General features: G+C 35.1%; 9 protein-coding genes across 19 annotated transcripts; 3 read left to right on the top strand and 6 right to left on the bottom strand.

Annotated features, from left to right (window-relative positions):
* Positions 1–11,258: 11,258 nt before the first annotated feature.
* On the top strand, positions 11,259–20,728 carry LOC127811536 (uncharacterized). The gene is made up of 10 exons (XM_052351490.1): positions 11,259–11,526; positions 12,461–12,553; positions 13,086–13,210; positions 14,114–14,988; positions 15,142–16,493; positions 17,985–18,064; positions 18,175–18,270; positions 18,354–18,427; positions 19,502–19,634; positions 20,353–20,728. Exons 1-10 carry the CDS (start codon positions 11,442–11,444, stop codon positions 20,443–20,445), a joined length of 3,006 nt encoding a protein of 1,001 aa, XP_052207450.1. The 5' UTR covers positions 11,259–11,441; the 3' UTR covers positions 20,446–20,728.
* Positions 20,729–27,583: 6,855 nt separating this feature from the next.
* Positions 27,584–38,488, bottom strand: LOC127811341 (uncharacterized). Of its 2 annotated transcripts, none has more exons than XM_052351100.1 (5): positions 38,305–38,488; positions 37,095–37,175; positions 36,554–36,714; positions 30,655–30,730; positions 27,584–28,001 (listed from the first exon to the last, which is right to left on the bottom strand). In XM_052351100.1, the coding sequence occupies exons 1-5, from the start codon at positions 38,465–38,467 to the stop codon at positions 27,799–27,801; spliced, it is 684 nt and encodes a 227-aa protein (XP_052207060.1). In that variant the 5' UTR covers positions 38,468–38,488; the 3' UTR covers positions 27,584–27,798. The 2 variants fall into 2 exon arrangements, with proteins under 2 accessions (XP_052207060.1, XP_052207061.1); XM_052351101.1 differs by having other exon boundaries at positions 37,101–37,175.
* A 2,177-nt stretch (positions 38,489–40,665) lies between these two features.
* LOC127811338 (farnesyl pyrophosphate synthase-like) lies at positions 40,666–46,055 on the bottom strand. Its single transcript, XM_052351098.1, has 12 exons — positions 45,844–46,055; positions 43,655–43,679; positions 43,380–43,495; positions 43,161–43,247; positions 42,893–43,009; positions 42,712–42,800; positions 42,552–42,603; positions 41,887–41,982; positions 41,712–41,756; positions 41,534–41,623; positions 41,376–41,447; positions 40,666–41,089 (listed from the first exon to the last, which is right to left on the bottom strand). The coding sequence occupies exons 1-12, from the start codon at positions 45,952–45,954 to the stop codon at positions 40,961–40,963; spliced, it is 1,029 nt and encodes a 342-aa protein (XP_052207058.1). The 5' UTR covers positions 45,955–46,055; the 3' UTR covers positions 40,666–40,960.
* A 6,649-nt stretch (positions 46,056–52,704) lies between these two features.
* On the bottom strand, positions 52,705–56,571 carry LOC127811340 (farnesyl pyrophosphate synthase). Its single transcript, XM_052351099.1, has 12 exons — positions 56,344–56,571; positions 55,616–55,640; positions 55,361–55,476; positions 55,150–55,236; positions 54,936–55,052; positions 54,769–54,857; positions 54,609–54,660; positions 54,079–54,174; positions 53,807–53,851; positions 53,630–53,719; positions 53,472–53,543; positions 52,705–53,154 (listed from the first exon to the last, which is right to left on the bottom strand). The coding sequence occupies exons 1-12, from the start codon at positions 56,452–56,454 to the stop codon at positions 53,026–53,028; spliced, it is 1,029 nt and encodes a 342-aa protein (XP_052207059.1). The 5' UTR covers positions 56,455–56,571; the 3' UTR covers positions 52,705–53,025.
* Positions 56,572–58,152: 1,581 nt separating this feature from the next.
* On the bottom strand, positions 58,153–60,115 carry LOC127811808 (E3 ubiquitin-protein ligase At1g63170-like). Its single transcript, XM_052351983.1, has 3 exons — positions 59,240–60,115; positions 58,755–59,121; positions 58,153–58,574 (listed from the first exon to the last, which is right to left on the bottom strand). Exons 1-3 carry the CDS (start codon positions 59,743–59,745, stop codon positions 58,425–58,427), a joined length of 1,023 nt encoding a protein of 340 aa, XP_052207943.1. The 5' UTR covers positions 59,746–60,115; the 3' UTR covers positions 58,153–58,424.
* Positions 60,116–61,739: 1,624 nt separating this feature from the next.
* On the top strand, positions 61,740–84,135 carry LOC127811731 (uncharacterized). Of its 5 annotated transcripts, none has more exons than XR_008025778.1 (9): positions 61,740–61,906; positions 63,039–63,192; positions 72,261–72,367; positions 72,478–72,519; positions 72,608–72,695; positions 72,971–73,070; positions 83,178–83,278; positions 83,389–83,671; positions 83,760–84,135. XR_008025778.1 is itself a non-coding variant. In XM_052351885.1 (9 exons), exons 3-9 carry the CDS (start codon positions 63,062–63,064, stop codon positions 83,510–83,512), a joined length of 693 nt encoding a protein of 230 aa, XP_052207845.1. In that variant the 5' UTR covers positions 61,766–61,906; positions 62,893–62,938; positions 63,039–63,061; the 3' UTR covers positions 83,513–83,734. The 5 variants fall into 5 exon arrangements, 4 of the variants coding, with proteins under 4 accessions (XP_052207843.1, XP_052207844.1, XP_052207845.1 ...); XM_052351885.1 differs by lacking the exon at positions 83,760–84,135 and adding an exon at positions 62,893–62,938 and having other exon boundaries at positions 61,766–61,906; positions 83,389–83,734; XM_052351886.1 differs by lacking the exon at positions 83,760–84,135 and adding an exon at positions 62,893–62,938 and having other exon boundaries at positions 61,776–61,910; positions 83,389–83,734.
* Positions 84,136–84,434: 299 nt separating this feature from the next.
* On the bottom strand, positions 84,435–87,683 carry LOC127811203 (ABC transporter G family member 26). Its single transcript, XM_052350911.1, has 9 exons — positions 87,477–87,683; positions 87,081–87,370; positions 86,827–86,982; positions 86,546–86,729; positions 86,052–86,327; positions 85,671–85,955; positions 85,272–85,556; positions 85,086–85,193; positions 84,435–84,704 (listed from the first exon to the last, which is right to left on the bottom strand). Exons 1-9 carry the CDS (start codon positions 87,681–87,683, stop codon positions 84,435–84,437), a joined length of 2,061 nt encoding a protein of 686 aa, XP_052206871.1.
* A 1,402-nt stretch (positions 87,684–89,085) lies between these two features.
* Positions 89,086–97,601, top strand: LOC127812336 (uncharacterized). Of its 4 annotated transcripts, none has more exons than XM_052352770.1 (7): positions 89,086–89,474; positions 94,796–95,034; positions 95,123–95,273; positions 95,441–95,664; positions 95,818–95,964; positions 96,826–97,050; positions 97,123–97,601. In XM_052352770.1, the coding sequence occupies exons 1-7, from the start codon at positions 89,211–89,213 to the stop codon at positions 97,382–97,384; spliced, it is 1,512 nt and encodes a 503-aa protein (XP_052208730.1). In that variant the 5' UTR covers positions 89,086–89,210; the 3' UTR covers positions 97,385–97,601. The 4 variants fall into 4 exon arrangements, with proteins under 4 accessions (XP_052208730.1, XP_052208729.1, XP_052208731.1 ...); XM_052352769.1 differs by having other exon boundaries at positions 95,123–95,294; XM_052352771.1 differs by having other exon boundaries at positions 89,326–89,474; positions 94,773–95,034; positions 95,123–95,294.
* Positions 97,602–100,707: 3,106 nt separating this feature from the next.
* Positions 100,708–115,563, bottom strand: LOC127811680 (GBF-interacting protein 1-like). 3 transcript variants are annotated; one of them, XM_052351769.1, is made up of 10 exons: positions 115,105–115,563; positions 113,446–113,489; positions 109,430–109,535; positions 108,586–108,718; positions 108,396–108,478; positions 107,861–108,190; positions 106,713–107,061; positions 105,958–106,225; positions 102,157–102,582; positions 100,708–101,267 (listed from the first exon to the last, which is right to left on the bottom strand). In XM_052351769.1, exons 1-10 carry the CDS (start codon positions 115,268–115,270, stop codon positions 101,091–101,093), a joined length of 2,082 nt encoding a protein of 693 aa, XP_052207729.1. In that variant the 5' UTR covers positions 115,271–115,563; the 3' UTR covers positions 100,708–101,090. The 3 variants fall into 3 exon arrangements, with proteins under 3 accessions (XP_052207729.1, XP_052207730.1, XP_052207731.1); XM_052351770.1 differs by having other exon boundaries at positions 106,713–107,031; XM_052351771.1 differs by having other exon boundaries at positions 109,469–109,535.
* Between the last annotated feature and the right edge of the window lie 5,239 nt (positions 115,564–120,802).

The raw sequence follows: 120,802 nt of genomic DNA, 5'->3' as shown, positions 1-120,802 counted from the left end.
TTTGTTTAATAAGCTTTCAATTTCTCTTTCTTATCACATAGGCTTGCCCTATTCCTCGATATTTCTTTATCTTTGCCAATATTTGTCACTTCTCTATTATTAGGGAAAAAAAAAGATTGATTTAAATAAGTAAATGTCTTTTTTTTCACTTATTTTTTATACCCTTCTAGTTTTCTTCACTATTATAATCCCTCTAGCCATGTCTTAATCTCTCTTTTTCTTTTGGTTATTATTGTTCGTGAGGGAATGCATATTGTCAAAAGGTTACAATTTAAATTTATTTCAATTCAATTCATGAAGATTATTGAATTTGAATTTTCCTAATTCTATTTTGTATTTTTATTTTTAACAAAATGAGTAATCGTGTTGAATAATTTCACATATCCATTAGTACAACATATGTGAAAGGCAATTCACCATACCAAGACATTTTCCATAATGAAATCCACTATCGAAAGTGGCACCAACAATGTATTAAGCTTGTTTTATTAAATTAAATTAATTTAATTTAACTTAATTAAAAATTATAATTTAATTAAGATCATTAGCAACAATGTAATAGGTTTATCTTATTAAATTAATTTAATTCAACTTAATTAAATATTATAATTTAATCATGATCATTTGTAACAAAGGGGTATCCAAACTAAAAAAGATAAACCACGAGAATTTTTATAGACATTTTTAAACCAAATAAGTCTTCGTGCAAATAGCCCACATAATGGGGTCTAAAGGTAATTTACCCAAACTCTTTACATATTATAACTTATCTTATACTTAGTATGTACAGGGTGTTATTTCAGTCCCGATATTAAATCATAATAGGTTTGGAGTTTCCATAAATTCCAAATCTAAACTTTTTTTTTTTTCACATTTTAAAAAGAGTATGGTGTATATATCATCAAAAAAATCATTAAAAGTATCCAAATAAGAATAAATATAATGCAACATTCTAAATTTAACTTCTAACTCTATAAAACAAATTAAACAAAAAACAAATATGTATGTGTGTGTATCATTCATATTTAATATTATTTATTATTAAAATTATAAGTAAAAATATTATTATTAATAATTCTTAATCAATTTTCAAGTCCTGGACTGGTACCATGAACCAAAATTTGATCATCTCCAATACTAGGACAGAGGTCAGTGTGAAATTTGGACACCCTTGTTATTCATTAAAATACTATAATGACATAAAATATCACCAATAATTAATGTAACTAACTTGGACTAATGACAAAAGATTTTTAGCATTTGACTACTTAATTTTTGACTCGGTAGTACTTGATTTTTGACTCGGTGCATGATGGCCAATAATGACTGAAAAATTGCTTCGGGACTATCTTGGTGTAATATCCAAAAAAAATTAGAAATTTTGGATATTCAAAATTAATTATTGAATTTATTAGTATTAGACCCGTAATTAGACTTAGTAATTGTAACGCCCCGCTTTCTCGGGCGCGTTATAATTTAGAACAATTCTGAGACAATAATTTTTTTTATTTCAAACTTAAAAGCTAAATCACATCCTTTCTCAAATCTATCTCAAAATTTTCATACATTTTCTCAAAAGAGAATCATTATACACATCAAATGCGAAAGCAATGATCGAACCTGATATCTTAACATTAATCAAAATTTAATTCTTATATAATTGTTCCTCAACATAACTTAATACAAGACATAAGTTCTCAACTAACATTAACTTTAAATAGGATTATATATTCTCATTGTTTCAAAACGTTCAAAATTCAAAGTAGCATAACTTAAATATATGAGCTATATAACATATATTTGATTCATCATGCACTTTGCTAAGTGCCATTTCCTGTCTCATTCATTGTCGTTTATGTTACAATCTCCATCTGGAACGTTTGAATAGTTCAGAGGCAAAACCCAAGTTAGATGATAAATCTTCTAAGTAAAGATACAATAAACTTATTTTCGTGCATGAATGCAATATGTAAAATGTCATTTCCATATCATTTCGGTTTGAATTGACTACACCCAACTGTTGCTCCCTATTTTTACAGCCCCTTATCCAGGTCGAGATGTATGGGTTCACCCTTGCAAGGCAGCGTTGTCAGTCCATATCTCAAATCCTTATGTGATGCATGATCAATAATATCATTGTGAACATATGCACATTTCATCATCAATACATGTACATGCAATCTACATGATATATTCATATCAAGACATGACAACATGATAAAGTCGTTTACTTAAAATCGGGTTTTTGGATTGAACCACTTACAAACTAAGCATTTTTCATGAAACTAAATTTAGTTGGGAAGTATCACTTATATTCTCAAGCTTATCGACTACCTCGATATTCGTGTATTGCCTCAAAATACGCGTACTGCCTCGATTTGCGTGCCAACCTCAAAATTTATACAAGTCACTTCAACTTTAAACCTCAAAGCATCATAATCACCATATTTGATTAAATAAGTATTAAAACCTATTTTTCATAATTTCTTGCATTTTCTTTATTTTTCTTCCTATTTTTCCTCAATAAATCAAAACTAAATATTTCTCAAATATTTTTTCAAATATTTCACTATGAAAATTTATAAAATAATATTCCTAAACTTTTAAAAAAATTTAAGAAATTTTACTTACATTAACTTAGCATCTCAGGCTTCCTTAGTATGCGTGCCATATTTTCGAAACGCGTGCCCTAATAATTTATTTGACTTGGCATGCTCCTCTAGTCCCAAATGAATTCTTAGAACGATTCGGGATTTTTTTTTCCCAATTTTTCTTCTATTTCTTTTCCTTTTTTCCTTTTTCTTTTCTTTTCTTTTTCATTTCTCATTTTTCTTCTTCCGCCTGCAACGTACCAACACCTTGCGCCAGCTGCTGCTTGGCCCTCCGTAGGCGTCCACTCGGCCCTCCGTCGGCCGCTTTCGCCTCACTGGACTTGGGCACCACGCATACACCACCACAAGCTGTTGCCCGCAGCCCCGTTGGCTATGGCTGGTTGCTCATCGCTATAACCGGTTGCAACCATGGCTGCCATGGCCGCGCCTGTTCTCTCAGTCGCCTCCCGAGCCTCTACTGAGCACTCCCGAGCTGCCTCAGAACCGCTGCACCTTGCTGCCATCACCAGCCGCGCCTCCCCGCTGCTGTTCTTTCTTCCTCATCCGCCATGGCCGAGCATTGAAGCTTCTGCTTTGTGTCCATGGTCGCCTTTGGCTGCTGGAAACGACCACTCCTCGACCGCTCACTCTTTCTCTCTCAATCTTTCTCTCTCTCTCTCTTTGTCGATCTCATGAGCTCTTTCCATTACTCTCAGCCATAGCTCTCTACTCCATCCCACTCTTTGCCATGGCCAAATTCGACCCCATTCCCTCTCATTGATTTATTATGCCAAGCTCTCTAATTCTTCTTCCTATTTATAGCTAAGGAAGCTTGGGCACCATTATAGCAAACTTGGCATGCAAAATCTTCCAAAGCTTGCAGAGAGATGGCTTTCGGGTTGCAGAGCATGGGCAGCCATTGCCACGTACACAGAGCACGTAACCTATGTATATATATATAATTATATATTACACTATTAAATTATACATTTAAATTAAAGAAAATTACACATAAATCCCAATTTCCTTCTTAATTTCATTTGAGCAATTTTTTTATTGCAACTATGCCCTTAAACATCAAATTAATTTGCATTTCAATACTGAAAATGCAAAATTAATAATCCAAGATTACTCGATAAGGGCGATTTTGCCCCAGTGTTCTCACCGGGTTATCGTTTCATCTTGAAACCACTAAAGGGTTGATCATTACGAAAAATAAAGCCTTCTCAGGCTTCAGTTGACTTCTCGAAAGTCTCCTACAACGATTCGATTTTGTAGCCTAAATAGCAACTGCATTTTAGTTGTACTGAAAATCGTTTCTGGTTCGATTTATTTTGATACCAAAAATTTTATCTTAGAATGCTCATCGAGACCATGTCATTTTTCTTAGACAATTTCACTCTGAGGCATTCTTTGCAGTCGATTCGGTACTTATAACTGCTATAAGCCAATTCATCCATTTCCTGGCTTTCCACAGAGGGAATAGCATCATTCTTATCCTTTTCATCCTTTGGCACAACCAGTGCCTTTGAGCACCGATTTTGTACCAAAATGGCCTTCATTTTCTGCTGCCACAACCCAAAGTCACTGTGACCATCGAACTTTTCAAGTTCTATCTTTATAGGTGTCATATTTGGTTTTGTTCTTGCAAGGAAAAACAAAAAAACAACAGCAACACAAGATGGAATAAGAATAACACAGGATAGACAGTGCACACAGAACACAAACAGCAAGGAGAAAATCACAACGACAAGAACAGTATAGGGATCAGATTGCAAAGCTTCAAGAACACTAAGCAATACAATCAACCTAACTAATTTCTTAGAAAATAATCAAGTGATATACATTTGCAACAGGAAGTAAAATAGAAACGACAGCTGGAGTAAATGAAAAAACAACAGCAACAGAAAACAACAGCAACAGTAAGGGATTGAAAAATACTCCAATCTAGAAACTACAAAACTGTCTCTCCAAATCCTATCTTGATTTACAAAACAAATTCAAGAACACAGTAAGGATTACGACAAAAAATAAACTTGCTCGTTACAATCCTAACTAAGTTCAAGAACAAGAAGAAATCAATAGCACGGAACAAATCTCATAGACAAAATCAGCAAGCAGAACAGGATATCAAAAATTCAATCCAAGATATCTCACCGAGCAAAGAAATCAAAGGATACCAAATACTACCAGAATCGGATAACTGATTGCGGCCTCCGATCTTCCATAAACGACGCGACCTTTCAGATCTTATCGATCGCCTTCAAGATCGAGTTCTCGGATCTGATCGCTGATGGATCTGGTTCGCCCTCGAGTGGCTCTAATACCACTTGTTGAGAAATCACCTGTGTAAACCAACACACAACCACATGGCCAAGACCAAGAAAAAGTACCAAGATCCACAAGTTGAAACAGAAAATAAAGAACAACCACAACACACACAGAGAACACCGCGTATACGTGTTCAGATTCGAAAGAATCCTACTCACGGCAGAGACTTCGCCTCTAGTCAATCCACTAATATTAGAGATGGCAAAATGGGCCCGGCCTGGGACCGGGCTAGGGCCAGCATTTTGCTGGCCCATTTAAGGCCGGGTCGATTTGGCCTGGCCCGCTAATCAGCCACAAAACCCCCCTCGCCCCCTTTAGCCTCGTCTCTCGCCCTCGCCCTCACCCTCTGCCTCGCCCTCGTCTCGCCCTCGCCTGCGCCCCTCGTTCTTGCCCTCGCCCTCACCCGCGCCCCTCGCTCGCCCTCTGTCTCGCCCTCGCCCTTACCCTCGCTCGCCCTTTGTCTCGCCCTAGCCCGCGCCCCTCGCTTTTGCCCTCTGTCGCCCGCACTCCTCGCTCTCAGTCTCGCCCCTCGCCCTCTCTCGCTGCCTACCTCTGGGCCAAAAATGGTATCAAAAAAAAAAAATTGGGAGGGCCCGTTTAGCCCGCGGGCTCGTGTAGGCCGGGCTAGGGCCAGCAATCTGCTGGCTCGTTTTTAAGCCGGCCGATTTGGCTCGGCCCGCGGGCCACTTGGTGGCGGGCCAGCCCGGCCCGTTTGCCATCTCTAACTAATATATACAATGAGATTATAGAGATTACAAGCAATCAAAAATGAAGAAACCACTTACAGTATCTACAATTAGGGAAAAATCAAGTACAAAAGCTTCACAGAAATAAGCTATTCACAGCACTCACTCTCGCCATTCTCTCACCATCACAGCACTTTGATTTCAAGATGGAAGAGAAGATACAAAGCTAGGGTTTTTTTCTTCACGATTGCTTTCTCCGTTACGTTCTATTTTCTTCTAGCACATTGGAAATTACGGACTGTTCAGCTGCCCCATTTGCCTTATATACACGGACAACTCAATATGGCAGACTTGGGCTTGGGCTCAATTTGCTTATAAGATACCAATGGCCCATGGCCAATATAATATTATATTACATAACCCAAATCCATATTACCATGATATAGAATGCCAAATGCACATGTAGATGAAATGGAACCCCACTGTAAAATACAACAATTATTTAACATCAAAATATAATACCATATGCCACATGACAATTACATGAATTTATTTATTAAACATATAACATATCAATATATTTTGAATCACAAATATTAACAGTTGGAATGGTTGTTTAGAGATTGTTTGTGCATATATAAGGTCCATCTCTTTACCCATTGGACACCAAACTGAAAAACATTAAAGACAACAAACTATAAAAGGGGAAGATGTGGTCGAAATTAAAGTAGACATTCACAAAAAGTAATATTGAGCATTATCAAGCCATTCTCAAATCGTCAAAGAGCTATTATCATACACGTCTTTGATATCCTATAAGAACAAAGAGAGTGTACTTAAATTTCCTATGCTTAGGCTATGTATTTGAGAGAAGTCTCATCTTATTGTGAGCTTTATTGTTAGTTTTTCTCCATGTTACAAATATTTGTTTCTTATAAGTTGTTGCGATTTCACTTGATCTCATAAAAGGTAGTGTAAGGGTTTCGGTTGATCTTTGAAAAGTTGTGTAAAGAACTTATAGCTGATCTCATTAAAAGCTACATAGTAAATTATATGGTTGAAATCCTTGGTGAGGAGACAAGGTGATGGGGTCAAACCACTCTAAAATACTATGGCTACAATATTCTTTCAATTCATTTATTTATTTCATTTATAGTAGTTTTTAAATTTGATTTTTGGGTGAAGCTTAATTTATCTTGCTTCTTAAGCTAATCATTTAGATCAAATTGGAACCAAACCAACTCAAATTGAGTTGAGCCCAATACTAGGAACCATAGTTGAGGTTATGATGTAACAACCTAGTATCTTGAAGAATTAATCCCAGGATTTATGATGATTTATTTCTGATTTATTTGGATGCTAGTATGGTTGAGAATCAAATTGAGGGAGTTGGAACTCTTTTATGGGGAAGTAGTGAAATAGAATAAGAATAAATGGGATGACTAAATAATCAAATGGTAGCATAGCCTCGTTGCTAGGCAAGCCATGTTAGGGCCTTTAATTCTAGCAAGTTTTGAGTTCAAGTGTGTAGGAAACACCGTCTTTATTAAAAAAAAAAAAAAAGAATCCCAAAATGGTGTTGTAATGGAGCTTGTCATGGCCTTGGCCACGTGCATGACATGCGCCTCTCGCTATGTCGTGCGTGGGCTATGTGGCCGAGCGATGCACACACCCGAGGCATATGCACCATGCCAGGCCATCACATGCCACTTTCTGCCTATTGCAACTTTCTTTTTTGCAGTCTTTCAAAAATTTTACTCCAAGTGATATGGGAACTTTTGGGCCAAGTGAATACTCTCTGATTCTAGCAACTCACATTTGGATTAAAGTACTATTTAGTAGGAAGGTTTGTGGCCAAAACAATAGGACAATATTATACTAGGAACTAGGGGGGTGTGCAGGCCATGATGATTATCACAGTAGTCTTTGGCAACCCAAAAAACCCTTTTGCAGTTAATCGAAGCCATTAATAATTTGTTTGCAACACATTTAAGGGTAAAAGGTAAGTGGAAATGACCTATATTTGAATCAAAAATAGGTTATGGCTATACTTATTTTGAAATAGCTCATTTTCACCTATTTATGCCTTATTTTTTGCAAGAAAAATCCAAGGGCTTGATTCTGGTGGTTTTATTGCTTTTGGAACACCTAGAGAACTACAAAGGACCCTACAAAAATTAAGAGATCTAGAAAATTTCAATAAGGGTTGATATGCTTTTGTGCAAGTTCAATGGTCATGGCATGCATGCGATTGTATGGGATTTCTTGGCATGAGGTGGTCGATTTTTTACTAAACAGAGCTCATGCTGGGGTCTAAGGTGTTGTTGCAAAGATACAACAATTAAATTTATTTGTCTTAGAAAATAATTCAGCAGAGTTTGACGAGAAAAACAAGAGTAAGGTTTGTGCTATCAAGTAGTGATAATGAGCGTCTAGCTAGAGAATGGATCAATCTGCTGTCTAAGAGAGCATAGTTTACAAGGTTAGGCTCGATCTATTGTCTGAGAAAACGAGATGAATGCACCGAGTCTTCAGATGACTAATAGTTCGTAGGGTCTTTGGGATGATAGATCCCCAAAGGCTATGAGTTTTCGACTAGGTTTGTCTTTGGATGGGTTGGCTTCGGGAAAGTTGAGGAGTCTTTAGGAGGTGTTATGGCCTTGTTGTCTCCAGATGGATCTTCAGGATGTCTGCAGCACAAGAACAGTTAAAAGGCACGCAAGGAACTCTTCCACGCGGGCCATTTGATGCCAAAGTTAGATGATGTCATGATGTAGAAGGTAGAATGAGTATGAGTTATGTGTGTGAATCTTCGGATGGTTTTTAGAGCTGAAAAGTTAGGTCTGGATTTTAAGGTGCTAGATCTGTATCCTAATGGCACGAATCCATGGGGTATTTATAGGCTTCGAGGATTGGGTCGTGTGGCATATGCGGGTACGCCAACTCTTCTAGTGAAAAGTCTATAAATGAGGTCGGAGAACCTGAAAGTACCTTCGAGGATGGGATGCTCCTGAAAAGTATATCTCGAATAAGACTCCTCACAGTCTTCGGGGATCTATCCTCCCGAATCCCTATGGACTATCAGTCACTTGAAGACTTGGGGCATTCATCTCACTTTCCCAAACTACGGATCGAGCCTAACCCTGTGAACTATGCTCTCTCGAATAGCGAATTGAGACATTTCTCAACCAGATACTTGCTAGTGCCACTTGCCAGCACAAACCTTATTCCTGACTTTCTTGTCAGACTCTACTGAGTTATTTCCTAAAATAAACAAATTTAATTGTTATATCTTTGCAGCAACGTAAGGGAATCATGAGGTTTACTAAGGTGCTGGAATGTATTCGAGTGAAGTGGGGTAAGTCAAGCATACATGTTATTTCATGTTTTCTATGTTTGTCATTAATTTTAATTTGTTATGTTACAAATTACTTTTACTGAATCTTATGACTCACCACTTATCCCAAATCATTCAGAAGTATTAGAATCTAACAAATGAAAGACGATAATGATAGACAAACTCTCGTTGGATGTGTAACATAGGTCGTGCTAGGCTAAAATAGTGATTTGCTCTAAGTAGCCTAATTGTCGGTGAATTTGAATTCAAACTCTTGAGTGATTTCAGCTAATTTGAACTTGGACTGAACATATATGATCTTGTGTGTATTAACTATTTGTGGTGTGAACAAATTTTGGATTTGAAGTTAATATTTTTTACTATCATTGCTAGAAAATGGATTTTCTTGGAAACACTTGAAATGGGTGCTATTATGTATAGTTTTTAAGGAAATTTAATAAAAAAAAATTGTAAATTGAGGTTTGTCTTAAACTTTGATACAAGCACGAACTACTCAATTTTTCTGTAAATGACCCTCGAAAAAGGATAAACAAATTGAAGGATCAAAAGACCACCAAAATGAGTCAAACCATGTTATTTTGAAATTCAACTGAACTAATTTCATAATACCTTTATCAATTTGATTGGTCTTGTTCGTATATGGATGGGTTTTTCGATCAAAGCTAGGATTTTTGGAATTTTTGGCAATCTAAAGCCCTGGCAATGAACTAGCAAGTTTCCATGATTTAATTAGGGAAAATGGCTAAACCAACTACCAAATTGACCGACACCATGGCGTTACCCATGTTGTAAAAGGATTTTCAAACCAAACTTGACAGATTTTGAGGAGTAGATGAGGATTTAATCTAAGATTTTGTGAATTTTAGTTTTAAAAGATGTAAAGCACTTTTGGGATAGAACTTGTCAAAAAGTATATGAAAAACCATTAAATTTTTATTAGTTATCTTAGACAGGTTGACAAGTTTTTTCTCGATATTTTAATTTGTATAAATCTCAAGGGCAAAGTACTCATTCCTCTCGTTGGCTTTTTAAAGAATCATATTTTTGTGTCATAAAAATTGTAGCTCGGCAATCCACTAGCTTAAGTAGTTGTGTTTGTATTAGTTATGATTAATTATTATGAGTTAGAATAAAGTCATCTTTGTAGATATTGCGAACTATATAGTGATTTAACTATATTTTTTTCATATGAAAAGACAAAAATACCTATGTATAGGTAATCATTTTTATTAATATCATAAATTACAAACACAAAAAACTCAACTACTACCTTTGTTTTAATCATGGATTAAATTTTTAAGTTTTTTCAAAATTAGTAACCAAACTTTAATTTTGTTTCAATTTTATGTCACCATTACTTTTTTATTAAGTCAAACTATTAAGCGTTGACATTACCAACAAAAATGGTTGATATGGCTGCCACCTCAGTAGCAGCATTATCATACAAAAAAATATATTTTATATATAAATTGAATTTTCATAAAAACATATAAACAAATATACATAATTAAATTAAAATATAATATAATTTAAGAATAATATAAAAAAGTAGGTGGCAGCTGACGGCTAGAGCAAAACCCCGTCAAATCAATAACCCAAACTCAAAATGGTAATGGCAAGCAATGTTTGACTGGTTTTTCTTTAAAAATAATAAAATAATATACAATTAGCAAAGAGAAATAAAGAGAGAAAAAAAAAAAAAGGGTATTTTTGATATTTTATAAATTTAACATTTAGCAAAGAATCATGCTACATGAACATCATTTTTGTACATCTTGAGTTACACAAGGGGTATTATGATCAAAATATCTTGCGTTTCTCCATGCGTCTCATGAGAGATATTTTTATTATTGGTACACCTTTGTATAGCCTAAGGTGTATACAAAGATGTACCAATAGTATTATTCTTTAGCAAAGGAAAAATGTTACACAATTAATAAAGTCAAGAGATGTAATTTTTATTTTTAATAACTAAGAAAATTTTGTATTTTTGGAAAATTACAGGGTGCTGACTGTAAATTACCCAAATTATTTTGTAAAAGCACTTTTAACTAAGCCAAGCACGCTATAAGTGCCTGTTTGGCGGCGGCGGGGTGGTCTGGAAAAAAAATGTTTAATATAATTAAAGAGTTTTTATTTATTTTTGTATTATTTGTAAATGATTTAGTTAAACACTAAACTAATTTTTATAAAAAGCAGGTTTAAGGAATTACCCGACCAAGCCGGACTCGGGTCGGGAGCACAAACGGGCCCTTAGGTGGTATAAAGCATAAACGAAACAGAATCCTGGTATACTCGAGGATTAGAATTCCACCGTCAGGGTCGTTTTTTTATCTGAAACCCTAGGGCAAGTCCCCCGAACAGCTTCGAACAATTGGAATTGGATTTCATTGATCTCAATTTTATTCGATTTGCCTTCCCCAATCAAGCTTTCGAAATTTCCTAGCACCGTCAGTCGATAGTACCAACAGATTGATGGGTAGAAGGAAGGAGCGGCGACTCGCAGCGATGATCGCCGCTGGTCGTAGAGTAAAGCTCGATCTCTTCGCGGAACCCTCTGGTACTCCAGTTCTCTTCCTCTCCACCTCTCTCCACGTCTTTATATACGTGCCTATAAAGTATATGAAATTTTCAGTTCCTAGGGTTTGAGTTTGATTGGCTTGGTCTGATTGCCTAGTCTTGTGGCGAAGGAAAACGGATTTCAACTTTGAATACTGCGTTTATCGATTCGTTAGGCTTCTTAAAGAATTCGAGAGGAAAATCATTAGGGGACGTTAAGATTTACTGCGTTGGTGTATAAGTACAGCTTGACGCACTCTATGCGAATAAGTGTTGAAGAAAATAGGTTTTTGAAGCCTTTTTTGGGCGTTTTCGTTCCCCTTTTACACGTTGCAAAATAGAGAATTTATGCCACCTCAACAGCTAGGTTTTAAAGGCCAAGGAAATTTCATTGTTTATGCGTGTATTTTGACATTTTTTTGTGGGTAATTGAATAAAAAAAAAATTTATTCGATTGTTTTTTCCCTATTATTATTATTATTATTATTATTATTATTATTATTATTATTATTATTATTATCGCCATCATCATTCGCCATCACTTTTTATGAGTAGTTTGCTTGTTATCTCAACCAATCAAAGCAAGAGAGGGAGGGAGGGAGAAGTTTAGGTTCTTCCTTATACTTTGCCCCCTGCAAGTCATAGTTCTTGATTTAGCGTTCCGGTGTTCAACGGTTCACTTTTCTCTTACTTTTTTGGATTGTTTGCATTTGTAATGATTTATCTAAATTTTGTTTGGCTTGAAGCATATATGGTAATGCTAATTGGAAACAAGAATGGGGTTTGCTTTTTTCTTTTTAAACTAAATCTTATTGACAATGGGGTTTGCTAATAATGACTTGTTATTGTTCATCTTAGCTGCTACAAGTACATTAATTAACATCAGCATACAATTGATCACATTTTGATTTGAGCATTTTGGTTTGCTTCATCAGGAGATTCTGGTGGTTCCTCAGCCCAGGATGAACTTGGAGGGGACATAGATCTGATACATCGTGCTGGGTCACCCAATTCACCATCATCTTCAGGTGGGTTCCATCAGTTTTCTTCAAAAGGACTGATCTATGTAGAGACGACTTGATGTGAACGAATTATTTTGGTGGAAATTATACTTTGTGCAACATATTGTTTGGCCCCCAAAGAATTTCGTTCTCGGAATGTAGGATCGCCGTGGTCTTGGGAACGTTCAATTGGTCATCAGATAACATCCTGAATTATTGAATGAAACTCCCGACCTGATATGCCCTTTTTTCACGGCATCACAGCGGTTTGGAGATTTCGACAGGAATAGTTTAACTTCGCGGTTCGTATGTCTCTGGCTTTATTTGTTTTATGCTTCTAACTATTGATCAGTGTTTAACAGGTTTCTATGTTGAGTTGATCTGAAAATCTGGCGACAAATTAATGATGATTTTTCTTTGTTTATTCTTTTTATATTTTTCCACTCACAACTCCTTTTGGAATAGATACATTCACTTGAGCTCAGACATGTTTGTCACTGCTGAGTAGGATTCGTTTGATGGTTTCAAGGCATTTGACATCTTTGTATTTTGTTTTCAGGTAAGCAACTGGAGAATCCTTTGTCTTTACTTGGGCAATATAGTGATGATGAGTTGGATGATGAATCAAGCGAAACACTTGACCATGACACTGCAGAGAAGTCAACTGCTGATGATAATGAGCAGGTGATCATGATGCTACAGTGTTTTGAGGAAAAATGTGTATTTTGCATGCCATTTTGAAAATTATTCAAGTTTGAGCAGCAAGCTATTTTTCCAGGCATCAGCTTGTCTATGACAGTGACCGGCACATTAGTACTGAGCTAATATCATAGGAGTATTTGGGCAATCTCTTCTGAAGCTTATATTGACCATTGTCTCTGTTTCTAGTGGCCAGGAAAACACCATTTCCATCAACCCCTTCCTCTTATGACCCTTCATGAGTTTGTCTGTATTAAAATGAACCAGCATTCTAGTTTCTAGTAGGTTAGGTCCAGACTTCTTTATTTGTTGTGCAACAATTCTAAGAAATTCCGAAATGAACTTTGTAATTACCAGTTTAAAAATCTTAGAAAATTCTCAACTTATTTAGTCAAGCACGAACTCAGGCATAATATACAAATTTTACTTTTTAAGTTAATATTTTCATTACTCTGAAGTGAGAGATTTAAAATTTGGGCTTGTCACTTGTACCTTTTTTTTTTTTAATGGAACACTTCTAAAATTCATGTTTGTAGGCTCTTGGTGTTTTTAGGTAGATTAAGGTCAAGGATTTAGACTATATTTGAGGATGTTTCTCTTGAGTCTGGGGAAAAATGTATTTTGAAAATGTCACAAGCTGTGGGCTGGGCTGATGTATTTTGTTAGGCAGGTCCATCCTCAATGCCATTTGTTGTGCTTAAACTCCATTGATACTATGTCAAAGTGTGTGTTGATAGGTTTAATGTTTATATTTTGGTTGTATGCCTGAATCTATTATGTACTAATTCCTAAAATGAGGAGTAAAAGGACACCTTTACTTACCAGCTCCTTGCAACATTGAAATCCTGTGTTTCCTTTGTTTAGTTTATTTAATTGTTTTTGAAATAGGCAAAGGCACCTGTAGGCACAGAAAGGGAGGATCCGGAAAACAATGCAAGCATTGACCATAATCCTCAGAATGATCAACAACATGACTCGGAGAAACATTCTATTTCTGTGGATAGGGTGCAGAATCTGGAGCACAATGTTGCTAGAGAAATTGATTCTCCTGTCACAGCCACTGGTGATTTAGGCAAAGAACTGGTTCCAATGGAAGAAACATCTGTTCCAGGAGCTTCCGATGTTCAACCCATCGACAACAATATTTCAAATTGGAAGGTAGTTTTGCATGAAGAGAGCAATCAATATTACTACTGGAATACAGCAACTGGGGAAACTTCGTGGGTAGTGCCTGATGGATTGGTTCAGGGAACTGATTTGTCAGGTGAACAGAATACTGCTCCTGATGCTGAAGGAAGAAACATTGCTCTTGCTGGGGAGCAAGAACAAAAGTCTTCTGTAGATGCGGAATTGAACAGTGCTGTAACTATGGATGCTACTGATTACTGTAAGGCTGGAAATGTAGTTCATGAATCTGAAGATATTTGTGAAGCTACGAATGAAACAGAGGAGCAGAGTGATAGATATAAAGATAAAGGTTTAGAAAATAACATGCAGGGTCCTGATGCCAACCAAACTGAGGTGAAGGTCAGCTCTGGTGCAGCGAGTGTGCTGTACCACAAAACTTCTTCACTTCAAGGGAATGTTTCTTCTTGGGAGTCAAGTGATACTTTCTTGGGAAATGGAACCACCACAGGTGCTGATTCTGAGAAGAATATATGGAATGAAATGATTCATGAGGAAGATGACACTGAAAATGATCTTACTTCTTCCGTTCTGGAGTACAGTGAAAGTCTGTTGGAGAGATTAAAATCTCTGAAAAGGTACTGGTCTTTGTGCAACTTTGTATCTCCTTTTCTTTCTAGCATTTTTTATCTGTTGAGGGATGAAGAAAATTTCCATGTAAATTACATTTGCTAAAATTTTAATCTTGTTTTAATTATCCTTTACGTTGATTTTCAAAATGTCAATGCCAGGAATAATGTGCAAGGACATGATTGGTTGTCAAAGTACATTTTGGAAGTAGAGATTAGGCTTTCTGATATTAGGTCACTGCTGCCTTTTGGGTCATCCTTGCTACCTTTCTGGATACATTGTGAGAGACAGCTTAAAGAGCTGGAAGGTGCCCTTGACATAGAAGTTTCCCATTATTCTAAATCTGCCCAGACAGTTGAAGCTGATCTTCCACGTAAATCTTCTGAAAGTGAGGGGAATGAGATTGAAGAAGATGAAAATGAAAAGGGAATATCTTCTTCTGCATTTGACACTTCTCTTACCTCTGCTGATGTTGGCATGTTAAAAGTTGGTCAGAATGACTTAAAAGATTTGGCTGCTGACGGTAATGCTCCCTTTACTGCTCATGCTTCTGTTATTGATTATCCCTCATCACATTCTGGAAGCACTGCTGGAAAGAACAATGGAGTTCATGAAGCTGCACAAAACACTGAATTAACACCCCAGGCTATGCTTGATGCTGGGGAGGACGTGGATATGGATGTTGACATGGAAGTTGAAGATTCAGCTCCTGTAAGTGCTACAATAACTCAAGATTCATTGTCTGAGAAATGCTTTGCTCCACAAGAGCAGCCTATTCAGCCACATCCACATGCAGAGCTGGGATCTTTTGTGACACCAGAAGCTTTTCCTGTTCCGCCTCCTCCGGAAGAGGAGTGGATTCCCCCACCTCCACCTGATAATGAATTAATTCCACCACCACCTCCAGATGACCCAATTGAACCATCATATCTCCCACCACCAACTTATTCTGAAACAGTACCAGCACTCTCTTATACAGAACCATACAATGTGTCCTACCCGGGTTCTAACTTTGAGTATTATGGTCAAGCAAACACACAATTCCTAGGCAATAATGCTTATCCGCACGCTGAAGGTTGTCAAGTAGCCATGCCGCATCCACTTTATTATGAGGCATTGGCCGTCACATATCCTGTTGCTGCTCCAGGTGTCAACCCTGTTGAGCCCGCTGCATATTATGAGGTTCAAGATGGAGCAGTATTTGCTGGACCAGTAGTAAGTGGTGCACAATCTTCAGTACAACATAGTGAATCTGGTCATGATGCTCTTGGTTCTGATAGAATCAGATCTGCAGAATCACACATTGAAGAGGGTTATACTTCATTCTCTGATCCAGGGGTAGGTGTGTCTGTAGTTAATGGTAGTACTGAAAAGACACCAGTAGAGGTTTCTGTTGCCCCAGCTACCATCCAAGCTCCATCAACCATTTCTGTGGTAGGGAATGCTTCTGGTTCTTCAACCACTACTGGGGCTGTTGCTCCTAAATTGGCAGTACCTAATGTTCAATCAAAAGGTGAAGTTGCAAAATGTCCTACTTTTCACATGCAGATGAACTGTTTTAATTATTTCATGAACATAATTAAAACATAGTTTTCACATGCAGATGAACTGTTTTATACTTCTTAAGCATGCTACATGCCTTACATATTCATCTAGTGTTGAAGCTATTTAATGTACATGTGTTGGTATACGTGTTGCAGGTACTTAGAATATAAGCATGAGTGGCTGGTTTGGTGACAGTGAATTGAATGTATTATTGGTTTGGGTTTTGTGTAAATATCAAGTTATTGGGTGATTAAAAGTCTTCCAAATAATTTCCTTCCCTAATACCTGAACTCAACCCAATTGGTTGATGTTTCTGTGTCTTTGACATGTGGTGGCATGATAATATACTATGCCAGCCTCTTTGTGCATCATCACCTCATAAATGTGACCTTTTAAATTTATTTGCTTAGGGGTCCATTTGGCAGAACTTCTAGTACTTTTTCCAGTATTTGCTTCTTTTTTTGGTGTTTAGTTTTCATTTTCACTTGAAAAAATAAAAATTCAATATGCTGTTTAATAATTTGTTACATTTTAAAAATAAAAATTGAACTTATTGTTTATACAATATTTGTTTATTTATCTAGTCATTGAATGTAGGGTAGAATTCCATCCAGTCCCCCTGTCTAAGTCTTGTTATGGACTATGGGGTGCCTGTGGTTTAAATTTAGTATCTGAGGTTCCTGTGTTCTCTCTCTCTCTCTAACAGCCCATTTTTTAGGTTTAGGTCAAGCAACTAACAATGTTAAAAAAGAGTAGCATAAGTTCTGCCTAGACCCACTTGTGGTTCAGGTTTAATTTTACAGCAACTCATCGTTATTTAAATTTAGCATTTTAGGTTACTAAAAATGATGTTGTTTTGACAAGTTTGTGAACAATATTAAAACTCAAAATTAATGGAGGAGGTTGATTATTAAAAAAAAAAAAAAAAAACCGCAGGGACCTTTAATACTAAATTTTTAAATCATTGGGAGGCTGAGTGAAATTTACCCTTATAGTAAAGAAGAAATTTTTTTCCTTTTCTTATTCCCTCTTTCTAGACAAGAGGAAAAACCTGCTAGTGAAGAAGAAGTTAAGACATTGTTTGCCATTTGGTGTCTGCAAAGCTAGATCTGGCTTCATGGAGTCATGCTGAAAACTGAAAATGGAAGACCAAGAAAACTGGCCTCTAGTAATCTTTCAACGAAGTTATTTATGCCCTCATTTTTTGTTGCTGATGAAACATTAGTACATGTAGTTTATCCTAGAGTAGTTGGTTGGTTACTGGAAAAAATTCCCCAAATATGGCCTCTATTGGATTTGATGGTAAGAGATCCTTGGGTTCTGCCTCTGTTGCACGTACATGTGAACACATACAGACACATACTAGTACATTCTTTTTAAGGTAAATATGGGCATTGGTTTTTCTTGAAAGAATTTAATAATTATCAAGTGGACTAATATTTTGTTTCCCTTTTCTCAGTTTCCCGCAGCAAAAAACGAACAGTTGCTGTGTCATCCACATTAAGGTCAAATAAGAAAGTATCCAGCATGGTGGACAAGGTACATCATTTGTTCAGTTTGTTAATTTATTAGCTTTAAATGTGCTTTCATGTCATAAATACAACTACTTCTATTATTTTGATTCATGTGTTTAAAAATTTGCCCAATAGTGGAAGGCAGCCAAAGAGGAGTTGCATGAAGAAGAGGAAGATGAACCTGAAAATGCTTATGAAAGTTTAGAGAAGAAGCGGCAACGGGAGATAGAGGTTTGAAATAATTTTCCTTGCTTCTCTTTCTGTTATTTTGTTTGTTAACTACTATTAGTACCTTAGTTTCCTTCTGATTGCAGGAATGGCGTGCACAGCAAATTGCCAGTGGAGAGGCCAAAGATAATGCTAATTTTCAGCCTTTGGGTGGTGACTGGTATGGAATTTTGTTCCCATATATGGCAATGATCTAAACCTATAGTGGTCATATTATCAGCCTTTGGATAGTGGTTGGTATGGAATCTTATACCTATATGGCAATGATCTAAACTATTTAATTAAATACAAGAAAATAAATTTATAATTTGATAACATATGATATTTTATTAAAAAATATATATATGAGGAGGAAGGCATGGACAATCTGAACACCAGATCAAGTTCTATAATTGAGTGACAATTACAAGACAAAGACTTAATTCAATTTCTGTTGATTCTTGCAACTCTAATTTGAAGTTGGCATGGCAGATGACACCCTTGCTGGAATGAGACCCATCATGAACTCATCCAAGACTTAATCACTCTCTGATGGCTGCTATGAACATTGAATGCAATCTTAAACTGTCACACTTGTATATAATTGTAAATTCAACCTTCAACACTCAAAAACGCTTTATCAGAACCAATATTTTCAAATGCTGAACCATATGTTGTCCTTCACTCTGTAGACTTCAAGGACTTTTGGACTTCCAAATAGACAGACAAGCAATCTGGTAAAAGGTTGGATTTTTGCAGGAACTAGGCACTCTATTCAAACTACATCTGATAATTATCTAAGGGCAGCTACCTGAAGATTTTTCCATTGTCTTTTAATGTTCTGATGGTTTGATGAAATAGTTTATATCTCGCAATAATTCTGCAAGCCAATTTTCCAGTCGTTCAATTCCAATATTAAATTTAATCATCTAAAATGTAAGTGTTCAAAGTTGAAATTTTCATATCATCTTTGTCCAAGTTGAAAGGGGGATTTTCATATCTTCTTTCAAGATCATACATAAGACTTGGATTTCACACGACTCCTAGGTAATCAAAGAAGGTAGAATTCAACTCTCTTTTTTTTTTTTTTTTCTATTAGCTTTCTTGTGTATAAGAAGTTTGCCATCTTTTTTACTTTTTTGGGGGGGGGGCACTTCGTCCTCTCTGTTGCACGTGCATTCAATCTTTTCCTTTATTGTAATGATGACTTATCCGTATTCCTTCACTTTCATGTGAATGTGTCTTTTTTAACTAGGCGGGAGCGGGTGAAGCGTAAGAGAGCTCAATTGAACAATGAAGCTGCACACACTCAATCGGGGGCTGTTACAGATGGAAACCAGCAACCTGATTTGACTGAACTTGCAAGGGATCTCCCATCTGGCTGGCAGGTATATAAGCATCAAACAGATCTAAGAGATATTAGCTGACTGATGTATGTAGCATAAACAAGAATGGTATTTGATGGATCCTAAAGTATAACTTGCTGGCACATTGCAACCCCATATCTAATGCCTGGGGCAGTAGTATAGATGAGTGTCTCATGACCACATAACAGAAAAGGTCTTCTGATGCTTTGTCCCAATGATAGGATAGGCCACCAGACACAGGTTTTCCTCTGTATTTTGGGGGATAAAACCCTCAAATCATTATGTGAACAGGTCAGATCTCAGTTTTCAGTCTTCTTAGAGACATTATCTGAAAGCTTGGTAGTTGATTTTTTGTGTTTTAAGACTCAAGTCATGTTCTCTCTTTCACCTACTACTGTTCTAAGTAGGGGTTCTTGCTCAAGTTTTACTAATGTGCTCCCAGAAATGGTAGTTGGCCGATCATTTCTGCGGGAGTTTGTTGAGGGATCTTATTTGGTTGTGGCTTGTAGTCACCTCCCTTGGTGTTGTGGTGGTCTGGTCTTTTTCCCTTACCCCTCTTTCCTGGATTCACTTCTTTACATATAACTAGACGAGCGTGTATGCATGTATATGTGGGTGTGTATTGTATATTTCCTTATGATTATCTAAGGGTTTATGGTAAGTCTGTGGTGATCAATCTAATCCATTTTGATTATGCTTGATGTTGACGTCTTTCTTGTGGTCATATATAATCTTCCAGGCTTACTGGGATGAATCCTCAAAGCAGGTCTACTATGGAAATGTCATCACGTCTGAGACAACATGGACAAGACCAGTACCTCCGGAGTGGTGACTGGTATGATCACTACGAAAATTTTGCATTTGAGGGTGTTGTAAATCCTTACCTTCTCTTCTTCTTTCTGTTTCTTTTACCACGTAATTAACGCCAAACGCACGCCCTCCTCTTTTATCATCTTCCAGTTTGTTCGGCGTCTAATATTTAGTTGATTGGGCATTTCTTTACTAGTTAGGTATTTGAAATCCGCCTCTTTTTTCTTTCTTGATCATTGGATAAGGATGATGCTATGGCTTTTAACAGTCAAGAAATTATAAATGTTTACTACATAATTTAATTATTTATAACAGATATTAGTTTCTAATTTTGTTAAAAGATGTTTATGATTTCTTGGGATATTGAAGAGTGAATAAATGTCATGTACTATTAATTTTTATTGCAAATGTATATTTTATTTTATTATATAAGAAAAAAATTAATTTTTGTATATTATAAAGTGCTCCTCTTGAATATTTTTAATATATCTTAGTTAAAATAAAAAATTAGTTATAGAAACTGGATTTGAATATATGATTTTTAACATATAATAAATTCGAGACAAATTTTATCCTTATACTTAAACTCTTAACTCAATTTTGTTTGAAAGATTAATTTTAATTATTAATTATTTTTTCACTTACGCGTATACTTATGTGTATATATAATAATAAGTCAATCTCTGGTGGCATGGTCGTCCGCATGGCAGTGTGGACGAGTGCAAACCGTGGCCAAGATCCGTTTAATCGATCAAGTGTGTGTGTATAATTTGATAAGTTTTAAAAATATAAAAATTATTAAACGAAAAACTAATTTAGTTCCGAAAAATTTATGTAGTCTCTATAGATTTTAGTTGTTCTAAAACAAAGTTTTAAAATTACACTAACTCACATTATTAATTCTATCAAATCATATTAAAATCATTTAAATATATACTTTTTCTATTTTCCCATTTTCATCCATGCACATGAATTTGTTATGTTAAAACTTAAAATAAATTCAAGAGTTTATAGTGCTTTATGTTTGTAAAAAAAATTATTTAAATTGAAAATAATTATTATTGTTTTATGAACCTTTAAATTAGATAACTTTTTTTAGTAAAGTGTTAAATTAGTTAATATACTTTATTCAATAAAGTATATTAACTAAGTAGAATTTCATGCCAATTAATCACTGAGTAGTTCTTTCAAGTAAAATTTCATGAATTTTTTTTATCGCATTGTTGTTAAGTAAATCAATAAATTTATTTAATATTAGAACAAGAAGATACATAAGTCCACGCAAACATTAATTTTTCAAGCTAAGTATGAGCAAGAAAAAATCATAGCAGCCCAAATTGCTATTTCACAAAACAAGTGATATGTTATAGTTTGATAATTTTAAAAGTCACTCAAAACGGTTGGGTTTGGGTTTTGTTGTTTGGCAAATCACAAAATCAAGTGATTGCTTTAACAAAATAAAGTCTAATTTTTAGGGTTTTAGAGTCTTGTTTTAAATTTTTATTTAGTCATAAAATTATAAATTTAAGTTGGTTCTCAAATAAAGAAACAAAATTAAAATATAAGATATAATAAAAAATATATATATTTTTTTACAAATATCAACTATTCTTGATAAATTTGAATACTTTAAATTAGGATTAATTATAAAAAAAAGACTTACATTTTATCATGCTTTCAATTGTGTACTAAATTTCTAATTTTTTCAATATTAGGATTAGACCAAAAATGACTAAAATAATTTACAATTTTTATTCAAAAATAAATAGTGTTTGGCCGACCAGTGTTTTAGACCAAAAATGTTCAGAATGCTATTCTTTGAAATAATGATTGGTTTGGTTGACCACAGTGAAAGGTTAGTCGACCAAATGTGAATAGTAAGCTATTTCTATTGGAAAACAATTCAAGTTTAGTCAACTAAAGTTGAAGTTTGATCGACTAAATTCTTCTAAAAGTTTTTAGGCACCAGTTTAAGAACTAATCTAATCGACCAAATGTTCTTGATCAAATGAATAGTGTTATTCGACTAAAATAAGACAGAATACATTTAATCTTTTTAGGCACTTAGTTTAGTCGAGCATATATAAGTCATAGTCAATCAAATGACTCCAATGTACCTTATGACCATTTGAGAAAGTCAAATTAGTCTTTCAAAAACATTCTTTAGTCACATAATATTTTTTATTTCTTTCAAAAAAAGGAATCTAATTGACCAAACTTGATATATGATCGATTGAGTATTTTCGGTCTAAATAATCTTCCTCTAAAAACTTTAACTAATATTTCTCCTTAATTATTAGTGTTCTCAATCACCTTATTAATCTTTCTAAGGATTTTCTACCTAATTTTTTTTTAAGGTCAAATGCATTTTCTTTTTTGTAACACAAAACAAACATTAATTTTTCTCACTATCATTAATGTCTTTCACAAAGCATGGTTAGGCAGTCTGCCTTTTCTCTTTGTTCAAAATGTTGCTTTCTAATGCTTCTTTAAGGTCTTCCAAATACCATATTTCTTACAACTAGCTATCTTTTATCATGTAACATTTTTTTTTTCTTTTTTAGCCTACCCCAATCCTATATAGTGAGATTTATCTCTTGACCACTACATATTTTCTTTTGCAGATCTATAGTTTATTTTCTACAAATCTGCAAAAGATGTTTATAGTTGAACAACTTTTTCTTTCCACATGATCATCCTCGTCCAACATAATTACGTAGATGATATCTTTGACCTCGATAAGGGACAAAAAATCCAGGCATATTTGAATAGCTAGAATCAACAAAATAAAATTGATCTGCAAAAAACTATAATTTAAGATTGTAATACTATAAAAATTTTTAGTACATCATTTGAAGTATTAGAATATATCTCCCCGTGGCATTGGAAAGTTGTTCGAGGGTCTTGTAACTGCGTCAATGAATATTCGCGAATCATTAGCAGTACATTCCCATCCAGCATGTACAAACATAAATTCCATATCAAAATTACATGCCAACATCACATTTTGTGTTACATTAGTCTTCATTCCATGAAAAGATGTTTGTCATGATGCAGGTACCCAAGCTGCAACATGTGTTTCATCTATTACACCTATACAATCTTTAAAGAAAGGATATTTGCACAAGAGACGTTCATGAGATCCATTTTGATTTGTAGGGGAGATTATCTCTATGCCCAATAAATAAATATAGTTTATAAAACACGCTTAAACCATTTGTGGATTGTTATTGGAATGCTGAAATCTATCGCTAATAATACTATATCTTGTAGTGTACCCTATAATCATAAAAAACATAGCAACACCCTTCTCGACACTAACTTTTTTCCCATCTGTCAACAGCCCTTTTGTTTTAAAGTATCACAAAAATTCATGAAATCATGTTTTTGCATCCGAAAATTATGATGACACATGTCTAGATGTCCATTTAAAATTTCAAACATATACATTTTTCCAGTAAGCAATGATGTTCTACAAGATATCCTGTCGATAAATACTCGTTTATTGGCAACAAAATAACTAAGCATCAGTATATCACCAATAGATGCATCCAAATCATCTTCTGTAAATAAAAAATCATCATCACTCAAATCTTCATAAGTCGAATTTTGAACCCAACTTAATTCAGTAGGCATCCCTCTGCACAAATATATTTTTAATCAACATTTTTATCTACATCAATCATCATTTAATATACTACTCAAACAACATTATTTATGAAAACTCCAACGCATCGATTAAAATAAAATAAGCAAATATATGTTTAGAAGTATAACATCAAAGTACTAAAAGAACACAGTAGTCCAAGTTAGTAGAAAACACGCAACATATCAAAATATCAAACAAATCAAAGAAGATTTAAGATAGATCATCTCCAAATTTCTAGCATTTCCACAAATGACATCCTAAAATCTAGATCCTTAAAAGCCTTTATTACTTTCATATAATTTTCATTAGACACTCATTCCATACTATTTAAGATGTCTAAGCAAACCTTAGTTGAATACGAATTTGGACTAGTGGCTTCAGAATTGCTAGATTGAATAGACAATTTTCCTTGCATGCGTGCAAGCTTTTCTTTCAGGCAAAACATCCTAAGTTCAGTTTTTTCACATCTCATACTTACTGTAAATGACGACTGAGCCATACAAGCCTCAAGTTTTTTCACTTTTATTGGTCTTGGATTCCTTGCATTGTCGTTTGTCATGACGAGTACTTGTAACTTCATCGTATTCATCATCATTTTGTTGCACACGTACATGCACTCCCCTATTCAGAAAATCATCTTCTATCTGTCTTTCTTCCTTTTATGTTGGAGGAAGTTGAGAAGAAGCATTGTCTAAATCTCCGGTAGTTGTAGTCCCACCAAATATCTCTCCAAGAACTGCATAATGCTTACATCCTTCATTCTTGAATATTTTGTACTCAGCCTTGTTTATCTACATTCATGAAAATAAGCCACATTAATATACTGTATATAGCAAAAAAATATAATGTCACAAATAATTAATGGTGAAAATACCGTAAAAAAGTGTTACCAAACTTCCTCTGCAACATCAACTTTGTTGGTATTTGGATTCCATGTAACACCTGTATGCCCTACCAGTTCAGCGGACAAGCAATGCACTTTACGTAAACGATTCCACTTACCCTTCAATCTATATATCCCATAATTCATTTTTGTGAAACCAATCATGTCTTGATTGATCTTGTCCCAATCGTCTTTCGTGAACGTTGAGCATTGCAATTTTTCTACTTTCACATTGTCATAAAGAAAGAAAGAGAAGAAAGCCGTGGCCAACGGTGATAATTTGAAGAGAAGAAGAGTGCAGAAATAAAGGAAGATGGGAAGATAATATCAAAACACGAAAAACAACATTCGTTTTTCGTGTTTTTATTTTGGGGATTGTTTTGGATGAAAACATTCAAAACAAATGAGTTTTCTTTATAATTTTTTTTTTATGCTTTTAAAAATAGTAAAGAGAACATATTTTTATTATTTTAAAAAATCAAAAATTAAAAATAACTTGGAAACGGTAAAAAGAACCTCGCCTAACTTTCTTTGTGAATGACTTATTAGAAGTAACATAATATAAGAAAGATTGTAAATTTTGATTGATTAACCCAGTTGCAGTTGGAATATTAACATTCAATATCAGAATTTATCCTGGATTTTGGATACTTCAATTGTGAATAATAATAACAGTTTAAATTCTAATAATTTAATTTTTGAAAATAATTTTTCATGCTATTTCTTTGAGAACTGTTTATTATTTAAAAATAAATTACAGATACATCGTGACATAAAAAGATCAGTTAAGTAGATTTTGATTTTAATTTCTTTCATTTTAGCAATTTTTGAATTTTCCTTGGCTAAAATAAAATAAAATTGCAACATCAAATTGCTTTATTAAAGTTTTGAGGATATTTATTCAATTTACCATGCACACGTAATTTTTGTATTTCTCACTCTTATTCAACGTACTTTCTCTATTTTATTATACTACAAAAAATATTATAAATATTTTTAATTCTATTACCACCAGTTTAAATACCAGACAATTCAATTAGAAGATCAACAGCAGTAGCAATAGGAGTGTAAAGAGCAAGTAGATAAAATAGAAGAAACGGCTACTAGCATCAAAAAGTCAAATATTTTCTAGTTTTGACGATTTTATTTAATATTTTTAATTTTAACAAAAATAATTTAATTTTTAAAATTAGTTACAATTTTAACCAATACCGAAATTAATTTTGACCGGCATCTACTTTTTTCCAGGTGGCACGTCATTTGGCATTTAATTTATTTTTATTTATTTTTATTATTTTTTGATGAAAAATGCTTTCTTCTCTTATCTGCTATGACTGCTTCTCGCCTTACCTTGTTGTCGCCTAGGGTCACTTAATTATTTCATCATGTCCTCTTTACTTTACATGAATTGATTAACACATACATAACACACACATATATATATATATATATATATATACCACCAACAACAATAACATACATTTACACACACGATAAAATATAGTAGCAGGCGATAGGTGGCTGATTGAGCGACAGTGAAGGTTGACGACGACGCTGGCAGGAGGGAGAGAGAGGGTGAAAAAGAGAGATCGATGATGAAGTCTGACAATTTTTCATCAGAAAAGTTTGATCGAACTTCTTCAATTATTATCGAACTTTTTTTATCGGACTTCTATAACCTTCATTATTGAACTTCTGCGACATTCATTATCAGACTTCTCTTATCAGACTTCTACAACCTTCATTATCGAACTTCTACGACCTTCATTATCGGACTTTTTCAATCAGACTTTTCCAATCGAACTTCTCTACCCTTCATTATCGAATTTCTCTTATCCAACTTTAGATCAAACTTCATTGTCACTTTCACCCTTTCACTCTCTCTCCCTCTTGGTAGTGCTACCGTTGCCCCCTACCATCGCTCAATTTATCGTCCATCACCTCCAGTTGTCGCCAGCAACCGTATATTTTGCTGTGTTTATATATATATATATATTGCTATGTATGTATATATGTTGTTGTGTTTGTATATATCTCTATGTATATATATATATATATTTTTGTGTGTATATTTGTGTGTGTATATATATATATATGTATGTTGTTATGTGTATATTATTGTATGTGTGTTAACCAATTCATGCCAAATAGAGAGGAGGTGACAAAACAAGAGGAAAAATAGCTATGGCAGAGGAAAGAGAAGGCAATCATGGCAGAGGAGATGAGCATTTTTTAAAAAAAATAATCAAATAAAATTAAAAAATAAATTAAATGCCAAGTGACATGTTAGTTAAGTCAAACCACACGATCAAAATTAATTTTAACATTGGCTAAAATTGCAACTAATTTCAAAAATTAGGCTCTTATTGCCGAAATTAAAAAGAATAGATAAAATTGCCAAAACTTAAAAAGTTTGACTTTTTAGTGCTAATAGCCGTTGAAGAAATTTGGTGTAGAGAGAGGCAGAGAGACAGAGAACCAAAAAAAACCCTTAAGCAGAATAATAGAAACAGAATAATATACTGAAGTTTTAAAAGAAAAATCTTAATCATGACATAAAATATAATAATCTTTCCAAATATATAACTATGAGCTTCTCTATTCTATATATTTTTAAATAACAAACAATTCAATGCATGCATCATATTACTACATATATATGTATAAGATTAAGATTCTGCTGGCGTAACACACACGAGTTCTCAGATATAGTTAGTTACGATGAGCAGCTTGTCATCCACATTTGGGCATATTACCACCAGTTTATCTCATTACTCACTAAAAGAATAACGCACACAGAAACTTCTGGCAATAATTTGGGGGAAAGAAAGAATTCAGATAAGCTAGTAATTTCTTCTCCTGCTATCCCTGTAAGGCCCCTCGCTTTCCTGATCCTTTAAGAAGCCAAGAAAGGCAAGAAATCCAAAAAAGAAGAACCCACCAGTCCACCCACCTCCACCACCCCCTCCACCGCCGCCACCGTCATCGTCATCACGGGGTGGGAATCCACTTCCTCCATCGTCCAGCTCTGGTGATTTTTCCTTGCCTGAAATTAATTTAAATTTTGAACAATATGAGCCATTTATTAACTGCCCCCCCAATCCTTCAAGATGTCATTCATGCAAGTACGTAGAGAGACAGAGAGAAAGGAAATAGAAAATAAACTAAGAAAGTCCATGCAACATGGAACCTTCAATTTCATATTTTTATGTAAATAAAGCAAACATGTTTTAGCCCATGGCTGAGCAGTACACTCCACCTGAATGGGAGTAAACGCATCTGGAAACTAAATAAGTAAGTTCATTCTGATTGCTCATTCATGATCCTTTTCTACAGCAGAACTACTGTTTCAATTGCTTTAGTAAAGGAGTTAAGGTGTGTATCCTACTTATAGTCGAACATATTAAAACTCGTTATCAATAAGACATCCTCAGACAGACCAGGACCAGGTGCATGCCCATGTCCATGCTCAGAATACAATCAGCCCAAACACAATGGCTTTTCAAAGCACAATGTTTGCCAAGCTATTTAGAGAGTTGAGACTGGCACACCCTACTTTTGTGAGGGTGGCCTGTAAGAAAGAAGAAACAGAGTAATAGGAGCAGCAGAGAGTTAACCTACATATGCAAACATCCATTTTTTGCATTTAGTAGAATTTGCCCATGCTCTCTCTCTCTCTCTCTCTCTCTCTCTCTCTCTCTCTCTCTCTCTCAATTCTTCCTTCACTTTACCCTCATTTTATTCCTTCAATTTGAATGTCGACCAAGACTTATGGGTTAGCCAAGGTCAAACATAAGAGCCTCAGATGCAAAGATACAAATCTGGTACACATGCACATATGATAAAAGAAACTACACGCCACAATTCAAAATAAGTACACGCACAAAGGATGTACTAACAAAAGTATACACATTTCCATGTATTGGAAAAGAAACCATTTAGACAAAAAATCTTGAGATGGTGCTTTAGACTAAAATGGAAATCTTGGCCTTGTGTTCCTAAATTTAAAAATGCTAAAGGATGCAGGGGATTAATTTGCTTTTCTTGTGTTCCTAAATCTTGGCCTTTGTTTGCTCTGATACTATGTTAAATTATTAACCACCATCTCATCCAAAAGCTTAAGTTAAGATAGATGATTAACTTGCTTTCAACACCAATGAAGGTGAAAGATTGCTTCTCAATCTCTTCTAGTCACTTTGTGAGGTCCCCCAGTTTAGACTTGATTTTTAAGATACAGAGGTATACTCCTTGACAGCTTTCTTAGCTAAGCTGGACAATCATCAAGTAATCACACAAGGCAAGGGCAAATGGTTTTGGAGTCCATCAGGGAGAGGGTTATTTTCTGTTTTCTTGTTCTAGTCTCTTTGTGACAAAATGAGAATCCACTTTGCTTGGAAAGCCTTTTCCGGAGTCAAGGGCTCTTCCTAGGGTTGCTATTTTGTTTGGACTGCCTCTGCTGGTTCTATTCTGGTGACAGACAATTTGAGAAAATCAGATCATGTGATAACAGACTGGTCCTACATGTCTAAGATAATCGCAGGATTAGTTAGTTCAGCAAGTTCTTTTACATTGTATAGTTGCTAAAAATTATTAGAGTCTGATTTTTTCCATCTATTATATACAAGGTCAGCCTTGATGGCAATAGTAAAGTTGCAGGAACAGTCTCATTGCTTCTTTTTACATATATATATATATATTTTTTTGGGGGGGGGGTAGGAGTGTACAAATCCAATCCTCACAAAAGCAATGAAACTCATGTACTTGGAAAGCCTTCTTTGACATACAATGCGTAATGCTAATTTCAGTTTTGAATTTGGTATTGCCTAGGACAATCCATGCCCTAGGAGGAATTTATTGTGCTTGGAATAATACATATGTATATATATATATATTATTTTTTGTATGTCACAACGTGTATTTGGTGCAAAAGGAACTCAAAAGCTTTTGATGGAGTAGGTTGTTGCATTCATATTTGGTTGAGAGAGGACTCTTCTTTCTCTATTGAGACTTTTATATTATTCATAGAAAATTTTGATCTAACCGCAGGAAAATTATTTCTTTTATATAGGGTTTATATGTGATCCTTGCTAGTAGTGGTTGCCCCTTTATGATTGAAAGATCACGGGTTTGACTTGAGGAAACAATCTCTTCACAAAGGAAGGGGAAGGAAAAGCAAAAATACAACCCTTCACCCTCCTCTAACTTTCGTAAATCTAGGAACCTTGTGCACTGGGGGCATCTTTAGGGTTTGTGCCCTTTTTGGTGTTTCCTTAAAATAAAATAACATAAAAAGGAATGGCCTTGACACATTGTTGAATTAGTATCTAATGGATGTATGACCAATCTTAGCATTATAATGATTTTATTGCCAAAAGGCTGGTTTATGTTTAGTTAGAAATTTGCCTATTCATTAAGTTCCATCTAATAGCTCTTAGCTCCTCATGTGGGTATGTGTCTATACGTGCATGATATTTATACAAATAATTTTAATTAACATAAGTAAATAGAGACCATGGAACATGACACTAGGAAAGGAGGTGGGAATATCCACCAGTTACAAGGCAGTAGTCAATCAGGTACTGAAGAAAGAAATCAAGAAATATTCTGGATGCAGACCTATCAAATTAAAATTGGCAGTACAGATATCAATGGAAAAGTAACAATGGTAACACCTTGAATAGACCTAGAAAAAAAAGTACCTTGAACGGGAGCAACAGTAATGGTTGACGACTGTCGTGTAACAGTTTGGGTTTGCTCTGCAGCGCATGTTGCATTCTGCATGGAAAGGAATCCAGAAAAAGGTCTAAGAATGCTGCATTCTAATTGAGCAGTACCAACTATGTTAGTCCATGTTGTTTACTAAAGAACTTGGCCAGCAAAGGTTAGGGAAAATATGTGTAGTTGATTAAACAGAAACTGTAAACAATGCTCCTCCAAAGAGGCATTAGCATAACTAGAAACTCAAGTTTCTCAAAACCATCAATGTGGGACTTACAGAAAACTGAATCCAAAGCCCAGCCTTGTTTCATTCATGCTAAACTTATATACAACTCAAGCATGCTAAGAGGTTACACAACAATGCAAAAATCAACACCAAGCTTCAAAAACACAAATTGCCAGGCAATAAAATCAAATCATGCCAGGGCAAGAAAAAGGTAATATGAATATGCAGAAGGTTCCTGTCATTAATGTTCTGTACGGTAAAACAGACAATGATCTTTATCAGAAGAACAGTGAAGATAAAAGATAGCTGAGCATGTAGGCTTACCATATGTCATGCTCTAGTACATCATGGTTTTTACAAGATTGAGAAGATGCAAACTGTTAGAAGGCCCGAGGTTCTATGCTTTCCTAATATGGAGATTTCCGAATTATGATTGGTTTTCTAATAGTGTTTGTATCATATATTCTTTGTATTCTAGACTGATTTGATTGTATTAGTAGTTGTATGATTTGTTTCCTTTCTGTAAATATTTCCTAAGCTAGATTAGGCAATTGTTAATTAAGAATCCTTCCTAATTAGCCTTAGGATCTTGCCTATTCAGGATAGGCATATGTGTATATATGTCTTGGCATTTCATTGAGATTAATAAGATCGGTTTTTTCAGTCTTCTTGACATGGTATTAGAGCCACTTCCGATTGCCTTCTGATTTCAGGCCTCAATTGTTTTTCTTTTTCTGTGTTCCAATTTCAGCGCACCCTCCAGCCTTCAGTGCCATTCTCCGCCCTTTCGCCCTGATTGTTTCTGGCTGTTATTGCCATATTTCCAGTCACCTTTTTTCTTCCCCAACCTAGGAACCATGACCGACTCCGTGGCATCTGGCAGCACAACTAAGGTTCCTTTCACAGGCAGTTCTAGTAGTGGTCTAACTTTCGGTGGGGAGTTACAAAATATCCAAGCAGCCTACAGGTTGAATGGAAAAAATTATCTTAAGTGGTCTCAATTGATTAGGACTTTCCTGAAAGGTAAGGGAAAGTTGAGCCACTTAGAGGGAACCAGTCCCAAGGAGACCAGATCCTACACACGCTGCATGGAATGAAGAAAATTCACTCGTGATGTCCTGGCTTTGGAACTCTATGGTTCTAGAAATTAGTGACACTATGATATTTCTCACAACTGCTAGAGAAATTTGGGAAGCAGTGAAGACCACATATTCAAAGGTGAATGATGTTGCACAGATTTATGAGATTCGAACCAAGGTTGTAGCTACTGAGCAGGGAACTCAGTCTATAACCGAGTATGCTAATTTGCTACAGACCTTGTGGCAGGAGCTAGATTACTATCAGTGCATCCAAATGAAATGTAGTGGGGGTACAGTTGTTTTCAAGAATTCAGTAGAGAAAGAGAGGGCCTACGACTTTCTAGCAGGGTTAAATGCAAAATATGATGCAGTCAGAGTGCAAATTCTTGGCAAAATGGAACTGCCTTCATTGAATGAGGCAATATCGATAGTACGAGCAGAAGAGGGTGATGTTGGACACTGGTCATATGGAAAATTTAGCCCTGCTTTGTTTGAAAGGGCGTGGTCAACAGAGGCTGCCAAGGGAAGATAGGAAGGCTATGGAGCCATTCAAGACCACAAACAAGGATGATTTGTGGTGTACCTATTGTCAAAAGCCTCGGCATACAATTGAGAAGTGCTGAAAGTTGCATGGGAAACCAACTAAAGGAGGTCCATCAAAGGGCAGGCTTACATTGCCAATAATTAACAGATTACTGAAACAAAAGGTTCTGAACAAACTGGGTTGATGGAGCTAAAGCATGAGGAAATTGAGAGGTTGAGGAATCTGCTAGGACTGCTTGAAAAAGAATCAAGGACAACAAGTGCGGTAGGAACCTCTAAGCTAGCCTTCACAGGTATAACTTCCACTTCTATTGCTTTTCATGCTTCAGATTTAAGCCTTAAAAATACTTGGATCCTTGACTCTGGTGCCATAGACCATATGACTCATTTTTTCCACAAATTCTAGTCCTATAAACCCTGTCCTAGTACAAAGAAAATCATTCTAGCAGATGGGTCTTTAACAATAGTGGCTGGACAAGGAGATGTCCTGAAAAATGAAAACTTAACCCTAAAAGATGTCCTCCATGTGCCTAAATAATTCACCAACCTTGTTTCCATTAAAAAATTGACCCATGATGCTAATTTCCGTGTTATCTTCTACCCTACCTTCTGTGAGTTTCAAGAAAAGGATTTGAAGAAGGTGATTGGGCATGCTAAAGTGAAGGAGGGGCTTTATCATCTTGAAAGTCTTAGTGAACAGATTACTAAAAGGGTTTCTCCTGCATCATTCTTAGTGAAATCCAATAAGGATGTGCTTTGGCTTCATCATTTTCGCTTCGGCCATCCATCCTTTAGTGTTCTTCAATTTATGTTTCCCTCTTTGTTCGAGGGATTAGATATTAGAGAATTCCAGTGTGATGTTTGTCAATTTGCTAAACATAAGAGGGCTTATTTTCCCTTCAATAACAGAAGTTCTTCTCTTTTTGCTCTCATTCATAGTGATATATGGGGTCCTTCTCTCGTTTCTAATCTCTTAGGTGCACGATGGTTTGTGCTTTTTATAGATGATTGCACACGAGTGGTGTGGTTATATCTACTGAAAGCTAAATCAAAAGTATGCATTGTCTTTCAAAACTTCCACACTATGATTAAAAATCAGTTTGGGGCTGAGATTAAAAGAGTCCAGACAGATAATGCCCAAGACTTCTTCAATCAAACGCTGTCCAATTTTTTCAAATTAAAGGGGATAATCCATGAGTCTTCTTGTGTCTACATTCCTCAGCAAAATGGGGTAACTGAGAGAAAAAATGGCCATTTGCTTGCTATTACAAGAGCCTTGTTGTTTCATAATAATGTTCCTAAAAAACTATTGGAGTGAAGCTGCCTTAACAGCAACCTATCTCATTAAGCGGTTGCCATCTAAAAGTCTTGACTCACACAGCCCCATTCAACTGATTTCTAAGTTTCTTCTTGACTTCAGTCCCTCTCATGGTCTTTTTCCTAAAGTGTTTGAATGTTTGGTTTTCTAATAGAGGTAAATTGGATCCGAGAGCTTTGAAATGTGTTTTTGTTGGGAATTTTTTCACTCAAAAGGGGTACAAGTGTTTCCATCCTCCATCAAAACAAATCTTTGTCTCAATCGATGTGACTTTTATGGAGGAAAGTTCCTATTTCAACAAGTCCTATCCTCCAGGGGAGACTGAATTCTTAGAGGATAGTGATAGGGAATTGTTCTTTCCTACTCTACCCTCTTCATCTCCTCCCTCTTCTTCTTGTCATCCCAGGAATATCCCACAGGATTTTATCTAAATATGATGCATGGGGAACAAGTTTATACTAGTCCACTAAAGGTCTATTCAAGGAGAAAAGTCTCAGATCCTAAACCTAAGCATGCTGAATTACCTACACCAAGTCCAGATTCTCATCCAAGCCCTGATTTGGAACCCCAGCCAGATTCTAACACATCATAACCAAATTCCTCCACCCATCAAGAATCTTAACCTAATTTTGATGATCTTAACATTCCAATTGCCCTAAGGAAGGGAACTCAAACCTGTACTAGGCATCCCTTGCACCTATTCTTGACTTACTCCCACTTATCTCCAGCTCATAAAGCCTTTCTGACAAACCTACACTCTATCCCCATTCCAAAAACCTTATCTAAAGCATTAAGAAATAAAAATTGGAAGGATGCCATGAAGGTTGAGATGGCAGCTCTTGAAAAAAATTAGATCTGGGAATTGACTAAGTTACTAAAAGGGAAGAAGTCGGTAGGGTGTAGATGGGTTTTTACAGTGAAATATTAGTCTGATGGGTTCCTAGAAAGATATAAAACTCGACTAGTAGCTAAGAGGTATACTCAAACGTATGGGGTGGATTATCTTGAAACTTTTGTCCCGGTAGCAAAGATGAACACAGTAAGAGTTTTACTATCATTAGCAGCTAACTTTGACTGGCCTCTTCTACAATTTGATGTAAAAAATGCTTTTTTGCATGGGGACTTAGGAGAGGAGATTTATATGAAAATGCCTCCTGGTTTTGGAGTTCAAACTCAAGGAGAAAATGGCGTGTGTCGTTTAAAAAATGCTCTCTATGGACTGAAACAGTCACCAAGAGCCTGGTTTGGGCAGTTTGCACGGATTATGGTTGGTTTAGGGTACAAGTAAAGCCAAGCTGATCACACTCTCTTTATACATTATTCAAAAAAGGGGAAACTTACTGCCTTGCTAGTCTATGTTGACGATATTATTGTTACCGGGGATGATAAAAAAGGAATGGAGCTCTTGAAGGTGTGTTTGATTAAAGAATTTGAGACAAAAGAGTTAGGGAAATTAAAATATTTTTTGGGTATCTAAGTTGCTCGATCTAAGGAAGGAATATTTATTTCTCAACATAAATACGTGCTGGATCTTTTGACAGATGTTGGTATGCTTGGTGGCAGGGCTGTTGATACACCTATTGAGCCAAATCATAGACTTGGTGTTGATTCGGAAGTAGGTACAATAGATAAGGAATCCTACCAAAGGTTGGTAGGAAGACTTATTTATTTATCTCACTCTTGACCAGACATTGCTTATGCGGTAAGTGTGGCCAGCCAATTCATGCATTGTCCTAATAAGAGTCATCTAACGCAGTGCATAGAATTCTTCACTATCTTAAAGGGACTCCTGGAAAGGGCATTTAGGCATTTTGTTTAAAAAGGGAGGAGAATAGACTTTGGAAGCATATATAGATGCAGATTACACTGACTCTATTGTTGACAGGAGGTCTACTTCGGGTTATTGCACTTTTCTTGGTGGAAATCTTGAGAAGTAAAAAACAGAATGTGATGGCTAGGTCAAATGCTGAAACTGAATTTAGATCCATGGCCCTAGGTATTTGTGAGTTATTGTGCCTGAAAATTCTGTTGGAAGACTTAAAGGTGAGTTGGTCAGCTCCAATGAGGCTTTATTGTGACAATAAATCAGCCATCTGGCTCACAACCCAGTCCAACATGATAAGGCTAAGCATGTTGAGATTGATAGACACTTTATTAAAGAAAAACTAGAGAGTGGCTTGATCTGCACACCTTTTGTTCCTACAGGAGCGCAGTTGGCAGATATCTTGACTAAGGGTCTCCCGGGTAATGTGTATCACAAGTTCTTGAGCAAGATGGGCATGCATGATATACACGCTCCATCTTGAAGGGGAGTATTAGAAGGCTGGAGGTTCTATGCTTTCCTAATATGGAGATTTCTAAATTATGATTTGTTTCCTAATAGTGTTTGTATCATATATTCTTTGTATTCTAGACTGATTTGATTGTATCAGTAGCTGTATGATTTGTTTCCTTTCTACAAATATTTCCTAAGCTAGATTAGGCAACTATTAATTAAGAATCCTTCCTAATTAGCCTTAGGATCTTGCCTATTCAAGATAGGCATGTGTGTGTATATGTCTAGGCATTTCATTGAGATTAATAAGATCGGGTTTTTCAGTCTTCTTAACACAAACAAAAATGATCGAGAGAAGCAGGAGATCACCAGAGAAGTCAAGTTACTGCCAATGTCAAAGCATATAAGGCAACTAGATATTTTCAGATGATGGTCTTACCAAAGCAGCAGCACATATTGTAGAAGTGGACCTCACTTGGATGGCATCGGTAATGTGTCTTCTTTTGTCTAAGGGCAGCAACTGAAAGCCAAGCGGTCCAAGCCCTGATGGAGAAGAATAACTGACCTTGGTCTGTCTCCAGTGCCGACTCTCCAATCTCACTTTAAGAAAGAATAGTGATTTATTAAAGCATGTAAATGAACACCCATATATCCTCCAAACCCAATAGGTTTGAGTTTCAATTAGCACAAACACAAAAACGTGTAAAAGAAAATTCACCATATCATAAACACGATACACATAATATACATATAAAAGAACATAGAAAAATGGCCTTTAAGTTCCTTAACCGAAAGTCATCATCTATCTCGGTGACGTTTTGAGATGCCATCTCAAATACTAATCTCAAATTTTGTGAGCCAGGAATTCTAATAATTAAATGAGGTTTCTAACCTCCTAAAATAAATTAAAAATATACCCCAAAAAAACAAAAATTCAAAATTTTGTCATATTCCACAAGACAAGACAGTAATTGAAGTACCTGTACCTGATGGTATTGTTGCTGGGGTAGTGATGGTACTAGCAATCAGTGAAGACATCCTAAGCAAATTGATGGAATGACCTGAAAATTCAACGTTTCTTCCTCAAGAATTACATATGAAACATTAAAGCACCATACGAAACAAAAATACAAGATATATCTGTACATATATCCAAACTCTCTCTCTCTCTCTCTCTCTCTCTCTCTCTCTCTGTGATGAAGCAGAAACACTACAACCCATGCATTCACAGGCTTAACCAAAAAAGAAAAAGAAAATGAAAGAACAACTTTTCATCTTATTAGAGCTAAAACTAAAACCAACTTTTCTTTTTGGGAATTGGAAACTATGGAAAGCCCTTCACCCAGAAAGTTGAGACAAAACAAGAGTACTACTCCCAGCAGGGTTTAGATCACACCATCCAGACACAACATGACCATGTTTCCTCAATTTTTATTTCATCTGGGTTTACCTTTTTGTCCCTCCCCCCTGCAATTAAGGTTAAATAACTTATATTCTTAGCACACAAACCATCTATCGGTACGATATCCATGGCAATAAAGGTGGGAGAGAGTCCCCAAGAGTGGCTCATGTGGTGACCCACCCCTCATGGTAAGCATGAGACCGTGGGTTTGAACCTTCCCATGCCCCTTAGTGTATGGACATTTCCTTTAATTTCCTGTGTACCAAAGAAAAATAGCGGGGGCCGAGACTTTTCCTGGAAGGAACAAGATGGAAAATTACAAGAAGAAGAGAGACTGAACGAACCAAAGCTGCTGGATACCGTTGGGCGAATCAATTAGGGCTTTGATGGATGGATGGAACTGAAGATGGATGAAATCAAAGAATTGAGGGGAAGGCGAGGGGGTCTGAACTTACAACTGGAGGAGGAGAGAAAGGTTAGGGTTTTGTGGGAGACGAAAAAGAAAAATTTGTTGGGTGGATCGTCTGAAGCCTTCTCTTTGTTTCCCAAATTCTCATTCAATTCTCTACACACAAATTGGGTTAAATTCTTAGTTAAAACAATCATTTCCCAATCCCGTACAGTTTCAACGGGCAAGGAAAGAAGAGGAGAGAAAATCTCCCGAAAACCTTTTCCTAGAAACGATTCGGTGAAGGAAGACGAAACAACAGAAATTAACTCCAAACCTGATAACAATTTTTCCAAGAAAACAACGCGAAAACAAAGGAATTCAATGATTTTGTTCGCACCTGTGACCGGACGGCGAAGGAATGAGAGTCGAAGCAGAGCTTCGTCACCGACGGAACTTTCGGGATAAGGGAGAGAGAGAGAGAGAGGAAACCGTAATGAAGAACGTCCTGCATTACAAAGTGCCAGACGCGGGTCGAGTTGACCCGATCCAACCACCCGCATACAAAGGTCCAAGGCCGGGAAAACTCGAAGGTCTCCCCAGTAGGGATGACAATTGCAACTGAAATTGTGGGAAATCGAATCGAAATCGAATTGATCAACGCAGTTAAAAATTGTTTGACTGGGTAATGGTTTGGTTCGGGGAAAAATCGAACACTATTTCAATGGGTATGGTTTGATTATGGTTTTCACTAAAACCAAACCAAAACCCGAATCGAAACCGAACCGAATGGTGGGTAACCGAACCGAACCAAATATATATCTATATAATATAATATGCAAAATATGTATATATAATATATATTATATACAACCCCGCCCACCTAAGCCCAGCCCACCCCAGCCCAATTGCCTTGCTTGCAAACCTTTCTCCCTTTCTCTTCTTCTTCCTCTCTTGACCTCGCTCTCGCTCTCTCTCACCCTCGCTGCCTCTCGCTCATCCGCCCGCCCTCGCCCTTGCTCTCTGCATCTCTCTTGCTCTCACTCGCCCTCGCTGGATCTCTCTTGCTCTCGCTAGGGCTCAGCCCCTGCTCTCGCTTGCCCTCGATCTCTCTTACCTTTTATGCCTCATTTCTCTTGCTCCTCGGCCCGAGCTCGCCAGTCACCCTCACTCTCTGCATCTCTCTTACTCTCACTTGCCCTTGCTATATCTCTCTTGCTCTCGCTAGGGCTCGGCCCCTCTTGCTCTTGCTCGCCCTCGATCTCTCTCACCTTCATTGCCTCTCGCTCTCTGCCTCATCTCTCTTTATATTAATTTATTTTTTATATTTATAATTTTGTTAGATGGAGTTGGCTCATTTATTTCAGATGGATATGCATCAATTTACGAAGAATATATTAATGTTGTTGATGAAGGTATTAACTTTCGTAGCTAAATTTTTTTAGCTTAAATTACAATTTAATTATGCACATATTAATTTATTGATCTTAACAATTGTAGATTTGGAAATGTGATTTTATATCCAATAAGTTTTGTAATTTTATGCAAGAATAAGGTAACTTTATTAGAATTTATCTTTGTTTGTTGTGAAATTATCAAAAAAATTTATGAATGCTATTTGTCTTTGTTTGTTGATATGGATTAAACTAAAAAAATCATGGTTAAACCGAAACCGAACCGAAACCAAATGATTTGGTTATGGTTTTAAATTTTTAAAACCAAATGGGTAATGGTTTGGTTTTGATTTTAGTAATTTAAGTTTGATTTGGTTATGGTTTTGGCAAAAACCGAAACCAAACCGAACCATTGGCAACCCTACTCCCTAGACACTCGCCCAGGCCACCTTCTCTCAATTTTCTCTCCTCTATTAATATTTATTTTTTATGTTATTTTATCTATATCTCTAGTATTATATAAACAAACACCAATTTGGCTTTTATGAATTTTTCTTAATAAAATATTTTTATGTATTTTATTTAAACAATATAAATTAATAATTTTAATAAAATTTAAACTTGTAATCTCTAAAGAATAGTTGATTTCTCAAATAAATTTATTATCACATCAAGTCTCATTTTATTTAAAATTTTACTTAAATTATTACTGTATAAATTATTATTTAAAATATTTAATCTTTCTTACAGGTCCTTACAGTATGCGTATAACAATTTTTAAATTTTTATTAGTAAAATATTAAAAAAAATGAGAGATATAAAGATATATTATTTAAAATATACAAGCATAAATATTATTATTATAATGTACAAATTAAAATCTATTGGTGAAGTAAAATATTGAAGTTAGTTAAAAATGGAATTGCACAATCGGATTATAGGACAGGATAAAAAAAATATATTTAAAATTTTAAATTTTATGCTTAAGCATTAGCATAAGCATAATAATAATATAAATAAATTACATCTTACATGATTTTAAGATTTTTGGTTTTCTATAAAAGCATCTAATTTCCTATTAATTACCCAAAACAAGAAGTTTAATAAAGAAAAAAACGTTTTTTATCTACTCAACTCAAGTCAAGGTATTGTTTTGTCAATTGTGAATTGTCAACTGTCAACAACAATTATTAAAAAAAAAAAAAAAAAAACTCCTTTTACCCAATAAATAAATAGATTAAATAACAATGAAAAGAGTAAAAAACTCATTGCTCCTCTCAAGTTTCAATTTTATTTTTATTTTTTTATGAATTTTTACCAACTAGTTTTTGAAACATCAAACTTCCATTAAATTGGACAACATACCATACCATACCAGTGCAAACAACTTGATTGATTTACCCCCCAATAAATTCCCAATGCTCAATGGCAATATTTGCATAAGATGCAGCAAAGAGTTGTTGGGTAAGCAATAACAACAACAACAACAACAAAAACCCTATGAAAGAAAACCCTAACCCTAAGAAATACACCACTTTAATATCACTTCTCCTGTAGTACCAGAGATATTATAAGCAAAGCAAAGCAAAAAAGCCATCCATCCCCTCCTCCTTTAGCAGAGAGTACAACACGCATCTGCTGGAAATTCCATGCAGCTTTTCCCTACTTCTGCCTTTTGTAAATCTTTCCCAAGAATGATCGCAACACGGCTTGTACTGCTTTGCTCGGGTGAGCTTCAATCAACTTGTTTAGCCTGTCGTAGCTTTTGCTTTCATAACCTGTGAACACACCCTGTAACAAGAATCAACAAGTATCACGCACGGCATTAGAAAGTTCTAGTTTTAGTTTGATCTCTGTGCGTATGCTTGTACACTTTCAGCAGCTTGAAATTCTACAAATTGTCAATTTTTCCAAAAGCAAATGCTATGCTTGTAAAGTAGGGAAAGGCGAGAAAAAGAAACAACCTTATATATACACGAGAAAGAAAGAAAGAAAGAAAGAGAAAAACCATAAATTCCAATCCTAAAAGAATTTGCCTGTGAAAGTTCAGGATTGAAGGCAGGAGGAGGATACACACCTGAAGATTGAGATCATTATAAAGTTCCTTCACTTTTGCTATACGAGCTGGATCATCTATCCCATAGTTCTCCTGGAAGCATAAAATTCATCTCGTCTAATAAGCAAATCGAGTATCTATTATAGCAGAGGCTAAATAATGGAAGAACATGTCCTTACAAGTAGCAACTTCTTCTGTTCCTCATTGGAGAGTTCCATTGCTTTCACGACCAACCAAGAACACTTAAAGTCTTGAATATCTGTTCCAATCTGATAACGCAAACAATCAAGGTCAGATTTCTGGCTCTTTGGAGGAACGGATGAGAGACTGATAGTCAATACAGACCACCGAACTTACCTTTCCAATCACCTCAGGAGCTCCAAAACAGTCCAGGTAATCATCCTACAGGTTCATTGGCAGATTATTAATCAACACCTAACATGTAAAACAATAAGGCAAGGCAAGGCATGTTCTTTTGAATTGAAGAGGAAGGATTAGAAACTGAAAATCTTATAGCAGTTGGCATCCTTGCCTGCACTTGAAAATAGGTTCCCATTTCAATGAGTATGTTCTTTACGTCAACATGATTTTCCAAATTCTCACCCGACATAAGCAATGCACATGCCACCTGAACACACATGGTAACAGCAAGCATACTCAATTAGATTCACTGAACCTCGATGTATAAGCAGAAACTTCCAGTCTTCAACATAAGATATTGATATATCCTTTCACAAGTTGGACTTCGTATATGAGGCATCAACATTGCTTGTTAAGAAGTTTAAAGTATTTTGGACATTTGAAATAAACAGGATATGATCCTTTTCTTTCTTAGTAAAGTAACGTAACTCTTGAAAATATCGCCACCAAACACAGAGCAATTCCATTTGAAAAATATTATAAGATGGTGCAATTATTCCTGAAGAACAAAATCACATATTTACATATGAGGCCTTTTCAGGTTGTCAACTTCTTTTAACCAACCACCCCCCGCCCCTAAAAATAATAATAATAATAATAATAAGATGGTGGAATTATTCCTAAAGAACAAAATTGCATATTTACATATGAGGCCTTTTCAGGTTATCAACTTCTTTTAAACCCCCACCCGGGGAAAACCAAAAAGAAGAGGGTGGAGGAATAGGAACCATCATTCAAGAATGTGAGTTATTGATAAGAAGAAGATTTTTCACTCACTGGCAGATAAAATGAGTAGTAAGCAGTTTTGTACTGAACAATCCGGTGGTGACTGCACGTGACACAATCATTTTGTTAGTTACTAAAATGCAAATTTAGACATCTCATGGGATAGAAAATTGAATTAGGACAGAGTATAATTATTAGAATTCTCACTTACAGAGGCATTGAGTACTTGGACAAGTCTTTCTCTCCTTCAAGAGTGGTAATCAAATCAATCATCTGTCCAGATGCTGTCTGAAATTCTACCTGCACAGACGGGCATGGTTAATATTAGTTACAACTTACAACTAACTGACTGACTGAAATGACCATCATCATCTACACAAAGACAATCCAACCTCATTGAATAAATCCAGCAGGTCCACATAATAAGGCTTTCCCCTGAAATGTTTTTTGAGAATTCTAGGTATATGATTGCGAAGCAGCACACCATCATTGACAGCAATGAGACCAACCTAAAGAGAAATTTCAGAAGTCCATAACTCAGTCCAATAGAAATGAAAACCAGAAACTTGGAAAAAAAGAAAAAAGAAATGGAAAAAATAACAAGTCCTAAACATGTTAGTTGGGAAGACAGAAATTAATATCCCACTGTAGGTCACACACCTTTGGCACTCTGAACCAACATGGTTGACCTCTGCGTGTGTGAGAACCATCCATAATATCATCAAGGACAAGAAAATACGCTTGAAGCTGCAAGAATCATTGTTGTGAAGTTTTCAAAATTACCAACCAAAATAAAATGAAGTTCTAGATAAAATTCGAAAGAAGGAAAAGAGAATAGCACAATTTCTCACAAAGACATAAGGTGTTATGGAGCCATACCCATTCAATGCACCACCCAAGAGCACATGCAAGAAAAATTTCTTCACTGGTAAGGTCCTTTCCTTCATTTAGCAACTTGTAGCTATCAATAACAGACAGGCCTCGGTTGAGCTTTCCTGCAGATAGAAGAAATCAACAAGCTGTTGAATTAATAAAATACCTACACCTCGCTAAACAAGTCCCATTTTATGGAACGCAAAATTATTGCACAATAGGATCATGAAAATGAAGTAGGAATGTATGGGGATAAGATGATGGAACTTCTATCTTCTTACCTCCAGGGACATTGTAGTCCAGCATCTGCAACAATGGGTACAGAGACAATTGGGAGATGGAAGATTAAAGAGTCAGTAGGGTAAACTCAAAGAGTATTAGAAACAGTTGGCAAGAAAGCTGAATAATAATTACATAGATACCCACAACTGTTAAAATTTAAATCCACATAAATTTCTAAGCATTCTCATCGAGAAATTTGTAAGTTGCACTATAAATCTTAAAGTCCCTCTGTTCATGCCCGCATGTGACCAACTTATCAAAGAAAATACAAACTCAGACTCAAGCACATGGACAAATGCATCTATCAAGTGTTGGCTTAGATAGAATCTGATAGTGTTCCCAGAAAAAGGCTGGAATTTATTATAATAAAAAAACCTCTTCCTCACATCCACACAACAAAACTGGGCACACCAAAAAGGAAACCTCTGTATTGGTATTGATGTAGCCACAAGACAATTTCCAGTTCACAAGTACGTATTCACGCAAACAATTTGTCACATCAGACCAACTTTCACCGTTGGCTAAACATTTTCCTCCCCAATATCTTCCCCACTTCTTTCACTTGAAAATGAAATAAACCAATAAAGGTCCATATGGCATTTCAGTTTGAGGAGAGACAGATATACATTTCCTACAATCATGCAACAGATTCAAACGATTTCATGTGGAACCATAATTTTGAAGGAAAAAATTACATGCTTTTCATGAATAAATTTCATGAAATTTTCACTCTATTCTTCATCTTTCTCCAATTCTCTTCCACAAGTTCCAGAATCCAAACAGAGCCATAGAATCAACAATTTTTTTTCTACATTTGCACTTACAGAAAAAAAATGAATAAATAACTGGAAAACATAACAGAGTAACAATTGTTCTGTAAATACAATAGAAATCAAAAGAAAATAACAAGGAAGTAATTTTCTCAATTTTTTTCCTACTTTTTCATTTCCTGTTCTACTCTATAACCAAACACAAATCAAAATGTTATGATCCTACATCTTCCCTCCTTTCTTCAAATTCCAAAAAGGCATAATTTTGAAGCTCAGATAAACAAACATACAACGTCCTTAGCTACATGAATTTAGCTAGCCTACTATATCTATCAATGATCATATCTTATATAAGGTCCTTAAATATCATATCAAACCTAAGAGTTACCACAAGTTTTTCATGGTCTTCCTTTATCTATTTTTCCAAAGATTTCTTCCATTTCATCCACACTCCTTATTGGGAAGGGTAAAACTCATAGGGATCAAACATCATGAATTATAGGGAAGGGTAAAGCAATAAAAAAAATTAACAATTACAACATATTGTACAAAAAGTTGAATTTAATTACAACATATATATATATATATATATAAGAGGCATTCAAACAAAAAGAAATAGCAAAAAGTTAAACATTTCGTGCACAAACATTAGTCCATGAGAAGCCACAACACATAATCTTCAGAACGACATCATCTATATAATTTGATAAAAACAATAATGATATTGATTTAGAAAATCATTCTTCTATTTACTTCAACTCCCTTTGCATTAGATGGGAGGAAGTCAAATTTGTGTGGGTTTTAAACTGCATTGTGATATTTATCTATTATTATTATTATTATTATTATTATTATTATTATTATTATGAGTCTTTATAAAATATATCTCATGTCAAATTATAAAAGAGTAATTCTAGGATTTTAGTTGGATTAAGAATAATATTTATTTGTTTTACAAAATTAATAAGAATACAATACCAAAATCTATGTTGCACGGAAACACCTCCGTGGAGCCGTTTCCCCATTTTCAAAACATTTCTGAAATATTTTTTATTCTCGTTTCGGGCTCTATTTATGTCTATTTTTATAGAAGAATGATCGTTTACGCATTTCCATTTCGTATCAAATGCGTTTTCCGTTTTCGTTTCGTATCGGAAACGTGCAACCTAGATCAAAATAGCCAAATATTGATGAATTGATTCTCCTTCCCCCTCCCCAAACCCTTCCCTTCCATCACAGAACCCTCTCCAAACAAGCGCGAGGTTTTACCCTCCTCTCCTCTTGCCGTCCTTCCGCTCACGGCTCATCCAAAAAGGGGTAAGTATTCAAGATCTAATATCACGTAAAGGAAAGCAGCAAACCATATCCAAATCAATAAAAGGCAAGAATTATCGAAAGAGAGAAACGTAAATGCTTACTCGCTCCACCCATTGACGCGATGTTTCGGTAAAGTCGAAGGCAGGGTCGTGAAGCAGCTCCGATTTCAGCGTGGAGTACACTTCCAGAAACCTTGATTTCAGATCGCCCATTGTTCAGAGCGACGACTGAACGAGCTGAAGAATTGATGAGAGAGAGAAAGAGAGAGAGAAAGAGAAAGAGAGAGCGAGATCTGCTTGGCAGCGGAGCGAGGGAGGCGCCTTTTAAAGGTGAAGAGAGTGACCAAATAAAGCGCCGTCTTTGTTGAAGAAACAATCATTATATATATACAATGTACGGAATGAATATCATTTAAAAAAAAATAATAAAAATGATATATTATCACTACAAATAATTTAAAGTTATTTTATTTAGATGTGATAATATTCATGAATTTAAATGGCAATACAAGAAATCTTAAAAATATTTCGTGAATCTTGCAGATAAATTACAAAATATTATACATTACTTTATATATAATTACGATATAAAATGATCGTTTTAATGAACGAATTGAATTGCTCGATATCTTAATATTCGTGAATTTAAATGGCAATACAAGAAATCTTGAAAATATTTCATGAATCTTGCTGATATATTACAAAATATTATACGTTACTTTATATATAATTACGATATAAAACTATCGCTTTAATGAACGAATCGAATTGCTCGATAAAAACAAAATATTCATGTAAACAGCTGTCATTTTATCTCAATTACTTAAAAATTATTTTTGATTATAGAATAAGTTGTATCATAATAACTTATTTCATTCGGTCGAGATCTTTTATATGCAAAGTAAAAGTAAAATATAATCTACTCTTGCAATTTGTAGATATTTAGTATCTTCTTTTAAGAATTTGGAAAAAAGAAAAGTTCCATGTTGGGAAATAATACAAGGCAATATTTTGGTCCTTCTTGATATATTTAGTTTGCAAGTATGTATTTGTGAAAGAGACATAATAATAAATTATAAATTTATAGTTTAGTGGATGAATGCAATGCAATGCAATGCAATGGTAGAATAAATAATAATATTGGGATTGATTGGTTGGGTCACGAGTGGAGTGTACAACAATTAAACACGGGTTGATGGTTGACAGTTGAGACAAAACGTTTCTTTATTTGTTTATATTCAATTATGGCCGATGATTCCAAGGAGAGGGCCCCCCTGCCCTCGCAATCTTCACCAACCAAATCAAGCTTCTTCTTGCACCTACCTATTCTATATGTATTGCATTATTAATTATTCAACAGTGGCTGTGGCACACTTAGACAGACCCCTCTCCTTTGGGTTTTTGACTTTGGAGTTTGAGAAATAAAATAAATATATTGTAATTTCTCCTCCTATGAAGACATGTCTCTAGCAACAACAATAAGCTTGGGAGTAATCTCTTACTATTTCTCTATTCAAAGAATTAGATTTGATTTATTTTGCTGTAACAATGATCATCATGGAGAAGTAAAGTACAAAAAGAAAGAGAAGAAAGATAATGTAAAATGATTTTTTTTTTTTTTAGTTAACCAAAAAAAAAGGAAGGTTATATTGCTATTCTTGAAACATAGAGAATATTTTTATCAGTTAAATCTAACTTTGAAGGTGGTTATTGTAATTTTTCTTATATTTGATAATGTATATTTATAGAGCTGATCTGTTGTCCGACCCAAATTAGTAGAGGTTGGTGTGTAGGCTCCAAGGCTAACCCTGAGGATAGAAAATCAAGACAGTCATCTAAGGGCCCTCACCCAAAGTCGGTCCTAGGCCTAGACGACGTGAACTCATCTCATATTCAACTAATTTTAAGTTAAAAAATTTAAAATAATAGAAAGAATGCAAGGAGATAACTTTTATGAAAAAAAATGTCACAATTAATGTGGACAATAGAATAAATTTGATGTAACAAGATAGTATGTTGCCACTTATATATATAATATTACATAATAAAATATATAATAAATGAAAGAAATAATCAAGAAAATCTCATATAAAATTTTGCTTAAGGTGCTTAAAATTTTAGGATCAACCCTAATGGGCCCTCCCATCCCATGAGATTTATGCCCATTCTCTCAAATTGATCGTGTTAGGCAATTATTATCTTTTTCGACATAAATAATATAATAATTTTGTATATATTTATTAGGTATGAAAATCATTATTTCATTATCAAAATCGTGCAAGGCGTACTTGTAGCAAAATTATGTCAAATCATTTATTTAAAAACTCTTGGAGAGTAAAGTAGGCGAAAGACATCTATGAGCAGTCAGCAGTCAACAGTCAGCACTGTTTGACTCGAGAGAGGCAGTACGGATGGAAAAGAAAATTGACATAAACGTTTTATATCACTTCCCCCCCCAATAAGTTGTTTATTCTCGTTTTCAACATTGGATGGCTTGACAATTTATTTTACATATTAGTAATGTATTAAATTTAGTAGAAGATGTTTGTATTCATAATATTAATTATACATTATTTTAAAGTTTTACCTAAATTATAGATGTAAAATATTAATTAATATAACGTATATTAATAAGTCGCGGAGGATAAAATAAGTTATGTATATTTTAAAATTTATATTTTTTTATAAAACTTTAAGATGAATTATTAATAAAAGTATTGCATGAATAATAAAATATGTAATGACATATTTAAATATAAGGTATGGTCTATGTTGCACGGAAACATTTCATAGGAGTCGTTTTCTCGTTTCGAAAACGTTTCCTATTCCCGTTTCAGACCCTATTTATGTCTATTTTTTTAAAAAAATGTCCGTTTCCATATTTTCGTTTCCTATCGAAAACGTTTCTCATTTTCGTTTCCGTGCAACATAGAGTATGGTAACAAAAGTTTGATATTACATAAAGGACATTTCATTAGACTACCTTCATGTTTGATAAAATTACACAAGTTACCTTTTTATAAATAACATCAATTTCTCCTTACATTCATAATCCCATATTGATTTCCCTTGTCGTTTAAATATTGCCACTATTTTTTTATAAATGCCCTTATATTTATATCTCCACTTCATTTTATTCTCTTTCTTATTTGTATCTCACTAGTAATTAGCATGGAAAATCGTCAACAACAATGACTTACCTCTATTTTCCTTAAAAATGCAACAATAGTTAACAAGCAACCCTATTGACAATGGATTTGTAGAAGCCCCACATTTTGCAACGTGGAATCAGTGATATCAAATAGAAAATTAAGAATTATGATAGTAACAATTATTTTCGAAGATAATAATAGTCTGTCTCTCAATATTTCTATGTCTCGATAATAATGATGATGATGACAACTTAGGTCACTGTACTTGCCAAATTTGAGTTTTGCTTTGTTTTTGAATAAGACAAAAAACCACATTTTTTTTTTTTTTAAATCTTCGTATTTTCAAAGACAATTTGTCTTCGTTATTGATAAAACATAGATTTGGTTTTCATATTCAAATACTACAAAATACAAAAAAAAAAAAAAAAAAAAGTTAAAAGCGAGATTATGAAACCCATGTATGGGTTTCGTCGATTTTGGGTTTAATATGGAAACTCAAATTTGGGATATGTTTAATTTCATTAATTTTTTTGTTCGTTTGCTTGGTTTGATTTTGGTCTATAATTCCCTTTTACCAGTTCAATTTTATTTACTATGTCTAATTTGGGTGATTTATTTTTTTTTTTTTCTGATCAACTATTATAACAATCGACAAAACTTGAAAGAGAGAAATAGGGAAGAAAAGCGTAATATGATTAGGAATAATGGATTGTTTGAACCCAATCTCGACCTTCTCTTTAGGCCCAATCTTGGTCCTCCTTCTGGACCCAGCATTGGCCCAACATCAACCTGCCACAACATCAATGCAACTTCACTAGGTATCCACGCAGCTGTCTCAGATCCCATCCTTATTAATGCTGGATCCCATCTACATTAATGAGGATCTCATCACCATCATACTATTACCTAGGAACCTCCACCAACGCCGGATAGTCAATCTTATCACCTGCAAACGTACAACACATGCATATAGGAGGACATCTCATCCTCCCATATCAACCAGCTCTCTTCAGAGTTAAGGTATGTTCTGATCTCTGACATATTGATATATTATCTCTCCTTACTCTTTTACTCACTCGAGCGTCAAAGTGCTTGCAGGTGCCAGCTGCCTCTCAGATGGACTTGTCGTTGGAGCCCGCGCCCTGCCATTTTGATCCTGTCTCCAATCGTCTTCTTCTGATCAGGAAGGAACAAATAAAATAGCCTCTTATTCTTTTTTTAACGATAAGATAAATGAAATGTCATTTCTAAAAATACAATGATAATTAATATGATTTTACCAAATTTTATGAATGGTCTATAAATATAAGTACATATTAATCTCAATTACATACTGTTACAATCATTAAATCACGAATACAATCATTAAATTACAACGTAAATCAAATTTACCCAAACCAACAATAAGTTAGATAAAAAATTGTATTTTACATAAAACAAAATTTGAACCTTAAAAGCTCTAAATTAACAAGGTGTCTAACTTTAGCACTAAGTGGAAGCTTCGTTAACATAACTTGTGAATTTTACCTTTTATATTAATATATTAATAATAAAGTAAGAAAATGTGTTTATAATATATATATATATATATAATATGTTAAATTAATTAAGGGAGGCAAAAGGTCTGGGCAGACCCGAAAGAGACAAATCCTCCATTTTTGACATTTCTAATTGAGTTCTGACTAATTTGACAAAATACAAAAAAAAAAAAGTAAAAGGTTTTGACTTATTTAGCATTATTATAGTGAACATAATTGCTATTGGCCAAACAACACGTTAAATTACACACACACAAAAAAAAAAATTATAATTTTTGAAACTAATAAATGAGTAATAACAGAAAAAAAAAAATTCAAACTTTTGAGGCTTGTTCGAATGTAAAAACATTTTAATTTTCAATTATAATTTTATAACTAAACATGTCTTTATAGAACTTGTGTCTTTTTAAAGTTTTAATTTTATCAATTATTACAAAAATTTTAAACCTTTCCAATGTTACAAAATTATAAAACTTATGTTAAGATATAATCATGCGTGACATATGAAAAAATAATTGGGATTTGTACAAGGGTAAATTTCTCATATTATTTTTTAAATTTATTTAAATTGCATTGACTATTTATGCATTTTTTAAAATAGTATATACCTAAGACTCAATAAATTCATCATTTTCCTCTATATTTAAATATTTTTTATTTTTTCTATTTCACCCATCTTTCTCATCTCCTCATTTCCTTATCTTTATCTCCAAAAACACTAATAATCTAATGACAACTCAACCATAGCCATATCTCTTTATCTCGCATCCCATCAAATTCTCTTTCTCTCTCTCCCTTCTTTCTCTGTTCAAACAAAAATGAAGGGATGATAAATATAAGTTTAGGATTTTGACTAATTTGAAATTTTTAGATTAATTATCGGTGTTTATGATATATAACAAATGGAATCACTACGTGAGAATGGTTGAGTCAATAAGACAATAATAGATTTGCATTAGTGACTAATGATAATAAATCTATTCATATTCTCTCCCTCTCATCAAATAATAACAATAGATTTGGCTTTCAAGGTATAGCGCAAGTGATAAAGCTCTCAAAATTTTTTGGGAGTGATGAGGGATCAATTCTTGGTGGAGATAGAAATGCTCTATTTTGTGAAAACTAACTACATGTCCGTTTGAGAATATATAAGTTTGCGATTGCATTCGATTTACTCAGAAGGCAAATCAAGGGAGAAGGCCGATCTCCTCTAAGACTAAGCGGATGGAGTCTAAACACCTAAGTCATAAAATAATAATAATAATAATAATAACAACAACAACAGTAATAATCTAACAACAACTCGACCATCGCCATACCTTTTGTCTTATTGTCTCTTTATCTCGCCTCCCATCAAATTCTCTTTCTCTCTCTCCTCTTATTCTTTATTTGTTCAAACAAAAATGAAGGGATGAGAATGATTGAGTCAAGAAAACAATAATAGATTTGCATTAGTGACTAATGATAATAAATCTATTCATCTTTTCTCTCTCTCATCGAATAATAACAATAGATTTGGCTTTCAGGATATAGCATAAGTGATAAAGTTCTCAAATTTTTTTGGGAATGGCAAATAATCAATTCTTAGTGGAAGTAAAAATGCTTTATTTGGTGAAAATTGACCGCATGTTCGCTTGAGAATATATAAGTTTGCGATCGCATTCAATTTACTCAAAAATTGAATCAGCAGAGAAGGCCGATCTCCTCTAAGACTAAACGGACGAAACCCGAACACCTAGGTCATAAAAATAAAATAAAATTATAACAGTAGATTTTAATTCATTGAATAAAATTAAACCCAAGGCGTTCGAATTTGTTTGAAATTAGATGCTTCAATCCATCTAGGTCCGAGATTTGCAGGTGGCTGGTGATGCTAGCGATACCATCATCGACCATCTGCAATCTTTGTTTAATATTTTCTGCTTTTTATATTGACAGTGAAGACACAAATATTTTGGGAATTTAAAAAAAATATATTAAAAGTCATATGTTAATAACAAGAAAGCATGTGATCCACATCTATAAAACTGAAAGGAAATTTGTGCCATTTAAAATACAGAAGGCTGGTCAGTGCAATTAGGTAAACATAAGGATGGTTTATGAAACTTACCTTTTAGAAAATAATATTGCAACAAATATAAAAAAAATAAGACATTCATTAACAAAATTAAAACTCCAAAATAAATCTAAAATGGGGAAAAACTCCAACATTTTTTTTGGACTCATTTATCCCTAATAAATTCCATAATAAAATGTAAGAAAAGCTATGCTCATTGAAGAAAGCAACAATCCCGAGCTTCTGGGAAGATTTGGATAAAATTGCAAGAGGTGAGTAAGCAACTAAAAGCTACAGAAAGAAGAAAGAAAACCCTAAATATGATGCAGGGAAAGCAAAAACTACAAGGAAAGCAAAACTACAGCAAAAAATACAGCAATTAGCATCCTTTTTTTGTATAGTGCCAGAGATACAAGGAAGGCAAAGCAAGAAGGCCAGTTTCATTGAGTACAGGCATCACCCTTTCTCTCCATTAGGATTTAGGAGGATACAACCCTAATCTGCCGGAAATTCCATGCAGTTTTTCGGCCAACTTTTCCTACTTCTGCCTCTTGTATATCTTGGCCAGGAATGATTGCAACACGGCTTGCACTGCTTTGCTCGGGTGAGCTTCAATCAAGTTGATTAGTTTCTCATAACTCTTACTCTCATATTCTGCGAACACGCCCTGTAACAAGAATGAACAAGAGAGTCACTGCTGAGAATGTTGCAGTTTCATTCCCCTCATGCAAATGCAGAAGCTCGGAATTCTGCAAATTTTTCATTTTGCAAAAGCAAATGCTATGCTTGGAAGTAGGATTTGTACACAAAAAAGAAAAAGTGAAGGAGAGAAAAATAATTAAATAAACACGCTTAAATATATAAAAAGATGCAACTTGTAAACAGAAAGTTTCGTTCTCTTCTTATTTCCACAGCAAAAAATCCTATGTGTCAAGCATAAAACAATTTGCTTGTAAAATTAAGGATTCAAGGAAGGATGCACACCTGAAGATTGAGATCATTGTAAAGTTGCTTCACTTTTGCTATACAAACTGGATCATCTTTCCCGTAGTTCTCCTGGAAGAATAAAATTCATCCCATCTAAGCAAATACAGTACCCCATTACAGTAGAGACTAAAAATGGGAGAATATATCTTTCTTACATGTAGCAACTTTTTCTGTTCCTCGGTGGAGAGTTCCATTGCTTTTACGACCAACCAAGAACACTTGAAGTCTTGAATATCAGTTCCAATCTGATAATGCAAAAAATTGAAATCAAATTTCCGGCTCCTTAAGGAACCAACAAAAGATTAATAGTCGAGACAGATCAAAGAATTTACCTTACCAATCACCTCAGGAGCTCCAAAACAGTCCAGGTAATCATCCTACAAGTTTATTGGCAGATTATTAATCAACACCTTACCAGGTAAAACAATACGCAAAGCAAGGAATGTTCTTTGTTTGAATCGAAGAGGAAGGATTCGAAACTGCAAATGTTACAGCAGTTAGCATCAAAAGTGTCTTTTAGACATCACAAGGTTTCTTTGTTGTGCATTGGCGAGTCATGAACAGTGATGAAAAGAAACAAAATTATGCCATGCAAGTAACCTGCCTGCACTTGAAAATAGGTTCCCATTTCAACGAGTACGTGCTTTACATCAACATGATTTTCCAAATTCTCGCCTGACATTAGCAGTGCACATGCCACCTGGATGCACGTGGTAAAAGCAAGTAAACTCAATTAGATTAGCTGAACCACCAATGTATAAGCATAAACTTCAATATTAAACCTAAGATATTAAGATATCCCATCATGTTTTGGACTTTTGTATGTGAGGCATCAACATTGCTCATCAAGAAGTTTCAAGCATTCTAGACATTAAACAAACAAGAGATACACCTTTTCTTTCTTAGTGAAGCAACAAAATTCTTGAAAAATCACCACCAAATGCAGAGCAATTCTGTTTAAAAAAAATAATCAGATGTTGAAACCGTTTCCTATATAGAAAAACCCCATATTCACATATGAGGCATTTTCAGGTTGTGAACTTCTTTTAAACCAAAGAAACTAGATGGAGGTATATGAAGCATCCTTCAAGAACATGAGTTACCAATGTGATAAAAAGAAGATTTTTCACTCACTGGCAGGTAAAATGAGTAGTAAGCAGTTTTGTACTGAACAATCTGGTGGTGACTGCATGTGAATACAGTAATTCTGTTAGTTACTAAAACACAAATTTGGGCATCTTATGAGATAAAAAATCAACTATAAAGAAGCAAAATTATTAGAATTTTCACTTACAGAGGCATTGAATACTTTGACAAGTCTTTCTCTCCTTCAAGTGTCGTGATCAAATCAATCATTTGTCCAGATGCAGTCTGAAATTCTACCTGTGCAGCAAGTTTAAAATTAATTATAACTAACTGACTAAAATGATCCCTTCATCATCTAAAAAAACACAATCCAACCTCATTGAATAAATCCAGCAGATCCACATAGTAAGGCTTTCCCCTGAAATGTTTTCTGAGAATTCTAGGTATATGATTGCGGAGCAGCAAACCATCATTGACAGCAATGAGACCAATCTAAGGAGAGATTTCAAGTTCATAACTCAGTCCAATAGAAATGGACAGTCAAAACCATGTTAAGGAAACAGAAATTAATATCCCAATAGGTCCCCACCTTTGGCAGTCTGAACCAACAAGGTTGACCCCTGCGTGTGTGAGAGTTATCCATAATGTCATCAAGAACAAGAAAATATGCTTGAAGCTGCAAGAGTGCTCAAAATTACGGCCCAAACCCCAAAATAAAGTGAAGTTCTAGAAGATAAATCAGATAAAAGAAAGAAATTTCACAATTTCCCACAAAGACCTAAAGGGTCATGGAGCCATACCCATTCAATGCACCACCCAAGCGCACATGCAAGAAAAACTTCTTCACTGGAAAGGTCCTTTCCTTCGTTTAGCAACTTGTAGCTGTCAATAACTGAGAGGCCTCGGTTGAGCTTTCCTGTGGACCAAAAACATCAACAGGCTACGCCTCATTAAATCAATTCTTATTTGATGGAACCCAAAATTACTGCACAACAATGTCATGAAAATGAAGCAGGACTTTATTAGTATAACATTATGGAACTATTTCTTCCAACCTCCAGGTACATTGTAGTCCAGCATCTGCAACAACAGGGATATAAAGGCGATTAGGATAGAGTGAACTTAGAGGATTAAAAACACCAGACAAAAAAAATACATAATAACTACACACACACGCACGTCTCTCTAATTTAAAGAAAACAACGATATATCAAACCTCTGCCCCACTATGTGACGTTGGCTACATGAATTCTAGTTTGTAAGTACTTTTAATCTATGGTCTTATCTTCTATAAGGCCTTGTAGCTCATATCATATCTAAATGTCTCCAACCAAGATTTTAGAATTTAAATCCACATAAATTTCTTGAAGGCATTCGCATCAAGAATTCAAGTGCACAATAAATCTTGAAATCCCTAATCTGAGCAAGTTACCAAAGCAAATGCAAACGCACACTTAAGTGCACGCAAAAATGCATCTATCAAGTGTCGGCTTAGATATTATCCGATACTTTTCCCGACAAGTGGCTGGAAAACATAATCAAGAAATCTAATCCTTGCATCCATACAACAGAACTGGTCACACCAAAAGGAAATTCTTCAAATTCCAAAGAGATTATCACAATTCCGGGAAAGACATATAACATTGAAGCTCCGGCAAACAGAAATACAAGCAATTCCTCAACACGTACATTAAGCATCCGATACCTAATCTTTTGTGGAACGAACAAGATCCAGATTGTTAAAACAACATAATTACTGAAAGAGGGAAACAAGAACGCTTACTCGCTCGACCCATTGGCGGGATGTGTCGGTGAAGTCGAAGGCAGGGTCGTGGAGCAGCTCCGATTTGAGAGTGGAGTACACTTGGAGAAACTTGGATTTGAGATCGCTCATTGTTGTTTGGGAGAGAGAGAGTGAGAGTGGAGGAGCAGAAGGATGAGATCCGTTTGGGATTGTAGAGACGTGAGAGGTGCGGAAACTAAGGGGGTGTTTGGCTTACCCTTTTTTTCAATAGCTTTTAAGTTATATAAACCGCGCCGGCAATGTTTGGCTCCAAGTGGACCATATTTGTCAATTGTCATCACTATGTATAATATGGAAAAACTTCAAGCAGACCCCAATATTTAGTCTAATTATGAAAAATATTTTTGATACTTTAAAATATATAAAAATATTTTTAAAAGTTAATATAATGTTATAATTGTTTCTTCACCGTTAGTTAACACCCCATTAAACATAACAAAAATAATCAACATTGCCTTCATATTTTAATATTTTTTCTTATATTTTATTTACACTTACCCATTCTTAAATATTTCATTTATTATTCCATCTTTTTAAATAACAAAGACTATAATCATAGCAGTGGCATAGACGATAAACAACAATAGATTTATCTCTTTCATTTTTCTTCTTTTTGGGTTCAAACTCAAGATGAAGAAGAAAAACTCAAATTGAATTCCATTAAATTTTGTTGTTTTCTCAAACCTAAATTGGGTGCCATTGGAATCCTTATAGTCGTTTCATTTGAATTCTTTTTCTTTTTCTTATGGGAACTAGATTGGGTGTAATTGGAACCTCTATTGTCATTATTTTTCTTACTCTTTTTGAGTTATTTTTGTCTATATTCTAGATTTTGTTAAATTTTTCTTTTCCATCTTCTTTTATATTATGGGTTTGATAGAATTAAAATATGAATTTCATCAAATTTTTATTATTCATTTTTTTCTCTATTCTTCTTATATTATGAAATGAACCCATTTGGGTTGACGATGAACCCAATGGTTTTGTCTAGTGTTAATTATTTTTAAATTTTATTTTTAATTTTTTAATTAAAAAAGATACAAAAAGAATGAAGAATAAATTAATTATTTTACCTCTTTAATTAACAATAAGGATTGCTATTTCTCAAACATTAAGAAATTCCTCATAATTTTGCCAAACTTCAATAGCATTCTTTCCTATTTAGGCTACATATAGGTGTGTCAATAATTTGACTTGTTTTAACTTTTATTGAATAAAAACAATTTGAAATATAGTGACATAAAATAGTTGAAATTAAAAAGGAAATAAATTCAAAATGGTGTTTGGTTGCTGGCGAATTGGGCCCCTCATTTATTTGGATAAAATTTGGAAGTAACAATGGTCCAAAAAGTCTTTTGATTGTCCAAAAAGTCTTTTAATTTTTATATCTCTAATCATGAAAGTTGCTCCACATGAGTTTCAAGCCTCAATTTACTATGCAAGAATGTTATAATTGTCACAAGGGACATAAAAATCTTAAAAAATAAAATTTGGTAAAAATGTTGGAGGAAACTGAAAAAATGCCAGTTTAGGTAGCATTATTGCATTCATTTGAAAATTAACAGGTTAATACAACATTTCTGGCTGATAATTCCAAGAAAAACCCCTTAAAATATTCTCACCAACCAATCATATTCTTAGTACTCACACTCAGTCCTCCCACCTACTTGTGAGAGTGACAATTGACACCCTCTAACCAGAAAATATTAAATATTCTTAAGTATGCTATTTATACGTAATAAACACACATAATTAAAGCTTTATGTTCATCATAATTGGAAAATATATACTATTTTATAAGCATTCAAACAAATTAATAAATACAAATGATTGTAGGATTCTTGCAAATGGATATACGCCCCAGGAAAGCTCTCTGTGTTACTGGTGAGCTCCAATGTACAATGAATAAACTCACTCACTCGAGTAACCCTTATAATTACAATCGATTCAGGGTAATAGATTGGTTGTGTTTTCCCAGGAAAATATATAGGGATGGATGGAATAGTGGGCGAGGAACAGAGGGAAAGTGAAGGAAAATCCTGGCTTGTTTTCCTGCTTCTTCACCTCTCTTCTAGTTGTTGCTTACAAAGAGGGCAGCAGGATATGATTCTGAGCCATTGATCCACACACTGCAGATGGAATATGTGTGAGCACGGCAGTTGTCTCATCTCTTCCTTCTCCCTGTACTTTGATAGACAGATGCAGCATTCCTGTCAATACAGCCACGTGCCGTTAGATTTATGTTACGCGAGACGAGAGATAGCCCTAATGTTTTAGGTACTTGCAGTTGCAGGGACTGCTAACGTCCGTTTTAAGGGGTGGGGGGTCCGTGTAATTTACTCTTAAATTGAACAGATTTGTGTGCTGTGTAAAAAGAGGCCGTGGCTTACGGGGTTTTCATGGTTTTGGACTGATTTTCCGAGCTCTGAACTGGTGTCGAAATCTGTGTATTTCCAGGAGGGTAGGCTGGAGATTTGATCGTCAGAGTCCCCTCGATGGACTGACGCCATGTTCATGTTGTAGCCGAGGAGGCTGCTAACGAGGGGTACAAGGCAGCACAGGAAGACAAACAGCAGGAATGGGAAGGAGTAGCAGACTGCATTCCAAGCGAGCAGAGAGATGCAGAGGAGATAGAGCTTTGGAGCTCGACGAAACGACCCAGAGCGAGAATCGAACAGCCAGACATTGCCCATCACGAACCATATCGCGAAGAACAGCTCGAGGTAGGTCCGGAATTTGTTCATGAAATGCAAGTTCCTGGTTGAAGAATCCCTCAGCCTCAGGCAAGAAAGAAACATGGGAATTGGAACAGAAACAGAGGAAAACAAAAGTAATGAAAACAGGAGAATGCTCTGTTTTGAATCAAACCAAGTACCTGGGTTCTTCGTTAGTCCTCTGCTGTTCTGCGTCCAAATGGCCCAAGCTATCTCTTGCATTGACATGGAACACCCAATACCGCCAAAAAAGCACCACCAGATTGAGGACACTGCCAAGATCGTACCCCGAAAGCCACACTCTCATGGGCCAAACCGGCCTTTCTCCCCCGGAAACCGCCAGAGTATACGTTACCATCACAATCTGAACAAGCAAAGCTGTCAGCTCCATCGCCATCCAAGAACCGGCATTGAATGGGTTCGAGCCAAGATCAGATCTTGATCCATTTTGGTAGTGAAACACCCTTCTCAGGAAGCTGAACCACCTGGCTCGTGACACCCTCACCGCTGTCCTTGCCAAGAACGAGGAAGAGGGAACCCGGGAGAACCTGTTTCGCACTGCCATGCCCGCTTGATCATCTTCCCCGCTGGCAGAAACTGCCGAATACGAAACTGCAGTCCCGGAGTTGCACGCAGAATCTGCTACGAAGAAGTAACTGCTGTTCATTGTATCCAAATTCTATTAGAATCCCAAAATACTCTGAAATCCTCAATCTTGAAGGAATAATTAGTCTCTTGAACAATGTGGCTTAGAGATAGAAGTGCCTTAGCATCAAACTTCAACGAACAACATTCAACCGAGAGCTAATATCTTGTCAAAGAACCCCGAAATACGGGCAAATTAGCTAAAACAGAGGACGAGAAACTTGAAAGTGAATGGAAGGAGAGATGGAAATGGGTGGTAAATAAAGGACAGAAGGTGTTGAGAACAAGTCAGGAAGGTGGAGATTGAGCTGAGATGGTGACCAAATATCAAACAGCTTAACTGCTGGCCTAACTTCCCCTCCTTGCTGGTTTTATTTGTTTGGCAAGCAAAGCTCTGAGAGCAATTTGGATCGACCATAACGTTAGGATCAAAGCAAAGATCATTGGGGGAACAACTAATTTAGTTTCAGTTTTGTTCAGTTTAATTGAAGCACAAAGCACTGAAGCAGGTTATTGATTCATTGATTTAGACTTTTAATTTATTTTTGTCGATTCCGGTTGGCCAACTAATCCAACCAGATAAATTTATTTTAAAGGAAATAATACTAGTGATGTGTGACAATGAAATTTTTTGTCAATATATACATATGCATATTGTGTCTCCAATGAGGGGATATAAAACATTATATCATCTTATTAATTGTATTTTATTCATTGATTAGGGTCCAAACTTATATCTTTTAATAAAAAAAAATCAAAAGTAACCCATTCTTTTGAAAAATTATAATTGATTAAGCTACTAATTTATATAAAACTCAAATCATCTCGATATGAATCGTGAATATCTTTAAATGTGCATCTAATTTAATAAAATGACAGAAATAGATAAAATATCCCTCACGTTATGTCTTAATAATAATAAAAAAAATATTTTTATCCAAGTAGTAGTATTTCAACTTCTTTTTATAGCTAAAAAAACTTTGGAAAGTGACATGGAGATTTATGCAGCTTTTATAGAAGATGAAGATTCCTATCCAAAGTTGGTTAGGAGAGAAATACATGAAAGATGAGATGAGAAGGTGGCAGGTGGTAGCATGGCATCTTTTAAAGTGGAAAGTTGAATCACAGTGAGAGTTTTGACATTCTATTTGCATGAGAAGATAAGGTGTCCCACCTTTTGGTGTAAAGGCTAATTGGCATGAAGAAGAATAAGAAAAGTGCTCTTCCATTTGCTAACATCTCAAGCTCGTGTTTGGTGTTGTGTCCACAACACAACACCTTTCCCTCTTCTTCTTTGGATTTGTTTTCATATTTTTTTTTTTATGAGAGAACAAAAATATCAAAAAAATTGACATTTATAATAAATTATTACCGACACTTACTTTTTTGGGGTTTACATTCCTTCACAAACGTCCTGCACTATCAAATCTTAATAGATAGTATAAAGGGTAAATCAGGATATCTGGTGACTCTCGATTTCAATTCGAAATATAATATGCAAATGTGATGACACGAACACTGAGCTAGAGCTGTCAGAACTACCAAGCTATGTCCCTGGGATAACACTTACATTTTTTTTCTTTTATGATTTAATTATTTTAATACTGTTTTGTATTTTGATAATTGTTGAATTTAAATTTATAAGCCAGAACATAATTAATTTGGGTTTGGATGAAAATTCAAATTAATTAAACTTATGAACACTAATAGATATAGGAGTTTAATTTAGATTTACAAATCTATTCGTGATTAAAATTCAAATCAACTAGATTTATGAATGCCAATTAATATGTGCTTCAATGAGTTACCAAACTGAGTATAGAATCCCTCGACTTTCATATATTTTAAAATAAATTTTATTTTTATCTAGGTTTATATTATTTTTGTTTAAAACTTAAATTTGACAATACGATAATTTATATATATCTGTATTATTAAAAAAAATTGTTTTAACGGGGAGAGGCCGAGGAGGAGGAGGTCCGGACCCGGCTCAGTAATATTTTTGCCAACAGGAGAGGCCGGTTCGGAGAGAAGTCGGTTCGATTGTGCGCCGCCGCAGGGATTTAAGTTCGCTTCTCGGAACTTCCGCTCCTGTTGTTCGACGGTTCTCTCTCCGGGGCTTTCTCTCCATCTCTCGCTCGCTTGCTCGCCATCGATCAATTGGCCGATCGCACAAATCTGTTGTATGTATGCACCATCTTTACGTCTTTCCGTTTCTGTTTTTATCTGAATCTTTTTAGTAGTTTTAGGTTGGGAATTTTAGGGTTTCAATAGAGTTTTCGATTGAATATTACCGATGAGGTCGACTTGTAGCTTCGGTCTGATTTTCGGGAAAAGGTGAAGCTGCAATTTTTAGCTTAATTTGTTTATTATCGCGCTCGTAATCAATTTATAGTCACTTAAACAAATTTTTGACGACATCGGTACAGAAGCGGGTGGAAGTATTTCATATGAAATGGTTCAGGGAAAGAAACAAAATTACCGTTTTGCATATGCTCGATTTTGTTTCTTTCCTATTAATTAATTATTTCCGGTGTGTTCGTGATCTGAATATAATGCTATGTTTTTGTTCTTATGTTCTAACGTTTAGTTTCCTACAAAATTTCCTCCACTGATTCTTGAGCATTACATATAGTTCAAAATATTGGAAAAAAAAATCATGGATATTGATTATTGAGAAACTATAACTGTGATGCTAGAATCACTTCCACCAGAAAACTTATGAAAAATGTTACACAGTATTGACTGGAAATTCTTCTTACCAATGGGTAGACCAAATTAAAAGGATTGTATAAGGATATGGTGGGAGAGTGAATCTTAGAGTTTGTTTGGTTAAAACTTGAGAGCATGAGATGACGTGTTTGATTAACTAATTATAGTAGATGTTTCTAGGGAGTGTCTCAGAACTCACCAGAAAGTTGTTTTTGTTAGCTTCAAAGTTGTAGTTGTATGAAAGTGAAAATTGTATGAAAAAATCAGAACCTAGCTTACTTCTTTGATTCCAAAAATAACCAAAACCAGAACAACAAAATCCGTGCACAGAAAAGTCCCAGGTTTCAGGAGGTGGCATAAGGGTTCCTAATCATTGTTATTGGATTACTTAACATGGTAAAAAATAGTTTATAGATACAGGTAAATGATATATTGATTTTCATGCTCTGTACTGCAGGTTGGGAGTGGTGGGATTATTGGTGTATGAGAAAATTTGGGCTTTAGTATGCCTCTTGGCACTCTGATCTATTATGTTTTTGACTTTCTTCTTCGCCATAGGGGCCTTCTTAATTGGGTCCTGAAAAATCGAAATGTCTTTTGCAGATTTGTGAGGATAGTTAAAAAACATGACAACTGCAGCTCGACCCACATGGGCACCTGCAAAAGGTGGTAGTGAACAAGGTGGGACTCGAATTTTTGGCCCTTCCCAAAAGTACTCTTCAAGGGATATTGCCTCTCATACGACCCTGAAGCCCAGGTTTGAATTTTTGCTATTTACTCTTCAAGGGATCTGTATGATACTGATGCTTATTATCCATGGTTGTCAAAGGCTCAAGGTGCATTGAGGTGGAAATTAGTGCTTGGGGCCTAGGCACGAGGCACAAGATGAAGCGCAAGCTTCAAGCACATGAGGCATACATTTATTCAAAATGCTTGTAAAATACTTATACACTATTATTTTCAGTATGTACCTATAAGGAGGTAGATGGAAACTCATAAAATCATAAATGACAAGTAACCAACTCTATTATTGCAGAAAAACAATTAGTTTATTTTTGCAATTAGTTTTTCTAACTGCAAAAGAGATTTGAAGAAAGAAAAAATTATAGTAAAACACACAACAAAATAGTTACAGAAAAACAATTAGTTTATTTTAAATTGCAAAAGAACTTAGAAGAGAGAGAAAAAAAAAATCAGTAGATCACACAACAAAAACAAATTAGTGTCTTCTAAATTGCAACAAAAATTAGAAGAATGAGAAAAAATTAGAGTTGGACACAGTGAAAAACAATTACAAAAAAGAATTAGTTTTTTTTTTTCTAAATTACAAAAAAAATTAGAAGAAAGAAAGAAAAATGAAGCGGAACTAGGACATGAATAATTCTCCAGCAAGTGATCATCACTGCCAGGATCTCGGTGGCGATTGGGAGGTCCGGCAGATCTCCGGTTTACACCACTAGGTTTGGCTTTCACTGGTATACAAGAATATGAAATCAAATCAATAAGAAATAAGATCTAAGATGACGACAACAACAATAACAACATATCCAACTTTTATCCCATTATGTGGGGTCTGCTACATGAATTCTAGACTTCTATGTGGGTTACGCTCCAACAGATAGTTTGTTTAGAATTCATATTTGGATCCGACTAAGTTTTACGCTGTCTGTCGGTTACCTAACGCAACCCTCCTCCTTTATCCAGGCTTGGGACCGGCAGTGGATAACATCCCCTGGCGGAGTAATGATGAAATAAAGTTTTAACACCATCTTCATATGGAGAAGTTTCATGAGATGGTGGTGAATGAAGATCTAAGATGACAAATGGACAATAAATAGGGTTTAATACACTTTTGTATACAAGGCATGTGCCTTGCGTCTTGGGCGCCTCAAGCATGGTGTTGCACCTCAATGTTGATGAGGTGCATAGAGCTGCGCCACCCGCCTGGGCGCACCTTTGACAACTATGATATTGTCTTATAAGAAAATGCTATCTTTTTAATGTTTTTAGAGGGAGAGTAGGTTAGAAGAGTGGGGAAAAAAAAAAAGAAGACAATTTCTAACCAATTGGATCAACACCAATTTGGACATCATAAAATTTGGAGCCACAACACCATAGGTATTATGCATTATTGGAATGGTGAATTGGGATGTTCTTCATGTATGCTTGCTTGTTCACCATAACAGCAACATCACAAGCCTTAGCCCCAATATGCAGAGTTGGCTGCATGAATTTGGTAGAACTCTTTTCAATTGATTGAACTTCTACTCAAAAACAGTAGGAATTTCTCAATTACAGTAGCTTCAACAATGGAAGTAGCAAAAAAAACAATGAAAGAAAACAAAATAGGTCTATTCGAGAGGGCCTCTCTCTCCCACGACTTCTCCAACAGAATTTTCCCCACCCCCCTCTCTCTTTCTCTCCTCCCTTATATACCTACTCCCCCCCACTTGTTCCAGCCACAAGCTAGATTATTCTCTTCTAACTAACTTGTGACTTTTTTAGCCTTGGGTCATTTTACTTGGTTGCCCCATGTGGTCCCCCACCCCTTTCCTTCTTTCTCCTTTGATACGTTTGTTTAATGGGAGCCCTAACAGAATTCTAGTTCTTCAATCACATCTTTTGTAGCCCGTTATATCATATAGCATACCCGAGGGTTGTTCACAATTTTTTCTTTAACCCTATATTATTTTTTGCTATAAACTTCCATTTTATATACTCACCTCACAAGTGCATCTACTGGTATTCTTTTTGCTTATTCAAACTATCTTAATTGCATCTTGGTCATCTTACTTTTAATAGGCACCACCAACATTATTATGGATAATCTTGTTTCTAAATTTGTCTTTTTTTGTATGACCGTGCATTGACTGTAACATCTGTGGCACATGATAAAAAAGGAAAAGGAGGATGAAAAATGAACATATATATGCATCTCCTCAAGGTAGATGTGGAGAACTTGGATGAATCTAGATACTCTGAATTTTTGGCATCCTAAATGAAGTGGAAAATCCTCGGCTACACTTGTTTCTTTCCATGGAAATTTATCTCTTCCATGATTATTTATGTTAGAGTAGAACACAACACTCCCACTGATTCTCTAAACTCAAATAGATCACCTTATTCACTCCCATACCCGAGAACACAGACAATGTAGATAACACAGACAATATAGATAACACAAACAAGAAAGAAAGAAAACAGAAAAAACACATGAAGATTTATCTTGGTTCGATCTCAAAATAAGACCTACGTCCAGACTACTGTTGCGCCTCACAATCCACTATCTTGAAACACCTTTAGGATGATTAAAAAGAGCACTTGAATCCTACCCAGCTCATATACCCTGAAAGCTAGTAGAATTACAAGATTATCCCCGGCCTTACTCTTGACCTCTTACTCAATCCCAATACACAAGATAGAAACCGAAAGGTAATCCTATTTCTAAATGAAGCGCACACACACATATCCTTCTCCATCCCACGATCCCTGTTTATAAGCTATAGGGTTGTGAGTTACAAAGATTAACCAACTGACTGGCTGACTGAGAATAACTAACTATATTATTTGGTCAACCACTCTTCTAGAAACATACCTTCTGGAAGAGTTATGATTCTAACTCTATAACAGAAAAAACCATACACTTGCAGTATTACAAAATACTATTTGTTTACATTTAAAAACCTTCTAATTTAGTACAAATGACATAACAAATTCTCCATCCATTTGTACTTGATTAGACTTCATCTCGACCCTGCACTTCTTCAATTTCCTCTTGGATCAACCTACAGAATCCTCATGCAATGTTTCAGCTTTGATAAAGGCACTGCTTTTGTAAACATATCTGCTGCATTGTCTTCCCCTGCAATCTTGGTTTGAAACACAGTTTTATCTTCAACGATTTTTCTTATAAAGTGGTGTCTTACATCAATATGCTTAGTCCTCTCATGATGAGCTTAGTTTTTAGGCAATTGATTTACACTTTGACTATCACACATCAAAGTGGCCTTAACTTCTACCCCTAGGAGCTCACTTACTAGGCCCTTAAGCCACATAGCTTCCTTAAATGCCTCTGAAACAGCTATGTATTCTACCCTCGGTAGTGGACAATGCTACCACATGTTGGAGGCCCGACTTCCAACTAATTGTGGAGTTTCACAGCCTAAAAACATAGTCGGTTGTTGATCTCCTTTTGTCTATGTCGACAGCATAGTCGGCATCCGAGAATCCTAGGATGCTAGCTTTTTCTCTTAATTTTGCTCCACCATAGTATAAGGCATTATTTATAGATCCTTTAATATATCTAAACATCCACTTGACTTCCATCCAGTGGGGCTTTCCTGGATTTGCCATAAACTGACTTATGACGCTCATTCCATGGGCCAAGTCGGGTCGAGTGCACACCATGCTATACATGATGCTGCCTATTGCTCTCGAATAAGGAATATGATCCATTTCCTTCTTCTCTTCTTCATCTTTTGGGGACTGGTCCGTGGATAATTCGAAATGGGTAGCAAAAGGTAGACTAATTGCTTTTGCATCAGTCATTCCAAATCTAGCTAATAGCTTAGCTAAATAGGATTTTTGTGGGAGATATAGCTTCCTATGATGCTTATCTCTTGAGTTTTCCATCCCTAGAATTTTCTTAGCTGCCCTTAGCTCCTTCATTTCGAATTCAGCCCTCAATTTTTTCTTGAGGAGCTGGATTTCTTGTGTGGACTGACTTTCTATAAGCATGTCATCCACATAGAGCAACAAATATATGGAAATACTAGAAAAGTAGATACAATAATCATAGGAGCTTCTAAAGTACCCTTGGCCTAACATGACCGAATCAAACTTTCGGTACCACTGCTTTGAAGACTGCTTAAGTCCATACAAGGACTTTCTAAGCAGGCATACCTTCTCCACCTCTCCCTTAGCTTCAAAACCCTTTGGTTGATCCATTAGAATCTTCTCCTCTAGGTCCCCATGAAGAAAAACGGTTGTTACATCTATTTGCTCAAGATATAAATCTAATTGAGCAGTGATGGCTAGAAGAATTCTTATAGAGGTGCGTCTCACAACTGGAGAGAACACCTCGTTAAAGTCAACACCCGGCACTTGGGTAAAACCTCTTGCAACCAATCTGGCCTTATACCTAGGCTTAGAATTCTCTCCTGCTCCTCCTTTAATTTTGTACAACTATTTGCATCCTACCACATGTTGTTCTTTTGGTCTTTCAACCAATTCCCAGGTATGGTTCTTCTTGAGGGATGCAATCTCATATCGCATGGCTTCAAGCCACTTGTCTGCATCCTTTGAAGCCATTGCCTTTTCATAGGTACGAGGCTCCTCTCCTATAGATTTTGCTGCATTAGTAAAAGCATATGCTACTAGATCTGAGTATCCATACCTTTGGGGTGGTCTACGAGTTCTTGGTTGCCGGTCCCTTGCCACATTATACCTATCGGGGTTAGGATGGTCCCCTAGGCTGGAATCTACATCATTGACACCATCTTCCCCTTCAGATTGAGAGGGTTCTTGGTCCTAATCTTGGTTACCTATAGGTTCTAGTTCTAAAATTTCATGTTCTAATTCTGGAGCATCTTGAGGAAGATTTGGGCATAATTCAAAAATCTCCACGTGAACAGCTTCTTTAGGTTCTCCTTGATCAGGCTGAGATTCGTGGCTTCCTAATTTTATGGTAGACTCCTTATCAAAAGTTACATCTCTAGTAACTATGGTTTTTGGTCCATCTGATTCTAAATTCCATAGTTTGTAGCCTTTAACACCAGATGGGTAACCAATAAACATGCATTTCTTAGCCCTAGGCTCTAATTTGCCTTGCTTCACATGAGCATAGGCTAGGCAACTGAACACTCTAAGATGGTCTAGGCTAGATTTATGTCCTATCCATCTCTCATAAGGGGTTTGGAGATTGATAGCTTTGGGGAGGGTGTTCTGTTAAGAACATGGGTTGCTGCAGCAACAACCTCCCCCAAAAAAGTCTTGGGTAGTTGTGCATGAAAAAGCATGCATCTTACCCTTTCCAAGAGGGTTTTATTCATCCTCTCGGCAACCCCATTTTGCTTGGGGTTTCTGGGAGCTATAAGGTGCCTAATAATTCTACCATCCTTACACATTTGGTCAAAGTCTCTACTACAAAACTCCAACTCATTATCAGTTCTTATGACCTTAACCGACCTGCCCTTTTGATTCTCCACCATACTTTTCTATGTCCTAAATGTTTCAAAAGTGTTATCCTTTGATTTTAGAATATAAACCCACAACATCCTAGAGAAATCATCTATTATTGCTAGGAAATACCGAGAGCCCCCATGAGTTAATGTTTGAGCTGGACCCCATAAGTCTGAATATATATAATCTAGGGGTGCTTTTGATGAATGGATTGCTGTTTTATTGAATTTAACCTTGGTTGCCTTCCCTAAGATGCAAGATTCACATTTGCTTAACTCTAGTGCCTGCCCTAAGTCTAGAATACCTTGATTTGCAAGTTCCTTGAGCTCTTACTTATGTGTGACATTTTTAAATGCCACAGACTTGCCTTGGACCTAGAGTTAATGCTAGCAGCAGCAGCTTCACCACTTAATGTAGTGGCTTGTAGGATATAAATTCCATTCTTTAAAACAACCCTCATACAAATTAGAGATCCCTTTGAAATTTGGACAGCTCCACCCTTACCTTTAAACTTTAGCCCATTCCTATCCAGCTCACCAAGGGAAATTAGGTTTTCTCTTTAATTCAGGGATATATCTAACTGATGTGAGGGTTCTAAGAGAGCCATCATGAAGCTTTAACCTAACATCTCCTATCCCTTGAACCTTGCATTCATGGTCATTGCCAAACAAGACCTTTCCTCCATTGATTTCTCTAAAGTTTTGTAATCAATGTCTCTTTGGGGTCATGTGGAAGGAGTAGCCAGAGTCCAGGACCCATTCTAGGTTGTCTGCACTTTCACTGACAATTAGGGCCTCCGAACTATCATAATCGGAGTCACAATAGTTTGCCCCTTCTCTTGAATTTTCTTTCTCGGCTAGGTTCTTCTTTCTCTTAGGACAGAGCCGCTCTGGCAGTAATAGCATTTTATTGGGCTTTTTCCATTTCTAGATTTAGACCTTGATTTTTCCCTATTTTTCTAGTCTCTTTTAGAGCTTCTTGACCTAACTGTTAGGGCATCCCCAGGAGAAGATTTATCATTCATCTTAAACCTAAGTTCTTTGGAATTTAATGCACCTATGACATCTTCTAATGTGAGCTTATCTTTGCCATGTTGAAGGATGTCTACGAAATTCTCATAAGACTTAGGCAACGGATATAAAAGCACTAAAGCTTTGTCCTCATTTTCATATTTCACTCTTATGTTTTCTAAGTCCAGGCACAACTTATTAAATTCATCTATATGGTTGTGCAATTTTCGAGATTCTTGCATTTTGAAATTAAAGCACTTGGCCTTTAAGTATAGACGGCTGGACAAAGTCCTTTTGAGGTAGAGATCTTCGAGTTTTTTCCAGACTTCTACCGCTGTCTTCCACTTTGAGACCTCTTGAAGCACTTTATCTTCCAGGCTTAGAATCAACATACTGTAGGCCTTTTTGTTGATTTCCTTTTGAGCCTTTTCTTGTTCTTCAGTCACCACCAGTACTTCTTTCCTGGTAGTTGAGTCTGCAGTTTCATCCTTTTGTTCTAGTCTTCCAGAGCTTCCTCTAATCCTTGACTGCAGAGGAGAGCTTTCATCTTTATCCTCCACAAGCCGAAATCGTTTGTTCCATTGAATTTGTCGATGTCAAATCTTGAGGCAGATGGTGCCATATCGTTTTCTTGTGTCGAGTATGATTCCTTAAGTTTCTTGAAAAATCTTGATTGCTAAAGAAGACTTATTGGCTCTGATACCACGTTGTTAGAGTAGAACACAACGCTCCCACAAATTCTCTAAACTCAAATAGCTCACCCTATTCACTCCCACACCTGAGAGCACAAACAATATAGATAACACAAACAAGAAAGAAAGAAAACAGTAAAAACACATGAAGATTTATCTTGGTTCAGTCTCAAAATAAGACCTACGTCCAGATTGCTGTTGCGCCTCACAATCCACTATCTTGAAACACCTTTAGGATGATTACAAAGAGCACTTGAATCCTACCCAGCCCATATACCCTGAAAGCTAGCAGAATTTCAAAATTACAAGACTATCCCTAGCTTTACTCTTGACCTCTCACTTAATCCCAATACACAAGATAGAAACCGAAAGGTAATCCTATTTCTAAATGAAGCGCGCACACACATATCCTTCTCCATCCCAAGATCCTTATTTATAAGCTATAGCTATAGGGTCATGAGTTACAGAGATTAACCAACTGATCGGTTGACCGAGAATAACTAACTATATTATTCGGTCAGCCACTCTTCTAGAAACATACTTTTTGGAAGAGTTATGATTCTAACTCTATAACATAAAAAAACATACACTTGCAGTATTACAAAATACTATCTGTTTATGCTTAAAAACCTTATAATTTAATACAAATGACTTAAAAATTTATTTCTATCACCTCTTCAAATCCTAATTCTCAATGAAAGTAAAAAGTGTGCTTGACATTTTATTTCTATTTTAGTAGAAGTTTAGGCTAAATTCAAAAGAGGGATTATGATACTTGGCAAATGGACTTAACTTGTGTTATGGTAGCTAGCTGAGTAATCTAAATAAATGTGTAATTAGGCTACTAGCATTTGAATTTCCGTTTAGCATAGCTGGTAGAATGTTCCAGCATGCTGTACCCAATTGTAAGTGCACATGGGCATGAGACCAACCATTTTTGGTGCCCAAACTTGCCGGATCAGTATAAATAACTGATCAAAGCGCCAAACTAGACATGTTGAATGAAATTAGAAATTAGTTTCCCTCCAATTCTTTCTCTAAATCTCTCTTTCCGTTATGATCTCTCTCTTTCCCTCCCAAATATCTTCTATTCTCTCCCAATTCTCGTTCTCAATTCCATGAGAACTCTTGTCAGACTTGTAATCTGACAACTTGGTTTTGAAATGTTTTTGTGTTACGGTCCCTAGTTTGTGATCAAGTTATAGGGTGATGTACTTAAACTTCAAGGAAAGGATTAGTTGAAAGATTGTGTTTATGTGTTTTCCTAACCTTACGACATATTTTTCTCTTTTTAGTTAACTGCAATCAAGAACTTGTTGGAGAGAACTCTTCGATCTCTAAGTTTTGAGGAACTCAATCTTGAAGGAACTTCTATTTAATACTTTCATCAACTTCCCCTTCTTTTTAAGTACAGCTGAATTCAAAGACTAGAACTAAATAACCACCTATCTGAAATTGCTTCCATGCTTATAGGAAAGTGAAACTAACATAGAAAAGAAACTGCCATAAAAAACTGAAAACTAAACTGCCATAACAGTTTGGTTCTTCTCCCTTGCTATGAAGGATTGAGAAAATTATTAGTCAGCAGACAAGTTTAAACAAGTGATAAAAATATGTTAATCAGAGGGCAACACGTTTAATTTGCAAGCATAAATGGGGAGCGTAATAAAAATGAATTAGCAAGGATTTGTAGAACATTCTGGTTTTTAGCTCATGGGTACGTGGAACCCCTCTATTTACCTCTTCTAGTCGAACTCTCTAAAAAATACCAGGCATATTGATGTTCTGGTAGTTCTTGAAACCAAGCATCTTCCTTTCTTTTTTTATTTTAAATTCTTTAGTTTATGTAAATAGTTTCACTGTCAGATCATCTATGCATGCTTTGTTTTCTTTCTGGTTCCTATCTACAGAATATATTTTGCTGATTGATACGCTCACTGCAGAAAGGAAGGGCAAGACACCCATGATGAATTGCAGAAGAGGAATCTCCGTGAGGAGTTGGAGGAGAGGGAGCGGAGGCATTTTTCATCAAAGGATAAGTCTTATATTGGTAGAATAAATTTTGATGACCTTTTTATTATACTTTTCTTCCTTCACTATATTCCTTTTTTTTTTCCAGTAATTAGTAATTGTTTTATGCCAAATTAATTATGATTGCAGAAGAGAGGGATCGTAGAAAAGGAGGCCATCTTCTACTGGAAGGTGAATACTGCCTGCCATTCCATTTTGTGTGCCAAAACCTAGTTATCTATACATAATTATTCAATTTGATTTTGTATTTATTTCACAGGGGCAAGGAGAGATGCTGAAGATCGTATTGTTCCTCGCAGTGTAGATGCTGATGATGCTGATGTGGAAGTTAAAAGTGACAATGGAAGGTTATCACTCTCTGATACTTATATGCAAATGCATATGCTAATCAATACTTACTATCAGTTGTTTAGGTTGCAATTGTATGAGCTTGGCTGCTCAGATTTTGTGATTGTTAGCTTATGTTTGATAATAATTGAACTTTAGTATGTACTTAATGGATGCCTGTAGTCATTTTTCTAATCAGGAACCCTAAAGGATGAAATCCATTTAGAATGTGCATGTGAATATAGCCAAATTTTAAGATGTTGTGATTACTGATGTTTATGATTCTTTTGGCTAGTGATGATGATGACGATGACGAAGATGAGGATGACACAGATGCCCTTTTGGCCGAGCTTGAACAAATAAAGAAGGAAAGAGCAGAAGAAAAGCTCCGTCAAGTAAGTTCTCAACCTTTAGATCTCCAGTTGTTTACTACAGAATATTTTCATGAATTGATGCTTTCTTTGACAAAATCCAATACTTCCATCCGTGTGTAGGTTTTTTAGTATTAGGTAAGTTGAGCTTATTATGAATACTAGTTGAAGTTGCCGTTCAATGCACGGGCAAGTTGGTTTTTTTAGTTTATATTATATAACATCCCTACCTAGTGGGGTTAAGGCATTTGTTGTTGTTGGTGGTGGTGGTTGTTGTTGTATATTATAGAATATATTTTGGAATTTAGGAAATAAGATCTATTCTTTTACTAGTAAAAAATACAAATTAAAGTGATATATAAAACGTCCTCACAAATTTGTATTGTAACACCTCAAATTTTTCTGAAAATTTGGGAAAATTTAATTATGAAGGAAAATTATTACCAAGATTCAAGATGGCAAAACTATAAAAAATGGACCTCAAATTTGAAATCCTTGTGTCAACTAGGTCCCTTGGTATATAACTCAAATGGGTTTTGGAAGGAGTGATAAGATGCAAAATTCAAGGTAAGCACTGTGAGATATGCGGAATGAGAAGTTTATTGCTTAAAAATTTTTATTTGGTGAATGCTATGGTGAGGAGGAGAAAGGAAAATATATACACATATATATATATATGTGATAGATTGAAATTTGGAGTTAACATATGTATGCACATATATGATGATAATTATAATTACCAAGATAAAATTAAATATTCTCTCGACTCTCAGATCTTGGTTTTCTTCTTTTTCTTCTTCTCCTAGTATCGATCTTCCTCTTTTCTTCCTTATTTGCATTAGGCTGGTCAAAAAACGACATCGTGTTATAAACTTAAAAACGATGTTGTTTTAAAGTTAGGTCGGCTTAGTTAGTTCGATTCTTTCAACTAAAAAAATCGAACCGAAACCGAATACTCGGAATTCTTAGAAAAAATAATTGAACCAAACTGATGTAAGGAAAAAATCGAACCAAACCAACAAGTTCGATCGGTTAGTTCGGTTTACCCGAACTTTTGCTCTTCCCTACTAAGGGTGCCAAAGTTTTAATTTGAAATTGCTATTGAGTTCCACAATTTTTCTTGAAAACTTCAAAGGTGGGTTCGCTTGATGTTGGTGACAAGATGGGAGTCCCCAAGACCAAGTGGAGGAGGGTTGCAAATTTATATAGTCTTGATGGGATTACCAACTCAAAGGAAGAGGAATGAGGCAAGCAAACTTTATATACCAATGCCTTGGCATAATGTCAAGTTATGTGATCAACCTAATAGAATTGGAGGATTAGAGTTGAATGCACTTGAGAGGAGGGATACTATGATACCTACTTAGAGTTATCTGATTTCCTTCACATTTAGAGATTACCTAAAGCACACTAACATATAGAAGTTTCACAACACCCAAGTTGAGACGAGGAGGTTGCTTGAGACTCCTATGTTGAGAGCAAAGGGTTCTATAGCATTGAGTTGGAGCCTATGTAGATTATTGAGATTAGCTTTGATGATGATGAGGTTAATGATGCTCCAACGAAGTTGAAGGAAGAATTTGAAGAGGAGCTTGAAGAAGAAGAATGGCACGCCCTCGAGAAAGAGGTCGGACAATTTGGGTAATTCTGGAATAATTACTGGAAAGAAGAGAATTTGAGAAAGAACAGATATGTCGAGAGAGAGAAGAGATTGAGGGAGATAAAGAACAGAGGGAAAGGAAGAATTTGAGAGAGAAAAAGATGGACTTCTAATATTCCATAAGACGTCGAACCCATTCTACAACAACCTTATTTAAAGGCAACTGCTTCCTGCTAAGTGTTTAATTGCCAACTAAAGTAGTTGTATTATTCTAACTACTTAACCACTAGCTGTTACACTTAGTTACGGTAGTTTCCCAATGACTAATCTACCCCTGAGTTGTAACAAAGAATCGAAGGAAAATCTTGAAGAAGATCTAGAAAAGGATCCTGAGGAGGACTTGGACGAGGGTTTTGCTTAAATTTCTTACACTTGTTTTCCCACACTATGGGGAATTATTTTGTATTTTGTGGCTAAGCTAGTGTTGGGGAGTGTTAAAATGTTTTGTAGTGCAAAAGGGACATATTATGTTATGATTTTGGAAGTACTAATTAAATACCTTTTGTTTTCCCCTTAATGTGAGTATGAGTTGATAAGAGTATTACTTGGATGTTCAATTGGTTGCCATGAGATATGCCTTAGTTGGTGCATATGGAGCTGACCCAACCGTAATTGCTACAAATGATTTGCATGCGTAAAGACTTGATAATACCACTACCCCCCAAATGGAAATGGAGGTTGCAATAATGGGAGTGATGATAGCAATGATAGTGGTGGTGGAGATAACAACAACAATGGTAATGGGGAGAGCCTGGTGGAGCCTTTAATACTGGTGGAAACATGTTGGATTGAATGGAGAGATTGATATGTTATATGCAAGGGACTCAACTAGTGAATCAAAGTCCAAGCATGCTAGATAGATATCGCAATTAGAATCTGCCAATATGAGGGGAAATGTTAATGATGACCCACACATTAGCAAGTTTTAGCTTGAGCAAATGGAGAAATTATTTGAGCACATGAGGTGTATTGAAGAAGAAAAGGTCAACTTTGTGACCTCCATGTTATAGTATGAGGCAAGGCAATGGTGGAAGACTATTAAGAAGGCATTGGAGGCCCCGAAGATCCTTCAAGGACAGTAAAGCCTCCAAAATAAAGAACAATATGTTTCCCCTTGCATTACAAACATTTAACACTTTCCAACACTAGCTTAGCCACAAAATACAAAAATAATTCCCCATAGTGTGGGAAAACAAGAGCAAGACATCTCATCAGAACCCTCATCTGGGTTTTCCTTTGGATCCTCTTTTGGTTCTTCTTTTTTAGGCTCTTCTTCAAATTGTTCCTTCAACACTATTGGAGCATCATCGACCTCCTCATCGCTAGAGCTAATCTTGATGATCTCCATAGACTCTAACTCAGGCTATGGGACCCCTTCTCTCAAATAGGAGTCTCACGCATCCACCTTATCTCCTCTTCCATCTGTTGGGGTGCTTTAGGTAATCCCTCAATGCAAAGGAAATCAATGAACTCTAAGTAAGTATCATAGTATCCCTCCTCTCAAGTGCATTCGACTTTGATCTTCCGGTCCTCTCGCATGAGGCTGATTGCATAACTAACATGAAGGTTCATTGGGTTGGTTACGCTCTCATTTCTTGGGAAACACACCACTATTTAATCCATCATGGAAAGGTATATAAAGTCCGCTTGCCTCCTTCCTTTTCCTTTGAGTTGGTAACCCCATCAAGACCATATAAATTTGCAAGTCTCCTCCATTTGTTCCTAGAGACTCACCACCATGTCACCAAAATCAAGAAAACTTACATTTGAAGTTTTAAAGAAAAATTGTGCAACTCAATAGCAATTTCAAATTAAATCTTTGGCATCCCTAGGGTTGCTTTTTTCTCATCTAGTGAACTTTTCCTTAGGTTCGCTCTAATACCTAGTGTGACACTTTACTCTATTTGAATGTTATTCGTAGCCCAAAACTAGTGAAAATATTTGTCATGTACCTAGGGTTTACCTAGGGCTTTGATAGGAAATTGAGAGAAATTAGAAGGGGAATTAGATGGAGAGGGAGGAAAAGGCAGCAAGAAATGGGGAGGAATATAGACAGAACATCAAGGAGAGGGAACTCAGAAAGATCGAGAGAGAGAGAGAGAGATCAGAGGGAAATTGGAGGGAGATTGTGAGAGAATTCAAGAGAGAGAATAAGAGAATTCATTTATCAATTCAGAAAACATAATCCTCCTATCCTCAGTTGTGGTTTATGTATAGCTTAACAGCCTCTCACATGCACCCATGTGTAGTACAACAAATAGTATAACTGCCTATAGCTAAGGACAAAGCCCCATAATAGAAAGGGGAAAGAGAATTTCAATTATTGTGCAATGCAAGTAGGCTAACTACTACTATATTTACTAATCTATCATTGGGAACTCTTGGGGTCATGACAATTCCTCCCTCCTTAAGAGGGTTCTTGTCCCCAAGAACTTGTAGCAATTGGGCCATTGCTCTTATCCAATACCAGCTTTCTGTGTCTGTTTTATTCCTCTTTTTTTCTTTCTCCTTCTAGGCCTTTTCTTCTTCTGTTCTTAGGTTTCCAAGATCAATTCCAGGCATAATTTGTCCCAGAACTTCAATAGAAGCAACCTGATCGAGTTCAAGCCCACTACAACCATCTCCTACAATAGCTATCCAATCAAGATTGGTATCCACCTTAAGAACATGATTAGCCATTAGTTCATCCTTTAGTATAGTTGATAGAAACTTGGATGTGTCGACTGGAGTAAGAATCAACAAAGCAGCGGTAGTTTTGTTCCACATAGCAAAACTTTTGACTGCTTTAACTATCTCCTTTAGCTTTCCTTCCGCTACCAACTGTCCCCGAAATTCCTTATCAAATCCACGCACTTTCACAATATTAGAAGACATTTTAACTGAGAATATATCTCCAATCATACCATTTCTAGTGATAGTAGGGGACTCAAATTTTTTTGCCAACCAAGAGTTGCTTTGACACTGCAGCTCACCAACTAGAATTTGAGCAAATAAAATAGTAGAAAACTCTTCCTCCTGAGTTGTCTCTTGCTCATTGCCATACACCCTAAATTTATCCTCCACAAGTTTCTCCTCTAATGGTGTCCCAATGTCCATCCCCGCAATTTCCCTTCCTGTACGGTCATACTGATTGCATAGGGAGGGATGAGTAGGTTCCACAGGTTCCTCGATGACTGAAACATGGCCTCCATCCCGACCTTCATCCCTAATATGATTTATGGCCAGATTATTTGAGGAAATCATATCCCTATCCGGACTATCAGATGCATGAAAGCCATATTCATAGCAATTCTCATCTCCAATCTGATTTACAGACTGATTCTCAACCAAATCTTCAACTTCCTGCTCTTGTAAAATGTGGTCTATACAGATTTCCTTATCCAATCTCCTTTCTTCTTCGAAATCTCGAGTTACCCTTGACAAGTTTACTTCAATTCCAGCACCAACTTCTTTAATATTGACTGAATTTTCAGTTGGAATCTCCTGATTTCATGCAAACAATTCAACAACTCCTTTTTCCTTGTGTTTGCTGGAATATCCGTCTGCATGAACTTATTTTTCAAAAATATCAGATGGTCCCTTTGCATCTGTTGCCCTATCAACCTAATCAGTACAGATTCCCTTTGGATAATGCATTTCACCACCAATATCATCTCTGATGTTGCAGTCATCCTTCTTGATAATTCTGCCTAAATCAAAATACTCCTTCTGCACATACTCGGAGGTAAGCAATGAATCATTTTCCCATAATCTAGATTTCTCTTTAGGCGGCTTCTTTTTCAAGAACTCCTTTTGGTTAGAACTTCTATGATGATCATCTAAAACATTTCTTCTCGGTTCATCGAAGAATTCAGCGGGAAAGCTGACGTTATACCTCTTAGTCAGCATCCTTGCAAACTCCTGTAGCTTCTCTCGTAGCACACAGCCCCATTCCATGCTCGATTTGTGTATCACTCTTCTTGTTTCCTTGTCAATTTGGCTAAACCCATTATCAAACTTCTTTTCCCATGCCTAATGCTTTTGACCAAACTCCTCATGATCTCTATTGTATCCATTTGAGAATGCAGGATTCTTCTGCTGCTATTGAGACTCCAATTGTCTCATGTGTGCACTGCTCATGGTAGCTTCTCATGAACAGGACATCCCGCTGAAATTGCAGCATTCTTCTGCTGCAATTGAGACTCCAATGGTCTCAAGTGTGCACTGCCACCCATGGCCGACTTCTCACTAGCAGGACCCTTCGAAGACCAAGGAGCAGGAATTTTATACATATTGAATCCAGACCCTTCTGTGAGCTAATCGGCTATAAATTAAAATCGCCTTAACACAATTCAATAGCCGAGGAGCACCCACTCTTCTTTACCTTTCCAATTCGAACCAAGTTAACCAAAATTCCAAAGCCTAAATCAACCTCTTGTTCCCCTTTAGTCACAACCTAGAATTCGATGGAAGTCACCGCTTGTGGAATTCTATTCACTGATTCGTTGTTAGGAATCGTCGGACTTCTAATCGGAATCTCTTGAATCACTGATTAATTAATTCCGATAATGGTTGAGGTTGCTTTCCTGAAACGCGATTATAATAGCTTGGAAAACAACAATGAATCAAACTGTTGTTCCGCCTTCACAGTCGAACCTTCTGCCCTTCCTCCACAATTCAAACCGGAAGCCTAGAGTACTTCCTGTGAGTTTGTTCAGTTCCATTGCCACCTTTAGAAAATCGATCGATTCTGAAACAACAACTATGCTCTGCCTAATTGAGAATTGTTCTCCTCTCAATTTAGCAACCTCATATCTATTTCCCTAGATCGTTGCTATGAATCACCTATCAAATTAATCGACTTTGTTGCTCTAAATCACCATTGCTCCAAAAATCAAATATCCTTGCAGATCGCTGGAATTCCCCACTAGAATCATCTAGGCTGCTTGCCTTTCTTGAGCGACTGTGATGCAACCAACGGAATTCTCCGGAATTGAGAATCAATGGCTGCGATAGTTTATGACTTGGCTTCCAAATCCGTCAAAGTTGCTTCTTCTTCCACTTCGAGCAAGACTCACCGAAATTCGCGGCCAAACGTTAACAGTCGGCTTCGTCTTCAAGACTTGGACTCGTATTTGTCGGAATCACAGAAATTCACTGGGGTCTGCTTCGTGACTCACCGCTGAAATTTGCTAAAATTAGCTAGCTCACTGTTGATTTCAGAATTCATCATGTCAGAGTTACCAACGAACTCTCAAAAGTTCGATTGGCTCTTGTCGCAACTCTTGTGAATCGCTCAATCTTGTTTGGAGGGAGATTGTGAGAGAATTCAAGAGAGGGAATAAGAGAATTCATTCATCAATTCAAAAAACATAATCCTCCTATCCTCAGTTGTGGTTTATATATAGCCTAAGAGCTTCCTACATGCACCTATGTATAGAACAACAAATAGCATAATTGCCTATAGTTAAGGACAACGCCCACCATAACAAAAAAGGGAAAGAGAATTACAATTATTGTGCAATGCAAGTAGGCTAACTATTACTATATTTACTAGTATATTCTTGGAAACCCTTGGGGTCATGACAATATTATTTTTAATAAATAATTAATTTAATTTGATAAATAATTGCCATGCAATATTAAACATTTAATAATAAATTTCTCTGCTTGACTTTCTAGAGTTCCCTTAACTCTCAGCTCGAGGTTAGGTTTATCCTTCCTAACTTTAGTGGGCGGCACCCTTCATTTTATTTATCAATTAAGGATAATAAATAATTAACTTACGAAAGTCGTGAATTTTTAATCTACAATTCAAATCCACTCATATACTAAGAATTGGTTTTTGGTAATGTCTCTTTTAATTTTTCATTTCAAAATTAAACTCTCTTCTACTAGAAATTAATTACATTAGTTTATACATATACATATATATATATTTATGCCAGTGCAACAATTATGCCACCTAAAATGCCACCCCTTTGTGGCATGCTTAAATATTGCTTCTCCGCACAGCTCTTAGTTTCAATTCTCTTTGTGGTATGTGTTGGTGCTTCGCTTTTTATTTTGTTTCAACTCTATTTCTTCGAACCTTGAATGATGTGCTCTAGACTCCAAACCTTAAGCGCAAAATTAAAAATCTACTTATTTTCTTTTTGGCTTTGTATCTTCGAACCCTTGCACTTCCTAGTGTAATCTGATATCCGAACCTTGAACTAACGGATCCTACTTCTTTGAACCTCACTGTTTCCAAACCATGCACTTCCCAACATACTTGGAGGAAATTAACACTTTTCACAAAACACTAAAAGTTAATATTTCTCTTGAGTTTTCACAATGCAACACAAAAATATCATAAAGTAAAGATTACACTATCAAAGTCCACTATTCTGAAACACATTCAAAACTAAATATTTATCATCCTAACTACACACTCAGAATAACTGCTACTTTGTACTCCATATTTTAACACTGCTAAAACACAATCATAAGTTTTGACTATACAAAATAACTTAAAAATCAGCGAGCTTCTCCTTTCATTTTGGACATTGCCTGAGCACATTTAAATGTATGAAGTAAGTGATTAACACTTGGAGGGTTCAAAAATGTTTTTTGTGCATGATTTATGTTATGATCGTGAACTTTACTTTGACACATTTGTGACTAGAGACTGGTGACAAACTTTTAAATTTCTATCACGTGCCCCACTTGCAAGATGGGTCCCAGATACATTTGACGTTCATCTCACTGTAAAAGGCATATCTTGTCAAACACCTTGTGCCCAAACCTATGGCCATAGTTTCATGGTACGAAAACTAAAATATATTTCTTTGATGCAACAACAAATAAATAAAATTCATGCTTGACATGAACAGTATCACAGCAGTGTATTTATCGTGCAATATGTTATTTTTAAACTTGATGATGAACCCTTACCTTAGGTTTAATCTTGCTAACCTTGGTCGTCCTCTTTTTCTACCTCGGTTCATTGCCTTTGCTCTCCTCTTTCTTTCTCTTCTAGTTGAGTTGCAAAAGTGTAGCAATAGCAAACAAAATCTCATTTTATACTAATCCCTCACCTAATACTTTTAATCACCCTATAATCCACTCAATAACCTTATACTTTTAAATGCTCTCTCTCTCTCTCTCCATGCATGGAGCAGCTTGAGCTGCTCCTCCTTGACTTGTGTTACACACACACACACACTCTTTTATCTTGTTAATTATTATTGTCATCTATATATTACCTCCAAATTTCTATCTCGTTCAATCTCTCATGTATGTGTATATATATTTTCCTTTTTCTTTCTCACAACATTGACCAAATAAAAACTTTTGATCCATAAGCTCCTTCTTTCACATATCTTGTAGTGCTCACCTTGAATTTTGTGTCTTGTTGACCACTTCTTCCAAAACTCAATTGAGTTATATACCAATGGACTCGTTTTGACACAAGAATTCTGAGTTCAGGGTCTGTTTTTCCAGTGTTGCCATCTTGAATCTTGTAATTATTTTCCCTAATAATTAAATATTCCAAAATTCTAGAAAAATTTGGGGTGTTGCATGCATCTCAAATAAAAAAGTATAGAAACAGTAACAGTAATCAATCATATATATTGCTTACCTACAATACTTATCTCTAATAGTATCTTATATCTTGATCTATGATTATCTGATCACATACACAAAGTTTTACACATTTAAAATTAGAACTACAAAAATTTTGGTTGAATCAAGTCCTATATTTTAAATAGTTAGAGGAACTTGAGATGAATCTTATTTTCTATTTTGTTTTTGCAATTATGTGAGTATAATTTTTCTTAATGTAATAAAAAATAAAAGAAAAGAACAACCTTGTTCACTGACTAAATATGGCACCACCCAAGTTCGGACTAGCATTTAAATACCCAAATGGGTATAACATATTATCTTCCTGTTGATTTTTGTTTTTTTGGATTCAAAAGATAGTTTTAACTAGGAAACAGTTCAATTTATGCTAAGAGGACTGAGCGGCAATTTATTATTTCAAATGGATTCTGTTTTGTGTTGCCTGTAAATAGATGATAGGTTTAATTTGAGGCTTTCTATGTGGACTGACTGGTACCAGGGGAGAGAATTAGGGGAGGCTTCCTTTATTGTAGCCTTTGGAAAGAGTTGGAACCCATTAATTAGCATTTTGGAGAGCCGCGAATGAGGTGGGAGGAAACAGTAGTGGTGTCCACCACCTCATTAAGAGTTCATCTATAAGCTATGGGTTCCTGTAATTAAGAGAGATAAAAGTTTTTTATCAGGAGGCAAGCAGCTGCACTGATGCATTGCCCCTTTTGTATGGTAAAGATTCAATGACCATTGAGCTTGGCCTCAAGTGAAGTTATCATTGATCAGTTCTATTCCCTGAATGCATGCTTTTATATGGACTTGTTAGATTCAAATGTGTTGGAATGGCGTATTCATGTCCTTGACATCCCTGTATTTCTGTTCACACATGGCAGGAAAGGCAAAAGCAAGAGGAAGAGCTCAAGGCAAAAGAAGCAGAATTGATACGGGGAAACCCTCTTCTCAACAATCCAACTTCTTTTAATGTGAAGAGGAGGTCAGTCAGAAAATCCAACCTTTCTCAAGTTCTTTACCTTTTGAGGCTTGCCTGTGAGCTCGTTACATTCTTGTTTTGATGTACTCATTATCTTTTTCGTATTTGCTCAGGTGGGATGATGATGTGGTGTTCAAAAACCAAGCTCGTGGTGAAGCCAAGGCTCCCAAGCGCTTCATTAATGATACCATCAGGAACGACTTCCACCGGAAATTTCTCCAGAAATACATGAAGTAACTCCCATTATCGAAGCTTAAAGAGAGAGGACCTGTAATGCTGTGAAATCTATGGAAGGCCATTGTCTCTCTCTATTCTCTAACTTGTATGTTTCAAAATGTTGAGGATGATTCGGGCAAGTAAGAACTTGGTCAAGGATGGAGTTCAAGTTGGGATCCTGTGTGTGATATGTTGCTTTCGATGATATTTTATAAGAATTGTTCACTTCTCAGGATTGTTTGATGTGTTGTGTTCCATGTCGTTGCAGGTTAGCTTTTATGACCTATTTCTGTTGTGCAAATGTTTGCTTCATCTTAGAACTTTCTGTGAATAAGAACGACGAAGAAGATGCAACCAGCTGCATTGCCGAGGCTTCCTTAAAAGTTCCGAGGGATTTGATTCAATCGACTTGAGTTCTCAAGCGCAAGAACCTCCCTGCTTTGCAATGATCAAGAGGGAGCCACTTTGATATTGCTTTTCGTAAAAAGTGTTGTTTTTCACTACTGTTTTCTTGATTTTTAGATCACAAAGGATTGACTGAGTAATCTTACTAGGCATCGCAAGTGAGTTCTCAACAGCCGGCATTTGCTTGTAGGCTAATCGGGTCCCATTTATAGATATCAGCGATTAATCTCTCAAATTAATAAAGTTAACCAGATTAAGGAATCTCTCATGTGAATCAGATGATGATAGAGACTGAACAACTTTCTCATTTCGAGCATTACATGGAATATCCAATGGAAAATGGCTTTCAAACCTAAACTCTATAGAGGTCAATTCAATGAATTCTTAGTTCTTGCTGCTACTTTTTTCAAGAAACAAGAAGCATAATGCGATTCCAACTGTCTATTATTCTGATAATATCCTCAGAAAGGACAAGGCAATGGTATAAAGCAATGCAATTCAGTGGCACTCTCAAGCAATGAAATTACAGTATGAATGTTCAGAGATGGCTGGTGCTGACTCTTTTCCTTAGGCAAATGTATGCACAGAACCTGTAACCTAGAGCCATGGCCAGCAGCACCCATACCTCTTTCATGCCACCATCCAAGTTCACTGTGTCAAATGAAGGGGAACTCTGCAGAGCTCTGCAACCCCCTTTGCTTTCACATTCATAGAGCTCATCTCCTGAATACTGCACCTTCAGCAGAAGCCTAAATCCATAGAACATGAAGGACACATGCTTCAGCCACCGCATAAATTTTGGAATGTGCTGCAGTTCCAAGCGAAACCCTGTGTCAGTGCCATGTCCTTATTGACCAAGAATGACTAGTGAAGGTTAATCCTTTGTGACTGGAAGATCACATGTTCGAGTTGTGGAAAGTGGACAGTATTTACAAAAAAATGGTAAGATTGCATAAAAAGATGACTCTCCCTCAACTTCCATAAAGCAGGACTCTCTTTATTAGGGACAACATTTTCCAAAGTTGAAGGGAGATAGAGATGGATGATAATATCCTTCCCCACTCATGGAAGCAATTGAGGGGCATTGAAAAGAGCTTTTTCCCAATTATGGTCAGGGTAAGAATTAAGTAAACCAGTCACTATCCAACTAGCAGTCATCCTATAAACTAGTCATTACATACTCGAATACCTGAACATAATAGCCTCCTGTGAGAAGAAAAAGCATTAGTACCAAAGAAGCAATCATCCCTGCCCTCTTGATGCTTAGTACTGCAGCACCAAACATTTCTCCGGCCCCCTGATTAGGAAAGGTGAAGCAATCAATTCTCGGGAAGATTTGACAAATCATTAGCAAACTAATATGGAGAAAACTTACTTGGCTTGTAATAGCTATCAATAGGACAGCAGACAAGGTCAGGAAGAAGCAAGAGGCAGTCCTCTTGAAGCCAGCCATGAAGTACAAAATAGCCATGAAAAATGAAGGATATAAAACATGAGCGACCATGTCACACAAGGTGCTGCATACATAATACACGCTTAACCTGTACATGTCGGCTTTCCTTTCTTTCACCAGATAGACCTTCTCAAATGGGAAGACATATACAGCTCCAAAGATTGACGACGATGTCCAGAAAATGCATATGTAGAACATCAAACCAACCTGCATTTTAGGTATGTAAGTCGTTCCAAGTTTTCAGCCCTGAGGATTGGTCCAAGCAAAATAAAAGATTTGAGAGACAAGGAGTTATGATTACATGGATGATTTGCAGAGTACCTGATCTCTGAGCTGAGCCTCGGTTGCAGTATTTGATTTCCACCAGAGAAGGCCTAACAAGACTGCAACTCCAACGGCTTGGACTAGTCTTAGCGTATCAAAATACTCTGTGTATCTCTCTCTGAATGTTCTCCTTGACAATATCATGAACTGTTCCCACCAAGAGATCGTCCAATCCTTCTTAACTTGAATTGCTAGTCGAAGTTGTTCTGACACCTCTGGTGTACGATGATTCTCTTCCTTTTCTTTTGGCTCTAGTAAAGTTTTGTACTTGAGCTGGAGATACTAAAATGTCACACAAACAATGCTGTAAGAGAAATAACAAAAGAAATTTCAAAGTAAGAAAGGAATAAGACATTAGACGTTGAGAAATTTGCTCACTTTGACAACCCTCTCAGAATCAGCTGCGCTTCGAGACGCATTTAAATCGTCAGGCACCCTAATATCATTCACTTGTCCAGTTGCTAAATCTAACAAGAACTCTGCAGGATTCATGGTTATATCTGGGATGAATCTCAGAGACGAGAAGTACTCCATAGACTCTCTAGCCTTGCCATAGTACACAGGATACCCTTCTGATATCAGCAGAACTTTATTAAACATGTAATACATCCTGCTCGAGGGCTGGTGGATTGTTGTGATTATTGTCCTTCCAGCCTATGGATTCATGAAATGTAGACTTTAAGGCACATGTCCAATATTTTCAGCCCAAAGCATAATATCAGAATTTGGTTTGTACGACTAATGAACTTCACAACTGACTCAAGTTAAGAGACTTTGGCGAGAGTGAGGACAAGAGCTCAAGGAACAAATCCTTTTTAAGTGGAAAACACATATTTGGTCAAAATTGTATACAAGAATGCATAGTGTTATACCTTAGCAACACCTTGAAGGATCTGTACAAGTCTATTTGCAGAGGTTGAATCAAGACCCGAAGTTGGTTCGTCGAGCAATAGTAGGGAAGGATCAACAAGAATTTCATACCCGATACTGGTTCTTTTTCTCTCTCCCCCAGATACCCCTTTCAAGAAACCTCCTCCTACTCGTGTGTGGCGACATCTAATTTAGACGAACAATTTAGACACAGGTGATTATGTTAGTCGCCATAACTCAATTCATACTAATAAGAGTCTTAAGACAAACTTCCAGAACAAACCTTTCTAGGCCAAGTTCCTTGACTATCATCTCCACTCTTTTGTACTTCTGTCTGTGGCTCATACTGCTTGGAAGTCTTAAAAATGCAGAAAAAACCAAGGTTTCCTCCACCGTCAATTGTGGTAACAGCACATCATCTTGTGTGACAAAGCCGATCCTGTAAAGCAAGTATGATTTGATGCAACATAAGCAAATACATCCTAGGCTGCAGACCAGGAAAATATTTCCCAAATTCAATGGCCAAATGTGGCAGACCTCCTCTTAAGAGCTGGACTATATGGAGTGTCATTGTAAGTTGTGGTTCCCTTAACACCTTCACGCAACCTTCCTCCTATAATCTTTAACAATGTGGTTTTCCCACTGCCAGAAGGACCCATCAAAGCTAGGATCTCCCCGGGGCCAACGCTTCCCGTTATCCCCTTCAGTATCTGCTTGTAGTTGTCCTGCTCCATGTTCAGCTGTGAGGCCACCCTTGACACCACTGCCTTCACCGGGTTACCGGAAGAAGCCCCGGCCATTCTCACCTTGTACTCCACATCCTCAAACTGCAAAATTTCCAGACAGATGCAGCAAAACAAAATAATGATACTTGCTATTTAACATTATCAACAATGGAACAAGACGAACACCAAGGTGGTCTGAAGTTTAAACCTTGAGAAACATGGGTAGAGGGTGATCTTTATTTGTTTCAGAGGTCTGGTCCTCGATATCGATCTCGAAGCTCCTGTTCCTGAGGTAGGCTTGGGACATGAAGTCAACGTTGTGGCCAAAGCCATTGCCTCCTGCTATGTTCACGGAGCCCATGGTTGGAGGGGACACTGAGAGGTCATTGATCTCATCTTGCCTCCCAATCTCCATGCTCTTGGATGGAAAGTAGAGAAAAGCTTGGAAGAAGATCTCTGTCTCCTTTCAATGGGGACTTTCATCAAATAATAATAATAGGTGGAGGGAGTGAATCAACTGTAACAAACCAAAAAGGCTTGCCTATATACTGCGGGCAGAATTCATATTGTTGGGACACATGCTTTCCGTGCTTATAACTATTAGGGGACGTATATAATTCTTTTTACTTTTTTGCTCAAATTCATAGGTGCCCTTTCTTACCAGCTTGTTTGCTTGCCAAGAACATGACTTCCAACTCTTTCTTTCTACTTTTCTGTTTCCTGAAATTCACACTTACAACACACACGTATAGAATCATAATATTATAGAATGATAGTTAAGAACTTGGATCAAAAACATGTATTGTGGTTAAGGATGGTTGGAACCTTTTTTAAGTTGTTTTCATTTTTTTTTCATCAAAAAGTCAGTTTAAATTATAAGAATGAGTAAAACTCTCGTAAAGTTAAAAATTTTGTGCATTAAAATGCATCTTTCATGATCTAATAATGTTATAAAATTTTGAATTTATTTATGGACAATGGGATTAAGGCCAAATTATGAGTCAAGTAGGAAGCATTTTTCCTTAATCAATTAAAGTTGTGTTAAAAGTTAAGTAAATTTAAGTATTTTACTACATCATTGTAATCGAAACTCAATTCAATTTGAAAAAAGGTGATGTTTGCAAATTGAGATTGAAATAAGCTGAAAATGGTACTATTATATAAAAGTATTTAATAAATTGGCTAAATTAAATTAAATTTGAATTATAATTATTTAGTAAAATATTTAAGAGTTATTCTCTTCGTATTTTAATTTTTAATTTTAATTTTTGAGTTCATTTTTAATTTTTTATTTTGAGTATTTATTTTAAAATTGTTAAAAATGTGTTCTTTTTATTTGTAATATTTTTTATATTTTAAAAATTTTGAATGTGTTTGTGATGAAAATAGTTAAAATAATTTTTTATTGTTTTGAGTTTTGTTTATAATTTTTTTTATTTTTAAAAATATAAAAATAAATACATTTTTACTATTTTAAAAAATTAAAAATAACTTAAAAATAATAAAAAAATAAAATCTTAAATTTAACTCAATATATTTCTATATTTAAGTTTAGATTATCTAAGACGAGTTAAATTTATTGAATTAAAGTTTATCAATAATTCTATATATTATATTTAATCATAAATAAGATTTCAAACAAAACTTAATTTACCATACACTTTTCTTTAAAAACACCTCAATCCAAAATAGAACTATTTCCGATAATTATTTCAAATATCTCAGTTTCAGAAGAAAATAAAATATGATTAATTATCACTTAATTATATATATATATATATATATTAGTTTCGGAGGAATGAAAAATCAAACAAAAATAGAATGTCATAGTATCCCTTCTTTCGCCGGCCGAGGAGGGAATCACCGACGGAAGAACCAAGACAACTCGAAGAGTGGCGTTTGCTTCGTAGTTCTGAATCTCACTGGAGATTTAGAGAGAGAGATGGAGGAATCGCAAGAAATTCTACTGAAGTCGCTGGCGAAGTCAGGTGTTCAGATCCCGCCGGAAGTGTCTTCCATCGGTGACCTAACGCCGGCCACGTTGGTCGCCGTCTGTGCACAGTCGCTCCGCTTCATCGACGAGACGAAGACAGCGTCGTTTTCCGTCTCCCTTCCAGACTCCATGGCCGACCGCTTCAAGATCTGTACGGACTTGGCCAACGCCTTCACTGACCTCGGTTTCATCGGCGACATCAGCTTCCACAAGGTACTCAACAGCCTAGGATGTCAATCAATGCTCTGTTGGTTTCTGATGAATCCTCAGCGGAAAGAAGGAAACTAATTAATCAAAACATTATTTTTCATGGACAAATATCTTTTAACTTCTTCAATCTCTCACTTTCCGCTCCTATTGTTTTCGTTTCTTTTCATTTCCCCTTTAGAACTCCAAATTCGAGATCTTGGTGTTCAGCAGTTGAAAAGACTAAGATCTACTGCATGATGATTCATCTACGGATGACAGATTGACGAGTCTACTCTCAATGTACTGATATAACATGTAAATAACAACTGGATGTGCTCCTATTGCAACAGGAAGCTGGTATATAAAGAGCTTCAACTTGTGATAGTTGATAGTTCATCAAGTGCTAAAGCCTGTGGCTGAAATTATCCTAGATCAAGGCTTTAGAAACTGAGGTAACTAGAAATGTCTACAAATGAACTAGCACTTTGTGTTAAGGATAAATCCACTTCATGCTGGACACGCATAAAGGAAACAGGACAGGAAAGAAAATGATGTGATTACTATTAGTCGTGGGCAGTTTATTTTCAGTTGCTGATGTGGTTAGATAGTTTTAATTCTACTTCAACAAACAGCAATGTTTGCTCGAGTTGTTACTGTCAGCTGTTGGTGACAGTTAGTTTGTTAGAGATTATGTTGAGTAATATATAAACTCAATATGTCTCATTGTATCTTTTGAGACTCCGTCTTTTATCCTAAATTTTACTCTCGATTTTCACTTCTTTTCTTTCTTCTCCTTCCTTTTTCATGGTATTAGAGCCAAAGATCAACATCAATGGCGAGAAACCAAGATCAAACCTTGAGTTCAAGATCTCCAAATCTTCACTCAAATTCTACTGTTTCACAGTCGCAGTATGAATTTTCCTCAATTCCAAAAGCATTGAACTACAATCCAACAAAGTTGGAGACAGATAACTATCTCTTTTGAAAACTCAAATTCTTTCCACTGTTAAGAGTTTTTGACCTAATTTAGTTCATCACAAAATCAGAGAAATCTCCTCCAAAGTATGTCCAGATTCAGATCCTGGTAATCCCAGATGGTCAGAAAGTTAATAAGAAATATCTCACATGGATCAGGTCAGATCAATTACTTTTAGGCTGGTTGTTTTCAACAATCAGCAAAGAAGTGCTAGCTCAGGTCATCCATTGCAAGTCTTCATCAGAACTATGGTATGTTCTTGAAAATTTATACTCACAATAGACTATCGCTAAGTCCTTTCAGCTAAAAGAACAGCTTAGATCAACTAAGAAAGGTTTTATGATAGTAATAAATATATTCTGAAGATTAAGAGAATTGGACATGCTCTTACTGCAATTGCTGAGCCTATATCTGATAAAGACCTACTTCTAGCTGTTATTAGTGGTTTAGGTTCTGACTACGAGACTGTTGTTTTTAGACCTCTGAGTTTGACAATGGATTCCTCACCGTTTTGGTGAGATTTGGGCTTAAAGGGAATTGAGAAGAAATATAGGGGAATTAGAAGAACAGAAAGGGAAAAGAAGAACAGAACGAGAGAGAGAGAGAGAGAGAATCAGAATTTGTATATTGATAAAGATGATTTGGTTAAAGCTCAATCGGGCCTTTATACCGAGTACAATAGAGGAATCTCCTGTATAGTGACCTGGCCTCCCCTTTTCTACCTTCTAGAACAGTTGTTTACAACCACCTAGGTACAATCCTTCCTCAGCCTACAGCTACAGTACAACCCTTTATAGCATAGGTACATGACAATTCCCCCTCCCTTAAGAGTTTTCTTGTCCTTAAGAAATGCTAAAGAGTTGGGCAGCACACGGGACCTGCTTGAGAAGGTCTGGTAAGTACTCCCAGGTGTTGTTATCCAAGTGGAGGCGGGACCACTTCACCAAACTTGGGTCAAGGGAGCTCCTTGCTGGTACATGACCCACTGATTGAGTATAGCCACTGGTTCCTCAATAGGATCAGTATCATTCAGGAAAGAAGGTAAGGATGGACTGGTTGGTTGTGTGCCAACCGACCCCTTGAGCATGGACATGTGAAACATGGGATGAATTTGGCAATGATCTGGTAATTGGAGTTGATAGGCAACCTGTCCAAATCTGGCCGTAACAGGGAATGGTCCATAAAACTTGGGATTGAATTTAGTGACCTACCCCTTTGAAGGAGCCTTCTGATGGGCGCGCTTCAGCCTTAAGTAGACTAGATCGCCCACCTTGAACTCCCTTTCACTCCGCCTTCTATCTGCAAACTGCTTCATGCGATTCTTAGCAATTGCCAATTCGTTCTTTAGGGATTGAAAGACTTATTGTCTCTGTTGGAGGTAAGTATCTACAGCTACTACCGTGGTTGGCCCAACAATGGCTGGTAGGAGTGGAGGTTTGTATCCATATATGGCCTTGAAGGGGGACATTTTTATCAAGCTGTGGTGGCAGGAATTGTACTACCACTGGGCCAACAAGAGCCATTTGTGCCAACCCTTGGGTTGTAAGAAACATAGATAGCGTAGGTAGGTTTCGAGGCATTGGTTAATTCTCTCTGTTTGGGGATGATATGCAGTGGACATGTGAAGCTTGATTCCCAAAGATTTCAATAGTTCTCTCCACATTAGGCTGGTGAATAACTTGTCCCTGTCAGAAACTATATTCTGTGGCACTCCATGCAACTTTACCACTTGGTCTAGGAAGATCTGGGCCACCTCTTGAGCTATGAAGGGGTGGGAAAGCCCAAGGAAATGGTCAAACTTCATGAACCGACCGACTATCGCAAGTATGCAGTCCTTCCCTTCAAACATAGGTAGCCCCTCGATAAAACCCATGGAGATGCTACTCCATGATTGGTCAGGGGTGGCCAATGGCTGCAACAGCCCTGGAGGTGCTATTATCTCATGCTTGCACCTCTTACACACATCACATTCCATCACAAATTGCTTCATTAGGGGATAATAGAAAATTTGTTTCACCTTGTGGTAGGTGTTCTGCACCCCTGAATGCCCTCCTAAAGGGGATCATCCATGCAAGGGTTGCAAAATCCTATTTTTGAGCTGATCACATCCCCCAACTATCAATCTGCCTTGGTACCTTAGTAGCCCATTAGTGAGTGTGAATCCTTGTTTGCAAGAAGGATCAATAGCCAATTGCTCACAGTTCTTTAGTCCACTCGTCCCCTTCATAGCTTTCTGTTATTTCTTGATACCAATCGGGAATCACTAAAGTGATGGCAGCTGATACTCCTTTAAAACAATGAGATAATGCATCAGCTACCACATTCTCCTTCCCCTTTTTGTATTGTAATACATAATCCAGCCCCATGAGCTTAGCCATTCCTTTCCTCTGCAATTGCGTGTGTGGCTTCTGCTGTAGCAAAAATTTTACACTCTCATGGTCAGTTTTTGTGACAAACTGATTTCCCTCGAGGTAATACCACCATTTCTCCACAGCAGTCAATAAGGCCAACAACTCCTTATCATATGTGCTCAAACCTTGTGCCTAGAGGGTAATGGTTGGCTAATGAAAGCCAGTGGTCTGCCCTCCTACATTAATATAGCCCCAATTCCCATATCACTCGCATCCGTTTCCAGCACAAATGGTTTTCTAAAATCTGTTCGGAACCTCTTCTATCGCTCTTTTTAGTCTCATAAAGGCTTCTTCAGCCTTGGAATCCCAGTGGAAATTCCCCTTTTTTAACAGCTCCGTAAGTGGCTTATTGATTATCCCATAATCCTTCACAAACCTCCTATAGTAGGCTGTGAGCCCAAGGATCTGTGCTAACCCCTGAATTGGAGATGATGTGCCCTAGATATTCAACCTGCCTTTGGGCAAAGACACATTTTGACCTCTTAACATATAATCAGTTGAGCCTAAGGACTTCAAAGGTAACTCTTAGGTGCTTAATATGTTTGGAAAAGGATGGGTTGTACACTAGGATATCATCAAAGAACACTAAGATGAAATCTTGGAGGTAAGGGGCAAAGATTTGGTTCATTATTCGTGAATGTTGATATATCTAATTTAGTAATTGTAATATTGTAATATATATTCATTAATATATTCTTAATAAAAAAAAAGTTCATTCTTTTAATTTATGTTCAACATATCGGGAATATAGTTTTGATATTCTATTATCTCATTAGAAATATAAAAATTTAGTTTGTTAACCTATCCTAACCATGTTGTGTCCTTTTTTTTTTTTTTTAAAAATGTCGTGTCCCCATGTTTGTGTCCATGCTTCATAATGGATTAGTCATTCAAAAAGATAATGAAATTAATGAGGATGTTACTCATAGAATTAAGTCATGGTGGTTAAAATGGAAAATTGCATTGCAACATTTATGTGTTAATAAGATTTAATCCAAGCTAAGAAAAATTTTATTAGACCAGTTTTATTGTATATCACAGAATGTTAAGACAATAAAGCACTGCAAAATATGGCGTGTTAGATGTGGGGATGTTACAATTGATATGCAACCACACAAGAAAAAGTAAAGTTAGAAATGGGTCTATCCACAATAAGGTCAGAGTGGTTTCTATTGAAGATAAGATGCATGAGAGACAATTAAGTTGGTTTGGTCATGTTAGAGAAAAACCAATAGAGGCTCACATGAGGGAAGTACATGAAATGGAACTAGTCTTTAACAAAATAGAGGAAGACCAAGAGAACTTGGTTAGAGACTCTTGGGTATGATATGTTATAAGGGCCTTACAGAATGCTTAAATAGAAATGATTGATGAGTTAGAATTTATGCTACCAACCCCATATTGTGGGATTAAGTCTTGATATGCTATTTTCTCATCCTTGAAGCAAACCAAATGGACTTTATCCTCTTTCTAGAATTAGGTTTTGTCATTGAAAAGTACAATCATGGAAAAGTGAAAATTAGTAATACATATACATTTTTTTAGAGATAAAAAGGCAAAATGAAATGTCTTGAGCTCCCCTGTCCCCCACCCAGGCGGCAATTTTTTACTTGCAATTTTTTATTTGTTTCCTAGTCATCTTCTAACCCAACTAAAAAATAAATAATTGATTTAGTTTCAACCCCTTCATTTTCTTTCCAACTTCTTTCCTTTCATTTCTTTTATACCAAAAGTCCATATTCCAGCCAGTGCTAGTAACATATGCCATTAAAGGAAATTGCAGTTTCCTTTTAGCTAAGTGGAACTTTCTTAGTCAGCCTCTCTCCTTTTTCTTTTCTTTTTTTACTGTTGTGTCTTGTGTTGCTGTATTTGCTTCCTTTTGCTTCTAAATCTGGATGTATTATTCTTATATTCTCAAATTATTGTTAGTTACAGAATATATCTCTTGATTACGGCAGTTCCTGTATCCATCTGAAGAGGACTTGTATACATTGATGAGGTTCTTAGTGAAGAAGCTGTCTGAATTGCCAGAAGAAGTAGAAGTTGTTGACAAAAGGAAGGACAATGTATTCAAAGATACTCTGGATTTGTCTGAACAGTCTGATATTCACAGGGTGGATCAGAATTCTAATGGAGTTACAACCAGATTAAAAGATCTGAGACTGAACACTGAAATGCCAGAAACATCTAATTTCAGGTCTAAAGATGCTTTTTATAGTGGATCTCTCAAAACATATCTTTTTTGACAAAATGACTGATAATAAAGCTATTCTTGAGATTTCCAGATCCACAGTTAAAGGTTCCAGCAAGGAGGATTTAGGAAGTGTAGAAGATGACAGAGAGTCAATGGAACAACTTGGGGGCTCCATAATTGAAGAATGTGCAGATCCAATGGATGAAAAGGATGCATCTGAGATTGAGCAAAAACTAAATTCTGTAAGAAAGGAGTCATGTGAGGTCTATACTTGACTGTGTTACTTAAACCAGCATGACTCTTGGTACTCTGAAGGATATGCTAGCTGAATTATTTGCATGTATTACTGTTCACAATATCGAATTATATTTGTGGTGATTGCTTGTTGTGATTGTTAAAACTCGCACAGATAAGATACAAGATTGGAAAATTAAGAAGTCTGGAAAAAGTGCTCGTGGAGGAAGCAAGTGCAAAGACCCTAGAAGTACAGCATCTAGAAGAAGAACATGAGTTGTTGAAATCAGCAGCAGAAATGGCGTTTAATGATCAAGACACTGCTGACTTCTACATTCTACAGCTTAATGATCAGATAGATGAAAGAAGGCGTCATCTAACTGAGCTGGAGAAACAATCGTATGGTCTTCCTTTTCTTTTTATTCTCAAATTTAATAATCATATAAAGCTTAACATGTGGTTAATTATCATAGTCATGCTTGGTTGTGGCTATGCTCCTAAAGAATGCTAGCATGTATATCCAAGTATTGATTATACCTGTGTGTACTCCAGGCATGCCCTCAGAAAGCCCTTGGAAGAGAAGAGGAAAAGCTTAGAGGAAGCTCTGTATGCTTCACAACCCGAGTCTCTGGAAAAGCTGAAAAAGATGGAAAAAGTTGAGCTGGAAACTGAAGCTGTCCTATTTGAAACTAAAAAGAGGTACATTACCAGTAAATCTTTCTCGATACATGAGAAACAACATTCTTGCTTTGGTTGCACTTCATTAAAAACCTATAGTTTTTCCTCATCCAACTTCACAAAATATTAGAACTGCATGGGTAAATTACCCTTCACAAGAGAATATGTATGAAACCTCGCATGTGATCTCATGCTCCTTTTTCAATAGTTTGGTAATGCACTTGTACTGATTAGCTGGTGAATAGTTGTGATACATATTATCTGATATTTTGATGACAAAAACTATGTATGATATTTTTATAGCAAAAATATTTTACAAAAAAGGGATAGTGACTTGCCAAATAAACTTTGCTAAGCCTTTTTTTTTTTTTTCACACTGAAGCTACTTTATTTTCTTCCATCAAAATACCTGTATATATACATGTATATAATATGCATAGTTGCATACATACATATATATGCCTACATTTAGCTGATTTTTTAAAAATATATTTTTCATGCCAACCAATGGAAAATATTTTTTTCCATTTCTACATGCAAACCAAGCACTGGAAAATGAGATGGTTTATACAAAAAATATATTTCCATATGCAAATTATTCTCCAATATAAAATATTTCATGTCGAAACAAATGAAGCCTTAATTAACAACAGTAGGCACTTCATTTTGTTCTTCACACTGCTGTTTCTTCTGCAACCCCTTCCCAATTTTCAAACTATATGATACTTGATTGTAAATAGGATTGTTGAATTCTGTGTATAAAGAACTAGATCCTCATTTCAAACTCTTAGCTGATTGTATCTTCACAGTTTGAATGGAATTTCAACCCTTAGTGTTACACAATCTGTGTCATCTTAAATCGATTGTCTTGATCTGCCACAGGGTGGAAGAACGTTCTAAACTCTCTGCAGATCTTGAGAATCAACCCAAACTGGCATCGAGGAAGTCCTACATAGAGCGGGTCACGGAGATCACCAAGAACAGCGGGAAACAAGACTCAGACATAGAACGGATATTAAGAGAGACCAGGGAGCTCCAACTAGAGAGCAACTACATCCAAGAACGCCTAAATAGAACTTTTGCTGTTGTGGACGAGACGGTTTTCAGGTATTTCACATAATATGGGCCTCATTTTCTCTCTTCCATCTTCTGTCTGACATAAGATTATGTAATGTGCAGGGAAGCAAAGAAAAACCCGGTGGCGCGACAAGCTTATAGGCTATTAACCAGCATTCATGAGAGCTTTGAACAGATATCGGATAATATCCTTACCACTGATAGAATACGTAGGGAAGTGACTGAATATGAAGCCAAACTTTCAGCATTGGCCCGTCGAAGCTTCAAAGTTGACAAACTTAAAGCAGATCTTGATGCCATCAGGAGAGAAAACGAGCTCATAGAGAAACGACTCAATAATTCGCAAAATGCCGCGGATTGTTGACGTTCTTGTTCTTGTGGCCTGCAATTGCAAGATCTTTTTGTCATTTTGTAAACTTGCTCATTCCTCTTTATTAACGACGAAGAATGCATTTCTTCTCTTGTCATTGCACTCCCCGAGTTTGTATTCGGTGGATTTGGTAACTGATTTGAGTTGTATAGGCTGAATTCTTCTAAAGAGCTGGGAAAATGTGCTGCTTTTAATTGGTTTGGTTAAGAAATCACAGGGATGATCAAGTGCATGTTCCATTGATTTTTTTTTTTTTTTTTTAAATCTCTTGTTGGTTTAACTGTTCATTTTTAAATTTTTTTCGAAAATCATTTGACTGACAGTTTTTCTTTCTGAAGATTTTTTCAAAAAATGACAAAATAACACCGAAGTCTTCACTTCGGTCTTTTACATTTTCTGACTAAGATTTTGGAGGAGGAGAGACAGATTGAATATTCAACATCTTTTCAAAATAATGTGTACAAAATTGAATTATATTACATGGACAAAATAAAACCGAAAAAAAAATCATATCACTTATATAGAAAAATGAACACAGATTTTTTAAGTAATATTTTTGTGTTGTATTTTTTAAGTTACTAACAAAAATTAATCCAACGACAGATTCAATCTTCACTTTTGTCCACTGTAACGAAAAGAAAAAAAATCTAAAAACTGAAACTGAAAATAAGCACACAACAACAGACAATGAAATCAAAACAGCCATAAACAGTGACAAGCACTTCTTCTCCCAGATGGCCAAATGCTCCTACCTCCTAAACAGCAGGGACAAGTGTACTCAATTTTTCCATGCGATGGTTAGCAGGAAAGAAATTTCATTTCAGCTGTTTATAAGGCAGATGGGACTCCTACGACCTCCATGCAGCAACTTGAAGAGGAATTTATCAACTATTACCAGGGGTTGTTGGGCACAGAATCATTATGTGAGCAAATTGATGCTTCTTTGTTTGATGCAGGGCCAAAAGTCACTAATAATCAAACTCATGATTCATTTCTAGACAAGAAATTAAAAATGCCTTGTGGAGGATAAATTTCCCCGTCTCCGTCTTACTTTTTAAGAAAGCTTGGTATATTGTGGGTGACCATTTTTGCATGACTATAAGCCAATTACATGTTGTAATGTGACATATAAAATTATTTCCAAAATCTTGACTGCTCGTGTGGCTCCAATTCTAGACTCTCTAGTGGACCAAGCTCAATCAGCTTTCATTCAAGGAATAAGCATGGTAGACAATATTCATCTGGTCCAAGAATCATTGAGGCAGTACGATCGTAAGAGAGTCTCTCCCCGTTTGCTCGCTAAGGTGGATATCAGGAAAGCCTTTGATTCAGTGAACTAGAAGTTTATTAATGAGGTGCTTATTGGTCTCGACTTCTCCATTACCTTTATTAGTTGGGTGATGGAGTGCATCTCTTCTACTTCCTACTTTTTTTTAATCAATGGCAGTTTATGTGGATTCTTTAAAAAGAGAAAAGGTGTAGGTCAAGGGGATCTCTTATCCCTATTTTTGTTTGTTTTATGTTTGAAATACTTTTCTAGATCTCTAAAGATTGCAACTATTAGCTTTGAGTTTAATTTTCATCATCGTTGTGGCAACCTTCGAATTACTCACCTCGCTTTTGCAAGTGATTTGATGTTGCTGGCTAGAGGGGACTTTCCATCAGTTAAAATTATCTATGACTGTCTTTCGAATTTTGGAGCCATTTCTAGTTTATGTGTGAATGAATTCAAGTCTAACATGTATTGCGCTCAAATTGATGTCCAAGACCTGGAGGCCATCCAAAACTTATCCAAATTCTCGAAGGGTCAAATGCCATTTCAGTATCTTGGCATCCCAATTGCTGCAGTTAAGCTCAAAGTTAACTATTATTCGCCTCTTATTGATGCAATCACTGGTCATATTAAAGCTTGGAAGTGTGCGATTTATCATATGCTAATAGAGCTGAGTTGATTAAGAGTATTCTCCAAGGGGTGGAGTGTTTTTGGCTCACAATTTTGCCTATTCCAGTTGCTATCATTGACAAAATTACTCAATTGTGTAGGCAGTTTCTTTGGAACTCTCCTCATTCCCTTATCACTTGGAAGGATGTCTGCCTTCCAAAGAAATAATGAGGCTTGGACTTTAAGGATCTGAGATGCTGAAACATAGCTCTACTTGACCAAATGTTATGGAATTTTCATAGTAAGAGGACTTCCTCTAGGTCAGATGGGTTAACCATGCTTATCTTGGGAATATTTTGATTTGGGAAAGATCATTGAAAAAGGATGATTCTCCTCTATTGAAAAAAATATTTGCAATCAGGGATTCTTTGTGCCACTTGAAGGGTTCGATGGCAGCAACTATTCAGCTAATCGAGAGGTGGAATCAAGGGAACTCTATCAGAATGTTGAATGCTTATAATCACTTCTGTACAAAGGGGATTAGTAAATTATGGGCTAGGGATTTTCGGAATTCTGTTATGCCTCTTAAGTAGGCATTCATCTTGTGGCTCAGTACAAATTCTAGATTGCTAACAAAGGACAACCTATTTTTTCTGGACATAGAGAAAGGTTGCAGCCTTAGTGGTACATGCGAGGAATCTCACCAGCATTTATTCTTCCAATGTTCAATAAGTTTGGGGACAAATTAAAGCTTGGATTGGCATCCGTAGATTAATGTCATATATTGCCAAACACTTTAAAATGGATCAAAAAAGAAGATCCAAGGATCTTCTTGGCAGTCTAAGGCCAAGAGAATTGCTCTTGCCAACATAATCTACTACTTATGGACAGCTTGCAATCGCCACATCTTTGAAGGCCAAAGCCCATATGTGGATATCATCGTTAGTAGAGTTAAAACACAAATATACAAAATTATTTTCTCTTTGCATCCTTTAACTCATTTTAAATCCCTCATTCTGGGTCATTAGCTTTGGTCCTTACTTTTGTTCTTCTTAGGTATGCCCAATGTATTTGTATAGCCCATTTTGATCAATACATACATTTATTTACTAATAAAAAAAACAGCCATAAACACTAAAGAAAATGCAAACATCAAACACTAGCATATGGATAATCACACCGTAAGTTGATTGTGAAATATGAATTTTGCAACATCGCTACAGCCTACACTCCAGAATAGCACAAATCAAATAATCAAGAGCACCAAAATTATCAAACAAACAGGCAAGCACCTTGACCTTGAATGGGATCTCAAGATTATGCAAAGAAAATGCAAAAATTAGTCTTCAAATAAAATATGATAAGTGGGAAGATAACTTCAGAAACTTGATGATAAGATACGGATGGAAATGAAAAAAAAAAAAATTCTACAAAATTACAACAACGTCAACCATCAATTACGGCTACCAAAATTCGGATATACAGGTGATACATGACAAGTCTCGGTCATCCTCTTTAGCAAAGTTCTTTCCTATGACTCAAACAAGGACACAAAAACAGCTAACCCTTTTTTACCACCAAAAAAGGACAAAAAAAAGAAAAGAAAAAGAAAATAACTATTAACCTTAAATCTATAAACTTAAAAAGTTTGTCGCAACATGAAATGACCGGTGAATGTTTCTTGTATCGCTACTATCAAATGAGTGTCCCTAAAATTTTCAGGGCCATCATTCGTATTTACACTCAATTCGGGCATTAAGCATCATATCTTCCCACATGCTTTTTCCTCACTGAACACTTGCATAATGGACAACAGTATCAACCAGAGTTCCTATTGGCCGCATGCTGAGGCAGCTGATAAGCCCCCGGTTGGGGCCCTGCTGTTTTGATGGACCCGGCCGCAGCCGGAGACTGTTGCAGAAGTGGACGATTAGTTTGGGGAGAAACCGTCGTCTGTGATGGATGATAAATTCCAGGAAATGGAATATACCCAGCCTGCGGAGGTAAAGAAGTGCCTTGTGGAGAATGGTTATAGAAAAAATTGGCATACAAATAAGAGATATCTTGAACAGATAAAATGAAGCCGGATGGATGAGCATAAAAAGAAAGCAACGGTTAGTCAACATGGTTTGCTACCTTCTACTACATTGAAATGTAATTAATAAAAGGTGAGGATGAGCCAGAGAAGGTTGTACAATATGACCTAAGAAACCTCAAAATATATATGATTTCCATTATTGGATCATATTCCGACATGCAACAAACTGATGGGAATTAATTGCTCAGTGAAAAAATGCAACTTTGTGTTGTCTTCTTGTTAGGGTTATTAATCAAATGCGACAACTTACAAACTAAGGTAACTAACTCCAAGGATCAAAAATCTGAAAGCAAAAATATAAATACTAAGAACAAAACTAAATAGGCCCTTAAACAGAACAAAAACAATTTGGGACCAAAAGTGCAATGATTAATATCTCAGCAGATCATGGAACTCCATTCTGAGAATATATTTACAATGTACATACGGGTGAGAAAATGATAATCATTTTAATATAGTTTCAATGCTTAGAACTGGTGCCATAACAAACTCTAGATTAAAAAAGAGAACATATGAATTTCTTCAGAAGCGCAAAAACAGAGATTTGAATTAAGCAAGCAGACCCACCTTATGGAAAGAAAATAGGGTCGACATAAAACTATGTAGTTTTATTATTATGATTTTATTATTCCATTCTGCGCTGCTGGCAAGATAGCAAAAAAACAAAATTCACCCTGGCATCAATGATATAGAAGAACTATGTAAAAGATAAGTTTTATAGTAACATAAGGTCAGCAAAAATCAGTCCTGAATTATGCATTAAAATATGAGGAGTTATTGAGAAACCTGTTGGAAAGTTGGGCGAATGCTGCTTTGCTTCAACTCAGAAGCCACACGATCTTCATTACCACCAGAACTTCCAGAAATCACAGGCAGACTAGGGCCATAAGAACCACAAGAAAATGGAACTCCTAATTGGGTCGGATTTCCAGAACTAATTCCTGGCTTGCCCTGTGGAAGCACTGGAGATAGATATGCATTTCCTGTCAAAGGCTGCTGAAGAAACCCACTGTGACCTAAAAATTGATGCGCATTTGGGGGGAAATAAAATGGGGGGAAATAGGGGCTAATTGGTAAGTAATAGGGAGGATAAGGTTGCCGTAAAACAGGAAATGGTGGCGGAGATGCAGCTGTAGAACTCAGTCCAACACCCAAAGGTCGGTTAGAAGTTGTCATTGAACCTGATGTAGATGAAACCAGCGAATTCCCACTCTACAATTGAAGAAAGATATGGAAAGATTAGAAATGAAAATAACAATTGATTCAGAAAACAAAGTAGTCTCTGCTAATCCTTCTAATTAAATATCATTCAAAAGGCATTACAATTAAGGCATAGTGCATGTGCTGGGAGAAATAATGTCTAGATAACTTGCTTTTTTGCCCTCCCATTTATCCTGTGTACTTGTTTTCGTCAAGAAATATTGGGGAAGAAAAAAAAAAACGATTTACTTTGATATTGGTACTAGGGAGCTGGAATGGTATGTGTACTGGCACCGATCCTGTCAAAGTTAAAGATCTAACAACAGCTTCTAGTACCAGAGAGATTTACTTAAGATACTAGTCCAATGATAGACTTGTTTTCACCCTGGTTCATATCAAATCATCAACAAATAACTTGCACTGTTATATATTCCAACAAAATCCATAGGATCAATAACAAAGAGGTCCTACACCATTCTGAATGAATGTCAAAGAGCGAGAAAGGAGGAAAAAGAAAATTTAGAGAAAACTGAAAGGAAAATTATTCTCTAACTCTGAAAAATGAGATCTCAAAATGATACAATGAGGTTTGTTGAGTTTATATACTACTCAACAGAAACTCTTAACACACCATCTCCAACAGCTGGCAGTAACAAACAAACTGTCTCTAACAGCTGGCAGTAACAAGCTATGCAAGTAACTGTTGTTTGTTATAACAGAAAAGGACAAAATAGTCTTACAGAGAACTGAGAATAAAGCAGTTGATTACTAAAAACAATACTACCCTAACTTCTCTTCCTTTCTTCTCCTCTTATAAATATATAGCAATAACTGGGATTATCCTTAACATTCCCCCTCAGATGACATCTAGTTGCTGGCATAGAAGCTTTTTGTTCTGCTTGCTCTTTTGTCACACAATTCTTTAAAAGAAATTGAGAAGTCTTCAAACACAATTTATTACAAAGAGATAAAAATCTGTCTCTGGGTAAACCCTTTGTAAATATATCAGTTGTCAGATGCTCATAGGGTACACATCTAATATCAACATCACCATTCTCCATTTTTTCTCGGACAAAATGGATATCAATCTCAATATGCTTAGTCCAAGAATGAAAAACAGGATTTTCAATCACCCCAAAGAACTGGTGAATGGGAAAAAGAATATCCAAGCTAAGTAAATAAAGACTTCAATTATAAGATTTCTGAAACCCCTTGAGCTAAAGCTCTGTATTCAGCTTCCCCAACTGCTTTGGCTGCTACTGACTGTTTCTTAGAACTCCAAACAAGCAGATTATTACCCAAATAGACACACAACCCACTGGTTGACTTTCTGGTAACTTTACAACCAGCATGATCGCATTTGTAAATACCTTTATAGTCAAAGCAGGTGAAGGAGTGAAAACAAGACCCAAACCAAGCATGCCTTTTAGATATCTTAAGAAACTTTCACAAGCCTGATAGTGTTGCTGTTTTGGAGACACAAGAAACTGACTAAAACCTTGTTCAATATAAAAGCAATGCCTGTCTTAGTATAGGTCAGATATTGAAGTGATCCAATCAGCTTTCTATACAAGGCAAGATTAGGGAAAATATCACATTAATCAGTCAATTGAGCACGATAAGCTTCAAATCTCAAGAAATAGTTGAATGAACCAAGAGATTTTAGAGCAAATGAAGTTTCAAGATCATGAATGAGGGATTGAAATTTCCCAGTTGAAGGCTCATTTGCATTCTCATTTTCAGACTAAAGATTTGGGTCTACTATGGTATTTCTTGGGTATTGAGGTTGCTAGATCTAGGCATGTTGGATTCTAGGCCATTGGTACGCCTATGGATCCTAATTCTAAGCTTGTTCCTAGGCAGAACGAGCCTATTCATGATCCAAGGCGTTATAGGAGACTAGTTAGGAAGTTGAATTATCATTAGCCACATGTGAACTAATTTGGCTGAAACTTCTTGAGGAGCTGCGGTTTGGTGATTCAGGTTCTTTGCAGCTTATGTGTGACAATCAGGTTGCTCTTCATATTGCCTCTAATCATGTTTTCCATGAAAGGACCAAGCATATTGAAATAAACTCTCCCTTTGTGCAAGAAAAATTGGTTTCTGGTGAGATTTCTACAATATTTGTTGGGACTATGGATCAAATGGCTGACCTGTTCACTAAGGCTCTTCAAGGTCCGAGGATTGAGTATATTTGTTCCAAACTAGGCACATATGATATGTATATGCCTGCTTGAGTGGGAGTGTTGAGTTCATATTAGCTTGTATTAGGTGTGTTGTATAGAGTAGTTGTACCTTGTAACTAGCATAGGTAGAATGTACATGGCAGTTACAGACTTACAGTGTTTTGGTATAAATACTGGTAACTCTAGCTTAATAGATTTTGATTATTTCTTCTCCATCCAATTTCTCTTTTCCTCTCTTCTTTCTCTCTCAATTATGTATATCATTTTTCAGCAACCAACCGAGCCTTGTACATCAAAACAGTACCATTTGGGTTATATTTGACCCTAAATACCCATTTACAACCAATTAGATTCATGTCAGAAGAGTGTGGAACAAGCTTCCAAGGTCCATTATGCTGTAAGGCTACAAATTCTTCTTGGATAGCCTTAAGCCATCCAGGCTAATAAAGCAGCTTGAGGTCTCTCTCTTCCCTTATCTTCTTCTTCCCCTTCTTATGTCCTTGTCTGTTCCAGTTTTCTCTGTATCACTATAGGTTCTCTCCATTTCTTCTTGTTATCTTTTCTCAATTTCTCTTGTTCTTTTTTCTGGACTTCTTCTTGTTGCTGCATCTTCTTCTTATTGTGTTGTCATCACTTTCTACTGCTATTAAACCTCTATTTTTTCTACTTCTCTATATTCTCAGCTGGAACTCTTCCGTAACTTGTTTCCTCTCTTGGCTTCAATTTCTTCCTCTCCTCCCTTTTTCTTCTTCTAAATTTTCTCCAATTTCCTACACATTCTGCATCACCTATTTATTGGCGTTTGCTTCTTTCTGTTGCATACTTATCAAAAAAAACATAAAGATAAGGAGGACAACAAACGCATTCCATGATGGTTGAATTTCACTTAGAAAGAGAAAAGTTGTAATTTTTTAGCCAAATTGGCAAATATAACTAGGAATTTCTAAGCCTACATTTTAGAATCTTGTTTACCAGAAAAATACTCTCCATTGCTGACATTAATAGTTCACCGCTATCTCTCCAAGAAGATAATTGATGAAATATAGAGTTCCAGTATGCAATAGGGGCACAAAATATCTGAACATCAACATAACAATATGCATAAATATAGATAAAAGTAAAACATAGAAGTTTGTTTGTGAAACAAATGACAGAAAAACAGTATAGGAAGAGTGTAGAAGGTGGCAGAAAGTTCACATGCCTGAGGCTCAGTTCCTTGACATTGTACAATCCGGCTCCCTAACATTGGCTGAACCAACGGGAAGCTGTAGTCTAGATTAGTGTGAACAAAGGGGTACTGAGGCCCTCCTCTAGGAAACAAAGTCTCTTGTTTTGGATGATCAAATGTTGGAGCAGGACCCAATGAAACATTCTCTTCCAAATTTGACAATTTTCCAGGTGCATGTAACAGAGAATGTGGATTATCAGGAGAATCTACTTCTTGAGCAGTTGAGGATACACTTGGATTACTGCAGAAATTGTTGGAAAATATGAATGGAAGATCAGAAAGTAACATATTGAAAACCAACACAAATTTATTTACATCCTCTTATGGTTTTAGACTACGTTAAATGGAGTCAAAACTTGTAAACTACCAATGTTGAATATCTTACATGTTCCCATCATGTGCAGTTGGACATACGCTCAAATATATATTAAGGGAGGAGAGTTTTCAAGGAAAATGAGTAATAGAATTCTCATTTTGCGAATTCAAACCTCTAATGCTAATTTACAAACTCTATTTTAGCTTAAATAAATAAAAGAATTGAAGTTTAGCCTGTTCACATATAGATGAATCTGATACTTGAAAATATAAAAACTAAGCTCAGAAAGTAGGAAAATTACTGAAGATTATCTTTGAAGAAACAAAAAAAGCTCAATTACTAAAACAAATAAGACTGAAAATGTAAATATATGTGTGTGTGTGTGTATCTGTATTCTAGAGACTATATTGACCTCAGAGGAGTCTCTGAAACAGCCTTGTCATTCTCCTGAAGCAAATCAATAGCAGGCACAGAACCCTTCCTGTCATCAGTCTCCTCTACACGTTTCACACCCACTTCAGAAGTAGCAAACAAACTTCCAAAAATCAGACCATTCTTTATATCTTCAGGGACTTGGAGATGATCAGGAAAAATAACAGGCCGATGAGAAGAAATATTTAACTTTGCTAGCTTCATATCAAGCTTTGAATTCGCTTCATCTATAACATCATTCTGTTCATGAATTGACTGAGAACCAGCTTCCACTTTCTTGGTTATAACCACAGATGCAACTGCAGTTGAGGGATTGAGAAAATTAACACCTAAATCAAAAGGCACAGGTAAGATACAAAGCAACAAGAGTACAAGCACATGATGGATTCTTGAATGTTACAAACAAAATAACAAAAAATGATGCTGATCAAATTAGTCAAACAGCCAGATATTTATACTTTATATAACATTACAGCATCAAAACTACAACGAATCTTTAATTTGGGAAATCAATTTTTCTGTCATCTTCAAAGAAACTGCATACCAATTGGCATAGCACCAACGTCGATAGTGGCATCAAACCAAAGACAGATAAAACCAGACTTTCTAATATGAAAATTGGAAAAAGACGTGAAAATGCTGTCCGCACATCAGACCGGAAACAGAATGACGTTAGTGTACCATCAACATATGGCAGCATACGCAAAAGAAAATTGCAACAATCTTCTTAATAATGTCTATAGATTCATATATATGTCTGACAGGTAATTCACAACCAAACTTAGTTCTCAATAGTGTGCAGTTTATTCTGCAGGGTGCACACATGAAAAATTAAAAGACCAGTTCCTCATATCAACATTAGATCTAACTGCTTGTACTGATGGCTTCCTAAACTATCTATTTGAGACTACACAAATTTGAATGAAACTGCAAACAGGAGAGACAAAAGTGAAGAACTGAAGAACATCTGACTTAAACCTGATATGAGGAAATACCCAATGGTCTGAAAATCTAGATTATGAAACAAAATTAAAAGAAAAGGCATTGTAGACATGATTCATAGCAGATTAAATAGCATGACTATATGATTGTTAAAACATGCAAAGCGTAATGTAAACTAAACGGTACCTCTGGAAGGACCCGTTAGTTCTCGGGATGACTGACCATTTTGGACAGAAATGACTTCCAAATAACCATGACGGGTAGTCACAGATGATGATTGAGACTCCTCTGAAGTCTGATTCTTTTCAACCATCTGGAGTTCTATTGGTACTTTTTCCGTAAATGCCACGTCTCCAGACGCTGTTTTAAAATTACTCACAACATCATGAGCAGTATTTGAAATCCTAGAGAGGTTACTGGCACAAGATTCAGCAGCAATCCTTTGGCCATTCACTTCTTTTCTGATTGTCTCAACACCAGGGATTTGGGGGTTGTAAGGTGGCACCACCACAGAATCTGAAACACAGCATACACCAGACACAAATGATGAAGCTGTACAAGCTAAGAGATGAGAACAAGATATGACCTTTCTGTTCTTAATCCAACTCCAGCCTAAACTTTGGGAGTGGAGAGGGAGAATTTTATCAGCAAAAGTCTGAAACAAAATTGTTCCTATTTATTAGCACTGTGTAGTTGCCATTATAAAGGTTATGACTAATACCTGCAGACAATTTCAGTCCAGATTCATGGCTGGCATGTGTATTAGGTAAACTTGCAACCCCATTGACTGCAACTTTTGAAGAGCTGTAACATAATAAAGATTTTAAAATGAATCACAGATTTTTTGTAAATTTATGGGAAATTTGACCAAATAAAACCACAATATAGAACTCAAAATTGATAACATTTACCTTGTACCAAGAAGGTCCATACTTTTTTCTGTTTCCGCTGGAGCTGTCAGAGAGTCAGTTTTAGAACCTCTCTTCATGGAGTCACCAACTCCATTTTCCTTTTGAGCACCCTTATTCCTTCCTCCACCACCACCTACAAGCAACAAGACAAAAAAAAGTTACAATATCAATACATGTAAAATAAGAATTAGGAAGAAGCATGTAAAGATTTTGTTTCACAGATCTCTCAGACTAATAAATATCAAACTTCAAAACTTGCAGCTGAAAAACAATTCCTGGTTCTCCCTCAGGGACCCAAATTGCAAGTTACATTTAATACATCAAATGACTGACCAATTTTCTTCCCTTCCCTTCCCATCTCTCTCTTGTTCAATGCTGATGGACTAAGGCTTGTGATTTCTGGTTCTTGTTCTTGTCCAATATGCATACTAGAACTACAACTAACGGATCATTTAAAATAGGGGAAGAAAGAGGCAGAGGAAATTCTCCACTGCTAAAAGTTACTATCTCTAAGTGCAAGTAGCATGCCGGAATGTAGTTTACATCCAGCAATCCTAGAGGGGCCATTCTTCTTCCAAAAGGCTATAGAAGGTAAAGCACTCAAACTCAAGATGGATGAAGTAGCTACAAGCCTAAAACTGACAACTTCAAGAAATAAAAACTATATTAACAAGATTTTGAACTCAGCTCGGGTATGCCCTAGCTTTTGCTGAGTACGTTTTTGCTCTTTCTGTTCTATGAATTTCTCATTTACAAAAAAATAAATAAATAAATAAAACAGACATTTTGTCTAATATGAATGCAATAAAGGGATAATTGAAGTTTCAAATAAATCTAGGCATACGATGAGAGATATAAGAAGAAGAATAGTTCCCTTGACCACCTCTAACACCTCCTCCATGTGTCCCTCTCATCAACCTGTATTCTTCAGTGTCTTTGCTCTTTACATCCTACAATGATACAAGAAATAGCAAATGGTCAAGCTCTCTAGAGACAGAAATTTGGAAATGTACTTGCATCCCAAATGGAGAACACAATTCATGTAGCAATATAGTTTAAATTTTCCCCAAGTTGCACAATTATGAGGACTAAATTTCATTCTAAATCATTTAAATCAACAGATAGGTCAAAGAAGTGAAAGTAATTTACACTTTTTTATACTCCAATATGTCACAACCAAGGGTTTTCCTAGGGTTTGGATGGGAAATAGAGAAGAGTATGGGGAAGAATTAGACAGAAATGGAGGAATACAGCAAGAATAGAGGGCTAACAGAGGAGATCGAGAAGGAGAACAGAGAATTGGGAGGGAAATTAGAGAGAGAGTTTGAGAGAAATTCAGTTTATCATTCCACAATATGACTAATTCTCTAGGTTACAACCTACTTATAGGTTTCCTATGTAAAGGTACAAACCAGCAAAGCATTAAGGTACAACCACTAACTAATACATGTAATATCCTATGCCTAATCCACCCTTGGGGTCGTGACACAATATTTAGCAAGGACTGTTGATGCCACACCTTACGGGTTGTGCAACTGGCCATGAACCCTAAGCCAAGACATAAAGTTCACAGAGCCTAAAGATCCTTCCATATTATCCCAAAAATAACTGAAAATTACACTGTCCCAAACTGAGTACATTATTAATCCCCCGATTCAACTCCACATCTAGCCCCACTAATCTTGCTCACTTGAAAAAATATGTTAGGAAGAACGGTGAGCTTAAAGCCCAGTGAAGATTACTCCACAAAATCAATCAATATTCAATATAAAGATTGTGATATGTATAATAAACAAATTTTAGTTTCAAAAGTTCACCAACATTTCCCATGCAATAACAAGTATCACAAACAATAAACATCCACAACACATGATTTAGCTATCAATTTTCCACCGTATAAATAAACCATCATTTCAACAAAAATTTCAATGGCAATATAGCCTGGATTCATCTTTGCAAGCAGGGACCCAGTACTCTTCCTGGTTCTAGCTAATAACTAGTTGGCACACCTAGTTCCTGAAGTCCAATATTTGTACAAGGTGACCCAATACTCTTCCCGGATCTAGCCAATACCCCTAGTTCCTAGATTCACCAATGCACAAGAACCGTTCATAGAATCTTTATATCATGTTTCTCAAAAGTCAAAACCATCGCAATCTTTTCATGTTTCTCAAAACAATTTCACCATTCCACATTCTCAATTTAAATTTCAAATCAGTAATTTAGGTATGTATATCAACTTATAGGATTGACAATTTATATCATGTCAAGAATAATTTTCAAAGCATGCATGGGAATAATTTTCAAAACATATTAGTATAGGAATAAACACCCACCTAACCCCTTTTGTAGAAAAACCCACAATATAATCAAGAAGCTTTGCTTCTCAGACATGCTCATAGCTAAGTTTCATGATTTAATCCTCCTCTAAGCTTGTATTTATAAGCTTCTTAGGGTTCATCATCCTCTTTGGTTTTGGATTCAATTTCCGCTTTTGTTTCTGATTCTCCAATTAATTATAATCCCTATCAAATTCTAATAAGATAATACATGGGTCTTTCTTCTAATTTACCTTCAAAATTTACAACTTTAATCCTAATCCCTCTTCAACAAGGAGTTTGAACTCCAATTTCGAATGAAAAATCCTTGTTCAGCAAGGAATTGACTTGTTTCTCAATTCTTTAATAAATCCTAATCCTTCACAAAATTCTCTTCCAATAATATATATACATATATATTCTGATTTATCACAACTTATCCTAGACTTAATTTTTGAAATCCAGTTTATCCTCAATTTAGAATTCCAGACAATCTAAATCCCTCCGCAACTATGATAATCCATCTCATCTCTATCTTCTTTTGATTAGAATCTGAACTCAATTCCCAATTTCTTTGAAATTATGATTAATTATCCTAGCCTACAATTGCTTTAGAAATCCCATTTCCTGTTGGATTTATGTCTTTCAAAAATTCAGGTCTTGCAATTGAGGAATACTTGAACAAAAGTTGACCATGTAATCAAAATCCTCGTAATGATGAAACACATGAATTACTGTAACAGCATTGTGTACCTGTTAATAAGCACACAAGTATGTGTGCATTCATGCATGCATTTAGCAAACATACCAAGATGATAAATTGTTGCCACAGTGAAATTGAACTCAACCAATAACTAGTTAACAGACACCATAATAGTGGAAGCTTCTAAGTATTACCTATAGATGGTTAAGGAAAGCTGGGATGTACTTCAATAAAATATGAAACTAATATCTATGAATTCCCTGAGTGATAGTCCCGCATATACCAACTCCAATCAACAGAAGTATGTACCTATACAAACTAATCTATTACCCATAGATGGCTAAGCCAAATAGCTAGGACATCTTTACTCAAACCATAAATGATTGGTAGGGGACAATCTTAATAACAATCAATTGCCCAAGTGATGATCTCCCTCGTAGAACCCATATATTTGGTCAAACTAATATATTACTCATAGATGGATATTTGAATAAGAAATGATATCTATATCAATCAAAATACAGGGAATCACAAATATGAAGTACAGATGCCTGCATATTCATACTTGTACATGTGTGCACAAGTAACTGGTTTGTCTGTATACTGATAAGCACCATTTTCCCCAAAATTATGGAGCATGAATTTTTGTACACAGCTCATTACAAGATATTGCCATTTATGTAACCAGAGGGTGACAAATTCGGTTGTAGAAACAGCCTCTTTGCAGGAAAAGAAAGGAGAAGGCTGTATACAAATATAACCCTCACAAAGCAAGGAGTTCTGTACACCCCTTATACAATTTTTAACCCTAAAATAAAAATACCCAAGATTTCCACCTTATGCAAGAAATTCATTTGACAATTTTTTCCCAAAGCAAGATGCCAGAAGTGAATGAATATTTGAAGAGATATAGCCTACGAATGAATCCAAAATGCAGAGCTTAATATAGTGCAGATTCTGAATTGACCAAGATAATGATAGCTCATAGTGTTTGATTCCAGAGGCTAATCTCAATTGTATGGATTAGATAAGCATAATTAACTTCCAGAAAAAGAGATTAAATTTCATCCCCTCAAAGTAAAGCACTGCTCTGAGTTTCTATAAAAAGGGAGACCAAATTCCATAATGACATATGAGAAACTTGAATTTTAATTTCTTTTTATAGGAGAATTTTATCTTTTTTAGCAGAACCACCTTGAATATCCCTGCTGGCTTAAGCATTGGACTGCTCTTGGCTGAAAAGACCACCAAGACCACTCGCCCTCTGTCTTGCTGTTAGGGACGTCAGTGGGGAGAACTGTAAAGAGTCAAGAACTAAAGTCGTGCTCCATCCAAGATCCTTTTTAGTTAAAGAAATTACCTCACAGAGTAAGGGCTTTTTCCACGTCAGATAGTTGATGGCAAAGTACTTGAAATTTGTTTCACTACTGGGCACTAAAGGACAAGTGAAAAGAACTTATAAAGTGCCAAAATAACAGCCAAGGATGGAAACAACTTACTCTATTGGACCAGAAACTGAATTGAACCCCATTGAAACAGAAGCCCTAATTTTCCAGATAACAGATCTACTTCAAACAAAGAATCTATTTGGCATCTTCATAGTTAACAAAATTACTCATGTGCCAGAAATGTTGACACTACATCGTCATATAATATAAAGGACAAACTAGGACATTTTATCTCCAAGTCAAACCAGATGCACTAATAGCTACAACTTTCAGAAAAGAAAACCACAATCTCATGAACACATAGACAAACAAAAAAATAAATAAAGAAAAAGAAAAAGAAAATCCTTTCAGTGCTTAGAAAGTTGAAACCGATGATGATGGTGCGGCTTACCATTATTCTCCGATCACGTTTCTTTTTTACCTCATGAAATGTGTCTGCAAGACCAAACAGAACACTGGTTATCTTTGACAGGCTTTTTTTTGGATCAAATAAGCTATAAAACAGCATTATTCAATTACTATAACAAACAACACTGTTTAATGTTTATAAACATGAGCTAGTGCAGTGCATGTATTATTTGTATGCGTTTACATCTATACTGGACTACCAAGATCCAAGGGTCTCAGGGTTGTTTAATGGTAGTTAAGTAAATTATCTATTCATGTTTTCCCTTTTTCAACCAAATCAAATCTATAAAGAAAATAGCTTGAAAAAGTTCATGTCTTTTGCTGTCTTATTCCTTTCCTCTTCTTTTCACTTCATAAATCAGAGTCAAAACATAACAAATGGAACACTATTCCATCTACTTTTGGTATAATTTCTTTCAATTTCATGCTAACCAAACTACAAAAAATTTATTTATACACACACACACACACACACATATATATATAAAAGAACAAGCTAGAGATATTACCCTTATGTTACACAAAGTTGTTACAGACAACTGAACTGAAGATTAATTTTTGAAAAATTTCTGCTTTTTTCTAAAGGGTCCCCCAGATACGAGACGGCCGTTTTTGTATACAGCCTTACCCTTGCTTTGCAAAAAAGTTGTTTCACAACTCAAACACATGGTCAAATCACGAAAGAACAACCTTACCATTGCTACCAAGACCCTCTTTACATTTAGCTCTACAGTACCAGAGAGCAACTCTAGTTTTCTAATCATCTAAACTTAAACCTAACTCCAAATCTTTTTTTCCTAACATTTTTATTTTATTTTCCTTTCCTTCCACAAGTTGAACATCCAAACGTAGAGTAAACCACACTATTTAATATATTTTACATCAGTTTCCTTCTGCCTCTTAGCAACTAAGACACAAAAGTTAACCAAACAGTCTATAGATCATGACCATTACAATCACAACCTAATGAACTACAAACAATGACGTGTATAAACACAAACAAGCACTTAGCATATATACATGAAAAGAGAAAAGTGGGCTACCTATATACAAGAGCCTTTGAGTGGTTTAAAATGGTTAATGAAGTTCAGAATTTGACTTATTTGTGTACATTTCTATGGATACTCAAAAACGAATTTTGTGATAAATATCTAGCCCTTCAAACCCTCGTTTTCTTTCCCTCTCTTTATCCATTTACATATCTTTCCCTGAGAAATCCAAAATCCACACTATTTAATGTTAATTTCTCTCTTTCGTTCGGTTTATTGGCACCTGAACTGCAAAATTAAGGCCAGGAAAGCTCAGATCACAACCATTGGTAGTGCAGAGCGCATTCTTTTCAAAGAAAACCAAAGGGAAAATGAATGTACATACAAATATCTATTCATTTTCTTCTCATTTCTAAAGCAGTGATGGAGAGGGGGGGAGAGATAAGTTTTAATCTTACTTTCAATTCGTTTTCTCTCTCCTTTGTAAATCCAAATATATCGTAAACCACACTATCTGTGCTATCTGTGTTCTTTCAATTTTCTTTTCAATTTCGCGGCAACCAAACAGCAAACAAGCTACAGATCTAACCATTACGATCACAATCACGAACAAGCGGTAATCGGGCATATAAAGATACGATACAATCACGCACCGAGATACAAGAGCCTCTGAGCGGTCTCGTCGGGATCCATGTTGCACTCCTGGAGCATTGCGTACACATCGTCGTCACTGTGCCTGGCAGCGATCTCCTTGATGTCTCGGATCACCCGCCGAATGTCCCCGGGGATTGGAACCCTAGAACCGCCGCCACTACTCATTTGCAGTGAACGAACCGCACCGCACTCGACTGGGAAGAAGGCTAGCAAGAGAGGAGAATTCTCTCAACAACTCCTAAACGTCATAAATATGGCGAATCGTCGTACATATATAATCAATCAATCGCCGTGTAAAGAGATGGATCCGCCCAACAGCGACATGAACCAACAGATTTGGAATGTTTCGAATTGATTTAAGAGGCGTCCAACGACGGGCAGCTGAATTGATTTATAGCATCATCGATCGTTCGTTCGTTGCCCACTTTTGCAGTTTTGCTGCCGCTGCTGCTGCATTATAATTTTTAGGCTTGTAATAATAACTCACTTTTAATCAAACCCAATTTATTTATAAATAAATTAAAACATAAGTAATTTAATTTCGATCAAATTAATTGGCTGTTGCCAATGCAGCCATCTCATTAGTTAAACCAAGTGGGGATTTCCTTCCCCCATTATTATCTTTAATTAACGCACCAGAACAAGTGGCATTTAACTAGTAACTTGAAATTTATGTTTTGCATTTTAATTTATTTTTCTTTTTATGGAATAGTCGGGCTACAGATATAATATAAGGAAGTGAATTTAAATTTTAGTAAAGTTGGCGATTTAATAAGAATTATTATAATGTTTAATCACACCTAGTCTTGAGATATTTTAATGATCAAGTGCACATTTACTTTTTATTAATTCAAATTCAAATAAAATCATGTCATGAGATCATGCAATACCTAATGAGAGATTAAATTAAACTTGCGATGCTATAACATAGACTCACTATGCTATAATCTTGGTGATTTTTTGGGTAGTATTTGTTAAATAACTAAGATAATATTTTATGAAGATAATGTCGAAATATTTTTTGAACTAAAATATGGAATTGTCAATATAAGGTTGTAAAATATTTTAATTATTTTATTAAATTATTTATTAATTTTTTTATAATACATTGAATGACACATGCGTCGTTCTTTTTATCTGTAAAAACTAAGATAATTTATTCGAAAAAGGAATAGATAAATTTAAATGAAAAAACTTAAATAAGAAGTTACATGACTTTTTTTTAAGAGTCGTCAGATAAATTTAATAAATATAATTAAAATCAATTTTATTTGTAATATTTTTCATATCTCACTTTTATTATTTATATATTAATTAACAAACACTACCTTATAATATCTAGTCTAGTTAATAACAATTAAACACACACCCTATAAAAGAATAAAATTATATTACATTAATATTATTATATGTTATATATACATACATATCTTTATATATATATAAAAGTAAGATAGTGTGAAAAAAAAATTCTTCCCAAAACTTGCATTAATAATTTACGTTTAGTACTTATTGCATTAATTATTTAAATTTTTCAATTATTTTGAAATAAAAATAATAAATACTAATTATCGTAAAATTAATAATAAATTTTAAATACATGAGTTTTTCAATACTAATAATACGTTTTTCAATACATTATTACGTGAATATTAAATATTTAATTAATCCATCAATCAATTAAAAAAAATACTATTTATGAAGAATATGAATAGACACTTAAAATATAAATTAAGTCACAAAAAATTATCCATTAAATAAAATTTTATCTTTATATAATATAATAATATATTATGTATTATATTAAAGTAGAATAGTTTGCAATTTTCTTTTCCCTTCAACCTGTTTTTACCTCTAAAATCTTTATATATATAAAAGTAGAATAGTCTTGAAAAAATAAATTTCCTCCCAAAATTTACATTAATAATTTGTAATTAATACTTATTACATTAATAATTTAAATCTTTCAATTGCTTTGAAATAATAAGTAGTAATCAAATTTTTCCCAAAACTTGCATTTAATACTTATTGCATTAATAATTTATATTTTGTAATTTGCATTAATAATTTAAATCTTTCAATTGTTTTGAAATAATATGTACTAATTATTGTAAATTTAATAATAAATTTTAAATACACGAGTTTTTCAATGTTAATAATGGGATTTTCAATATATTATTATGTGAATATTAAATATTTAATTAATCCGTCAATCAATAAAAAATAAATACTATTTATGAGAAATATGAATAGACACTTAAACTATTAATTAAGTCATAAAAAATTATTCATTTACATAAAATTGTATCTTTATATAATATAATATATAATAGAATAGTATGCAAATATTTATTTCCTCAAAAAATTTGCCAAACTATTTTTACATCTAAAATTTGTATTAAACTTGCATGAATTTTTCAATACTATTAATTAATCAAAAATAAATATTTTCTATTAGATCTTCTCATCAATTAATCCGTCAATCAATAAAAAATAAATACTATTTATGAGAAATATGAATAGATACTTAAAGTATTAACTAACTCACGAAAAATTATCCATTAAATAAAATATTATTTTTGTATAATATAATAATCTTTATATATATAAAAGTATAATAGTCTTGAAAAAATAAATTTCCTCCCAAAACTTACATTAATGATTTGTAATTAATACTTATTACATTAATAATTTAAATCTTTCAATTGCTTTGAAATAATAAGTGGTAATCAAATTTTTCCCAAAACTTGCATTTAGTACTTATTGCATTAATAATTTATATTTTGTAATTTGCATTAATAATTTAAATCTTTCAATTGTTTTGAAATAATATGTACTAATTATTGTAAATTTAATAATAAATTTTAAATACACGAGTTTTTCAATGCTAATCATGGGATTTTCAATACATTATTATGTGAATATTAAATATTTAATTAATCCGTCAATCAATAACAAATAAATACAATTTATGAGAAATATGAATAGACACTTAAACTATTAATTAAGTCATAAAAAATTATTCATTTATATAAAATTATATCTTTATATAATATAATATAAATATAATATATAGTAGAATAGTATGCAAATATTTATTTCCTCCAAAAATTTGCCAAACTATTTTTTACATCTAAAATTTGTATTAAACTTGCATGAATTTTTCAATGCTATTAATTAATCAAAAATAAATATTTTCTGTTAGATCTTCTCATCAATTAATCCGTCAATCAATAAAAAATAAATACTATTTATGAGAAATATGAATAGATACTTAAAGTATTAACTAAATCACGAAAAATTATCTATTAAATAAAATCTTATTTTTGTATAATATAATAATATATAATACATTATATTAAAGTATAATAGTTTGTCCCTAAAATTTGTATTAAATTTGCATGGGTTTTATGAGAAATATTAATAGACAACTTAAACTATTAATTAAATCATAGAAAATTATATATTTATTTAAAATATCATTTTTATATCTTTATTCTATATATATTTATATAATATTAAAATATAATAGTCAAACAAAGTATTGTACCAAGTATCAATCAATTGTGAATTTTTTCCCTCAAAAACTTACATTAAATCAAAGGTAATGATAAATTAATTATTAATTACTTTAATAATTATATTATAGTCTTAAAAATGTGATATCTTAACAAATTTATAAAAAATTATTTAAGATTGTCAAATGCTATGGTTTTTCAATATTAATTAATATTTAAGATATCACATTTTTAAGACTATGGAAGAAATCAAAATTCATATTTTTAAAATTTTGTTATTATTGAAAAAACGTATTCTTACTCATATTTAAGAGTTTTAATTTATATTTATAATTATAATATAATAAATAGAAAATAACAAACGTCTTGGAGTGGATACATTATAGATTTTATAATATTTACTTATAAATAAATATAATATAATAAAAAAAAATTATAAGTATTTTGTCAAGTGACCTACATAATATGTTAATTATTCTTTAATATACATTGAATGGCAGTATATTGAATTAAAAGTGTTATTCATTAGCATATTAAATAGTGAATAATTAATTAAATTAAAATTTTGATAAATGATTAAAGATTAAAAAATATAGAATTATCAATTCTGTTAAATTATTTAAAACAACCAATTTATTTTTTTATTTTTAAATTAAACTCTCTCATATATCACACAAGGCTCACCACTAGTATAATATAATAATATATAATAGACATTTAAAATATTAATTAAGTCATAGAAAATTGTCATTAAATAAAAATTTATCTTTATATAATATAATAATATATAATATCTTTATATATATAAAAGTAAGATAGTCTGGAAAAAAAATTTCCCTTAAAACTTGCATTAATAATGGATTTTAAATACATGAGTTTTTCAATGCTAATCATGCGTTTTTCAATACATTATTATGTAAATATTAAATATTTAATTAATCCGTCAACCAATCAAAAATAAATATTATTTATAAGGAGTATGAATAGACACTTAAAGTAGTAATTAAGTGACAAAAAATTATTCATTAAATAAAATCTTATATTTATATATATAAAAGTATGATAGTCTGAAAAAAAAAAATTTCCTCCAAAATTTATATTAATAATTTAAATTTTTCGATTGCTTTGAAATAATAAGTACTAATTACTGTAAAGTTAATAATAAATTTTAAATACATGAGTTTTTCTATGTTAATCATGGATTTTCCAATATATTATTATGTGAATATTAAATATTTAATTAATCTATCAATCAATAAAAATAAATACTATTTATGAGGAATATTAATAGATACTTAAAATATTAATTAAGTCACATAAAATTATCTATTAAATAAAATCTTATATTTATATAATATAATAATATATAATATCTTTATATATATATATATATAAAAGTATGATAGCTTGCAAAAGAATTCCCCCCCCCCCAAAAAAAAACTTGCATTAATTACTCAAAATAATAGTAATTAAATGCTTGTGTTTTTTAATAAATTAAATATAATAATTAAATTAAAAAATTAAGCAGGGGTTTGGAATGTTATTTATAAAATTTATTTATAACTTAATTTTAAACTCAATTAATCTTTTCATCAATTAATTCCTTAATTAATTAAAAATAAGTATTATTTTTTATCAATATTATTAATTAAAAATATTTATAATATTATTTTTTATTAATTCCTCAATTAATCCCTCAATCAATCAAAAATAAATATTATTTTTAAATACTATGAATAAACAACTTAAACTATTAATTAAGTCATAAAAAATTATTCATTTATATAAAATAAAAATAATTTACATTTAATACTTATTATTCCAAAATAATTGAAGATCTTCTATAAAGTACTTTGGAACTTTTCATTATCAATTAAATAAATATTATTAATAGAAAATTTGAGTATACAATTTAAATTATTAATTAACTCATGCATAGATATACAATTTCTCAATAAATTAAAAATAAATATTATTTTATAAATATTATTAATCAAAAATATTTATAATTTTATTTTTGATTAATTTATCAATTATTCAAAAATAAATATTAATGTATAGATTTTTCAATATTAATTAAGATTTAACCGATCACATTTGTAAGACTATACAATAAAATTAATACATAATAAAAGAAAAATAAGTCAAAATTCATATTTTCAAAGTTTTGTCATCATTG

Source organism: Diospyros lotus, chromosome 10 (genome assembly GCF_014633365.1).
Source record: "Diospyros lotus cultivar Yz01 chromosome 10, ASM1463336v1, whole genome shotgun sequence".
Classification (NCBI taxonomy): domain Eukaryota; kingdom Viridiplantae; phylum Streptophyta; class Magnoliopsida; order Ericales; family Ebenaceae; genus Diospyros; species Diospyros lotus.
This window is presented reverse-complemented; position numbering and strand designations above follow the sequence as displayed.

Bases quoted from the DNA above. Each gene is read 5' to 3' on its own strand.
- LOC127811536 (XM_052351490.1), top strand. From the start codon at position 11,442: ATGGGTAGAAGGAAGGAGCGGCGACTCGCAGCGATGATCGCCGCTGGT. The intron at 13,211-14,113 runs GTGATCATGATG...TTTTTGAAATAG, and splicing joins CTGCTGATGATAATGAGCAG to GCAAAGGCACCTGTAGGCAC. The intron at 18,428-19,501 runs GTATGGAATTTT...TTTTTTAACTAG, and splicing joins CAGCCTTTGGGTGGTGACTG to GCGGGAGCGGGTGAAGCGTA.
- LOC127811341 (XM_052351100.1), bottom strand. From the start codon at position 38,467: ATGCGGGTGGTTGGATCGGGTCAACTCGACCCGCGTCTGGCACTTTGT. The intron at 37,176-38,304 runs GTGCGAACAAAA...TTGAATTTTCAG, and splicing joins CCTTCGCCGTCCGGTCACAG to GTCATTCCATCAATTTGCTT. The intron at 36,715-37,094 runs GTACTTCAATTA...TCTTTCTTAAAG, and splicing joins AACAATACCATCAGGTACAG to TGAGATTGGAGAGTCGGCAC.
- LOC127811338 (XM_052351098.1), bottom strand. From the start codon at position 45,954: ATGGGCGATCTGAAATCAAGGTTTCTGGAAGTGTACTCCACGCTGAAA. The intron at 42,801-42,892 runs GTTGGATTGTCT...CCGTCTGTGCAG, and splicing joins TGCTGGATTTATTCAATGAG to GTAGAATTTCAGACAGCATC. The intron at 41,983-42,551 runs GTGAGTGAAAAA...ATGTGTGTTCAG, and splicing joins ACTACTCATTTTATCTGCCA to GTGGCATGTGCATTGCTTAT.
- LOC127811340 (XM_052351099.1), bottom strand. From the start codon at position 56,454: ATGAGCGATCTCAAATCCAAGTTTCTCCAAGTGTACTCCACTCTCAAA. The intron at 55,641-56,343 runs GTAAGCGTTCTT...CTGTTGTTGCAG, and splicing joins CCCGCCAATGGGTCGAGCGA to ATGCTGGACTACAATGTACC. The intron at 53,544-53,629 runs GTAAGAAAGATA...TTATTCTTCCAG, and splicing joins AACAGAAAAAGTTGCTACAT to GAGAACTACGGGAAAGATGA.
- LOC127811808 (XM_052351983.1), bottom strand. From the start codon at position 59,745: ATGAACAGCAGTTACTTCTTCGTAGCAGATTCTGCGTGCAACTCCGGG. The intron at 59,122-59,239 runs GTACTTGGTTTG...TTCTTCAACCAG, and splicing joins AGGACTAACGAAGAACCCAG to GAACTTGCATTTCATGAACA. The intron at 58,575-58,754 runs GTAAGCCACGGC...CTGTATTGACAG, and splicing joins TCCAAAACCATGAAAACCCC to GAATGCTGCATCTGTCTATC.
- LOC127811731 (XM_052351883.1), top strand. From the start codon at position 63,062: ATGACAACTGCAGCTCGACCCACATGGGCACCTGCAAAAGGTGGTAGT. The intron at 72,520-72,607 runs GTGAATACTGCC...TTTATTTCACAG, and splicing joins AGGCCATCTTCTACTGGAAG to GGGCAAGGAGAGATGCTGAA. The intron at 72,696-72,970 runs GTTATCACTCTC...TCTTTTGGCTAG, and splicing joins GTTAAAAGTGACAATGGAAG to TGATGATGATGACGATGACG.
- LOC127811203 (XM_052350911.1), bottom strand. From the start codon at position 87,683: ATGGAGATTGGGAGGCAAGATGAGATCAATGACCTCTCAGTGTCCCCT. The intron at 86,730-86,826 runs GTTTGTTCTGGA...CGTCTAAATTAG, and splicing joins AAGGAACTTGGCCTAGAAAG to ATGTCGCCACACACGAGTAG. The intron at 84,705-85,085 runs GTATTCGAGTAT...TTGGAACTGCAG, and splicing joins CAGGAGGCTATTATGTTCAG to CACATTCCAAAATTTATGCG.
- LOC127812336 (XM_052352769.1), top strand. From the start codon at position 89,211: ATGGAGGAATCGCAAGAAATTCTACTGAAGTCGCTGGCGAAGTCAGGT. The intron at 95,035-95,122 runs GTCTAAAGATGC...TGAGATTTCCAG, and splicing joins CCAGAAACATCTAATTTCAG to ATCCACAGTTAAAGGTTCCA. The intron at 95,665-95,817 runs GTATGGTCTTCC...TGTGTACTCCAG, and splicing joins ACTGAGCTGGAGAAACAATC to GCATGCCCTCAGAAAGCCCT.
- LOC127811680 (XM_052351769.1), bottom strand. From the start codon at position 115,270: ATGAGTAGTGGCGGCGGTTCTAGGGTTCCAATCCCCGGGGACATTCGG. The intron at 107,062-107,860 runs GTACCGTTTAGT...CTTTTGATTTAG, and splicing joins ACTAACGGGTCCTTCCAGAG to GTGTTAATTTTCTCAATCCC. The intron at 106,226-106,712 runs GTCAATATAGTC...CAATTTCTGCAG, and splicing joins GTTTCAGAGACTCCTCTGAG to TAATCCAAGTGTATCCTCAA.